Below are 121,896 nucleotides of genomic sequence, written 5' to 3'. Positions count from 1 at the left end.
ATGAGGAGGGTGGGGGTTTTATATAAGTTATGAAAGCGTGGTTACAAACCACACTTTCCTTTAAAACCAGATTTTAGTTAACAGTGTGGATGATAACCACGCTTTCTTTAGTCAATAGTAAAAGCGTGGTTACGAACCACGTTTTCTAAAAAAACCAAATTTTATTTAAAAGCGTGGTTAAACCACGCTTTCTATGCAAAAACAAATTTCGTTAAACGCGTGGTTTGTAACCATGCTTTTTTAATTAAAAGCATGGTTTGTAATAGCGTTTCAGCTTACTTTGGGAATTCTGTCCAAACTAGGCCTAGTTTGGGAAATAGGTTGCTATTTTTGCTTATTTTGGGAAAAGCCCCGAAAATTGGAGCGTTAGTGTTGTGTCTCCGCATGAATGCATTCTAATTGATCCATCAAACATGCTGCTACACCCACAAAGCACTTGTAAAAATTGTTCTACAATAAGGACCATATGAAAGAAAGAATGGCCTCTAACTAAATTCATTTCCTACCTGCAGTACTAGTTGGACGATCCTCACATCTGTTGTCAAAGGTGTAGTGTATGTCATAAGTATATTGCTATTTGTATGTCCCTAGATTTGAATGCTTTCATTGATCTTCTCTCTCTTGGTTGTTTGATAGGCTATGGAAGATACTGAAAGACGAAATAAAAAATGCCCATCTCAAATGCTTTCAGGTTGATTTATCATCCTTTCAGTCAATATTGAAGTTCAAAGGCTCCTTTCAGCAGTGGCTTATGGATTCAGATCTGCATTCTTCAGTCCAACTCCTAATAAACAACGCTGGGATACTGGCAACAACATTTAGACTCACTGCTGAAGGCTATGATCAGTAATAATTCAAATTATTTATCTATTTGCTTGTAAAATATATAGGCCTACATTTGCCACTTGAACAAAGTAATTATTTTATAAGCTTGGTGACAGCTTGATGACATAGGAAGGTCACATGATAGGAAAGTGTAGGAGTTTTAGTGAGCTGTTAGGAGATGAAAGTTAATTTGCATAAAGTGAATTAAACTGGTGTAAGTTATTGGTAAAGTTGAGGACATGGCAGTTAGTCTAGTGATCCATGTAGCTATCCCTTGGGACAATGAGAAGGTCAGAGGTTCAGGTTTCAAGTCGATGGAATGACTGCGGCCCTTTCGTTGTAATCTTACTGACCCACTAACATCCTATCCTATCGTTTGCCAAAACAAAGTAATTGGTAAAGTTGGTTCCTCTAAAACTACACTAGCTGATTGAGTTACAGTTGATCCTCGTGGAATTTGTGTACATGATAATTTTGATGATGTGTTTGTTCCTAGATTTCTATCTTAAAAATATATGTCAATTCTATTCTTTATATGTTGTGTGTTTCCTTTGTGTCTACGTGGCAGAATGCAGGAGTCTTGGTTTTCTTCTATGTAATTAGAATTAAATTCAAATTGTGTTGCTCCCTTTGAAGTAAGGAAAAAAAAAAAAAGGAAGTCTACATCAAGGTTCCTACGCTCCTAAAGAATACTTGGTTGCAACTTGCTTGCTGATGTTTCTCTTGCCTTTTCCAGGATGATGGGTACCAATTACATTGGTGCATTTTCTCTTACCAAAGTTCTATTACCACTTTTGGAAAACAGCCCCGTTCCTGCCCGGATTGTTAATGTCACATCCTTTACACATCGGAGTGGTGAGCATTTTCTAACCTTTCTGACTTTATGAGATACATTTGAAATACACATAAAAAGAGGCGATTTGATTTTCAACCACTAATTGTACAAAAAAAAAAAGTTCACTAGACTTAAAATATATAGCTTTGAGTTTGCTTTAATTGTCGAAATTTTTATCCCTGCTTGTGTGCATCTAGACTATGTAACATGGACACTAATGGTCACACATAAACGGTGCCTGACATGTCACCCAAAGAAAACATTAGTGGCATTGCTGTCAATGGTGATGTACTGATAATATGGTGTGTTCAATGGATTATACATGCTATAAAAGAGAAACCATTGCATCTTCTGCACATGGTGATTTGGTGTGTATGCACCACGGACCATATTATTATTTTCCTGCTAGTTGGTAGTTTTCAGTCAAGTGGGATATCATAATTTGTTTTTCATTAGGTTCTTTACAGAGTGTTGGATATAAATATCGCATTATTTATTTTTTTCTTCAGTGTCTGATAAACAGGTGGACAAGGAAACTGTTTCTGGAAAGTCTTTTTTGCTCAAATCTATGAGTATTCTAAATGTAAGTTACTTGTCATGATGACATTGACTTAATAATTGTTTACTGCATTTGTAACTGTGTGTGTGTTTTCCTCTTGATAGTGTGCCTACTACTATTCTCGTATGAGCTTCATAGACATTCTGGTGTGATCAGAAAATCTCATCAGGTTTCTGTCATGTATGTGTTTCAATACTTCCCATGTTCCTTGCTTTTTATTTTTGTTAACTTGTGAACTTTTAAATATAATAATAATTGTTTAATTGTTTCATTATGTGACTGCAAGATGTAAAATTTTTGCTCATTGAGGTTTTCACTATTGACAGAACAAATTACTGGTGTTTTTCTGCTGTATTGTGGAAATTATATGATTAAGGCATAAAGGTGTTCTTTCTTGTTTCCACATGTTCTCATATCCTGAATATTTGGCTGGAAAAGGTCATGGCCATGGCTTAAATTTCCAATCTTAGTCTCAATCATGCAATAATTTTGCACACTTGCATCTGTATCTTTATGATTCAAGGGGCTCTTGTTGCAACTTCTTTTATGTTTTTGGTAGGAAGATGAAAATAGGGAAAAACAATGCTTCCCAACAGGAGAAAAACCGAGAAAGGATTGTGGCTGAGTCTCATCTCATTTTGGAATCAGAGTTTTGTTAAATGTCAATTTTTGGCAAGAAGTTTCTGCAGCAATTACATATTGAGGAAGGATTTGATGGTCTAGTTTGACAATTGCTTCCGTAGTGAAGGTTCGGGTTGCGAAGGGTTTCATTTTGGTGTTTAGAAATTCTGTAATTCTTGTACTAATTGTACCGTAAACACAAACTGATGCTGTTATAAGGGATGATGTGCTTCGTGCACGTAGAAGTTTCAGATTGACTCCTGGTGGTGGTTGGCGCTTGTCCTCATGCTCTCTTTAGTTACCACTCTGCCCAAAACTAATAACTAAGCCCAGAAACAAAAGGCTTGGTGGCAAGTTGGCAACCTAATCTACACTTCAAAAACCTAGGTAACCAAAATGCTATTGAATTTTAAGACTTAAGAAAACATATATAAAAATAAAACCGACAGCACACTATCCTATAAAATATAATTACATTCAAATTAAACCTAAACCCCATTAGACAATTAATTTTTATTTGAGCTTCATAGGAGGTTCCTATATTGACTTCTATTTTTATCATTCTATGCACAAGTCTTCCCTTCTGTTTTTTATTTATTTATTATTATTATTTTTTTTTTATAAGTAGAAATGTAGGTAGAACATTGTCCTTTTGTTATTGTTCTACATCAAAAGTAATAGGGGAGGGAGAGAGATGGCATTGATGACATGGGGTTTGTTGAAACACCAATATTAGTCGTAGGACGGAGGACTAGAAAACCTAACATGTTAATTTGCCAACAAAATTTAACCAAAAGAACAAAAAAGAATACTTTTTCTTCTGTTTGTAGCTTTTCCTAATCTTGGCAAACAATGAGATTTATTTTCTATTTCATTATAGACAAAAGTCAGTAACGTGTATTGAAATCCCTTCGGCAAAGAACTATTTCCTTCCTCCTGTTTTGAATCGAATTGAATGACTGACAGCATGAATGTCCATATTGGCTGGTTTAATATGGAAATCTCTGAGGCTAAATTTCCAAGTCAAAGGTTGCCAATTCCTTCAGTGTCTTTTGGATTTTCTCAACTATGACTTGAAAATTTAGTCTCCTGCATAAATTCAACTAATCTGGATATTATTGTCTTTTGGGTCTTCTGCAATCGCCTGAAAATGGAGTCCGCTCTATTCTTGATGCAGCTCTCGCCCCTCCAGTGAGTTCTTTATTCTGATCCATCGTGATTGCTTCTGCGGAAGTAACTATTGGTAAATATGTTTTTGCCACGTGATATCTTATGTTTAGGTAATCTACTTCAAGAAGTAATTGGGATTACAGCTTGTTGGATCAAGTTAAAACTTAGACTTTCTCTGCTGTGCTAACCATTTTATGTTATTTTCCAGCACAGAGAATTTCTGTGTTCGAGTATGATAGAAAAAAGAGTTGACAAAAATTTGATTCTAATTCAGCTTACCATTGCATTGATCTATACAATTTATACTGTTTACCATCTAGTTACAAAACTAATCTAACTCTAGTTAATCCTAATCATTCTGAGTTATATCTAACTAACTGAGTTACATCTCTAACAAACCAAGAAAAGTTACAACAAACATCAAGCCTTGATCCCTTCACACGTGTCTTAAGTTTGAGCTGCATTTGTTGAACTGATGAGTTGATGCTTGAGTGTGAGCTGCACTTGAAGCCATAGCATGAGCCGCAGCCTTGCTATTCTCTGTATTCTCATCAAGAGTCCATTTATTAAATAGGCTTATGACATTGGTGGAGGATGATACTAATGAGTCCATATTACCTTGGGAGTACTATTTTATTTGTATTTTGTGTTTTTTATAACCCAGGACAGGACCCCCTTTCAAGTTAATTATACACATGGGACCCCCACCTAGTTGGATGACACCCAAACCTGGCAGTAATGAGATGCACCACTCCTCATCACCGGGTGAAAAGCAAGAGCCTTTGGCTTTGCCAAGAGTTGTATCAAAGGCCTAGAGGTTAGAACCCACCTCGAAGTGTTTGATTAATTAGAATTGTATTACAGATATTTTCTAACTGTACTCTTATAAGAAAATGCTGCTGATTTTAATACCTTAAACCAAACCCAACCCAACCCAAATCTAATCTAATAGAATTTGCATGGATCGAGGAATGACCGACTAGATTTGTACATGAGCTAAAGTTTGAAAAATGAATATTTTTGGATTGGGGCTTGATGAGAGGTCCACAAAGTTCTTTCTTCTTGCATATCAATGGAAATTTGGAATCATTTGCTGCAGCAGTTCTTGAATTATACTGAGTGTTGATATGTTCATCTCTGGAATGTGAAAGTGTTTTTTTGTTTTTATTTTTAATTTTTAATACAAGTCAATTGATGGGAATTAAGCTCGTAACTTTGTTGATTTCAGGAGATATCAGGAGTTTACTTTTTTGGAGGAAACGGTAGGACCGTCAATTCTTCTGCACTTTCTTACGACACGAAACTTGCGAAGGAACTTTGGGATACATCTTGTGATCTATTCCTAGAATTGCAGCTGGGCCTTCAAGGACACTTCCTTTTGAATATTTGTATATTGTAGGGCTTACCAAAAAGAAAAGAAGAAGAAAAAGAACACATAATTTAGTGAGTAATTGTCTTCATATAGTTCAAAAGTTGGTGGTGGAAGCTTGCTTGAAGCAAGTATCTGTTCCTTGTGATAGACTTGTTCTATTGAGTACCTTAGATTGGTTGACTGCAATATTTCCTTACAAAAGTAGAAACTTTCTGTTCAAATAAATTTGTTTTCTATTTGCTACATAAAATATTTTTCGTTATGTTTTTCGTCATATCAAACATCCAAACTTTCAAAAATGCAATAAACTCTTTATATATATATATATATATTATTTTTAGGGGGACAAGTATGCATTATTTGTTGTTTAATTTTTATTCTTATTTTTTGGGATTGTAGAGCACTAGCTGGTGTATATTACTTGCTGTTTAATTTTTTATAGCGTCCCCAAATAATTAACATATAAAAATCCTGATTTAATCATTTTCGGTTAAATAATCATGAAACTCCTAACATCATTATACTAGTAAAATCTTTAAACTTGTATTTCTTGATATATGAGAGATGTAAAAAAGGTGTCCACATACAATACATATTCAATGTTCTCTAAGGTATAAATCTATAGCATGTGAGACAAATAGAAGTAAAGAACAAATTACAAAATAAAGTCTCATGTGTTACAAGTTCCAAGGCTTAAGTGTAACGCCTCAAAGAAATAACACAATATAGACTCAATAACTTCCAATTACATTATCTTGTTTCCAAATCAATAACTTACATTGCTTAATGTATACGGAAAATAAAGCCTTAATTTTGACAACATTATCAAGTCTCCAACATTTGTATTCATTAAACTCAAGAGATTTACAAAAAAATATTCCACATGCGGTTATACATTCAACATCCCTAGAATATGAATCTATAGTATGTGGGACAATATGTCAAGTACAATTCAATGTCCTCAAGGGCTACAATTTCCAAGGCTTATGCCAATTACACAAAATAAATGCTTTTCAAATCCATACATGTAAAGCTCTTGGCTTGTCCAAATAATTACAACAAAAGGAAAAGAGCCTTGTGCTCTCAAAATATATTCAACACCTTTAACTCAGCAGGATCACTACATCTTTTTTTGCACAAAATCTCATAAGGTGAGTACAAAGCCAAGTAGGATGATCTTAATAAAGTATATACATTTTATACAGTCTCCTGAGATGAATGCATATACTATGTCATGCTCAAAAATATATATCTCTATCATTTGAAACTTTTATGCACAATGTAATTTGAAGATACAATAATTCAATAACATCAATGTAGTTCAAGGGGTGGTAAATACTGTTAATCATATTGTTTAATTTTAATGATATCTAAAATATTATTTGCAAAAATTTTGATTTTTTAATATACATATTATTTGACACAAAATATTATCTGTTTAAAATATATATTGTATGATACATTTGTGAAATATTATTTAAATAAATATATTTTTTTACTATTCGCTTTTTGAAAAATTAGGTTGATCACTATTCATCTTTTGACAAATTTAAAATTGATTAGTTGTATCATTTTGATAAATGTGATTTTAGTGAGCTGTCATCTTTTGACAAATTTAATATATTCACATGGGATAGTTGATATATAAGTATGGGGGTGCGGAGGGTGCCATGTGATGCACTTTTTACATACATATATATATTGATATAATAAAAAGTATTCAAGTTTGAATTTGTGTGGTGCATCCGTAATAAATAAATATATATATACATAGTCGAAATATTGAAATTGATATACTATAATGATTGCAGGAAAAGACTTATTTAATTTTTTATTGTAAACAAATCCTTGAAGATGTTTTGCCTGCAGAACGAAAAAGAAAAAATTGTAAGTTGGTTTAAAGTTGCTTGCAAAAAGAAAAAGAAAAAGTTACAAAATAGACACAATTTTCATGTGGCTTTTGACTTCAAAGAACCCATAATGATTGAGCAAAATCATTTGCTTATTTGAATTCAAAGATGTGATAATTGTATTATATTTTTCAATTTGTCTTCAAACGGTGGCTCCATGTTTGAAAAAAAAAAAAAAAAAACTTTTATCATTTTTTCAAACATTATCATTTACTGTCTATTTGAATCAAGGAGCATGCCCATGTAATCCATGACGTCATCAAGGAGCGTCCTACTTCTAACGGGTATATTTTTTGTTATAAATAGAAGTGTTGTGTGTAGAGAAAAATCAAGAACTTGAAAAGAAAAATTTCTGTGCTCCAAAATTTTGAGTATATTGTATTCTGCTCTTTCACTTTCATATCTAAGTGTAGCCTTTGTTCTTACACTTTTATATCTACTCTTTGTGAGAGAACTATTGTAAAAGAGGGTTTAAGTACCACTTATTTTTATTTATTATTTTTGTGAGAGATTTTGTAAGGGTAAGGCATTTATTGTTGAGTGAGACTCAATAAATAAGAGTAAGTCCTGTGCAAAATCCACAAGCTTAGTGAAGACTTGGTGGTGTATTAATTCATTTTAATAGTAAAGAAATTCTCAAGGAAGTCCCTTAGGGAGTGGACATAGGTCTAACGTGCCAAACCACTATAAATCTCAGTATTTGATTTTCTCTCTCTATCTCTCTTATTTTTCATATTGATAATTATTATTCTATTTTTTATTTGTTAAAATTTTAAATATTGTGTTATAAATTTTAATATTGTAAAATTTTTTAAATAACCCAATTCACATCCCTCTCTTAGGTTGCCTACCTAGGATAACAAATACAACTTAGGTAATCCCTATGTTGGTGTCTGTAAGTAGGCATAACAAGCACTACCAATCCTCACTATACCAATTGCTAACCGGAAGGCATGTGGTACCTCCTCCGATCATGTTTTGGTTCTTTCACCATGGACACTCAGGTCAACTTAACCAATACCAACTACACCCCCTATTCAGACTTACCAATGTATTTATCCAAAACAAATCAAAATGATCTTATTTCACAAAACAATTCATTTCTCAAAGAAATAATCTTTCATTGCAAGATTCAAAACCAACTGCAACAATGATTAAATGGAATGGCAATGCAAGACTTAATAATGCATTAATATAGTTTCATTTTCAATTTTCATCACATAATTTCCCGTTGTGATCAACTTCCACATCTCTTATCAATACAACATCATAATACATTTTCCAAGAGATAATATAACAATAACATCATTCATGCATTTTTCACATATTAGTCATCATTCTTAAAATTTGGTCTTTTTCCAAGACAAACAACAATAAACTATTCATCAAGCTTCCCACATCAACAATTCTCATTTTTCTCATGAAATTTCCTCATTTGATACAACTATAGAAATTTCCTTCATCATTTACTTGCATAACAATTTATCAAACAAAAATTTCACAATATCTCAACTTTTTTTTCTTCCAAAATCTCCAAATTTTAGGGTTTTCACCAAAACTAGGTTTTTGTTCCATTTTTGAAAAGATTTTTTCACAATAACACCCACACTATAGAACATAGCTCATATTCTAAAAAGCTTTGGGAAAGAAGTGAAAATCTACTTCTAACATCATCTAGGGTTCATCAACCCAAAATCATGATGCAAACATGTAAGAAATACCCCAAATAAGCATAGACTTGAAAAAACATATATATAACTCAAAGATTATTCCTATCTCAAGCTTGAAAGAGAAAGGAGATGAAAACCCTAAAGTTCAACGTTGATGAAAACTCAATTCGATTGGTGTAAACGTAGCCTTCGTCGCTCTCTTCAATTTGGTGTAAAAAGCCCTCTCAAATTCTTGAAGATTTTTTCTAAATCTTAGAGAGAAGTTTGGATTTGGGTGGGTTTGTAGAGAGAAGGAAGAGAAAATATGAGTATAGAGAGAGAGAGAGAGAGAAGTGAAAAAGTGGGTCAAACACATTTTTTGCATCAGTTTTGAGGAAAATAGCACAAGATTCGAGACAGACGCGTAGAAATCCGCACGAGCGATTTGAATTCTGCACGAGCGGAATCCTAATCTACACGAGTGGATTTTGATGCCTCCACGGGAGGATTGCTCCAGAGAAATCCCAGAATTTTCACAAAAAATCCACTCAAGCGAAACCCAAATTCACAGAAGTGGTTTTGCCCAGAAATTTCCCAGTATACTATGTGTGATTCCGTCCGAGCGGTTGCCTAATCCGCATGAACGGTCTTGCCTAGAAAATCTAGGATTTGATTTCACATCCCAAAACAAGTTCCAATGCTCAAAACTCAAAATTTTTAACCCGAAGAAGTTAAGAAAGGTTAAGTAAGAGTAGAAAAAAATCTCAACAACCCAAAACAATAAACAAAATGCCAAAAGTAATGCACACTGTCTTACTACGCAATACCGGTCAAGTCCAAGACTCGGGACATCACATTAAGTCTGGTTACAAATAAATGATTTACAAACCCATACACATAAGTCCTTGGCTTGTCAAAAATATAACGAATAAACAAAAGAGCCTTACGCTCACAAAACATTCACTCACTTTCACTAATGCGAAAATACCACATCATTTCTTGCACAAATCCACTAGAGGTGAGCACAAAGCCCAGTACAAAGATCTTAACAAAATATATATGTTTTAAACAGTCTTATAAATATGCATGCAATGGCATGTCATGCTCCAAAAATCATGAGTTCTTATCTCTTTGAAATCTCATGCCAATGCTCAATTTCGAAAACTTATATATATATATATATATATCTATGTGTGTGTGTAATAAAATTATAATATGAGTAGTGAATATGACTCTAGTAATTCCTAGGTTGGTGTCAGCAAGTAGATCCCTCAAAACTCTACCAAACCCACTTTGCCGGCTCCTAACCAGAAGGCGCGCAGTACTACCCTACGCATATTTTCAATCTTTCACCTTAAACACTCAGGCCAACTTAATTTTCAGTCTACACTCCTATTTAGACTTACCACTGTATTTACTCCAAAACAATTCAAGTTTCAAATGCCATCTCAAAGCAATGACTCTATCTTTCCAAAATCGTTACTTTAATAAGACATTATTAAAAAACCATGTAATGAATGAAATGGAAATGTAATTACATATACACATTCTCAATAAGAAATTCCCAAATTTTCAACATTTCTCAATATTAATACAATGTTCAGCATTTCTCAAATTTATCTTAATCATCGATATTTCTCGAATATCATTCAACAATATATGTATGTGACACATGACAATCTTCCATATTCATAATTAATATCAAATGTTCATAATCCAAACATGTATCAATCATGTTATCCATGACACTTTCTCAACCACAAAAACTCATCCATCTCAAGGATATCTCAACAACATATCAACATGTGAAAGTTCATCATTTTTCTCAATGAAAACCCAACATTTGCTTTAGTTTTTCCCAAAATCCACTTTTCCTCAAATTCCAAAATCTAGGATTTTTCTCAAAAACAAATTTCTCTCATTTTCAAATGATATTTTCCTTAACAAGCTTCCAAGATTCTCATAAGTTCATGAAACAAGTCAATTTGGACAAAAACAAATTGTATGATTCACTCAATTTCCGATTCAACAGTACAATTCGAATCGTTTTTTATGATACTTATATCGAATCGCGAATCGTATAATTCTAACAACCATGTCTATCCCTAGAAGGAAGAGCGGAACACTTTCAAAATGCAACAACTCCCAACCTTTATATTGATAACAACTAGGCGTTAATTCACTTAGCTATGCAATGGGGCCATAGATTGTCGTAATACGAGGTAATTAATTAAACGGTTAAAAACTCATCTTTTCATAATTGATATGACAACTAATATGGAAAAAGATGAATTTAAATCAATTATAATTTTTACGTTATGTTCAAGGTTGGTACTAAATAAATGCAATTTGAGTCTGTCTATAGTTGGCTGGTTACACTTAATTTCTAGGAAACTTGAATTATCATACCAACCTATGAAGCATAGAGACGGACACGGGACACAAGACACGAATATGACGCAATACAGACATGTCGACACGATAAACTTTGAAAAAGTATGGGCACGGTATCGACACACCACAAACAATTACATGTTGATATTATATTGATATTATATTATGTAGTTATATACAAAGAAGCACTGGCACTTCTACCAAGGAAGCGTGTCGTGTCTGACACAACACTCTTTAGACACTCCTAAAAGCGTATCCGGCACTTCTTCAACGTTTCCTAATTAAAAAATCAAATTCTTCAACGTTTCCTAATTAAAAAATCAAATTCATAAAATCTAACTCTTCTACAACACTTTGCGAATATGATGAATCCCTTTATTATAACAATATTCCCCATTCTTCATAACATAACTTACGTATTCTAAATATGTTTTGAAACATTTATAAGATGAATGGAGAATATATGATGTTATATAAATGTTTTGTATTGTTTAGAATGTAATTACTATGTGAATGATATCTTGATGTTTAATTTATGAAATAAATAGATTTTTAATGTAAAAAATGTGTTGTGTTACGTTTTTTTTTTTTTTTTTAATCTTTGAATAAATTATTCATATATATAACATATAATAAATTTATAAAAATATAAAACTTTAACACGTTCCAAGCATGTCATTTCATTTAATTTTAAGTGAAACTTGTATAGGATTATTCTTAATAATTATAAAGAGTATTAAGATATATTTATGTCAAATTCTCAAACTTCAAAAATCATTTGTTAGCAAATGTCTAAAAGGTGCTAGTCTTATATTTATTTTTTAATGATAGACATGGGCAAGTGACAAACACATTGCAAAATTTGAGTGTCAGACATGTATCCAAAATTAAGATTTTTTTTTTTAATGACGAACACATAAAAAAAAGTATTGGACAAGTGTCTGAAGAGTGTTGGTGTCCGACACAGACATATCACCTTCTTAGAGATGTCCGTACTTCTTAGATACCAACGATTAAAAATCTACTAAACTCGTTTACTAAATTTTTAAAGAAAATTAACCTATTCGAGGACCCTTGTCTTTTCTCTTTCCACCCTTGTATGAGGCACTGAATAGAACTAATTACGTTTCAAAATATAAACCAGGTAATAAGCTCATTAGCGGATGCCTTTACAAGTCAGGATATATATTTTATTATTTTAATTGTCCAGTTTTGAATTGTTAAACAAGCATTAGTTTACATTTGGATAGAATGGATTTTTCTTCTTCATTCATGTTTACATTATAAAATCATATGAACTTATTCTTTCAATGCCAATATCAAATTCAAGTTGTCACTACCAGCTATTGTAAAAGAGAGATTATTTGCTAAGTATTGACAAAAAGGGAGGTTGTTACATTCTGCATTACTCTGTGTAAATTACAGCTTTTCACTAAGATAAATTGATAAACAAGATTTTAAGAGCTTACAATATCAAACTAGTGCCTGCTTCTTTCCCTTCGGCATGTATTTTCGTGCTTTAACCTTCGCATACCTAATCTTAAATTATTTGAAGGTGCATTTGTGGCCCATCATCACTTTTTACTTCAAACTTATTCATAATGCATACTTGCTATGAAGTATGGACACCTATCTGGAGGTCACGTACAAGTGATCGACACATGTCAGACACGAACACACTTCGGTCATGTGTCGGACAAGCTGGAAAGAGTTGAACATGCTGGAACACTTCAGACACATTGAGAAATGCTAGGGACACGTCGCTAGGGACACGCTGAGGACTCTCTAAGGACATGCTAAGTACCATTTGTTTCAAAAAAATAAATAAATAAAATTTTTAATTTTTTTACTAAAATAGCATGCCTGAGGTTGATAAATTTGATAAAATTAAATATTTAATATAAAATACATATTAAATATTTAAAAATATACATATAATAAAAATATATGTTTTAAATGTGTTCCCAACTTGTCGTGTCCTGTATTATTTGAAAATTTACGTATCTGCGTGTCCGTATTTTCGTTAGGGACACGCTTAGGACTCTCTAAGGACACGCTAAGTACTATTTGTTTCAGAAAAAAAAAATAAATAAAATTTTTAATTTTTTTACTAAAATAACATACCTACGGTTGATAAATTTGATAAAATTAAATATTTGATATAAAATACATATTAAATATTTAAAAATATACATATAATAAAAATATATGTTTTGAATGTATCCCCAACTTGTCGTGTCCTGCATTATTTGAAAATTTACGTATCTGCGTGTCCGTATTGTGTCACGTGTCCGTATCCGTGCTTCTTAACATACTTGCATTGCATCTATGCATGGCCATCTAATACATCCCCAGTTTTGTCTTTCCAAGATTTGAAATAAGCAATAAACCCTTGCTAATGATAAGCAAACCAAATCAATGGCTATATTTGTGACCAACTCAACTTGGAAAACCTAAATTCCAACTTCTAGATGTTCATATGCTATGATTGTCTTTTTTAATGGTTGTCCACCTGTAGTAGCCTTACTTTCTTCAGGTTTTGGGACTGGTTGTATTAGAGATGAGACACTAAACAAGAAAGGCCCCAAAATACAAAACATATAGTCATATACAAAGAAAAACTCCTTTCTATATTTTCAGACAACAGCCAATAAATTTAAATACTGAGAAAGGATAGACAAGTGCACAAAAATATTGCATCTTGCAAGTGTAATAGGATCTAGGTTAAGTTAGCAATTTCTGTGAGACAAAACTGTTGGGTCAATGTATTGCAATTTGTGCATGGTTGTAAGGGTAGCTAGGTCAGGTTAAGAATTGTGAAGAGCTATTTGAGATTTGATTCGTGGTTTGTGTAAGATTTCGTTCCATTACACTTGAAGGTAGAGCACTTGCATCACGATTTTGAAAAAACACAAGATTGACCTAGTTTAAAGTTCAAATTTCTTGTTTCAGATTTATGAAAATTTGGTTTTCAAAATATATATATATATAAAAAAAAAACCGCTTGAGCACACATGAAATTCGTTTGAGCGCACTGTATGCAAAACGGTAAATATTTTGTAACGTGTGCTTGAAGGGCTGCCTGACTGAGGGACGGCCTGCAGTGGTCTTGAGGGCTCCACCTGAACGAGCTCTTGAAAGCCTGCTTAAATGTCCTATAGCCTGCAGAGATACTACAAGCTCCACACGCAGAACTTTACCTAGTTCATGTTTCTATTCTCCAAAACTCATATAAACCATCATAAATGACCCTAGCAGCCTTTTGAGTTAGAGAGCAACCCTATTCAGCTTCAAAAAAGCATAATGCTAGAAACCCATGTTTCTTTCAATCTAGGAACAAGAGCACACAAGCTTTTACACTTTATTACGTTCTAGATAGAGTTGTTTTTCATAAAATCCACACTTTGGCATGACATACTCAACCATTGGCCATTGGTGATGGAGCTGTGTTGAACGGAGATAGGAGCAATAAGCTATGTGGATTACTGTTGAATCAAAAGCATCTGAGAGGATCAGAACCACATGCAGTGGAGAAGAAGTGAGGAGCTTTACAATTACAGGAGACTCAAAACCGAGTAAAGGGTTGTAATTCATTTCATTGAGAGTCTCATAACTTTTGATTCCACAGTAGATTTTATTGGGTTGGATGTGTCCGTTGTTTTTTCCTTCGAGAGAGTTTTTCTCAAGGTTTTCACATTAAATCATGTCACCTTCATATATATGCTAAGAAGCATAAACACTTCTAAGAAAGTGGTGTGTCTATGTCAGATACGCCCAAAACGTGCCCTATTATTTTTTTATTTTTTTAGACCTGGACAAGTTTTGGACAATTGGGGGGCGCACACGTGTTCATCGTTCAGTTGCATTGAAGCAAAAAAACATGTTTGAAAAACAGTGTTTTCGAGTCAAAGTGCAAAAAAATAGCCTCTGTTATTTTTCAGTGAAACATACTGGAAACATACTTTTAATTCAGGTGATTAAACAGATAGTCCAATTAATTATCCAACACTAAATAATCACATGATTTATAATCAACCACACGAGAAAATCCAGAGCTTGCATGGAAAAACCGCAAACCCAAGGGAAAAAAACCTTGGACGCAAACTTCACTGGTAAAAGAATGCAGTATAATGCTTACCAAGATCAATTGATGCACATATCCTACCTACACGACACCCAAAGCAGATGCACATATCCTACCCACTCAACAGCCAAAGCAGTTCCCCTAGTTAAATCTGCTACCCACATCTCCAAGACTCACTTGTACCTTCAAATCTTCGCCAACCATGCAAGCCGCACAAACACGATCTCCCAAGTCCACAAGCTCGATCAATGAACATGCACTAAATCCAGATGATTGCAAAGCTACCAAAGGAATCAATTCAACACTCTTCACTCACAAGATTTAGAACCAGAAAGATCAATCCAACCTATGCAAACTGTGTCTCAAACCTATGAAAGAAGTGAAGATAGACTATATCAGGGCTCTCTTAGGAAAACTATTTCTCGAGTGTAACCTAAACACAGATGTATATATCTCAATATATAGTAATGAGAAATCCTAAGTGACCAAGGAGTTAAAATTTCTGAAGAAATCAGCTCCAAACATGCAAAACAAGATGTATCAAGTAACATGGGTTCGAACGGTAAGCACTGTTCAAACGAAGAAGCTTCTATTGTAAAATAGAAATCCGTTTATTACAAAATAGAAGGGCCACCAATCAAATGAACATGATCTGCGTTCAAACGGAAATGGTACTTCATTACAATAAAATCAATTCCAGTTGGCTCAATGTTTGAACAAGCATCTAATGTGTTCAAACAATCAACGTTGTGGACCAAACCAACGAAACTTTACAATGTTCTCGTTCGAACAGTACTCAAGCATTCAAACACACACATGATTTTTCGTGTACTGACAAGCACACCACACAGATGTACAAAGCCCAGATAACCAAGTCTATGGGTCCTATAAGTTGAGCCCAATAGCTAATCTAGTCTATAGTCTAAAATCAAATTATATAAGGTCAAGAACACAAAAATAAACCCAACCCAACAAACTACCAAGATGAAAACCTCTAAATGATGTTTATACAATGCACAAGTTTTACATTTCCACTGAAGAAGAGTCTGTCTTTACAATCAAGCCTTGAAACTAAAGTCGACTTGAATGATGCTTCATTACAAAACATATTAGCTTTTAAAATTGCTTGTGTCAGCATGTCCTTGCCGTGTCACGTGTCCGTACTTCTTAGTCACTATGTGATTTGTGTGTGAACATGATTGATAGAATCAAGTATTGACGTTGGCTAAATAAACAACATTGGTAATTTAAGTTGATAAAAGTTTTTAAGGGTTTGTCCAATTCAAACCAACCCCCCCCAAAACCGGCTCCACAATTTCAGCAAGTAAAAAGAGATGAAGCAACCACTTGAATTACATATAAACAAAATAAGAACTACTAAAATATATTAAGAACATTCATCAATTAAAATGATATGTTATTTAGGGGTAAAATTGCTAATTGTGTGAAGCTCGAAGTGTATGAGATAACAAGGTAATGAAATACATGTGGTAATAAAATTGGGGCATTAGATATAAAATACAACTCAAAAAATTAAAAACACCAAACATTTATTAGTAGCACAGAATTGGAGAGAGAGAGAGAGAGAGAACCAAATCGCAACAACGATTAGGCTGTACTAATCCTTAATAAAATAGTATGTATATGGCTGCAGCTATCTTATTTTTCTTAATACTATAATATCAGACAATACAGATTGTTTTATTCTATTTCAGTTCCAAACAGCAGAGCTAAAATGCAAGTAACCTTTAAAAACTAACAATCTAGTATGAGTTGGTTAGCAATATTTATATATCCCCTAAATGAATCCTCCATTAATGTGAAAGGTCTATAAAGAAGCTCTTTTACTAATATAAAGTAGCCTTTCTCAAATGATACATCATGGTACATGTCCAAAATCCCAAATATCCTCACCACATGATTGAAAGATATAAAAATTGTTAACTCTTTAACTTATAAATTAGAGCCTGCCAGCATTTGGGTCCTCTCAAGTTCAAATGATAAATGATAATAGATAATATTAGGCACAAGGGACCAAAAGCACTAGAAGTAAGTTATTAGGTTATGTTCTTTTTCATTCACCTGTATATTTAGGAGTTCGCTTCTCAGCAAATGCTTCCAAGCCTTCTAAGCGATCTTTTGTGTTCAAAAGCTGTTCGTAGCACTCTTCTTCCAATGCCAAAGCTGATGCCATATCTACCTCGAGCCCCTCATTAATAGCTCGCTTTGCCATCCTTAATGCCAACGGACCCTGAGAAGAACATGATGTGTTCTTATCAATGTGGAGCATGCAAGTGTAAGAACAAGTATTTTTCCCCAAAGAAGTCAATTTAACATATCTTCTCTTTTGGGGGAGTTAAAATCCATTATTACTAGCTGAAATCCACTTACAGTTGATCATTAGTACATAAAAAGGAGAAATTTGGCCAGTACTTGATTTTACAACAGCCAAAAATCTTCTTTTATTTTAATATCTACACCGCACAGTGACGCGAATAATATTAATCATCAGAGGATTGAATTGATCTTGTGAGGTGTAATATCCTATGCCGGAGTCAAAGGTTGAGAGTTATGAACCACTGATGCCATGTTTGAATTGAATATGTATCAGAAACCAATACATGTTAGACACAATCCAATATGCATTGGATGTGTTATATGTATTAGAAAATTATTGAATTAGTTTTTCAGGACTAGATAGAAATAGGATACATTTAGAATCTCGAATATGACGGATGCATTTGTTAAATTACTAGAAAGGGGCCAATAGAAGAAATAAAATGTATTTTTTTAAATAGAACACAAAATAGTAGGTTTATTTTGTGAAAATAAGAAATTTTAAGCGTATATAAAGGTTGATCGACCAACCACCTGATGGGGAAAGCAAACAAATTGAATAAGAAAATATTGAAGATTTGGAATTTTATTTATTTAGGAGTTTAATTTATTTAGGAAGTTGAAACTTTGCGCATTATGCCAAAGGTTAAGTGTGTACTCAATCTTTCTCCACCCAAACACACATTAATGTGTACTAACTGGGAGTTTTTTTTTTTTTTTTTTCTTTTGAAAGTTTAGGATTTATTTCTTAGTTTGTATTTGTTTCCTCATAAGATTAGTTTGATTTACCTATACATATGACTTTTATGTAAGAATTTTGCAGAGTTTACATGAATATTGATTAACTGATATATTGATTCGTATTGTGTTCTTTTCTTTTTCTCCATCTCCTGTATCGGTGCTGCATCACAACCTTTCATGTCTTAGGCAATTCCCTCTCTTTCTAAATCAAAGCTAAGGCAGAAACCCATATAATCAAATTTCTAGTCAAACCTATTGAACTTACACTCAAGCGTGATTGAGCCTTAAACCTCAAACAAAGCCTAGTCAAACTTGACTAAACCCTTAACCAAAACTGGCCATTGCTCAGAGACTACTAATTTTGAGCAGAACACTAAGTGCCTCTTTCGTAACGCTATATTTACAATTTTCTGTTTATATTTACAAAAATTTTGAAAACTGTAAACAGACACTCATTTGGTTTTTGTTTCCATTTCCAAAGAATTGTAAAAAAATTTGTAAATACGAAAAAGTTTAGTTTCACTTTTCTTTTCTTCTCCCCCATTTCTTCCTCTTTCTCCCACCCATTCTGACCACCCATTGCTTATCACTACCAGCTACCATCGTCGATGACCTCCTCTATCAATCACCTTCGGCCACTGCCTCTTGTTGTAAACCACCTTAGGCAGTTGACCACCGGCCACCATCTTCGACCATTGGCAATCACTTTCGGCCACCACTTCCAATGGCCCACAACCACCTCCGGCCACTGCCAACCACCTCCCACTGGTGGCAACCACCTTCGGCCACCACCTTACGCGGCCGGCAACGACCTTCGGACACCATCTCCGACCGTCAACGAACACATCTTTCACTTGTTTTCAAAACAAAATTTTAAAATACTTGCGTACCAAATATATTTTTTGTTTCTCCTTTTATCCAAAACAAACATAAACATGTTTAGTGTATTCTATAAACTAAAACAATTAACTGTAAATCTTGCCAAAAGGCACCTAAGAATTCTTGAAGAATTTATCAAAAAGTTTTCGATTATCATGTATAATACAATATATAAAATATACACTTGACATATTCTACTATTGTATATTTGCAACAGACCATAGATTGACAAAGAAAATCTGATTTCGTAAGTATAACCACACATGTATGTGAAGTCCAAGTCTAACTTCCAACTATCATTAAAAAAAATGACTAGCATTTTTGTTAAGGTTTATGTTGTGAATCCATATCTTAATCCCAGAAATGGATGGTTCTGGTAAGTAAAGACTCTGGCATCACAAGGCAGACTTCTTGAACGAACAAGAATTCCAATCTATGAAGCACCGACACTTCAAAACAAGTGTTGTATCCGTGTCGGACACCTATGGGACACACTACATGGCGTGTATCCTTATTTAATTAATTTATTTTCAGGGAACACTTCGAGGACACATTAGGGACATGCCAAATTGTCTTTTTCCCCCATTTTATTTACTGCTTTTGATAAATGTTGAAAGTTGAATATTTATTATTTTTTTCTTAGATTTAAATACTTAATAGATCATCCTAAAAAATGATATAAACTGTAAATGCTAATTTAAAAGTGCTTTTACAAAAATAAATAAATAAATAAGTTAGAATTAGTTTTTGTTAATATTGATTGTCTGTGGAGGTAATATTAATCTGGATGGCAAATAAAAATATATGAAAATATATTTTATTGCCTTGTCCGTGTCTCCAATTTTTTGAAATCGTTATGTCCCGTGTCTGCATCTTTGTCCGTGTCCGTGTCCGTACTTCTAGATTCCAATCAATGCTTCTTCACAAATACACATAAATAATAACCACTTCGATACACACTAAAGAATGCAACAACCTTCTGAATCATCATTATAGCACATTGTGAGGACACTCCTTACAAGACAAAAAACCATCCTATGTGAGGGACTCAAATAAAATCACAAAAAGGTCCTGTAAATACAGTATTTATCTTTTTATTTTGAGACCATCATAACCCATACCATTATTCGAGACATGATATACTCATCCTATCTCATCTTACCAAGCCAACACAGGGTTTGTCTGATATTGACTTTGACATGGGAGCAGTTTTGGTCTTACAAGGGATGCAATGTATACTGCCACTTCGCAAAGTCTGACAGGTAAAAGATAACTGCTGATGCCAGGAAATTTTAAGAATCAACATAACTGCAAATAACCCTAAAGGGAAAAACTGTATGATGTAAGGCTCACATGCATTGCACATGGCACCCCAGTTGTATCTAGAAGATTCTGGAGACATACAGACTTGTACCTTCTGATTGATATTCCGAGCAATTTCAAGTGCCTTTAAATGAGCTTCACCAGCAGGAACACAGTGATTGACAAGGCCTGCATCAATGCACCTTTGTTGCTCAGTGATGACTAAAAAAAGTTAAAATTGGAGTAGCTCCCAAACAAACATACCCATTGAAACTGCATCTCTGCCACCAACTTTCCGACCACAAAATATAAGTTCTTTCGCCACCGATATTCCAACCAACCTAGGAAGCCGTTGGGTCCCACCTGCCCTGCAGAAGGTTAAAATTCCATAATAAGGTCATCTGATCAAGCATGAATGCTTTGCTGGAAACTTATTATTCATGCTAAAGAAGGTTGGATATAAGTAGTGTTCAAAAAAATAAATAAATACATGAGCTGCAACATCCTACTAACATGCAATATTGAGCTGGTATGATGCTACAATTCTCCATCAATTATAGGCATGCCAACAGTCAATATATAAAAGATCTAAGGTAAGTTAAAACTGAATTGCATAATCCCTAACCAGCAACATTGAGGTAGTTCCCAATCAACAAATCAACATAACAAAGATTACAAAATTTTAATTGAGATTATAGACATACCCAGGTATTATAGCAAGGCCCGTTTCAGGCAAGCCCAACACAGCATCTTCTCCTGAGTAATTTATAGTGAAACCATCAACTTCTGAAAAGCTTATTAAAAGAAAAAATGAAACATTCATAGAGAATCAAATAAACTTTGAAGCATCAAATACAGAATTACCACAAATCCGAAGATCACAAGATAGAGCCATTTCCAATCCGCCACCCAATGCTGCACCTTCAATAACAGCTATAGTAGGGATATGAAGCGCCTGAAGTATTTGTCAATTTTGGTTACGAGTTCTAATAAGAAAAGCATACATAAAACTCCTGTTTATGAATAATAATAGAAGAATTCATAAATGAGTGACGTCAAGTTCACAAATGAGTGAGGTTCCTTCTATTTGTGCCTTCAAGCTGGTTAGAAGATAAGTATCTGTCTAAAAAAATGTAAAAGAATGAAGAGGACAAACCTCCAAGTATGAGAAAGTGGAGCGCAAAGAGTTCACGAAAGCCTGAACCTCAGATGAACTCATTGTCTTCCGTTCCTACCAATCGAATTTACAGCAAAAGCACTGTTATGGAAGTAAACCAGCTGTTAAACAACTACGGTCGCAAGAAATACAATCAACACATGAATTATTTTTACAATTAATACATCAAATATTACAAGCATAAGATCAGTATCTAACATTAAAAATAAATAAACAAACAAACATAGACTATTGTATCAAACTAGTAGACAAATTGCAGAGGGTTAAATTGACAAACAGAACATTTCCCAAATTATCTAGGAAGCACAGATAACAGATACAGGAAATGGGGATGATATGACACAGATACGGTGATGTGTCAATATTTAGAAACTAATATATGGATACGACAAGAATATGTCAATAACAAAAAATTATTTAATGTTTTTATTATATAGTTATGATAATTACAATTTCAAATTATTATTTAATTTTAACAGTTAAAGAAGTGGGCCAATAAAACAACCAGACTTTTCCTTCTTTCTTTTAGCTGAAGTCATGTTGAAATGACTCCAAAAATCACAAAATATGCACCACCTGACCACATAGAAAAGCCAGTTCGAAAGCACTCATGACAGTAGCAGATGAGTTGCCTTCAAAACTCATAAATTATCTCTCTCTGCACCCTTCATATTTCTCTTCCACACGTGCATTCTTCTGTGTAACAATACTAACTGAGTACTTCCTACCCATGGTAATCAAGGTTAATTTATTAATATTTTATTGAGGGATAAGTACCAGATATGGATACTTCAACCTATTTGAGGTATCAGTGCTTCCTAGCAAATTATATTAGGAGAACACCATTCATGAAAGCATACCATGTTTTTAATGAAGTAGTTAAAAGGCAAAATCAACATCACAGAATCCGGTTATAGAAACCAAACAAGAAGTTATTGTATGATGGTGGGCTGGTAGAAAATTCACAAGGTTTAGGAAGGGTAAAAGCGTAAAAAAAGAGCATCTATATTTAATGCTCAATACAAAGTATCTCTTATGCGAGCCAGAGAAAATAAGACATAGGGTATTCTTGAATTCTTATTCCATGACCTGTGTCTAATATGTAGTAGATTGGCCTTCTGACCATTCAACATGCAACCTGTTGTTAATCACTCATCTGCCCTTACACGTTTACATGATCAGTGTGGTGAATACAAATTTGTAGCTGCCCGAGGACCTACTCATTAGTCCGAGTACATTCGTTACTTTCTGCGAAGCTTACTTGAATTGTAGGGATGGCCTCAATATGGTATATATGTCCAGATTGGCCTTCACTTTGATTTAACTGTTTTAAGCAACTCTACTTTTATCAAACAAGCATGAATATTTCATCTCAGTGATGTTTGAGTCATATTCATGGAACACTAATGATTTTTGCAATATTCTTGTAATGAAATTGAAAGTCTTCCTTTCCTTCGTAGAAATCAGTAAAATTATCATCTTCCTATAGGTTACATGGACTCTTCAAAATAAATCAAGTACCAATGTTGGACACTTGACACCTGGAAAAGGTTTTAGGATATGTGCCTCATACTTTCTATCAAATATGCGCTTAGCAAGAACATCCATCAATTTAACTTGCTTATATAATTGTATTTAACATTATAATTATTTGTATTTTTTGTTGCATAATTACTATAAAACAAGTAAGGTGCCTTTTTATCCAAAAAAGGATTAAAAATATAAAAAGTACAATCCTTTTTTGCCAAGTCCACATATCTTTCAATTAGAAGCTTGATGAACCCAAAGGCTCCCTTACCCGATAACCGCATACACGTCCGTGTAACATAGATCTTCCTAGAATAACAAATAGATGATATCCAATGTAAATTGAGGAACAAGAACAAGAAATGGAAGTGGAGGCAAAAAATTTCACTCCTTCTCTCCCCTTGAAAACATTGTCTAGGGGTACAAAGTTAAGGAATGAAAAAATATAAACAAATAAATACATAACTAAGGTAGCGTTTGGTGACATTTACGTTTTTTGTTTATGTTTACAAAAATTTTATAAATTGATTTTTGTTTATTTTAAAAAAAAACATAAACTACAAACACGTTCGATTTGGACAAAATGTTTGAAAAATTTTAAAAACATAAACTAAAAAACATATTTGTTAAGGCCTAAAATATTTATATTTATTTTTTATTATTTATGACATTAGGATCATACACATTATAATAAGCATCCATAATAACCATATTAATATAATACCAACCATAGATAAATTTAATAACCATATTAATAATGTTCATAACAGCTAACATACAAACCATAATAATAATATCACCATCAACCACGTGGAGCAGTAAAGCCAAATATAGAGAGAGAGTGTTTGAAAACCTAGAGAGAGAGAGAGAGATCAGGGAAGAAGAAGAAGAAGAAGAGGGTGGCAAGACCTCCTCCGTTATTCTTCGCCGCCGCTGCCGAAGAGCTAAACAAGAAGAAAGACTGAAATCGATCTCAGTTCGCAATCCAAACACTGACCTCACAATCTCAGTCAGCAGATCTCTTTTCATTCTTTCTTTCTTTCTTTCTTTCTTATATTTATATATATATATATATATATTTCAAAATTTTAACTAAAAACTCTTACTTCTAGAGTCTCCTCATGAGAGGAGTCTCATTGGAAGCTTATAGAGAGATTATGAAAGTCTATTGATATTTATAGGAAAAGATTTTTCAAAAAGAACCTACAAAATTTTATGTGGGATTCAATCAAATTATTTAAATCATATTGACTGGAGGGAGAGTTAAAATTTCATTTCCCTCCAAAATTAAATCTAGCATTCAATCAATTTGTTTGGAGAGAATGTTAAAAAAAATTAATTTCTTTAAAATAAGTGACTTTTTCTTATCAATTATGACTATTAAATATTATTAATAAATACTATGCAACAATTTTTATTTTTATTTGAGCATTTATATATTTTTTTATTTATTTACAATTTATAATTATATAATATTAATTATGACGTCACGGTTTGACCGCTTTGATCCAACGGTTAAACTGGTGACCCGTCCACCGGTCCTTTTTCCGGTTTGCTCACCGGTCTGATTTTCAAAACATTGCTTGCTCCTACGTAGATTCGAACCATGGTCTGTGTTATGCACACCCCAAATTACTGTAGCTCCGCATTTTTGGTGTGTTTAAAAACCAACGTAAACTCATTTTTTGAGTTTACAATTTTTTTATCAAATTTACAAACTTAGACCACTAGTTTATAAACCAAAAAATTTACCAAACAAGTTTTTATGATAGTTTTTTAAAGAGTGCTGCTATTAGCACCTGTCAAAATTCTTTGGACCCCCCATTTTATAAATTTTTTTTATTACAATTATACCCTAAAGTAAAATTACATTAAAAGACATTATTAAATGGAACACCCACCTATCAATAAGAACTAATACTCTATAATATTGGACACCCACACCCATCCCCACCCCCACCTCCAACTCCACCTATACGTATTCCATGTTTGTAAACCCTAAACATATTACTTTTCATAACCAACTATTATAAATCCTAAATCTATTATTTTTCATAATCATCTTAAATCCTGAATGTATCATCTTCATCACCATCATCAACGCTATTGAACTTGAAAGTTTTGCTTCAAGTATAACGTATACTTCATCACATATTTTACTGTGTAGAGCAATGGAGGACGAGGACAACAATTCTAGTGAGACCGGCGTTCCATTAATAAGTTTATCTATCTTGTATTAACATTCTCAGTCGCTTTCGGTCGTTCTTGTTTCGTTCGAGCTATTCGGTACTAGTTTGCTGACTGTTAGAATTATGTTCAGTAATACAGTATTGAACATAATCCTTTCGTTCAATACATAGGTTCTGAACGTTAATACAGATAATCAGTTATGTAATTTTCTTTGTTAAACTAACTTAAAATGGAAAAGAGTGAATTGGAATGGATTTAAGTTATATATTTTGAATGGATTTAATTCATGTTATTTTAAGTTGTGAATTGGAATGGATTCAAGTTACACAGTGATGAATAAATTTTGTTCGGACATACAGTGCTGACAGGATCATTATTGTTCGACAAAACCGTTCTGAACAAAATACATTTTTTCGGCTACACAGTGGTGAACAAATTCAAAATCATCAATCGAATCTGCTGATCTCCTATCGAGATTCTTAAATTCAGGGTATTTAGATGAAAGCTTTAATCTGGTTCTTCTGGCTTGTCTCCAAAAACCCAGATGTAGAAACTGAGATTCTCAAAGAAATCAATGAGAAATCCGAAGCTCCGATCTACGAAGAAGTGAAAGACATGGTTTACACACACGCGTCGCTGAGCGAGACCACGAGACTCTACCCACCATCCCCATTGACGGAAAGCAAGCTTTAAAGAATGACGTGTTGCCAGATAGGACAGTAGTGAAGAAGGGTATGAGAGTGAATTACCATCCTTACGCAATGGGGAGGTCAGAGGAACTGTACTGGACCAAAGCTCCAAACTCTGAAGATTGAGTGTGTCAGGGAAGGAGAGGATGAAAAATTAGGTGGGTGTGCATTTCATTGTGAAAATATTATGAATATGGGTAGATTTGGTAATAAGTGGGGTATCCAAAAAAATATTATTAAAATTTAGGGTTTAGGGTTGGGGTCCAAAGAAATTGGGGGTCTAAAGAATTTTGGTAGGTGCTAATAGCAGCACTCTTTTTAAATTTTTGTAAATATAAACTGAAAATTGAAAACGAAATGGTTTAATCAACAGAGGGGTGAAAGTGGAAGTTAAATGTGAAGGAAAAACACTAAGAACTACCAACTGATTGATATCACATGCCCATCCATTCCTAAGTAGGTGACAAACACCTGACAAATGGTGTATGACCAAGGGGAGGGAAAATATAGGATAAAATTTTTAAGGGAGCTTCCATTTAGCAACAATTTTAACTCCTTAAACCCATTTTCTTATCACACTCACTTCAAAATTTTAAAATTTTCATTTTAACTCTTTACACCCCTTATAATTCCAAACATATCCCCATTCCTAACCTCCCACCATCTCTTACACCCACATCTTCCTCTCTCCTTTTTTTCTCTCCCCTTCCCCCCCTTCTCACTTCCATTTCTTTCACCACCACTACTAAGGACAACAATAGTGGGACAACCTTATTCTTTTTCATTTTCCTTTCTTTTTTTCTTTTTTTTTGCGTTCAAGCTTTGTTTGGCTAACCAAGGCTGAAATGGCAAAACAAGCAAGTTCGCTAGATTGTTTCCGGCCAAACGAACCAAAATTGGTGAAATTAGTCACATTTGGCCGTAGCTGTCCGAACAATCTTGGTTTGATCATGAACTAGACGTTCAACTTTAGTTTTACAAATAGCACATGTCTAAGGAAACTGATGCTATATCATGAAGGATAGAATTTCGGGGGAATCAGAAAACTTATACCATATCATGAAAGGATGGAATACTGAGGGACCAAGGATTATGCTTCTTATTAGTTGATAGAAGGAATCTTCTTCTTTTTTTTCATTCCAAGAAGCACAAATACTTCTATGAAAGTGCCGTGTCCATGTTAAACACATGTCGGACACCGACACTTGACAAACACTCTTTGACACATTACATCCAAACATGTCCTATTATTTTATTTTATCTTTAGAACCGGACAAACACTTTTATTTTATATTTTTTAGAATTGTACAACTCTTTGACACACCACATCCAAACAAGTCCTTTATTATAGTGCATATTGTATATCCTTCATTCTATTCAATAAGTAAATATTACCTGCAAGTCTGTAACTATAATCATATCTGCTAACTTAATTAAAAAATCAGAGATCACATACTACCTTCAAATCAGCACCTGCACAGAACACTCTGGGAACTGAACTACTGATCATTAAAATATTTGCACTAGAATCCCTATTTATAGCTTCAAAGCTGTGCTGCAATCCTCTCAGCATGTCCTTCCCAATGGAATTTTTTGCTCCAGGCCTATCCAAGTTAACCTCAATAATTCCTGTAAATAAACCTAAATTGAGGTAGTAGTTGAAAAGAAAAATCAAAGAGAAGATGATCGCTTCAAGGAAATCAAGTACTTAGCATGATAAGATGGCAGTGTCTCAAGGGAACTCAGGCAAATAAATTTGCAAGGAAGAGAACGAATGCTGAATTAAAATATGTCCATTAATTTCGATAAAGGTGCTGCAAGGAAAAGGGAAAATGAACAAAAAGGTATATGTTATGGCAGTGAAATAAACATATTGAACCCGTAATTTAGCCCAAAAAATGTCCATAGATGTACTGGAGTTTGAAAACAGGATTTATAAGTTAGCCGCATCGTTAGGATAAAGCTTTGTTGAATTAAGATTCCAGTAATTTTGCAAGACATCATTGTATGAACATATCCGCATAGCAAAACCCATCACAAGATGGTCATCACCACTCAACACTACACCCACCCCACCCCCACCACGTTTCACTTTTTCTCTCTACCAAACCCACCACCATTACCAGACTCGTCAACACTCACCACCAAGCCACCAATTACCATCCCATACACCAACACCTTCTCATGGTTGATTTTCAAAAAAAATGAGTCCAAATCAAGCGCCAATTTTTCATTCAAGCCCTAACTCCTCTAAGTATATAGCTTTATTATTGGTTTTATGTGAACTACAATTTCAAACAAGAGAAGGTTACTTTTGTCATTTTGCTTCTTCCATAACCACAGGTCCACGGGAGGCTCTATCTACACATCACTTTTCCTCTCAAGGCAAACCATTAATTAGTTTATTTTTTATTACAATTGTAACCTTAGGCAAAATGACTACAAAGGACAAGCTATGATACACACCATTTGTATAATTATCATAAAGGACAATAATGAATAAAATACTCATTAACAATCTCAAAGGTATTACTTGCGTATCTTGTTTCTCAACGATCCAAAAACCCTAAAACAAGCACCAAAAATCCTTAAAGAAACAACCAAAAATATACGTATTATTAAACATTTTGATTGGATTCAATGAATGATTCATCTGTGTTAGAATTTACCATCACCTACCACCACTACCACCTCACCTACTCCACTAAACCTAACCCACTACACCACTACCACCTCACCTACTCCACTAAACCTAACCCACTACACCACTACCACCATCCACTACACCTACTACACCACTACCACCATCCACTACACCTACATCTATATAAGGAACCATTTGTAATCAACAGAATAATTAATCAATATTATATCAATCAATACATTTATTCTCTCTGTATTTTTCTCTTTATACATTGATTATTTTTACATGGTATCAGAGCTATAAGATTTAGGCCTATACTCATTTCTTTCCGGCGGGCAGCCGGCCGGCAACCTTGCCTTCGCTGCCCGCGGGAGTTTTTTTCAACACATATCACAAACACTGTACCTTCCAGAGAGAGACTTTCACAGATCTGAGAACGAAGAAGACAAATCTCCGGCGACTCACCCCACGGCGAAACCTCGCCGGTCCAGCCACTACGTCAGCTCCGCCATGCTCGGCCTTGTGGGTCAGATTCCGGCCAACACCATCGGAAACCTAACCCAACTCCGAATCCTCAGCCTCCGTGCCAACCGTCTCTCCGGTTCCATTCCCTCCGATTTCTCCAACCTCAAGCTCCTGCGAAGTCTCTACCTCCAGAACAACCTGTTCTCCGGCAAGTATGACTCGAACAATGGGTTTTCAGGTAGCAAACTACTACGAAGCGTCGTTAAGCTTCGGTGGAGAAGACAGCAACCTGGGTTAGCCCACTGCCGCAACTTAAGGCGCCGGCATCGTCGGCGTCACCGAAGACCGATGCCTCGTTGCTCACCGTCGGCGGCCACAGCTTCGGCTAATGTTGGTGTCGCGACAGCTTCGGCTATCACCGGCTGCACTCGTTATGTTATCTATGTCAAGAAGGGAACCTATAAAGAAAACGTTGTGATTGGGAGTAGTAAGAAGCTTATTATAATGGTGGCCTGCACTCTGCTCTGTTTCTTTTATGATAATGGTGGGGACAAGAACCGACAAAAGAAAAACATTTTTTTTTTCTGCGGCTGCCACATCACGAGCATGGCCTGGCCCTGGTGGGTGATGTGGTTGCCTTTAACGTCACTTTAGCACACTTTACCTCTCTCTTTTCCTTTTTGCCAGTTTGAACTCACGTGGGTGGTAATTTGACCCACGGTTTTGATCAAAATAAGCATATAGTTTCAAAGAGGTAAATATATTATATAATTTTTTTCTATTTTAAATTATTCTCCACCCAAAGCCATTTATTTTATTTCTTTCTTTTTATTCCTTTTTCGTTTCTTTTTATTTTACTTTTCTCTACAGCTTTGCATCTCAAAAAAAAAAATATATATATATATATATATATATAACAAAAATAATAAAATCAAATCAAATCACATAAAAAAAAAAAAAAAAAAATACAAACTTTACAATTTTGCACCCCAAATTCCTTTTATTCATGTCGGGGCTCACCCCATTCACCATTTTACATCAAAAAAAAAAAAAAAAAAAAATACAACAAAAACCCACAACCACAACAATCACACCCACAGTGGGATTTTTTCTTCTCTACTCTGTCGCCAGTCTCTTCTTCTTGCCTCCGTCTTGGACGGCCCTTGCCGGTGCTGCCTCCGTGTTTCCCACGCCACCGAGCACATTTACTCCCTGCTCCTCCACTGCAGCATATGGCGGCCCTCCAAATCGGAACATCACGGTGGCCTTCCGCTTCAACTCCTTATTTTCCGCCTTTAGCACACTTATCTCTGCTCGCGCATCCTTATACATGCGTTGGAGCAGAGCCAGTTGGGCGTTTACATGCTGCACCTCATTTGTCCTACTCTGCAGCCGGTTCGACAAATTTGTGACCACCGTCATGCTTTCCACACATGCCTTCAAAGTATACTGATTGGCCTCCACATCTGACTGCACTGCCATTCTTTGCTCCACCGACTGCATCGGAAAGTTCAACGGAGCAAATTCCGGGGCGCTTGGTTGAGTTTCCAGTGCCACCGCACCAGTTCTCTCTCTGGTTGACTCGTTGAGGTCGGGAAAGAGGGTGAGCAGCCCGCGGGAAGACGATGAAGCCATTTTCTGGGCAACAAAGTGTTACAGACTATTTTCTGGGTTGGTTACAGAGTATTACAGAGTTTCTCTCTTAGCAAAGGAAGAGTTTTTTCAGAGGATTTTCAGAAGTTTTTTGTCTGCCTCAGCCTCTGCCTCAACCTTGGTTTAAATAGCCAGGGCCGATCCGCGCATCGCGCGCCACTTGCCGACAGCCGACCAACGGGCGCGCAAGCCAAGGCGCCCACGTGCCTCGCCATCATGTCAGGCACACCTTTTTATGGATTGGGCACGCCTTTTGATGGCACGCCTTTTGAAAAATTGGGCACACCTTTTGAGGGTGCGACTTTTTATGGGTCCGACAAGACTCTGTAAACTGTCCCGACATTGATTCCGGTTAGCTCCTTTATGGGTCCGACAAGACTCTGTAAACTGTCTTCTACATCGGTCTGACACCGCCATCCAGTGTCCTCTACACCGTTATGACACCACCATACAGTGTCCTCTACAACGTTATGACACCACCATTCAGTGTCTTCACCAATGGTCTGACACGACCATACAGTGTCTCCTATCCTTTTTTTATTTTTATGTATTTTCTTGTTTTGTTTCTCTCTTCAAACTCAAGTTGGTTAGTTTCTATCCTCCTTGAGTTTGCGGGGGGCTGTCAGAATTTACCATCACCTACCACTACTACCACCTCACCTACTCCACTAAACCTAACCCACTACACCACTACCACCTCACCTACTCCACTAAACCTAACCCACTACACCACTACCACCATCCACTACACCTACTACACCACTACCACCATCCACTACACCTACATCTATATAAGGAACCATTTGTAATCAACAGAATAATTAATCAATATTATATCAATCAATACATTTATTCTCTCTGTATTTTTCTCTTTATACATTGATTATTTTTACAATCTGGCAATACTGATTTGGAACAATGGAGCAAGGAAAAGGTTATTTTTTCTTTTTTTTTTTTTCGTTTTTGTTTTCGTTTACTTGCTAAGTGGTAAACATTTGTATAAGTTCGGTTATCCAGAGTTGAATAATATATCAATGTTCGACTACCTAAAACCGAACAAATTGTATATGTTCGGTTTCATAATGTCAAACATAATTCAATTCTTCGGTTTTTAAGTATCGAACAAAAACCATTTGTTCGGTTAGAAACAATAAAACAATTCCATTTAATTCGACTCTGTACTGCCGAACACTTATAACATTTTTTTATTTGTTGGGCTTTTTCCAGACATGTGCATCCATAGAATGCAGCAATGTTGGATCTGGGGGAGATGGAAACAGAGAATGGAGGGGGAGATGGATATATCGTGGGTGGGTGGGTGGGTGGGTGGGGTGGGTGAGTGAGTGAAGGTAAACAAGGAAGCAGATTGTGGGTGGGGTGTGTGAGTAAGGGTAAATATGGAAGTTTATGGTGTATATTATGTAAAACATTTATTTATCAAAATATTAAGGCGTGCCTTGAGTAATGGTTTGCCTTGAGATAAAATATGGTGCGTAAATAGAGGCACCCCAGGTCCACAGAAGGCAGAGTGTATTTTTCCCATCATAATAAACTCAAAAAAGAATGGGTTTTCAGAAGCATTTCTACTATTTCACATCAAAATTACAATAAACATCTGGCCAAAAAAAAAGAGCAAATCAAAACATAATTGAAAAACAATACAATAACATAATTTTCCTACAAAAATGTGGCAGTTTCTCTCATTTCCAAACAAAAGCCTAAAAAAAATGTCACTACCACCGATAAAAATTAAACCTTTATAAAAGAAAATTCAACAATAAATCCTTTTAAACGAAATTCAATCAAAACATCAACATAAAAAATCACCAACAACAAATAACATAATACCTAAACACATTCAAGATACATCAAACACCCTCTATCACCATGGAATCAAACCCTAGCAGACATATGTATGTATATGTATACATGGGTGTATAGTTATATTACCGGAATCGGAATCGGAGTGTCTGTGAAGCTTTACGCAATCGGAAATGCGATCTAAAAGGAGTGTTCTGAGACTCTGATATTGCCATTGAGAATTGAGAGTCCATGGAATTGAATTCGAATTGAAGAGTTGAGAAAAGTAGGGTTTCGAAATTCCCACGGATTTGCGACCGATTGATGCTCCGAGAGTCGAGAGAGTCACCATTTTTTAAAGTAAGCTCAGTTGAGTGCTCGGGCGATTTGCCGGTGACTCTTGAGAACTGGGAACCAGGGGTGAGTATGGCCGGATTGGACCGGATTGGTAAAATCAGGATCAATCTAAAGTTATTGAAACAGATTGGATCGGTTAGAACACGGGAGTTATATGATTAAGGCCGGAGTTATATGATTAAGGCCAAGTTTGGGAAGGCTAGATAAGTGTAATTTTTTATTTTTTTTTGTATTATGTGTAGAAAAAGTAGAGAGGAGATGTTGATTGATGTGACTAAAAAAAGATAAAAAGATAAAATAAGTATACTTTTTTAGGTTAGCCAAACTTGGCCTAAATAACAAAAATACATATATAATATTTTAATTTTATAAAAATATAAATATAGCATTATATTAGTTTCATAATAATAACATGTCTTTTCATAATAGTGACATATTGTTTTAAAATTTAAACAATTATAAGAAAATTGGTTTCACCATAAGTATTTAGACTATTACAAATTAAAATTAAAAACTAGCAAACAAAAGTAATAAAAAGAAGATATTATGCAAGTTTAGGTTTGGATTTAAATTTTATATAAAATAAGATAAGACACTATGCAGGAGGGTGTATAATAAAAATATAGACTATTTGTATACGGTTCGGATCGATTCCAATCCGGAACCGTGGAGTTCAATCCGAAACCAATCCATAAATTATGAATTTTTAATTTTTCAATCCGGAATCGAACTACGGACTCAAAAAACCAATCCAAACCTACTGGATTGGACTGAACTGGATTAGATTACGAATTTCACGGATTCCTTACTCAGCCCTACTTAGAACGATGGAAAATTGGATAATTCATTATTGTAAATTTTTTTTTAAATAATTATTCATGTAAATAAATTCATAAAAATGTTGCAATAATGTTATTTTTAGAAAAAATTATTAAAAAGGTGTTAGATTAATATATATATATATATATATATATTTTGTTAGTGAGACCTTTTGTAAAATAATTTGATGAGAAATTTTTTTGTTTGAAGTTTCTATTTACGTATCATCATTTCTCCCATTCCATCCCATTTTTTTTTAAAAAAAATTTAGGTGGTGTTTGGAAGAGTTTTAGAATTATAATTTGAGAATAGAGTTGTATTTTAAATTTGTGAATTTTAGAATTATAATTTGAGTGTGAAAATTTTGTTTGGTTAGATGCTTTGAAAATAGTTTTTAAAAAGAGTTTTGAACTGAGATTAGAATTTTTGATATGACATATGATATTTGATATAAAAACTTACAACTCATAACTAAACACACAACTCAAAATTATATTCAAAACTCATAAAAAAAATTTAAAAAAAAAATGATTTTTTTATTTAAAATATAAAAAACAACAAGCGTCAATTGCTAAAAAAAAAAATAAAAATAAAAAATATTGTTCCAGTCAACTGGCCGGACGTTCGGGAGGACGACTGGTTAGCCCAAAATTTCCCGCCTTAGAAAAAGTTTTCAAAAGTGGGTATGGAATTAATTTTTGAAAGCTCTAAACAAACAAGACACTCAAAACAAAGGGTGGAAATATATTTGGAGAAGCTAACCAGATACAACCTTAATTATTAATTTGCCTCTTAACAAATTACTAAGGAGGACAGTCCACACCAACTCAAACCTCTGGCAACAATTTTCTACCGTTTCCCTAGGTAACGACAGCAGCAACGGCAGTGAACCATACTCAAAAGCTCTCTCCACGCTCGCAGCACCTCATCCATCCCTCTCGATCTCCATTGCCGACCACTACCATCATTAGCAAAGAGAAAGATCGAAATTCGCCTAAAGAAAAAGAAGAAAATATGAAGGGTAAATGACACTTACACTCTCTGAGATTTGGTTTAATACATGTCACCCCTAACGTTTAGGAAATTACACTAACTCTTTATCATTGTAATTATTTAGACAGAATGAAGATATTGAAGTCATGCATTCGTTCTTTGCTTTACTCTTCTTTTTTTTTTTTTCCTTTCCTTTGCTTTACTTTTTATTTTCAATGTAATTTTATCTATTTTTCTACTGGGAGTTGTTGCCTTTTATATAAATAAGGGAGTTTGTGAAATGAGACTATTAACCACAAGGGTGAGCATGTAATTTCCAGAACGTCAACGGGCAGTATGTAATTGGACCAAACCTCTAGAAGTGTCAGTGTAATTTACCCAAAGATGAAAGAGGGTTGGCTATAGAGGCTGCAATGAGAATGTTGACACCATTAGCTTTTCACCTCCACTTGTTGTCTTTGTACCACTACGACAATGACTTCCCTCTTCGACCATCGTTGCAACCCCTTAGTCCATCTCGTAGGCCCCCAATCCCGTTTCCCCACCACCATCGCCTTCACAACCACCACTATTACAACCTACATCGTCGTGACCTACCATCTTTGCGATTTATATCGTGCTACCAAAGAAATGAAGAGAAGGCTAGGAGCGGCAACAAGAGAGAGGGTTGCGATAAGAAGGCGGTGATGGAATGGAGCAAAGATTGGAAAAAAAGCTGCAGCGAAAGACGGTAGAGAAAGAGGCCGTAGCGCGAGAGAGATAATGACTAGGAATGGGGACCATTGGAGGAAAAGACAACAGGCGATGGTTAGGGTTATGGCTCCGACACTAACAATAGACGAGGTGGCGACAGTTTATGATTACGGTTAGTAAAAAAATTATGAAGATGAGGATATTTTAGGAATGCAGTGGTATGAATTGAAAGAATTTTTATTGTGTGTTGTACAAATTAAGAAATTGTGTGGGATAAGAGAAATGTTGGTGTGTAAATAGAGGATCCCCCTTTTGTTTATTTTAAATGACATTTTATTTCCAATTTTATCCTAAAATTTATTTGTGACTTTTTTATCCGTTTATTTTTTTTACCATCTGTTCAAATTTATATCTATCCGTTCAGAATATTTTCTATCTGTTCAAATTTATATTTATCTGTTCAAATTATTTTTTAGATGTTAAAATTTTATATCTATCTGTTCAATTTTTTTGACTATCTGTTCAATTTTTTTGCTTTATATGTTTAAATATTTGTCCAAATTGTACTATTTATTCAATTTTTTCATTTATCTATTTAAATCTACCTATCCTAATTTTATTATCTGTTTATTTTTTTCTGAAATTCTATCTTTCAAAATTCTATCTGTTAAAATTTTGATTATAACAATTCAAAATCTATCTGTGTGAAATGCCATATATTTGAAATTCTTATCCGTTGAAATACCAAGCCAGAGCAAATCCTATATGTTGAAAATATAGAGCTCAACCAATCCTATCTGTTGCAATACCAAGCCAAACCAAAGCCTAACAACAACAACACATCAATAAGAAGAAGAACAACAACAACAGATCAACAAGAACAACAACAATAGATCAATAAAAACAACAACAACAATCAACAAAAAAAAGTATCTGGATGGTAGTTAGGGCTTTTGTTCCAGACACAGTACCTTTACTCTCATTTATAGATTTGAGTCACTATCATCATCATCTCAGTTGAATCGACTGACAGATGGTTAGAGAGGCATGCAATTCTGCCCTTCACTACCACTACGAAGCTTGTGACGACTGGGTTCTCGTTTTATTTCTTTTTCTTTATTCTTCACTCTGTTTTCATTTTGCTCTCGTTAGGTTTGAAACGGTCGGAAGTTATTTTCAATTAAAGTTCTTGTTCTTGTTCTTGTTTTCGTCAGTGTTTAATTTCACTTGTTCTGGACGGTGCACGGTTACGTCCGGAGTGCCCGGGAGGATGAACCTGAATTTTTGAACTGTTGGGCCAGAGCCGCACGTGCCGGGGGTGAGGCCGCACGTTCGAGGAGAGGGAAGGTTCTGAAGATTGCACACTGCCTAAAAGGCAGGTGCGGACTGAGGTGTAGCAGGGCCATCGCACGTGCAAGGGTGAGGGCCGCACGTGCGGGGATGGACGCCGTACGTGCGGTAGTTTGGGTAGCTCGAAACTTTGTTTTTTTCTCTCTTTTTGGCTGTGTATCACATTTTAGGCATTTCCCTCTCACTCTAAACCCTATTTTTCTTCTTATTCTTTCTAGAAGACCTCTTCAAACATTAAAACTCTTTGATTTTTGCAATTCCTTGGATCTAGATTTATCATCATCATCATTTCTCCCTCTCAAGCTTTGGAGGTCAAAAGCTAGAACTTCACTTGTGGTGGTAGGAATTAAAGCTCTCTCATCCTTGATCCTAGGGTTTCACTTATATCTTCATCAAGATTTGAGGTAGGGATTTCTTGAAGTATATATACATGTTTTGCTAGATTGATGTTGATATAAAGATTTTCTTGAAGTTGTTATGTGGTTTTTGGTGTTGTGGCTAAAATGTAGAGATTTTCAAAATGTGGGTTTTAAAAATCTCTAACTTTTCTAAAGATGATATCTAGATAGTGAAACCCTCTTAAATTGAAACATGGGGTGTTACCTTGAGTCCTTTTTCAAGTATTTAATGTATGTGTTTTGTAGAGAAGAAAACCTAGAAAATTGGGGTTTTTCTTGAATGAAAGAAAATGAGGGTTTTATGGTTGCCATTATAAATAAATTCATAGTAATGTGCCATGACAAGTGTAGAAAGTGGAGAATTTCCTTGTTGAACTATAAATGCTTGTATACAATATAGTGGTGTTGGATTTCCCCACTCATGAAAAGTTTTGGGGATTGGGAGTGTTGTTAAATATTTGCAATATCACTATGAATGGTGAAAGTAATGGAAGTGTATGGATTGTGGGCATGTTATTGTAATGGTGATGATTGGTAACGAATTTTGGGCTATTTGTGGAATAGCATTGGAAGGAGAAAAGGAATTTGATCATTATTACGTATTGTGGATATTATGTTGAAAAACAAGCAATTATGGCATTGCACATTCGTTCAAATGATTATTACAAGATTTTTATTTAGCTTTGGCATGTTGCATAAACATTTTTGGCATCTATTGTTACTAGTGCAGAATTGAGAATTGAAATCTTTTGCATGAGAAAGGAATAATGTGAAATACTATTTTTGAAATGTTATGGGGTAAATACGTTGGTAAGTCCGGTTAGGAGGTGTAGATGAATTTGATAAGTTGGCCTGAGTGTCCAGGTGAAAGACCGAAAACACGCGCGGATGAGGTACCACTTCCCTTTCGGTTAGCAACCGGTAAAGTGGGGTTATTGGTAGAGCTTGTTGAGCCCACTTGCAGACACCAACTTAGGGATTACCTAAGTTGTATTTACCACCCCTATTAAATTAAAATTAGAAGTTTTCTTTTGGAAATTGTTGAGATTGCAAGCTTTTATTGAAAAATGATGACCATCAAGAAAAACATGATATAAAATTGTCTTTATAATGGCATTGCATGGCATGGACATTTGCATTTTACATTGAGAGTTTGCATAACTGTATATACTTTGTAAGAAATTGTCTACTGGGCTTTATGCTCACCCCTATGGGATTTGGTGCAGGTAAAAACGTGGTGATCCCGCCAAGTTGAGGGCGTGGATAATTTGTGAAGAGTATATAGCTCTATTTTGTTGTGAATTAATTGCTAGCCAAGAGCTATTTTTGTATGGGTCCGAGAAGCCACTTTTGTGTAACCGGGCTTAAGCCTTGGAAGTTGTAGCCCATAAGGGCATTTTATTTATTTGAAGACAATATACTTCACATGCTATAGATTTATAAGTTTTCTTACCATTGAATGTATAATCGCATGTGAACTTTTGTATAAGTTTGTTTATGAATCATGAGAAGAGGGAAGGGCTATTGTCATTATTTAGTGAATGTTGGTTGATGTTGTTGGTTTATGTTGAAACATTTCAGGGCGTTACAAAGCCTCCGGATAATTCTTCCACGGCTATGAAATCGTTAATTACGGAGAAGTCGGTGGTGTCATAACCAAGGATCTCCTAATCATAAATCTTAGATCGAAGGAAGAGGTGGTGAAGCTAAAAAGGATTCAGAACCAAACACGATGTGACGCTGGTGATGGAGGCTTAAAAGGGACTTCGGATGAGGGTTTAGGGTAAAAAATGATAGCTAGATTAAGCATACTCAGTGGCAAAGGCAACCAGATATACGTTGTCATCGACTCCTCCGATCATGATCCTATAAACCAAAGTCGGCGACAATGACACCGCCGACGAGTGGGGGAAAGAGTTGGCGGAGTGGATGACAGCGAGGAGGCGACCGATAAATGACAGATTGGTGGCAACAGAAGTAGTGGTGGTTAGTCGGTGCGAAGAAATTGAAGAGAAGATGGGAGAGAGAGAGAGATGAGAGGGTTTCACCATGTATAATATATGTATATATGCATGGGTATTCTAGTTATTTTGCACAAGTGTGTCCTTATGGGCATAATATTTTACTGCCTGGACTTTTGAGCAAACAAAACTCAAATTTGGATTTATGGATCGAGTGCTCTTATTTTCATAAATAAAATTCATTGGAGCAACCTTTTTTTAAAAAATAAAATAAAATTGAAAGCTTCATGTGCATTATTTTGTATAAAATTACAAATAAATTTTTTAGTTGTATATTATTACTGACATTAATGTTAAAAAAAATTAATTTATTCAGTATAGTCGTAATAATTTTTAGCTTTCTTAATACCTTTTTAAAGTGATTAATTTTTTTTTTTAATTTTATGGATATGTCCAAACAATCAAAGTTTCTCTCTCTCTCTCTAAAAAAAGTAAAATGGACTTTTAAAGCCAATCTTTTTTTTTTTTTTGGTAAAGGATTGTTAAAAAAGCCTAAGATTAATTCTAATGATATTTATCTCATTTAATGACTAGTAATTAATTCTTTTTTTCTTAATTTGGAGGGGTGTTTAGTGACATTTAAGTTACAATTCGTGTTCACACTTTTACCAATTTTAAAAAGAAAATTTGGTTAAACTTTCCTCGTAATAAAACTTTAATACATTAAGGACAAATACCAAAAAAAAAAATTTAGAAAGTCCAGCACACACTACTGTTACCAAAATATCCTTAGTGAAATCAAAAAAAAAAAAGAGACTAAAATGGACTTTTATAGTCTATCTTTCTTTCTCACTTTTTTTTTTTTTTGGGGGGGGGGGGAAGGTGGTAAAAAAGCCTAAGATTAATTCTAATGATATTTACCTCATTTAATGACTAGTAATTAATTCTTTTTTTTTCTTCTTCTTAATTTGGAGAGGTGTTGAATGACATTTAAGTTACAATTTGTGTTCACATTTTCACCAATTTTAAAAAGAAAATTTGGTTAAAATTCTCTCATAATAAAATTTTAATGCATTAAGGAGTATAAAAAAATTTCCTTAAAAAGTCCAGCATACATTTCTATTATCAAAATATCCTCAGTGACTAATTTAATATTTTAAATTTTAAAATTATACTCCATTTGTCCCAAAATATTGGGCACTTTTGGGAAATTCAAATTTTTTTTTTGGTAGTACAATTATTACACTTCAAAATTATGAGCTTTCAAAAACTACCTTTTGATTTAAAATTAAAATAGTACAATTTTTTGAAAAATATCAATTGTCATAATTACACTTTTGGTATATATTAATGTAAATAAATTTTAAAGAATGACAAAATAAGAAATTATATTATTTTGGTTATTGATTTTAGAAAATGACTAATATTTTGAGACAATAAAAAATAGAATAAAGGACTAATATTTTAGAATGGAGGGAGTACAACTTTTGATCTAAATATTAGTTTTTAATAAAATTAATATTTTTGGAATTTTCTCATCAAGATCTATCAAACAAGATCTAGGTTAACTATGAAATTCTTTTTTTTAAAAAAATAAATAAATTACCACTGTAATTGACGTAAACAGTAAAATTTTACTGTTGACGTTAGTTTCATCAAAAAAAATTATGATTTTTGTAAAAGAATTTTATAGCCAACATGTATCTTATTTAATAGATTTTGACGAGAGAATTTTAAAACTACTAATTTTATTAAAAATCAATATATAGATCAAAAGTTATATCATTTTAAAGTTTGAAATATAAAAGTAGTTACTAAGGATAAGATTGTCTATAAAAAATGAAAACAAATTTGTTTGTCCTTGATGAAAAAGGTGCTTCTTCTCTAGGGGGCTTACAAATTAAAAAAGTTTAGACTATTTTTTTCACTTTAAAGGGGACCAATGAGAGATATTTGGCCAAATATCCTTTTTAAAAACTGAAAACAAAAGTTTATTTAGTGTCTATTTTTGTTTTTAAAAAAATTGTAAGCAACTTATATATTTTTCTATATAGGACTTAGTTGCACAATCTCATGCACAAATTGCTTGTACTTCTATGATATTGCAATTGTTTTGTGGTTGTCATTTTTTTGCAATTCTCCCTTTATATATTCTAGTAAATACTAAAAAATTGTTTTTCACCCCGTTTAGAAAAAAATCATTTCCTTTACTAAAAAATTACAACCATTTCCTCTCCTTCAACCACCATTGTCGATGAAATTCTCACTATCGTCACCAGCAACTATTTCTGGTAAATCTCATTTTCTTCAGCTATCCTTATATTTTCCAACGAAAATATATTTTGGACCTGGCCACTATTTCTCAGTTGTTTTTATAAGAAGTTTTTGGAAACATACGTGTATCAAATATTTTTTTTACACCAAAAAATAGATATAAGTTGTAAATTTTACCAAATCACTTTAATCACATTAGTCAATAAATTAGATAAATTCCAATGATAAGTAAAACTACCGCAATTTTCGTGAAAGTCATCTCAATTTTTTATCCATTTTACTCATTACTAATTAACAGATAAAATTCATCTGTGTTGGATCTAATAAGATTGATTTGAGTATAGTACTCAAAAACCAACACATGTCAAACTCTTGTTGTCCCTCTCTCTCCATGGATCAACTCAGACTTTTTTAGGGCCATGATCAAAAAGCATTTTTTTCAGATCTTATAAATTAAAAAATATATATAGAGATACATTTCCAAATTAAGTTCATCTTAGATCAAGTCCTTGTAAAAAAAGTCTTCAAAGTTGAAATTCTTCTATTTTTTTTTAATTTCGAGAAGCTATTTTAGTTTATTTTTTTTAACTTTTTAAGAAAAGACGTGTAAAAAAGTATAGAGAATACTTTTTAGTATTATTTTTTTGGTTTTTAAACTATTTTAGCTAGTTCCCAAACTTGAGTCCACATTGTGCATTTTTGTAATTTTTAAGGCTATTTTACCCCTACACGTCTTTCTACTTATTATTTCACTAGTTTTACCATTCATTCTTGGCCCTACTGCCCAAATCTCTTCCCTATCATACCACCACCTTGCCCACTCTATTCAAAGCCCTTAGATGACCACAAAATCATACTTCAAATTAAAAAACACTACTATTGCAGTTCAGATCTACAACAACAAATCATAGTTCTAAGCAACAAATGAGGTAATTTCATCAAAAAGTCCTGAACAATCGTCAAAACCACTAGAGAATTTTCAAGCCACCAACCCCACATCTCAACAATTACAACAATTGACCCATGTATGGTAATATCGATGGGGTCAAATCTGGTGACTAAAAGTAACAATGCTTTGGGACTACAATAAGCCTCTTATCAGAACTTGAGAGAAAGTAATGGATACTCTAGTTAAGTCCAACCAGTTCGTATATGTATTTCAATTGAACCCATAATCTTGCTTTTTTAACCTTAAAATATGGAAATTTCTATGTTTTGAGGAAACATCAAATTTCTTTGTTTTAATGAAATTTCAATAATTAAATTGAAATCGTACTTAATTTGAAAATTATTAGCCTTTAATTGGAAATTAGTTATTGAATTTTTAAAATTGACCATCAATTTTGTAATTTTTAGCTCTCAATTTGAATTTTTACTATCCACATAAGTGAAATTTCATTGACTTAATATGACGAGATAGAGAAATTTTGTCTATTTTTTTTCTCCTGAAATTTCATATTCATCATTAGTCATGTCTATTATTATGCTAGTATAATTTTATAGGTCAATTTATGATATTCATCCGTGTGCAATGCACATGCACCACTTTGGTGTATAAAAAATCAAAATATTTATATTATTTGCTACAACTTGGTTTCATTAGCCTTTTTCTATGAAATGTTATGGCCATATTTTGGTGAAGTGCCACTATTTTTGTTTCCATATATGAGAATTTTGCTAGACTTACCATTTACTACGAAAACAAAAAAGTTATACTAAGATTCTCTAATATTCATTGATGTGCAATGCACATGCACTATTCTTGGTTTAAGAAAAATTGAAGGGGTTTTTTTTTTTTTTTTGTTTTGCTACAAATTAATTTTGCCATCATTACTAAGAAGACAACCAAAGACAGTATTGTAAAATCACTAAATACGTGCAATAATTAATAAAAAAATTGATGCACTCTCTTTTCCTTATTTAGGACATTTTATAGGCAACAGAGAAATTAGAAACTTATCTAGCTGGAACATAAATTTCTCTCAATAAATGAGATTCAATAGTAAAGTTTGCCATGATTGAGTTTCCTTTGACACAGCTTGAACGTAATGCTAATTTCAAAGGAACCTAAATTATTCAAATCTTATATAGCTCGGATAAGTATGACGTTTGTCTAGGGTGAAAGCTCATTAAATTGTATTCTCATCATTGAAAGCACATTTTGTGCAACTTTTGCTACTCTGGCTAAAAATCTTTATTATAGATTTTATCTTCAAAAGTGAATTTTCTTATATGAGAGATTAAAACTATAAACATATTCAACCAATTATCAAACCTCTCTTCATTCTAATATTTCTCAAGTTCTTAGTTGAATTTGCTTAATTTTCTTAATTTGGGAACATGGGTATCATGACAGATGGTTAGGTGGTGACGTTGTCTAGAAATCATGCCAATATGTATTCTCATCATCGGCTAGTTGCACACCATTCATTTAGCGAGAGAAGTTAGAAATAATTCATTTAATAAAATTTCTTGTTTCTCTTCGAGTTTGTGGCTACTGTAAGTTTCGTTCTGATTTGCACCTAGATGGCACATTGAAATAACTGCAATCAACACTAGTTGATTTTGAATGAAAATCTCTCTTACATAAAAAAAAGTTTCTATAACCATGAAATATATTTTTTTAATTAACAATTTGGAGGTTTGATCTATCATGGTGTATATATATATTTGTTATTTTTTCTTAAACTTGCCTTTGAGTACCAAAATATAGAGTGGTTTTGGCATCCTCACTTTATGTTCATATACATCCAAAATGTATCATATCTCACGTGAGCTAGAAAAAATTATTTTTTATTTTTCTTTATTATCTTTGTGAGTTGATAACCTAATAGCTAATGGTGTATAAATTTTGTTGCTAAATTGTTTTGTCATAAGTTTTACGTGTTTTACCATAATGATTCTCATTGTCTTCTAGGGAGTTTTTTTAAAAAAAAATTATTTTCTTGTCTAACTCATGATGTATAATATTTCAGGATTGTTCTTTTTGTTTTTGTTTTTTATGATTTTCATTTTTTATTTTGGTGATGGCAGGTTAAGAATCCAAATTTTTTCAAGGGAGAGCTTATTCATTCTTCATATTTGGTAAGAACAATATTCATTCTCCATTTCATTTGTTACTTATTTTGTGAGTTAATTATATATAATAGTTTTTTTTTATATATTCTTATCTTCAATTATTCATGACTTATCATTGATAAAATCACGTACGTTACATGAAATTGAATTGTTTTTGCAATATGACCATATTTTCTCTTCTCTTTTCTTCTTCATATTCCGTACATTAGATACACATACGATGCACATGATTTTTTTAGATACATGTGAGGAGAATGTAGCAATTTTCCATTAAAGTCTTCACAACCATTTTTAATTAGACAAATTAAATATATATTACAAAATCAACAACCAAAATCACTATAGGGTTAAAAGCACAGTAAAAAGGAATCAAAATATATATAAAAAAAAAATTCCTTAACATGAATAAGAATTGTATGTGCAAGCAAAGAGTTATCATAAGAATATCATAATTTGACTAGAATCGGACAAAACTATAATTATGAATTTAAAAATTGAGAAACTATATTTTTTATAAAGCCAATTATGAAAAAAGAAAATAAAAAATAAAAAAAGTATCCTGAAGTGGACCGCATGAAGTATAATGTAATCTCAACTCTTGAGACATTATAAGTAAGTTTTGATCATCAATAACTTCAAAGATCCAATTATTTGATAGTAGTTAAACTAGTTTTTCAATTACCATTCACATTCTCCTCATAAGAATAGAAACAAATCAAAATGATTATGATTTATTTACACATTTGTTTCACTTTTTTGATATTTTTTTTTTCCGTTGTCTTAGTTTTTATTAGCAACACACAAACACCAAATTCTTTGAAGTTGTTTATAACTAGAAAATGGACAGTAAATCAGAGATGGAGGAGAACATTAGCAGCTCAAGTTCAAGCAGTTCAGATGATTGCCCCAACCCAGATCATACTGAGACTCCTCAAAGACAACTGTAACTAAACAGTTCAAATTCCTATAACAGAAACAAAAACACTCAAATGCAAATGGCTCAAAAAATAAAAAGGGTGAGAGATGAAAGGCTTTCATTAAGTCTTCGAAGATCAAAGCGTAGCAAAAGTAAGAACGATCAGAGACTGATCAAAAGAACCTTATTATCATGGTTGATAGATGTCAAAGTGATTCAACAAAACAAAAAAGTTTGTTATGTAAATAAAGCTCGCGAGGAGGCATCAAAACAAGGAATGATTAGAAGGATGGCATATTATGTGATTGTTGTCATGAGATTTTCACTGCATTGGATTTTGAGGTTCATGGTGGGAGTGGTGATCTTAAGAGACCATATGAAGACATTTTCATCAATGAAGAGCCGTTGGTTTCTCGCTGGTCTTGCCTCATAGAGGCTTGCGATAAAACTGAGCAAATTGAACAAGACAAATTGAAAGATGTTGGGGCTAAATGCAGAGCTAGTGACAAGCATGACGATGCTTGTATGATTTGTGCTGATGGAGGAAGTTTGCTTTGTTGTGACATGTGTTCTTCGACTTATCATCAAGATTGCATGGATATGGATATAAGTGTTGGACAATCTTCACTGTATTTAAAAAGATTAAATTCTGTTGTGTACAAAACAACAACAAGAATATAAAGAAATAAAGAAAATGAGAGAAATTGTTTGATTACAAAAATCAAACTCGAAATAATAAATAAATAATAAAACCACAGATTTTATTTTGTTACAAAAACAAAAAATAAAATCTGATTAAATAAACAAATAAAAAACAGAATAAAATTAAACAACTTACTTGGTTAATTTATTTGAATAACTTTTCTGATCAAGTCCAGTGTTTAACACTGTGTCCTTAAGACAGATTTGTCCTCTCCACGGTGCTTTCAGAATTTGGACGTCTATCTCCCAGGATGAAATGATCTTACCACAAACAATAGCAGCACTACAAATTGTTTGCCTTACGAACACACTAAGTGTTTACACTCTTTCTTTCAGAAATAAAATGCAGCAAAATGCAGAGATTTAAAGCAGAGGATGGAGTACGAAAATTGGAGTGAAATCCAAATGGGAGGCTAGTCTATTTATAGATGTAAAGGTGACTCTTGGTTTTGAATTGAACAGGTATGAAACCTGTTAGTTTCAAATTTAAACAGATTTGAATCTGTTGGGTTAATAAATCAAACAGATAAAAAACGGGAAGGGCTCTGCTTGGATGAGCAATAAATCCAAACCAGTTTAATTCTGTTTGAAAACGGGAAGGGCCCTGTTTGGATGTACAGAAAATCCAAATCAGTTTAATTTGAATTCTGGATTTTATTTTACCAAAAAAATAAAATTAAATTCAAATGTTTTTGGCTCAAAAAGATTAGAAGCCCAACCCAACCACACACCACGCACCCGCGCCCAAGCCCAGGCCTAGCCCAGCCCGCCCGACCGGATGGACGGCGGCGGCGGCGCGCGCGCGTGTGTGGTGATTTTTGGGTCCAATAGGTCTAGCTCATTTTGCCCATAACCTCTCCCTCTAAAACACTTGGGTACCCCTTTGGGCACACCTCAAATATCTCACCCTAAGCCTTATAAACCCTTTCAAAACTTCCCACCAAATCAATGTGGGACAAGCCAATTTACAACCTTAAGGAATTTCCACCATAACTCCATTTCTATGGAGCACACTTTGGCTTCAATTTCCCATTCACTCGGTAATGGTTTTGAGCAACCAAATATACCACGTGAATCACAACGCGGCATAGAACGCGTTACCACTTTGACCCGAGTAAATCGATGATCGGGGCCCATCTAAAAAATAGACTAAACTTGAGAAAAAATTCTGGTTTTACCCAGAATTTTTCTACAATTTCCAACAATCCCCCATATGAATGGAATTTGATGACAACGGAAATGCAACAATATGCAGACTTTAACGAAAGAGTATAAGTCGAAAATATCTTGTATCAGGATAGGTAGTTTTCAGCCTTGAACCTTCCCTAGTGATAACCTATCGGACTTACTGACTAACCAATGGACGCGATGCCTTGAATTGTTCAGCTGTTTGTGTAAGCCAAGACATTAGATTTCACACAAAATATCTTCTAACACATCGTGGTTCTTACTGTTGTGTACATTTTGGCCTTGAACGCGCCTGGTTTTCATAAGTGTTTCTAGAGAATTTAGCCTCTTCATTCTCATAGAACCGGCCCCAGTTCGACACTCATATAGGTGATTCTTATTGTGAGTATCTCCTTATACTCGTCTTGATTTTATACCTTTAATCAAGATATAAGTAATCATTAAAAGCAAAGCTTATCCTTATATCCCTGCATACAACATATGTTGCAGATATCACTCTCACCATAGGAATGGGTAGGGAATTTTTAATCCTTTGGTGATTTCTAGTGAGCCATACATAACTTAGTTGTCCCTTTGAACTTAGTTCTTGGGATCTCCAGTCATATAAGTAGGGTTACCATTATGACGACTCTTATGTAATAGGCTTTAATCCCATCCCCTTCGATGAACTATACACTAGCTCTTTTGTCAAACCTTTTGTTAACGGATCCGCAATATTCTCTTTAGATTTTATATAATCTATTGAGATTATTCCGTTTGACAATAATTGCCTTACGGTATTATGTCGACGACGAATATGTCGTGACTTACCGTTATACATGTGATTCTGTGCCCTGCCTATTGCAGATTGACTATCACAATGAATGCAAATAGCTGGCACAGGTTTTGGCCATATTGGAATGTCTTCTAAGAAGTGACGAAGCCATTCTGCTTCTTCTCCTGTTTTGTCCAAAGCAATGAACTCGGATTCCATTGTGGATCATGCGATGCATGTTTGTTTGGTGGATTTCCAAGAAACAGCAGCGCCTCCTAAAGTAAAGACATATCCACTTGTGGATTTTGAATCTTTAGTATCCGATATCCAATTTGCATCACAATAACCTTCAAGTACTGCTGGATATCGAGTAAAGTTCAAACCATAATCACGGGTGAATCTTAGATATCTAAGAACCCGAATGATCGCTTTCCAATGGTCTTCTCCGAGGTTACTAGTGTACCTACTCAATTTACTGATAGCATAAGCTATATCAGGACGAGTACAATTCATTAAGTACATTAGGCTTCCAATAATTTGGGAGTATTTTAACTGAGACACTGCATCACCTTTATTTTTCGATAAATAAAGACTGATGTCTACAGGTGTTCTAGCTAAATTCAAATCATCCTTGATAAATTTATCAAGAATTTTCTCAATATAATGAGATTGAGATAATGCATATCCGTCAGATATTTTAGTAATTTTCATTCCTAATATAACATCTGCGACCCCCATATCTTTCATATCAAATCTTTTGTTAAGCATTTGCTTAGTTGATTTGATCATGTTTTGACTGCTTCCAATGATAAGCATGTCATCCACATAAAGACAAACTATGACATATCATTGGTCGGTGTTTTTAACATAGACGCATTTGTCACATTCGTTTATCTTAAACCCATTAGTAAGCATTGCATGATCAAATTTTTCATGCCATTGCTTAGGTGCTTGTTTTAATCCATAAAGGGATTTTACAAGTCGACAAACTTTCTTTTCTTGCCCTGATACTACAAACCCTTCGGGTTGTTCCATTTAGATCACCGTTTAAGAAAGCTGTCTTAACATCCATTTGATGTATTTCTAAATTAAACAACGCTGCTATAGAAATAAGCATGCGAATGGATGCTATTCTTGTCACAGGGGAATATGTGTCAAAATAGTCCAGACCTTCCTTTTGTCTATAACCTTTAACAACAAGTCTTGCTTTATACTTGTCAATTGAACCATCTGCTTTCATTTTTCTCTTAAATATCAATTTATATCCAAGAGGTTTAGAACCTGGTGGAAGATCCACCAATTCCCAAGTATGATTTTGCATAATGGATTCAATTTTATTATTAACAGCCTCTTTCCACAAAGGTGCTTCAGGACATGTCATTGCTGCCTTAAAGCTTTGAGGTTCATTTTCTAACAAGTATGTCAGAAAATCTGGACCAAAGGATTTTGATGTTTTCACTCTTTTACTTCGTCTTGGTTCATCATTAGTTAAATCCTGTTGGTCGAGACTATTACTAGTCTCTTTTGTTTGATTGTCATTAGTCTCTTGACTTTGTGTACAATCATAAGTTCTTTTCTGTGAACTTAATTCCTGTCATTTCTTGTAAGGAAAGACATGTTCAAAAAAACACAGCATTCCTTGACTCTATAATAGTGTTCACATTTATATCAGGTATTTCTGATTTATAAGTCAGAAACCGATATGCACTACTATTCTGAGCATAACCAATAAACACACAGTCTATTGTTTTTGGTCCTATCTTAATCTTTTTAGGAACAGGAACTTCAACTTTTGCCAAACACCCCCACACTTTTAAGTATTTGTAGGAAGGTGGTCGACCTTTCCACAATTCATAAGGAGTGCTGTTGGTTTTCTTGTGGGGTATTCTATTAAGAACATAATTAGCAGACAATATTGCTTCCCCCCACAAGTTCTGTGGTAAACCTGAACTTAGTAACATGGCATTCATCATTTCTTTTAGGGTTCTATTCTTCCTTTCAGCAATTCCATTTTGCTGTGGAGAATAAGGGGCTGTAGTTTGGTGAATAATGTCATGTTATGCACAAAATTCATTTAATGGTGCATCATATTCACCACCCCTATCACTTCTAACCATTTTAATGGTTTTACCAAGTTGATTTTCAACTTCTGTTTTGTAGAGTTTAAACATTTCTAAGGCTTCATCTTTACTTCTAAGTAAATAAACATAACAATATCTTGTGCAATCATCGATAAAAGTTATGAAATACTTTTTGCCTCCTCTAGTTTGAATAAATTTTAGATCACATACATCAGTATGAATTAATTCTAAAGGTTCGGTTTTCCTTTCAACCGATTTAAATGGAACCTTAGTTAGTTTCGCTTCTACACAAATTTCACATTTATGATTAGGATTAATTTCAAACTTTGGTATATAATCTAAACCAATTAATCTACGCAAAGCATCAAAATTCGCATGTCCTAATCTACCATGCCATAAATTTGACTCAAGAATATAAACAAAAGATGTGTTATTTTTATTCATAGCAACTTTCGGTACTACTGTCATTACATTCAACTTAAAGAGATTATCACTCATGTATCCCTTACCAACATACATACCACTCTTTGTTAATACAAATTTATCAGACTAAAAAACAAGCCTAAAACCATTTTTACTTAACAAAGACCCAGAAACTAAATTCTTCCGGATGTCAGGTACATGCAGTACGTTGTTGAGGGTCAGTTCTTTCCCTGATGTCATCTTCAAGATAACTTTTCCTTGTCCAGCCACAGTAGAAGTAGAAGAATTTCCCATGAAAAGTTGTTCACCATTTGTAGCCTCATTGTAGGTAGTGAACATTTTCTTGTCCGCACATATGTGACGAGTTGCTCCAGTGTCAACCCACCACTCTTTGGGATTTCCAACCAAGTTAGCCTCAGACATCACAGCAGAAAGGTTGATGTCATTCACTCCGTCAGAGATGTAATCCAATTCTGTTACATTGGCCTGATTGGTGGTCTTCTTACTTGTACTTCCATGATCCTTCTTAGGGCGGCGGCAGTCAGAAGCTCGATGTCCAGTTTTGCCACAGTTATAGCATTTTCCTTTGAACTTCTTGCTACTATCGCCTTGTTTAGGACCATCTCCAGTAAACTTTCTCTTTTTGTTATGTGGTTTATGAACTTGTTCTACCACATTAGCCTTAGACTCAATGGGATTTTTCCCATTCCTCTTTTCAGCCTTTCGGTTATCTTCTTCAATTCTTAATCTTACAATCAATTCATCTATAGTCATCTCTTTGCGTTTATGTTTTAAATAATTTTTGAAATCTTTCCAAGCCGGTGGTAACTTTTCCACTAAAGCAGCGACTTGGAATGACTCGCTAAGAGACATACCTTCTGAATGAATATCATGCAAAATTATTTGAAAACTTTGAACTTGAGAAATTACCGTTTGGGAGTCTACCATTACAAAGTCCAGAAATTTACCGACGACAAATTTCTTCGTGCCGGCATCTTCTGTCTTGTATTTCTTCTCCAAAGAATCCCACAATCAAGGTTCTGAAAAGCGGTTGCGGTCGCCGTAACGGTGGCGGTGACGCGGTTGCGGTTGCGGGGTGTAAAGGCCGTAGTGTAACGGTTGCGGTAACCGGAACCGTGAATTTTTTTATTTTTCGCACAATTTGAAAAAAACTTACCGATACGCATATTTTTTTTCCATGATCATATTTATTGGGTTAAAAATAAATATTGATCAATTTTTGTAAATTTTTAAGTATGATGGAATATATTTCATATTTTTAAATCACTATAAACTGAGTTTTTTACATTTTATTTTAATAATTAATGACTTTATATTATACAAAAAATCAATCACTAACTATTATACATAAAATAAACAATGACAAAAGTAAGAGAATAAATAAGAGCCTAAATATATATATATATATACATATTTTAACCAAGCCAAATAGATAATGACAATAGATAATGACCACACTTATTATTATTATTATTATTATTATTATTATTATTATTATTATTATTATTTTCAAACAATATATAGATAGACACACACAAACAAAATGGTTTAGTGATAGCAGCTGAATAGAATAGCATAGGTCTTACAGTTTCAACAAATTAATAACATGTTCTTCATCTTTCCTCTTCTCTCTCTCTATCTCTTGCTCCTCCATTTTCTCTCTTTATCTTCTCTCTTCTCTCTATCCCTCTTCCCTCATTTTTAGCTTTTTTTTTTGTGTGTTTTTTCGGAAGAAACAGTTTGGAACCGTTACGTAACGGTGCTGTAACAGCCGTAACGGCCTGTTACGACTGCTACGGCAGCCGCTGCGGCCGACACACCTGTGAATCTCAATCACACTGCAAAAGCGGCCGTAACGGGTGGCGGTAACCGCCAAAACCGTTACGTAACGGCGTTACGTAACGGTTGCGGCCGCTTTTTAAAACCTTGCCCACAATTCTTTTGCTGTTTTCAGAGGACTGTATACATTATACAGCATATTGTCAAGGCCATTCAGGATGTAGTTTCTGCACAGGAAATCTGAATGTTTCCAAGCATCTACAGCGGCAACAACTTGCCGATCACTTTCACCCTCTTTAAGTGCTGGAGCCTCTTCATGGAGAAATCGGGCCAAATTAAGAGTTGTAAGATAGAACAGCATCTTCTGCTGCCATCTCTTAAACTCGGTACCGTTAAATTTTTCCGATTTTTCCCCATGATTGATTGGTACATGAACATGGTTCTGGATAGGGACCGATGTAGGTGTAACAATAGGAGTACCACTGCCAGATGCAGTTTCAGTTGTAGTAGCCATAATCCCTGATTACAAAAATCAGAAAAAAATAAAACACAAATTAATTTTCTAGTTACTAAAACCAGAAAATAAATTATACAACAAAATAATTTTATTTTCTTTGTTACTAAAACTAGAAAAATAAAATATCATAAGAATTTTCTGTAATACCAAATAATATTCTGAATTGTTAATGACACCAGTATCGTACTAATAGTTGTTGTCAAAGAAAAGAGACAGTATATTACTACTATCTGTCAAATAGCATAAATCACTATTTGTTTTTCCAACCAGAATATTAATTTGAAAACACAGAAAATTAAATACAATGAAGATACCCAAAAAGGAATCTGTCTTAAGATTGTTGGACAATCTTCACTGTATTTAAAAAGATTAAATTCTGTTGTGTACAAAACAACAACAAGAATATAAAGAAATAAAGAAAAGGAGAGAAATTGTTTGATTACAAAAATCAAACTCGAAATAATAAAACCACAGATTTTATTTTGTTACAAAAACAAAAAATAAAATAAACAAAAACAACTTTTCTGATCAAGTCCAGTATTTAACATTGTGTCCTTAAGACAGATTCGTCCTCTCCACGGTGTTTTCACCACGGCGCGCGAGTGGTGATTTTTGGGTCCAATAGGTCTAGCTCATTTTGCCCATAACCTCTTCCTCTAAAACACTTGGGTACCCCTTGGGGCACACCCCAAGTATCTCACCCTAAGCCTTATAAACCCTTTCAAAACTTCTCACCAAATCAATGTGGGACAAGCCAATTTACAACCTTAAGGAATTTCCACCATAACTCCATTTCCATGGAGCACACTTTGGCTTCAATTTCCCATTCACTCGGTAATGGTTTTGAGCAACCAAATATACCACGTGAATCACAATGCGGCATAGAATGCGTTACCACTTTGACCCGAGTAAATCAATGCTCGGGGCCCACCTAAAAAATAGACTAAACTTGAGAAAAAATTCTGATTTTACCAAGAATTTTTCTACCATTTCCAACAGTAAGGAGATTAATGTTTCAATGCTTAACAATTTCTTCGCTAAATATGAGTTTTAATTGAGTTGCTAATGTTGTTAATTCTTTGATTTTGTGTAAACAGGTGGTTCCTGAAGGTCCTTGGCTTTGCCCTTATTGTGTTTGCAAGCTTTGTGGGAATCCTTGTGGTGCAAATGACTATTTGGTCACTTGTTTTCAAAGCGAGAAGAGATGTATGTGTATTATTTTTTTCTCATATTCTGTAGCATTGGTATCACTCTAGTTTTTTGTTTTCTGAAAATTATTTTTGCAAAATTTCAAACATTTCAATGTCTTTGTTTCAAAAAACATGAAAACGAAGAATTTGAAAACAATACCAAATAGACCTTGGTCTTTTTTCAATCTAAATTTTTCAATGCATAAAATCATTTTTTATTGAAGATGAAAAGGCTAAAATATGTGTTTGTTTCTTGGTTGTAAGGATCACTGGGAATGCTATCAAGAGAGAAACTTGGAATCCATCGATGTCAACAGTCCATCCACCCCACTTTGTGAGCAGAGCTGTAAAGAGGTACTCTTTGTCTCCCTCGATTTCTCTTATTCTACACTTTTTTTTTTCTTTTTTCTTTTTTTAATCTATAGAAACATAAGTAGATCGAACTAATAGGCAAGAAAAAGCAACAATATTTTGGAAAGCAATGAATTTTTTTCAGAAAAAAATGTTTAGAATGTTGTGCTAGCTATACTTCATTCATTCTGGATGGAGCGCACACTCCACCGAAAATGACTGTTAGACACTTTTTTGTGATACTTTTTTGAGTTTGGCGAATTTTAAGATATGACCAAACTAAATTTTTGGGTACAAGGTTTATGAGAAATTGGAGAAGATGGTTGGAGTTAGAATAGAGCTTGATGAAGGATTCTCATGGACTTTACTTCGACAAATGGATCAAGAATTTGGAGTTCAGTTAGATGATTTGTATCAAATTATTGAGTGCCATTCCAAGCTTGCAGTTGCAAGGATTGTGATGGAGGAATGCTTCGAGCCAATAAAAGACCGCAACACCAAAATCAATGTTATTTGAAATGTTGTGTATAATCGGAAGTAAGTACTCTCACCATGTATCTTTGAAATTTTTCAGTAAATTATTTCTTTCTCTATTTGATTTGATAATGTTTTGTGCCCATAAAAGTAGGCTTATAGTTGAACCATGTAAATTTTTCTGTGCGTCGGTATTGTCTTAGTTTCTCAATTTCTACCTTTGGTATAACAACTAAAAAGCATGAATACTTCTAAGAAGGTGACATATCTATGTTAGGTTCGTATCGAACATCGACACTATTTGGACACTTTCCCGACATGTATCCGACACTCTTCAAAATGTATCATATTTTTTAATTATTTTTTTAAAGACTCGGACAGTCTTTGGATACTTGGAGAACATACATGTTTATCATTTACACACACGTGTCTAGCGATTAAACGCATGTGAAACTAATTATAAATCTGAACAAAACAACTTAAGATACAATAATAAAACAAAAACTATATAAATTTATAGATATTAGTATCGTATTGCATTTTTTATTATCTTTGAATGATATATTCATATATATAACATATAAAAATATATAAAACTATATATTTTATGTGTGTCCCATAGGTGTCATGTTTTGTATTTTCTGAAAATTGGCGTGTCCGTATCGTATCCATGTTGTATTGCGTGTTCATGTCCACTCTTCTTAGCATAACAATTTGTTTTCTTCTTTCCCTTTTATTGCCATTTGATTTCATCACAAGTTTAGTGCAAGAAAAAAAATCATTGTTTTCAATAATGCCTTTTTGTGTAGACCAAACTATACGCGGACAAACTTTAGTGGATTTCATTCTGCTATCCTAGAAAAGGATGATGAGATCATATCTGTGGCATCTGTGAGGTATATGTGCTCCATCACATCTACATTTTATGTTTATGCCTATAGAAATATAAATTTGCATGTCTAAGATTTTCTACACATTCTTGCTATAGGATTCACGGGACCAAACTTGCTGAAATGCCCTTCATCGCAGCCCGTGAGAGCTACAGGAGTCAAGGGATGTGTCGGAGACTAATGGTTGCAATTGAATCTGTTAGTTATTCAAGAATGCTACAACCAATTTCCTTATGAAAAAAGAAAAAAAAAAGATTTGTAAATTAAAATTAGAATTGAATCCAACTAATATGTTCTGCTTGGATTGGAGAGAGTTGTAGGCTCTCACCACACTCATTTTCTAGGAACAAATCCTCATTGATTTCATTTCCATGGCAGGCTCTTTGCTACCTCAAAGTTGAAAGCATGGTCATACCCTCAATTCGTGAGAAAATTGGAACATGGATAGAAAGATATGGTTTTCAACACATTGGACCCTCACTAAGCAAAGAAATAAGGCTCCGAAATACCTTAACATTCCATGATTCATACAGATTACAAAAGATCTTAGCAGTCCCTCAAGGTTTTCTATTTCTCTTGCAAAATGTGCATGTGCAGTGCGCGTGCATATATATGGGACAATAACTAACTAACTTGTGGTGCATTGCAGCTAGGGAAGTGCACGAGGCTGAGAACAATAAGCATCAAAATGGACCAAACTTGTTGTGCATTGCAGCTAGGGAGGTGCATGAGGCTGAGAACAACGAGCCTCAAAATGGACCCATTTTTTAAACGAATTGCCAATGCAAGCAATATTCGATTTGAACATGGAACTTGCAGAAAAGAATGGGCTAAATGAGGACAGTGATATAGCATCAAATAAAACACATTAAAAGTCATTAGGAGGCCAAGGTTTTGTGTTGTAAAACATAGTTAGTCCTTTCTCTCTAGCATGCTAGCTCAAAGTTGGTGTGTTTTTTTTTTATTTTGACCATTAGTTTATGTATTCTTTTATTGGATTTGTGCCTTTTGTAGTGGAGTAGGTTGTAACAAACTAAAATTACCAATTCTCCATACATGTTTTCTTATTTTGACCTTCAACACAGAGTAACTAGTTTTTCTTTGTTTTCATTACTTTTTTGGCGATTTGATCAAAGCTAGTCCTTCTTTCTTAGGCTAAATTATTCTTGGTAGTTTGGACTGGTTTTATTGATATCATTTTTGTTTTTTTTATTTTTCCTGTTTCTGAAAATTAAAACAATGTATAGTTGGAAAATACCTATCATTTTTATTTTTGTGGGAAAATAACTTTTAAAAATCTGAAACTAGACTAGTGTTTCCTTAAAAATGGGTTAATTTCATAAAAAAGTTTCAAAAAATAATTTACCAAACAATTTTTTTTGAATATTTTATGTGTTGTTCTGGCCTTTTTGGCCTTCTCCGCACCCAAAAAATAAAATAAAATAAAAATCTTACGATGAATGCCTGTGTTATTATTGCTCGGATATATATATATACATACTAGTAAATGTGCACGTGCAATGCACCTGAGCAAACAATTATCAAACCCCTTTATATGAACAAACATGGCAATAATCTCTTTGTCAACTTTTAATGATCTCTTCAAATTCAATTGCTTGCCACATCTATTGTATTAATTCACCTTATCAAAGAGATTATTTTATCAACCAAAATTGAAAAAATTATTAAGTTTTATTTTATTTTGACAATTACCATTGAATCCTATAAATTTGAATATAGATAACTAAATTCTATTTTCAAAAATTCATTCCTAAAAAAACTAAATTTTCCATAATAGTACTTTTCCACCCTCCAAGTTTATCTTTCTCTTTCAAAGAGCATTGAGAAATATATGAATCCATCACAATATTAATTTTCATAACTGTATTGATGGAATTATCCTAATACTTTGTATTTTGGATTCATATTTTTTTTAATAAAAAAATTCATAATTTCAAATAATAGAAAATGATGAATTTTATGCAATAGTTCTTTTGATCTAATTGTGATTTATGACTTTGGTTAATATAATATTCATAATTTGTATAATTAAAAAAATATAAGTATAAATAAATAAATTAAAATTATTATTCATATTAAATCAGAAAAGTAAAATTAGATTGAAATTCATCATTATGGATAATTAAACTTTATGGAAACATTTTATTAAATACATTGTCGTTAGTTTGTTGCCTCATGAATTGTGGTGTAAATTTCTTGGTTTAGTTTTTAAAAATTGTTTTTGGCTTCTTATATTTTGTAATTTTTTTCGGTGTTTAGTTAATTTTCTTTCTTCATATTTTAATCATTTTTTATTCTACTTTTTAAATACATCTAATATAAATATAGATACGCTTAACAAAAGTAAATATATGTGAACAAATCTAGGGAAAAAAAAAGTTTACAAAAATTTTAAAAAATAAAAAATAATAAAGATCATGCACATTTTTGGGGGGTCGTTTTTTTTTAGATGTCTTCACATATAATTTATCTTTTAGGTGCACCTAAAAAAAATTAACTCAAATATAAAATTAAATAAAATAAAAATGACAAAAGATAATTTTTTTATAAAAAAAAATCACAAAAAACTTAGAAAACATCTTTCAAAACTAAACTAAACTTCAACTTAATATTTTACATGTCTGTGAGACTTGTTAGACCGACACATCTTAAAGTTCAACACAAATTAAAATTTTTTTAGTAATTTATTTTATGGCAGCACTAATGGTCAACATCTTGCATCTTTGCTATTGAGGATAGCAAAATCTTTGCCTTAGACTTTATGGTATTAAACTCTAAAAATTGGGAATTCAAAATTTTTCATATGCCGTCAATTGTGATAAAAAAAAAAGGAAAAAAAAAAAATTCTAAACATGAATTGAAAGAGAAACAAACAAAGAAAAAATCATAAGCATAGATTGTAGGGGATGAGAAAGAATAGTTTCAAAGAAATTGTTTAGCGTATTTCAAATGGATGAGGTGAACAAATTAACAAAGAACTGAGTTATATGGCCCAAACTATTTATAGATGCTAGGCACCACAATTCTTCGTATGCTTAGAAAAGATACAACTCTAAGTTGTGACTATTAGTGTTTGAAATTGAATCATATTCTAAAATCATAAAATAATTTCCTGTGTGAGAAGTCTTTCGCAATAGGCATAATGGTTCACTTTAAGTTGTAATTCATATATAAATATGCCATTAAATGAATGTCAATTTTGGAATAAAAAATGTAGAAAACACTTTTAACGCTTACACTTTTTCTAATACAGATGTATATAGATTAGATTGTGTATTATATCTCATGTTGGAATTGACTTAGATTTATGAAAAGATTGATAAAATTATTTTAATTTGTAAATTAACAAATCAGTCTAAACCTCTTCTTAATCACTTGTTTCATATCCTATCCTCTTCTTGAAATTTAATAGCTCCTCATATGGGGATATCATATGTGAGTAGACTATTAGTCTGAATTCTTTACTTAAATGTGAGATTATATATATATATATATATATATTATTAATTCAATTTCAATATCATATTTATCCAAACAAACATAGTGATATATATTTCCTTTGCCTTACAATTTTTTATTTATTTTTTTAAATATATATTTTTGGGCCTGTTGTTAGCCCTGCAAGTAGTAGTAGCACCGTCATAGATTGTCATCCCCAACTAATGGGCCCAGACACAAGCCCAAGAAAGTATGTGATTTGGAAAGTTGGAAATAATAAGGGAGAGCTGTCTGGTGGGAGGATTCGACTGCAGGGGAAATTGTAGAGACACTTCTCTTTTATATAACATCAACTTGGTTTGTATATTAATGTATGTGAACTAGCAGAGTCAGCTAGTTTATTTTATATATACATAATTAAATTATAATTTAAGAATGTATATGTGATAATGATGGTTTAATTAGTTGTATGTATGTACTAATAAAAATGAAAAAATAATATAATATTCATATGGAATTTTAATGAGAATGATGTGATAATAGTATTATTATAAGGATTGAGCTTTCTTTTAGTCCATAATCTAGATTGGAGGGTACTATCTCGGCTCGTGGAGCTCATCACGGGTCCTGTTTCGATGATCTGAATGTTCATATTGTAAGGGTATATCATCCAAACCAAAAATTAAGTGAATTAGATAATCTTAACTTATTCAATTTATTACATTTGTTATACTGAAAAAATAAATGGCCAATCTTTAAAAGCATGCAATAAATTAAATAATTTATGATTATCAGATTCACGTAATTTTTGTGTGGATAATATATATGAAAAATACTACAAATTAACAGTTCGAAACATAAAAAAAAGACCCCTAGTGGGCCCCACGGACTAGGACCCTCCCGCCTAGATTATGAAATAGAGGGAATTCCATCCCTTGTAACAATGCGATTATCATATCATCCTTATGAAAATTCTACATGAATATTTTTCTTTCCATTTTTATCTGTACATAAATTAGACCATCATTATCGCTTATACATCCTTAAATTATAATTTAATTCTATATATATAAGATAAACAAGGTAAATCTACTACTTCACATACATGTAGGGCTGTCAGTGAATTGGATTTAATTCAGACCCGACCGGAATCCGATCCAAGAATACAAATCTATTTACAAAAAATCCAACCAATAATCCAAATCTGTTTAATCCGTTTATTAAATAGATCGAATATACAAAAAAATCCGATCCGATTATTCTCAATTTGAATAAAGAAAACACAAAATGACAAAAAAAAAAAAAAATCAAATTTTATAAAATTGTAGCTCAATAAATAAATAAATGGATCAGATATCCGAAATTATTAGATTCGGATTTGGGTTTTTCTTAATAGGGTTGAATTCAGATTTTGATAGATCTGATCCGAATCCGGTCAATTTACAGGCCTATATGCATACATACAAACCAAGTTCAAGTTCGTTAAAAGAGAAAGTGTCTCCACAATTTCTCTACCCTGCAGTCCAGTCCTCCCCCAGACAGCTCTCCCTCTAAACTTACACACAATCAAATTTTGCTTCTGTTTCAAAATGCAATTATTTCCAACTTTTTCCAATCACTCCAACCTTTTTGAAAAAAAAAAAACCTCGACAATATATGTTTCAGTTCGCTTTATGTGCTCACAAGCTTGGAAAAAGAAAATATTGACAATTCAATGAGCTAACTATTTTTGTTTTGTCTTGATCACTAACATTTTGACCAAAATATTTTTCGTCATCATTCTTTTTTTTTTTTATAGATGGTTTCGTCATCATTTTTAATTAACTAAAATAAACGGTTTTAGATCTTTTGTGTCCTTTCTCTGTTTAAATCCAACCTTTTAGAGTTGTTATGTTACCGTAATTTGAATCTAATGTAATTTATTTATTTTTTAAATTATTAAGACACATTTAATGATTTTTTTCCCCCCTAATTCAAATTACGGTAGTGTAACAGTAATACGAAGGTCAGACTGAAGATTGAGGACCATTGGTAAACAATGACCTAAGCTGTCAACTCTTAAGTATTCCGTATAAAATTAGGTATAGTTTTAATAGTAAATGGACAATCTTTTTAGATACCTCTTTTCTTTTTCTTTTTTTTTTCTTTTCTTTTTATTATTTAATTTACATGCTTTTTAATAGTAGATGGATTCTAAATGATGTTTTAAACATGAATTTAGTTTTTTAGAAATTGAGTTTTTTATTTTTCGTATCTTTTTTGTTTTTAGTGAAGATTTTTTAAATTTTAAGCAATTTTTTACTTGTTTAGATGCACCTTACTTAGATATATTTAAATAGTAAAACATTTGTGAAAAAATATTTTAAAAAATTAATAAATACACAAAATACAAAAAATGTAATAAATTTCTTGTATTTTTTTATATTTTTTGTATTTAGTGAATTTTTTAAGGATTTTTTTTCACAAATATTATACTTTTTAAGTGTATTTATGTTAGGTGTGTCTAAAAATTAAAAAAATTACTTAAAATATCCAAAAAATTCATTGAAAAAAAAATGGAAAATAAAGAGGTAGAATTTTCTGAAAAGTGTTTTCTGAAAACTAAAACCAAACAAGCTGAATATTTTTACGAATTGAAGTTGTATTGGATTCATATTTTTATTGTTTTGGTCATGTGTCACACATTTAAGGGAACACATTTGGAGATTATAATTTACCAACTAGCTTGCTAACCATGGTTCTATAAATGTTGGTTAAAATTTAAAAAATGTCAAAAAAAAAAAAAAAGAATTCTAATATATATTTCACATATTGTTATACATTTTTATAAATTTTTATACCATGTAGCATTTGTCATTTACTAATTCTCATTTGGCCCATGGTTCTTTCCTTTATCCTGTTCAAGTTCGATTACTCTTTATTTTGAATGCCTTTTTTTTCTCTTTGAATACTCAAATAAGAAAAGATTATTTCAATGCATTTACTCAAATCACCTACCAAGGTGCCTATTCAATTCAAACTATGATAAAAAAAAAACACAAAATTATCATCATAGCAAAAGTCTGGTGAGAACAAGATAGTGTGATGCAAAGCCTTTGAAATCAATATATATTTTTTAGGGTATTTATTGATCACCCTTTAGGTTTAGAAAAAAAATAAAATAAAATAGTAAGCTCTATAAGTTTGGCATAGTTCCACTGACTCTCTTTTTAATAAGGTTAAAATGATCAAAATTAATATTATGATAAATAAATATAAAATATATTTCTTAGTATAAAAGATAAAAAAATATCATTTTTTTATGCATATGACTAAAGAATTATTGGTGAAAAGAAAAAGTACTACGTGAATTAAAATTTTAAATAAATCTAATTATGTCAAATTTGTGAAGCTTGATGTATTTCTTCAAACTTTAAGGGAGATGAATGTAATTTATCCTCTCTTTTTTCTAATACTAGAGGTAGTAGAGAGAATAACACAACTGATACAGTGCACTTGATTTTTAAATCAAACCATGCTCTCCAGGGACTTCCAGGACCCTTCCCCTCTCTTCTCTTCTAAGCAAAGAAAAATAAAAGTTAGGTAACAAGAAAAGAAAATGCTTAAATTTCTAAGTAGTAGTTGTACGTCTTTACTCTGACAATCTTAAAACTAGCATGATTGACTTTTTTTCTTTGCATTTGAAAATAAAGATGAAATGAGAATTGAATACTGGTAAACTTGAAATAGCATGGTGAAAGTTTTGTGTTGTTACTTTTCTTTTCTTTCCTTTTTTTTTTTTTTGCTTTGATTAGTACTCATATTTGTTTTTTAACGGCTAATTAATTAACATCATATTATAATCAGAAAATAACAATTTTCAAACAATTCTCATTTATATTTTTCTAACAAAGAATAATTTTTAAAACCGCATTAATAATTGTGTTTGTCTTCAACAACTGCATTATAACCCTTTCATACTTATATGTCTCCAAATTAACCAAGAAATCTTTGCTCTTCAAATCCATGTTTCTTCGTACAAATATACTCATAACTAGGAAGAGAAATTCGTATTTGAAAATTTAGTTAGATAATTGTTAGTTTGTTAATTAATTTTCATTTTGAACCAAACTACAAAAATTATATGCAAGTAATTATCTTTATTATAGACACAAAAAAACAAGAAAAATAGTCTCAAAATTGACATTGTTAGGCTTACCATCACTTGGCATTGGGCAACACCAACTCAAACATTAATTTGAGACTTTTCTATGATTTTTTCATGTTTGCGCAGACTTTTAAAGCAAAATTTATTTTGTCTACAAGTCAATAAAGAAAAGTCAATTCATATCTAATAAGGGGGAGAATGATACAATCTGAGGAAAAGAATGCCAAAGCAACCAACTAGTTGTCATAGTTGGCCAAAGTTAATAATTTAAGCGGTCATGAGTTCGAACTTCAAGAGTCATGAGTTCGAACTTCAAAAGGTTAACTAATGGTTATTATTCAATCTTTTATTCTTTCTTAAGAATATCAGAAAATTACATGTATAAAACTTATATAATCGGTCAAACCCTTTTTTTTTTTTTTTTGAAAAAAAAAAATAAAAATCATGGTTTCAAAATGAAATACATTGTCTAACCCTTGCATTAATAACTTTCATTTTCAATTCAACACAAAGATTCTGTGGTTCAAACAAAACTTTGTAGTTGTCCAAAAATTTGTAATTATTTACTCAATCATGGTGACATCATCAATTATTCAAATCTGAGGTCATGGGCCTTTGAAAAATATTTAGAGAGAATTATGAAAATTCGTTTGGTTTGAACATGTCATATGAACATTAGTCGAATGACAAACCATGCATTTATTTCTAAATTATATACTACTATTTCATTGAAGACAGTTGACTTTGTGTTCGTAGATCTTTTCACAAGAATATATTCTTTCTGCCTAGTCAAAACTTAGCTTGCTTGTCAAAATGCAAAATTTACCTCTTTCCAACACAATTTCCATGTATGGATTGTGCTCCATGCAATTCTCAACTACTCCAACTTAAAAGAGTTGTTTGGGGTATCTTAAATAAGTGTATTTTTTGATTTTTTAGATTAAAAAATTGAGGAAAAAAATATGGACATTTTGGTTAACTTTTAAATTTTTTATAAAAAAATATATATTAAAAAATTATATAAATTAGTGTGTAGGAAAAATTGTGACTTTTTAACTGTACGGTGGCAGGTTTGGTTTGTTGAGTGGTGTAATAAGAAATTGTTGCCTCCTTTTCTTGCAACCATTTGGATGGTGCTCTTTGGCTAGTGGGGGCCACCACGGGGTCCCGTTTTGCTAATCGAAACCGTTCAATGTGTACAACTCGTCGATACATGTTTATAAAAAATCATGTTGATCAGATATCTATAACTATTTGCCCGGATTAGTTTTTTTAACAATCGTTAACTATAACACCATCCATTTTTTATACAAAACTAATTTGATCATGTAGTTAGTGATATCCGATCAACGTGATTTTTACGGTCATATAGTACTGGACGAGTTGTACACATTGAATGGTTCGGATTATCAAAAACGGACTCGTGCTGGTGCCCCACGGGTCAAACATTACCGTCCAACTTAGTGAATATATATATGTAATTTTTTTTTGTTCCTTTCACGGTACTGAAGCCTTTAATTTAGTCCCGAAAACCGTGTAAAGTTGGTTTGTATTAAAATATTATGTATATTAATTTTTTTATATTTTTAATTTGTGAATAGTGATAACTTTTTTACTTTTTTTATAATTTTTTGACTTTTTAAATTTTTTGTATCATCCCAAACCAGACCTTAGAGTTGGGTTTGACAATTATTTTTAAAATTTTTTAGTGAACTTTATTAAGAAAAATCAAAAACATTTGATTTATAGATTCTACCATTGAAGAAGTAAAAAACATAAAATAAAAAAAAGCTAATTCCATTTTAAAATAAAAAATCTTTAGTGAAATTTTTTTATTTTTTCAATAAATATACTTTTTGATCCTTTTTTCTAAAAAAAATAAATAATTAAATAGGATAAATTACTAATACACTTTCCAAAATGAGATATTTACTAATAAATCTCATCTTACAAACAAACACTCCAATTAGTCTCAAGTTTTTTCTATTGATCTCTTAAGTCCTATTAGTGGAGAATTTCTTTCCGTGTGGTCCAATTTTTTATTTTGGTAGTGTTTTGGTGGACAAATATACCCCTTTTTCTAATGTGACAAGTATGATGTGATACACCAATGTGTCAGGTATTAACGTGACACTTCAACGATGTGATACTTTAAAAAAATTAAAAATTCCTTTGTGTACTTTTCCTAAATGTAACAATGTAATGGGTATGATGTGATACTACAAAACTTTTACTCAAAAAAATAAAAATAAAACATTCTTAGTATACTTTTCTCAAATGTGACAACGTGATGGATATGATGTGACACTCTAAAAAAAATTAAAAACTCCTTAGTGTACTTTTTCCAAATGTGACAACGTGGCGGTTATGAGTTAACACTTCAAAAATAATAAAAATACGTGACAACATGATGGGTATGATGTGATACTTTAAAAAAATTAAAAGCTCCTTAATATACTTTTTTCAAATGTGACAATGTGGCGGATATGATGTAACACTCTATAAAAAATTAAAAATTTCTTAGTATACCTTTCCAAAACGTGACATATGACATTCCAACATGGTGAATATGATGTGACACTCTAGAAAACTTCTTAGTATACTTTTCTCAAATGTGACAATGTGGCAGGTATGATGTGACACTCTAAAAAAAATTAAAAACTCCTTAGTGTACTTTTTTCAAATGTGGCAATGTGGTGGGTATGATGTAACACTTCAAAAAAAAATAAAAGTTCCTTAGTGTATTTTTATCAAACGTGACAACGTAACACGTATGATGTGACACTCTAAAAAAAATTAAAAATTTCTTAGTGTACTTTTTCCAAACGTGACAACGTAGCGAGTATGATGTGATACTCTAACATGACGGGTATAATGTGATACTAAAAAACTATTTAGTGTACTTTTTTTCCCGAATGTGACACTCTAATGTAGCAAGCAAATGAGTCATTACACATCCAAATGGACTGAATGGATCATAAGAAAAAATATGGGACTATATGGATTACAAGTCCAAAATATGAGATTTATTGGTTAATCTCCCTTTTAAAATTTACTTAAAGTATGAATTGTGCTTGTGGTTCTGAAAATTATAAATATCCCATTGTTAAAATTTTTTATTTATCATAATTAATAGAAAAAATGAAATTCTTAAGTACTCTCTTATACAACAATAAAATTACTAAAATTGTTAATTAAAATATTTTTTTGACATCATTAAAAATTGTTAATTGACTTAATGACTCATTAATAAAATGAATAATTTGTTATGTGATTAGAAATTTGATGGGGTGTGATGTAATTTTCAAAATTATAAGAGATAATTTTATATTTTAAGCAAATTTCTGGAAGTGTATTTGTAATTTATCTTTTGAAATAATATCAAAATTTTATTTGGCAAACTATTTCTAAATACTATTTTTTTTTATAAAAAAAAAAAAAAAATTCAAGCAACCCATGTTTTCAGAAACACCAAAAAAATTGTTTTTTAGATTTTGAAAATTATTTTCGCACAAAATAAAACAGAAGAGTTACTCATAAATCCTAAATGTTGAACTTGTGTTCCATTTGGTTCTAAATTATTACTTGTGATCCATTTGGTCCTCGCTATTGTGTAAAAGACACAAGTGCTATTGGTTTGACCTGTTCAGCGTGACAACTGTATGCCTTAAATTGGTTATATATGTTGGTTGTGTTGCGGTACGTGTTAGTCACGTGCCACTTTATGTGAGGGTTTACCCTTTGTATGCTGAACACATGCCACATTATGCGCATGAATGGGTGACACACAATACAAAAGTGCACTAAGCCTTCGTTTGAGAAGTTGATTTTGAGGTTTTTTTGGTTAAAATAGTCACAAAAAATAAAATAGGCTTTTTAGCTTAATAAGACAAAACATCACATCCAACCCATAATCATTAAATTTTTTTCTCACAAAAAAAACTAAAAAATTCAAAAAAACTGAAAATCCTTCCCAAATCAAGCTTTTTAGTCACAAGCTAAAATAGTTAAAAAAGCTAAAAAGTCAACCCACTTCTCAAACGAAGGCTAAGGCTTTTTATTGTTTTGCTTTGTTAGATGGTACATTGCGCATGACACGCAGCCACGTTGGAGTGTTACATTTGGAAAAAAATATACCAAATTTTTTTAGAGTATCACATCATACCTGCCACGTTGGAGTCACATTTGAGAAAAGTACACTAATTTTTTTAGTGTCACATCATACACGTCACGTTAGAGTGTTACATGTCACATTTGAAAAATATACACTAAAGATTTTTTTTTTATAATTTTTTTGGAGTGTCACATTATACCCGTCACGTTGTCACATTTAGTAAAAGTACATTAAGGAGCTTTTATTTTTTTTAAAGTGTTACATCATACCTGTCACATTGTCACATTTGGAAAAAGTACACTAAGATTTTTTTAATTTTTTTTGGAATGTCACATCATACCCACCATGTTGTCATATTTAGAAAAAGTATACTAAGGAGTTTTTATTTTTTTTAGAGTGCCATATCGTTGGAGTGTCATATTAATACCTGCCATATTGAAATATTATATCATACATGTCATTGTTGGCTATATATTTTGTACTAAGCCAGTGACAATCCGACACGTGGCGAAATGAGGGAAATATGGGGAGACCAGGTAGGTCTTCGATCCTGATCATACACGTGGCAATTAATATTGGTTGTTATAAGATCTGAGTAGTAGCAGATCAACAAAGAGACGTACAGTGACGTGGCTTCAACAGTTGCTCACATTTCAAATTCAAATATAAGGGGGGAGCCTAACTGCAAGAGAAGGCGTAGTGGGACTACTTATAAGGTAGCATGATCAGCAACTACGGAGGAGCAGTTCGACGATTTGAAGTACAATTCGATGGTTATCTTCGGAGAGCATAAATAGCAGGAAGGACTTCAGAGAAGGAGACGGAGAAAAATCTAAAGAATCACTTTACATATTCCAGTGTTATTTCCTGTCCTTTATATTCCTGTATTTTTAGTTTCTGCGCTGCACTTCATTTGTAGGAGTAGTTGTCAAGTACATTGCCGCTATAATTCTCTACGGAACTGAGATCATTGTAAGTTCTTTTTATACTAATGAAATACTCCAGTTTAGTTAACTATTCTTATGTTCATATTTTCTGAAGTTTAATTACCAGTAAGCCACCAGTAAAAGTCCTCTTTATTGAGGCCGAAAGAACTATAACACAATCGTCTGAATAATTGTTTGGCAATTCTGTAAGGACTGATTGATCCTTGCTGGCACGCTCATAATTACGAAAGTAACCTTCGAAAGCCAAAAAAGCCAACATATATTTTTGGCACGCCCAGTGGGACCTTTTAAAAACAAAATGGCTAGACGTAGGAGACAAGGATAAAATGAACGTTTGGAAGAAGGCGTGGAAGGAGAGGTGGAGACATCCAATCCAGAGGGTAATGTGATAACACATCCTGTGGAAACTCCTATCCTATCAGAACCCATGGTCGAACAGACCAATACCTCAGAGCAAATACCATTTGTTCGAAATAGTGGACGAGACCAAGGAATTGGACCATCCAGTGTCCCATCTACTCAGCCAGTCAATCCGTGGGGCGGTTTGGTAGATGCCATGGGACAGCAATTAATAAACACAATGGAAAGGTGGGCAGTATCCTTTTTGGATCGAATGAACAACCACCAACCAACGAATGTAAGACACATAGAGGAGGTAAATGTCCCTCAGCAAAGATTGGCTAGAGACAAACAGCCTATGCAAGCTAATGGACATTCTAATGGTCAAACTAGTAATCAGAACCATGAAAGATTACCACCTTAGTCTTGGTACGAACCCATTTCGAGGCCTGTAGCAGGCCAGAATGCCTCAATGTTCAACAGTGAAGCCATGCAGATTGGTGGATCTGGCCCGGTACAAGAAAATGGCATAAGAATGAGTCCAAATCCCACATTCGAAGCCATACCTGGTACCAGGGGGTACAATAATCCTGTATTCGAATTTATACCCGGGGGGTTGGAAGGTTTTCCTACAAGTGGAAGGGATACAATACCTGTTCCAGCACCTTTCGTGGGTCCTTTCGCAGGACAGGCTCAAAGAGGTTACCTACACCCCCAACAGCACCCTCTACCACAGGGACAACCAGTCCCAAATGTACCACCTTATGGACCAAGAAGACCACAAGCACAAGTGTGTCCACCAAATCCTGTGTTTGTTCCCCCAGTGGTGGTTCAGCAGACACAAAATATGGTCCCTAGGGACCAGATCACTGAGATAGTTAGGGAGTTGTGTGGACCAATGGCTCGGGGGGTCCAAACCCCTGTGTATAGAAAACCATACCCAGAATGGGTCGATAGGGTACATGAATATCCAAGAGGTTTCAGGATACCAGATTTTGTCCTCTTTCATGGGAACGGAAACCAATCCACAGTAGAACATATTGCTAGGTTTGCCGCTCAATGTGGTGAATTTACCAACCATGACTATATAAAGTCGAGACTATTCCCAAATTCTCTGACCGGAGGAGCATTTGTATGGTATATTAACCTTCCACCTGGCTCTATCCAGACTTGGCAGCAAATGGAAGAGGCATTTCATGCCCAGTTCTTCCAATCAGAGCCAGAAGTTTCCATGGCAGACCTGGCCAGATTGAGTCAAAGGCCTGAAGAGAAGGCCACTCAGTTTATTTCCAGATTTAAGAGGGCTCGAAATAAATGTAGAGTAATCTTGCCAGAAACTGAATTTGTAAGATTGGCCCAAAATGGCCTAGAGTTCAGGCTTCGAAAGAAGTTTGATTCAACAGAGTTTAGAGATTTAGTGGAACTGACTTATAAAGTATCTAGATATGAAGCATTACTAGAAGAGGAATAGGATCGAAATAATGCATCATATAGGACATACTACAAAGATCCTAATTATGAGATTGATGCGGCAGAGATTGTGGGAAAAGAGCCTATGATCTGTAAAGCATTAATCCATAAAGATACAACAATTGACCAGCAGTTTAAAAAGAAAGATCTCCACAGGAAATATTCTTTCGATTTAACTAAGGCAGATGACATTTTTGATCATTTGCTTGTGGCCAACTTCCTTAAGTTACCAAAGGGTGTTAAAATTCCATCTCTTGATGAACTTAAAGGAAAAATATATTGCAAATGGCATAATTCTTGGTCTCACTCGACTAAAAACTGTGTTGTTTTTCGAGACAGGATCCAAGAACAAATTCGGAAGGGGAGTTTGAAGTTCCCAGCCAAAGCTGAAAAAGCCATGGGGATCGATAGCAATCCATTTCCAGAGATTGGAGAGGTGGCAGCCAATGTCATTATGTCAGACTTTCAGAACTTGTCTCTGAAAGAATTGGAGGAAGTCAATGTACAGATGCATGTGGCCAACCAGTCAGCAACCAAAAAAGACCTTAGAAGTCCACCAGCCATGGGATGAGATTTCCCACATCAGAGGGAAGACTCTGATGAAGAAGCACTGGATGATGACTCCCTAGAGGCAGCCGTAATGCAACGAATGTTTCCCAGGTGCAGGCTGAGTTATAAGTGGTTGAAAGGCCTTCCAGTCGATGGGAAGCAGTATTACAGGGATGTGCTGAGGCGTCCCAAACCAACCAATGCTTATAACAAAAGGCCGTATCTGGCTAATGTTAGGCAGCAGCCATTAGTGGTCGAACCTGCAGTTAACAGAATATATGCTAAAGGCAAGAGGCCCTTCTACGAGTCCAGATCACCTAACTATTACAGATTGGAGAGTAGTCATTCTGAAAGAAGGCTGGAGAAGAGTTCAGGTTTTGGTATCAAAGCCAGGAATTGGCCCCTTGGGCCAGCTTCACGAAAGACAGAAAATGATCACCATCACCGAGAACCTGAATTAGGCTCAAAGCTTGGAGACAGGGCCAAACAATTGTCTTCACAGCCAGCTTCGAAGGTGACCTCGAAACAAGAAAGAGGCGGTTCAACGTCTGAGTCAGTAAGTTTGTGGGTACCCGGAGTCCCAGATTGGTTTGTGATGCAAAACAAACCTAGGAAACTGCCTTCCCAGAGGAATTTTGGAAATCAAAGTAGGATGGTTAAGCCTCCTTTGGTGACCCCCAATAACTGGGTATTGCTGAAACACCCAAGAACGAGGGAACCAGATATGGTCCCCGTTATTTCCAGATCACAAAGGAGAAAAATTCAACGGAGGTACACCCAATACCAGAGAGACCTGAAAGAAAGTGGAGAAAGTTCTTCGATGATCCATATAGGAGAAAAGAAGAATCAAAAGTCAGACTATAATTCAAAGCCAGTTACACAAAACGAGGTGGACCGCAGTAGAGAACAGTTGGCCAAGGTTCATTCTGAACTAAAGGCCAGAGAGAAGGAAAGTCTAGCAGGGATGGAGAAAGCTCTGATGGAGAGTGGCAGCGAAACGGAAGAAGATAGTGGCGTTAGCCAGAAGAAAGAAATGGTGGAAGAAGAAATGTTCGAAGCCTTCATGGCTGAGCAAACATTTCTGGTTGAAAAGCCAGCCGAGGAAAATCATTCGAGGGGACCCGTTAGCAACGAAACACCAGAATGCATCATGCAGGATGTTTCTGAAGAAATTGACCAAGGTGACCAAGAGGGAAAACAGGTACAGCCAGCCATCCAGTTTGGCTCGTTTCCCCCGGTATCAGTAAACATGGTACACATACTACCACAGGAATTCCAAGCTGGAGATGAGAATCAAGAGGGGCAGGAAGCTGATCCAATTCCGGTCTCTAGTGAAGATTCACAAGCGAGTATGGTGCAAGATAATTTCGAAATGGTTACCCCAATGGAAGCTGAATATGAGAGCGAGGAAGTGGTAAGCATTAACCTCTCGTATCCATTCGAATATCCCTCGAATTCCATGACGTAGCATGTTAAGCCTTTGTACATTAAGGCCTTCTTCGATGGGGTTCAATTAAACCGAGTCTTGGTGGATAATGGAGCGGCGGTGAACTTATTGCCGAAATCTTCCTTGAAGAAATTAGGGAAGAGGAATCCCAGGTTGATTCCAACCAGTACGACCATCGCTGGTTTTGCTGGAGACAAGCAGATGGCCCAGGGAATTCTACCCATCAACCTGAGTGTGGGAACCAAGGATTGCATGACGGCGTTTTTGGTCATCGATAGCAATGCGAAGTACAATGCTTTACTTGGTAGAGATTGGATCCACACTAATAAATGTGTGCCTTCCTCTTTGCATCAGAAAATGATAATAGCTCTAGGCAATGGGAAGACGGAGGAAATTAATGCAGATCCTCAACCTTTCATAGCCTGTGCGGATGTCGCAGAAGCCAAGTTGTATATTGATGGCGTGGCACCGCTTAGTATACTGATGGAATTCGATGGCTCAGCCGAAGTAACGGCTGATAAGGAGGTAGCACACCTGAAGCAACTAGTCCAGGAGAGTGCTGATGAAGAGCTAGTGGTTAAAGATGACAATGATGCCTGGTTATTGGCAGCGAGATGAAGCACCAGAAGCCAGGTCTTTGGATTTAATCAAGTTTTCAATATTGGACATAAAGTCAATAATCCAGAAAGTTCGAGAGCAGGAGAAAGAAGTCATGACGATTGGCTGCAAGCGGGAGCAGCAACAAGCCAGAGTTTTAACTCTTGATAAATACTGTGCATTGGACATAGAAACAAAGGTCCAAGAGCTACAGGAAGAAGAATCCTTTTGGACAGACTTTGTCCATGAGGAGGAAAATAAAGAGAAGGAATCAAAGAACCTAGAAGCAAAACACAGCAAGGAGATTCCTGCGGAGTCAGAAAAGATTAAAGAAGGGGTTCCAGTAGGTACTCAGATACAAGACCCTTTAGAAGAAATAAATTTGGGGGAAGATTCTGTACAACAACCCATTTATATAAGTGCTTGGTTGAGTTCTCCCGATAAGGACCAGTTGTTGGTTATTCTAAGAAAATATAAAGATTGTTTTGCATGGTCATACAATGAACTACCAGGATTGGATAGGTCATTAGTGGAACATAGGCTTCCCATGAAGCCTAACTTCAAGCCATACAAACAAAAACCAAGAAGAATGGGTTCAGAGGTGATCCAGAAAGTCAAGGAAGAAATTCTTAGACTACTCAAGGCAGGCTTTATCAGAACAGCCAGGTATGTTGAGTGGCTATCTAATATTGTACCTGTAGTCAAGAAAAATGGCAAAATGAGAGTATGCATTTATTTTAGAAACTTAAATCTGGCAACTCCAAAAGATGAATATCCTATGCCTATAGTAGATTTGTTGGTAGATAGCTCAGCAGGACATCATATTTTATCAATGATGGATGGACACTCAGGCTATAACCAAATCTGCATTGCGGAGGAAGATGTTCACAAGACAGCATTTAGGTGCCCTGGGAATATTGGGACCTTCGAATGGGTTAAAATGCCGTTTGGCCTGAAGAATGCTGGGGCCACATATCAGATGGCTATGAACACTATCTTTCATGACCTTATTGGTGGGTATTTGGAGTGTTATATCGATGACATTGTGGTTAAATCCCAATCCATGGAGGAACATTTGTTTCACTTAGAGGCAGCCTTTGAAAGAATGAGAAGGTTCAAATTGAAGCTTAATCCTCTTAAGTGTGCTTTTGGCGTATCATCTGGAAACTTCTTGGGCTATGTAGTACACAAGAAAGGAATACAGATAGACCAGAATAAAGCCAAAGCCATCATCGAAGCCAGACCTCCATCAAGTAAGAAAGAATTGCAAAAGTTCCTTGGTCAGGTTAATTTTCTTCGAAGATTCATTTCTAACACTGCAGGGAAAACTAAAATTTTTTCTTCTTTATTAAGGCTGAAAGATGAAGAGGAATTTGTGTGGACAACAGAGCATCAAAGTGCTTTCGATGGAATCAAAGCCTACTTGGCCAACCCTCCGGTACTGATGCCACCAAATGGCGTTAAGCCTTTGAAGTTGTACATAGCCGCAGCAGAAGATTCATTGGGAGCTTTTTTGGCCCAAGACAATGAAGAAGGCAAGGAGCAAGCTGTGTATTACCTTAGTAGGTTTTTAAATTCTTGCGAATGTAAATATTCAGCTGTAGAAAAACTTTGCCTTGCATTGTATTTTGCTGTAATGAAATTAAGATATTACCTTTTGCCTACAACTGTCTTGGTAATTGCAACCATAGATTTGGTTAAATACATGTTATCTAGACCTATGTTGAGGGGAAGAATTGGCAAATGGGTATTAGCCTTGTCAGAATTTCACTTAGAATATGTGCCCCAAAGGGCAGTGAAAGGACAAGTTTTAGCCAATTTTTTGGCAGACCATCCATCTCAAACAGAGAGTCAAGAAATAATGGAACTCAGTATGGCTAGTGTCAAACCATGGCAAATGTGGTTCGATGGATCGAAAGCCAATGGCCTAATTGGAATTGGTATAGTAATCAAGTCACCACAAGGAATTGAAATCACACATGGTTTTAGAATAGATGGAACTGCTTGTTCTAATAATCAAGCTGAATATGAAGCTTTGATAGTAGGATTGGAAATTCTTATTGGATTACAAGTACATGCAGTTGACGTATTTGGAGATTCCCAATTGGTCGCTAACCAAGTAAAAGGGATTTTCAAGTGTCAAAGTATAAGTATGCTGCCTTATTATGTCGTCGCATTACATCTGCTCTCTCAATTTGAAGTAGTAAATGTAACTTATGTCCCAAGATTCTTGAATAATAGAGCTAACGATGTGGCGCAGAAAGCTTCGAATTTCAAGAGTAAAGATGGTACCCATTGGGATGTAAGCCAAACGACATATCAAAAACCTATACCTCCTTTGTGTGAGAGGAACATAGTCCTGGAAATCAACTATAATGATCTGCAGGAACAGGATTGGAGACATCCAATAATACAATACTTGGCTGGCCCATCCTCGAAAGCTAGCAGAAGAATTAAATTGCAATCTATGCAATATATCATATACAACAATGATCTCTACAAAAGAGGGGGAGATGGTCTGTTGTTAGAATGTTTAGGGCCAAAAGAAGCATTAATATCTATGGCTGAAGTTCACGAAGGTATCTGTGGTGCACATCAGCCTGGTATCAAAATGAGATGGCTGCTTCGAAGACATTCCTATTATTGGCCGACTATCCTTAAAGATTGCATAGAATATGCAAAGGGCTGCCAGGCCTGTCAAAAGCATGGTACAATAAGGCATGTGCCCATAACTGATTTACATGCAGTAGTAAAGCCTTGGCCATTTAGAGGATGGGCCATGGATATGATGGGGAAAATACACCCTCCCTCTTCGAAGCATCATTGTTTTATTTTGGTGGCTGCTGATTATTTCACCAAATGGGTCGAAGCCAAACCATATAAAGCTGTAGATCAGACGGAGGTTATTGGGTTCATTAAAGATTTGATTCATAGATTTGGCATCCCACAAACGATAACGGTCGATAATGGGGACTGTTTTTGATGGGAAAATGGTGAAGTCTTTTGTGGCTGAGTTCGGGATTAGCCTTGTGAATTCCACTCCATACTACGCACAAGCCAATAGTCAAGCTGAGTCATCTAACAAGTCCTTAAAAAAGGGAATACAAAAAGTTGTGGAAGATAATCCGAGAGATTGGCACAACTTATTGTTAGATGTATTGTGGGCTTATAGAACTTCCCCAAGGTCAAGCACAGGAGTCACTCCTTATGCCTTAGTTTATGGGCATGACGCAGTGTACCAGTGGAGATTAATGTTAAATCCTTAAGGGTAAGATGTCAAGACCAGTTGGATCCTGAGGAGTACTATCAAAGTATGTGCTTGGAATTAGAAGATATAGATGAAGCTAGAATTTTGGCATTAAATAGCATTCTCTTTCAGAAGAAGAAAGTAGCCAAAAATTATAACAAGAAAGTCAAACACATTGGCTTTGATGAAGGTGATTTGGTGTGGAAAACAATACTCCCAATAGGGATTAGAAGCCATAGATTTGGCAAATGGTCACCTAACTGGGAAGGACCATATCAAATTCATAGAGTTTTGCCTTTTGGGGCATACCATTTGAAAGATCTGAGTGGTTATGTGCATCCCAAAAAGATTAATGGCAGATATTTAAAACCTTATTTTCCAACTATTTGGGAAACACAGGGAACAAAATAAACAGTGAGCACAAGAACATAAACAAGGAAATACTTTATAAAGAGTCGAGTACATTGTGCCACAAGTTGGCCCAAAAATCATTACAATGTTTTAGCTGTTTTTGTACAACAGATTTCCTATTTGTAAATGATGCAAACAGTTGAATAGCTGCAGTCATATCTTTCTTTTGATCAGCCAGTCCTTGATTGGTGATTTGCAGTTTGAGGTCAGTTCGGAGTAAGGCTTGATTCACTGCAGAAAGCTCCTCTTCGAGTTGAGCCTTCCTCTCCAGCAATTGAGTTCAGAAGTGAGAGGCAGATGAGTGTTGTTCCTTAAGCGTTGATACTTCAGTATGCACTTGAGAAACAAAACTTTGATCTTTGACCAATTTCTCATCTGCGGCCTTGGCAGCATGACAGATGCTGATGTAAAAATCAATAGTAGCTGCTGCCTGGGATAGGTGGTTAGAGACATCCATACCAGACTGCTCAGCAAGTTTGCAGCATTGAAGAAACCCGTTTTTTATTATAGACCATGTAGAGCCTCGAAGGGAATCCTCAAAAAAGAAAGTAGCAGGTCTAGACAGGTGTCCAAGTCTATCGAAGGCACAGAAGGTTGGCTGCTAGAGGAAGGAAAACTCTCAAAGATTTCCAGCAAAGAATCAGCTAAAACTAATGGCTCAGTCTCCTTATCGAATGTCGGAGAAGTAGAAGTGATGTCAAAAAGACTAGCTAATCTTGCTTCAAAAATATCAATCTCATCAGTGGACATGAGGGGAGCAGAAAGAGTTGCCTTGGGAGACACAGAAGATTGTATAGCAACAGGAGAAATGGGTGGAGCATCTTTGATGGTCTCCATGGTCCTGGTCACCAATGAATCAAGAGAAGGAGGGCTGGAGCTAGGTAAAGATGGTGAGTCACGGATTGGAGAGCTGTCAGCACTCATCAAAGACAAGGTAGCACTTGGAGCCTCCTTGGAAGGGGAGAGAGGAGCAAGACTCAGTAAAGAAGTAGATTGAGGAAAGTCAAGAGTCAAGTAAGAAAGATAAGGAGCTAAACCAAGAGGAAAAGGTACAGGAATGCTTGGCCTCAGGAAAAGGGTAGAAAATCTAAAGCCCAAAAATGGAAGTATGGTCTGAGTAGTCCCTGTATCCTGCGTCTGATCTGCCTCGAATGAAACTGAGAGAGGTTCCATCGGGAAGATGAGCTCAGAAGTTGCTGCTGCGTGAGGAAGAAATGTAAGGCAATGTCAAATCTTGATACCAAAGGCTAACAGAGGAAAAAATCACAAAAAGCATAAAATTACCTGCCCCAGAAGTATCGGCGAGAATGGGGGAACTGTGAAGGGTGTAAGCTCTGGCAGTCTGTTGTCTTCTTACAGTTGCCCTTTGTAGTGTGTCAGCAGCAGCAGGTTCATCTCTCATAAACTGTTGTTGCCGCCTCTTCTCAGCCCTTTCAAAGACAATCATGGCTTTAGGATGTTCTTGCTCTATTGTCTTGATGACTGTTTTTTCGATGGTATCTTCGACTGAGATAGGAACAGGAGCAGATACCTTTTTTCTCTTCTCTATGGCCTTGGCGATTGTCTCAGAATCAGAGTCTTCGACCATATCGGAAGGAGAAACAGTCATCTTTCTTTTCCTTTTCCTCTGTATTGGCAGGGTCTGTTTTTTCTCAATTTCTTTCTCAACTTTTCCCTCAAGTTCTTCAAGCTGCGATCTAGATTCCAGAGAAATGAATTCATCTTCTGACTCTCTGGCAGTTACCGAGTCGGATGAAAAGACGATCGCCTTTTTCTTTCTTTTTAAAAATAACTCTTCCTCTTCATCTGATCCTTCTTTCTCTTCCCCTTGAACATTGGATGTTCTTTTCTCGAGTTCAAAAAGGCTCCTTTTCTTTTGTGATGGGCCACCTCCACAAAAGAAGAATTAAAGATAAGGCAAAATGCATTAGGAAAGACGAAAGGAGAAGAGACAAGAGTATACCTTTCTTCGAGGCAGCCTGAGTGACTCTGGGAGGAATTGAAGCAGCAGGAGCAGCATGTGCCAATTCTGAAACAGTGGAAGAAGTGACCTTCCCGGTTTCTTTGGGCTTGGTCACATCTAACACTGTTAATAGGCTTAAAGGTGGAATGGCCAGATAAATCTCCATGTTAGTCACCCACCAGTTTTGGTACCTCTTCAACACGGTACCTTGAGGAATGAAAGGAGTGTATTCAAAGTTGGCCAAGTCATCCACAAATTTCAAAGTTGCTTCTTCTAGCCTGGTTTTCCGAACTTTCAAGTCCCTTCTGGTGAGGCTGAGATTTGTGTTGCTACAGAGGGGTATTGGGACTCCTTGTGAAAGGCCAAATTGTCTAGCAAACTGGGCTGGACAGTAAGGTTCAGCAATACATTTATATGCCTTCAGGTTTAAAGTCCCGATAAATAGCTCTTTGGGAATTAAAATGGAAGCCCATATATCCTTGTGAGCAAGCGAAGTACAAGACTGGTCACTCAGAAAATTCCTCAACCAAGATGGACCAATGGAAGGTTCGAAGGGACAAAAGCAGTAAGCAGGAAGGGAGGCTGGAAGCTGATGAAAGAAAGAGAAGTAAAAAGCAAAGGTAGAAGGGTAAAGTGAAGCATTGGCTATCTTTATGCCATGAGTAAGAGGGTTTGGCTCGGAAAATTTAAGGCATTTGGATTGTAATTCAGTAAAATAGGCGAAAAGCCAAAACTGAAGGATCCAGAATGGCCCCCCTTGATTAGCATCTAAGGGTTTCTCACAAAAAAGGGAGTAGACTCTATATACATGCCCTAGAACATGTGGGGCTAAGGCCACATTTTTCTGTAAAACAAAGGCTTTGGCAAGAGGGGCAAATTCAGGCATAATTCTCTGAGAAGAAGTGCAAAAAAGGAATTTACAAAGCCAATACAATAAGAAAGAAAAAAATTCCCTATCAGTCACAGGGCCCTGTCTTTTATTCTCAGCCCTAGCAAAATCACTATAAGATGAGTTAAGGGAGGGGAGAGAGAAGGGGACTGCTAAATCAGGATAATCTGGTCCAAAATGGGTGCCAATGGGAGATAGTCCCAGTAAATGGCAGATATCAAGAACAGTAGGGGCCAGCATCCCACATCTAAATTGGAAAAAGTTAAAGACAGGATTCCAAAAACATAGAGCAGCGGGAACAAGGAAAGGGTCTTATGAAATAGTTACCCTAGACAGTCTGAGAGCATCGAGAAGGCAGAGTTCTTGAAGGTCCAGGGTCCTAGCAGGAATAATCCGATCATACCACTCCTGCCACTTTGGTCTCACCGTGGGCCAGCATCGGTGGGGGCGATTCATCCTCCAGTTCCTCCAGTCAAGACCACCTTCATAGAGAAGACATTGGTTTTCCAATCGAGGGTACAGGGCTGGAAGCTCAGTGAGGACTTCTTTGAATATGGGCCCGAGCACATAGTCTGACTGCACATGGCGACGAGGGACAAAGATGCGTCCATCAATAGCGCTCTTCTCCCCAGCTTTGTACTTTTCGCATTCCGCGTCAATAATTCTCTTCAAGGCCACAGATGGGCTCATACGCTCTACGACTGATACTGAAGGAGAAGCCATTGACGGTATGTTTTTCTTCGGGAAAGGAAGTAAAGAGAAGCCGACGATTGATAATAAAAGGGGTTTGTGCGATTAGAAGAGCAGGTGATCTCAGAACACGAAACAAAAGGGTTTTTAAAGCCCTCGTATTTGAAAATATATTACATGAGCTGTTAAGTATTAAAAGTACGAGTACAAAAGCTTCCTTCAACATTGATGCTTTTGGAGGGAAAAACAAAGCCCGGTTGTTAAGGCTAGCTTCGAAGTAAGATATTTTGCTTCGAAGCCGAGTCAAACGGCTTCGAAAACAGAGAAGCCAGCTTCGAAATGGGTTGCCCTACCCAAGAAATAAAAATACTCGAGTATTTATTTTGAAAAGGGTTTAAAGACCTATTTCTTGAGTTTCTTTAATAAAGGTAATGTCCTTCGAAGCAAAACTTGAGTTTCTTTAAGGATGGGATTTGGTGTTCGAAACATCAAAAGCAATAATGACAATGACTAGATGTTGACTATGGTCAAAACAGGTTTTGAATGTAAGATTGTTAGATTCGAAGCACTGTTTCCAATTGAAAGTCAGCCAAAACTCAACTCCACAAATTGGAAAGGTTACAATTGGCTCATTTAGTGTTTTATTTAAAACAATTAAGTCCAAATTTAAAGGATGAAATTGTTCGAAGTTCGAAGCTCTGAGTTGACTTTTAAAACACAAGTAAAAAAAAAAAATATACAAGTGAAGACAGAGTCAAACAGAGACAAATTTTGTTTACATTAAGATCAGAGTGATTACATCAGCTGACCCTATCTCGGTATGAACTCGAGCTCATAAAAATAAGGAATGGAATAAATAACAAGATCATGAAATTTGGTCCAACAATGATCGATGAACTTTTGTTCTTTCCTTATTTTATCTTCTAAATTTTCTACCATCGGCTGCATAAGATGATGTGCTCTTACTTCATAGTACAGCTCTTCAGCCTTTATTTCGAAGGCCACTTCTTTTAACCCTTGTTCCAATTCATCAATGTCTAAATCATCCCAATAGGCAGAGTCTTTATTCTTGAAATCATTGAATTCTTCCATAAAGTTCTCTGCTTCGTATTGAGTATGAATTCGAAGGGATGAAAGCTGGTCTAACGATTGTGTAGTAGCCATAGAATTGCGATGCCAGTGGAGGAGTAATGGAAGTTGGTCTAGAAACATGTGAAGTTCTGCCTGAGCAAGGGGATTAAGGACATGACCCCTAGTCAGAATATCACAAGCCCATTGAAGGTTTGTGAGGGGGACTTCATCCTCGAGTACATTGAAAGGCAAGTGAGAAAAGGCTGCAAGCAGGAGTAGGGCTTGTTTCCGCTCAGCTGAGGTAGGAGGAGGTGGAGGTTTATAAGGGGGAAAGACTTTCTCCATGGATAGAGCAATCTTTAGTTTCTCTGTCCAGGAAAGAATTGGTGGGAGAGAAGGTGTGCATACTTCAACTTCGGGGGACGAAGAAGAAGATGTGGACGCTTCTGTTTCCGGGGATGATACGGGGGCAGAAGGAACAAAGGCATTAATATAATCAAGCCAGTCAGAAGAACAGAGCTTTGCCTTCTGGGCTAAGAATGATGGGTTATACCCTTGGGCTTCTTCTGGGCGTGGGGCAGTGTGCACTATCTTTGTAGGCATGGAAGATGTATACCATGCTACAAGAAGATTCTCCTCCAGACTACGTCGATGGTCAATGAGCACATAAGGATAAACAACTGAACTTCGAGCATAGGAGGGAAACTCTAAAGGGTCAGTGAACTCAACAAAATGGTGGTTGATTCGCTCCCTTAAATCTGGAGTCTCAGGTACTGACCAGTTTGTCCAGTCAGAACTTCCAGAAGAGCCAGAAGAGGAAGCAGCTGCAGCTTTATCCCATACAGAAATTTGCGAAGAAGAGTTGCTCAAATCCATATTTGTAATTTTACGAATCAGAGGTTTGAGAGCAGATTGTTCGAACTGTAAAGGTAGGTCAGAAGGGAAAATTCTTATGTCTTTGATTTTAGCCTTCTGAATCAAAGGATTAAGAGCAATGTGTTCGTAATCCAAAGGTCGGTAATTTGCAAAGGCGTCCATGACCTGAATATAGAAAGGTGGGTAAAGGTGGCTAATAAATGCATGCTTTCGACGAGGAATAGCATCGACATATGACTCTTCGTATGCTTCATCATTGGAAGAAAGAATTAATTTGGCCATGAAATGTATCAGTCTGTTCGAATAATAAGACAGTGAAAGTACTTAAGGATCAAGACTAGAGTATTAATGCAGATGGTGTGTGACAGTTGCATTTCTGGGAAGATGCAAAACCCATGCACGTTCTAAGACGTGGGGAAAGGGACTCTGATCCACTAATATCACCAAGTCTTGGGTATATTAGTGCGGGGGGTAATGTTGGCTACATATTTTGTACTAAGCCAGTGACAATCCGACGCGTGGCGAAGTGAGGGTAATATGGGGAGACCAGGTAGGTCTTCGATCCTGATCATACACGTGACAATTAATATTGGTTGTTATAAGATCTGAGTAGTAGCAGATCAACAAAGAGACGTACAGTGACGTGGCTTCAACGGTTGCTCACATTTCAAATTCAAATATAAGGAGGGAGCCTAACTGCAAGAGAAGGCGTAGTGGGACTACTTATAAGGTAGCATGATCAGCAACTACGGAGGAGCAGTTCGACGGTTTGAAGTACAATTCGATGGTTATCTTCGGAGAGTATAAATAGCAGGAAGGACTTCAGAGAAGGAGACGGAGAAAAATCTAAAGAATCACTTTACATATTCCAGTGTTATTTCCTGTCCTTTATATTCCTGTATTTTTAGTTTCTGCGCTGCACTTCATTTGTAGGAGTAGTTGTCAAGTACATTGCTGCTGTAATTCTTTACGGAACTGAGATCATTGTAAGTTCTTTTTATACTAATGAAATACTCCAGTTTAGTTAACTGTTCTTATGTTCAGATTTTATGAAGTTTAATTACCAGTAAGCCACCAGTAAAAGTCCTCTTTATTGAGGCCGAAAGAACCATAACACAATCGTCTGAATAATTGTTTGGCAATTCTGTAAGGACTGATTGATCCTTGCTGGCACGCTCATAATTACGAAAGTAACTTTCGAAAGCCAAAAAAGCCAACAGTCATATTAATAAAAGAGTATAATTGTCCACCAAAACATTACCAAAATAAATAAAAAAAAAAAAGACTATAAGGAAAGAAACTCTCCACTAATAAAACTTAATAGATTAATAGAAAAAATTTAAAATTAATTGAAACATTTATTTATAAGATGAGATTTATTAATAAATATTCCCAATAATTGTTTACGGATTTTTTTTGAAAACATAGAAAAGTGATTTGCAAACATAAATGAGAGGACACAAAATGAGAGGACCACAAAAAAAAAAAAAAAAAAAAAAAGAAGAAGAAGAAGAAGAAGAGTGATTTGCAACGTTGGAGTCACGTTTAGGAAAAATACACTAATTTTTTTTTAAATTTTTTTAGTATCACATCATACACGTTACGTTGGAGTGTTACATGTCATATTTGAAAAAAATACACTAAAGATTTTTTTTTAAAATTTTTTTAGAGTGTCACATTATACCTGTCATGTTATCACATTTGGTAAAAGTACATTAAGGAATTTTTATTTTTTTTAGAGTGTCACATCATCTAGCCACATTGTCACATTTGAAAAAGTAAGAAGTTTTTAGTTTTTTTTGGAATGTCACACCATACCCACTACGTTGTCACATTTAAAAAAAAGTATATTAAGGAGTTTTTAATTTTTTTTTTAGTGTCACATCGTTGGAGTGTCATATTAATACCTGTTACATTAGAGTATCACATCATACCATCACATTAATAAAAGAGTATAGTTGTCCACCAAAATATTATCTAAAAAAAAAAATAAGACTATAAGGAAAAAAACTCTCAACTAATAAGACTTAATAGATTAATAGAAAAAAATAGAAATTAATTAAAATATTTATTTATGAGATGAGATTTATTAATAAATATCTCAAATAATTGTTTAGGAAATTTTTTAAAAACACAGAAAAGTGACTTGCAAACATAAATGAGAGGACACAAAATGGGAGGACCACAAAAAACCACCTCAATCTGTATATAAATTTTGTATGAAATATGTTGCGTATGCGCGTGCGAGCACAATGTGATGCAAGTAAATAAAATTCAAATTAAAAGGTATGTTTTTTTTCATAAAAGGTGCAATTAATGTTTTTGGACATTGATAAATAGTTGGCTTCAGATATGCACTTCTAATTCTCTTCTTCTTTCCCATTTTCAATCAATCAAACTACTCACGACTTTGTTGAATTCTACAAGTGAATTATTTTGAATCAAACGTCAAGTTTTTTGAGTATGAGGTAATCAACGCCTTAAAGATTGATGTACCAAGAGCGGAGGTGCTCCCGCATATTGGAATTTTTTTTTTTATTTATAAATTTAAATAAAATATTTTAAACAAAAAAGTTTATAAAAATATCATTTATAGTGAAACATCAATGGCATTTTTAAAATTATGAGAAAAATAATGATTATTTTAGTTGAAAATAAAAAGATTAGCAATAAAAATTTCAATATCATAGTGATGTCTATTATTGTTAACATTCAAACATAATTAATCTCAATAAAAATATGGAATTTATTAGATTGTTAATTACATTTGACATGTGAGGTTTATCCTCTATGTGTTTCTCTACTATTAGTTGGTGATATCACATCTTAATGATAACATAATATTACTATGATATTGAATTTTTACTCAGATTTTGTATAAAAAATTATTTTATCATTATATAATTTATTTTAAAATTTATATCCATGAATTTTTTTTTTAATATATTATCTATGATACACTAGTTGTTGTTGTTGTTGTCGTTATTATTATTATTATTATTATTATTATTATTATTATTATTATTATTATTATTATTATTATTATTATTAATATAAAATTTTTTAAGATTGTAATTAATAAATACCCCTTTTAATTTAATTTCTCGACTCTGTCATTGAATGTACCCACCCTCTTACTTCAATGTTGTGTTTGGTTGGAGGATTTTGGAAGAGATTTAGAAAAGGAAAAAGAAAAGGTGTGTAAAATTAGGTAAAATGTAAGTGTGGTGTCACGACCCGAACCTGCCCTTATAGGTTTAGTATCGTAACCGGCCAGTAATCCTTGGATTACCAAAGGCCTCTTGGCATAAAGACGTATAGTAGGGGCTGAAGAAGCAATTAATCAAGACATACATAGTCTATAGAGCTGTGCAGACATACATGGAACAGATAACTTAAAACTTTTTATAACAGTAATACAAGCTTTACACATCACTTCCAGATACACATTACTAGATGTCTTGTCCAAACACAACATAGTATAAACATAACCTAACATGATTACAAAAACAGCCATGAAACTAGACTTCAATCGGAACCTCATCGGGAGGCACAATGGTTGGCTAACAAAACTGAAGTGTAGGCCATCAACTCTGGGCCTGATCTCAAGCTTGCTCACCTACATACATAATATAAATAGTGAGTTAAAACCCAGTGAATAACAACAGAGTAAAGATTTTAATGAATGATGCCCATAACACATCTCAAATCTCATAACAGAGCAGAATCATAATCATGTCCATATTCAAATTATGTGTGGTACATCCCTTAGCACAAACATGAGCACAAACATATCTTTTGGGTCAAGCTTATCAAGTTCCATAGAAGAACCTCCAGTACCGGGTAACATATCTCATACATCAGCCACGGTATTATTTCCCCCGGGCGAGGGCCTGTGCCACGGTATTGTTTCCCTCGGGAGAGGGCCTGGGCCACGGTATTCTTTCTCCCAGGCAAGGGCCTCATGACCATAAGCCACAGTATTATGTCCCCTGGGCGAGGGCCTCGGCTAAGGATACCACAATTATATTTCAAAGAAAATTGGACAATCATTCATTCATACAAAGCTTAGCATTTCAGAAACTTATCATCTCATATTATCATAAAATAATTAAAGTTAAACATAACTTTACGGAGTTATTACTCACAGTTGACCTCGGGTGCAGACAAACAGAGCAGATTAATCAATTGATTCGAGGCACGCGACCTACACGAACATATATGCAAATACACACTTGAAACACTTGTTCGAATTATTCATAACTTGCTTTATTTGTTCTAGGCATGTTTCTAGTCTTTATCCTTATTATAGTGACTCAAGCATGGCCTAGGATGGAAAGAGGATGCAAAATGCACTTGGAAACATTTTCCAGATTTTGCTGAAAATAGGGTCCACGCTTGAGCGTGGATTTCCCCGCTCCAGCGGACATGTAAGATGTGAAGGCTCGTTCGAGCATGGCTTTCCCCGCTCGAGCGGACTGCAAAACTCAACAAAAGTACTAGATGCATAATTTTCACGCTCGACGGACGCTCTACCCCCGCTCGAGCGTGAGACTCAGACCTTTACTCGAGCGTGAATTCCCTCGCTCGAGCAGACTGCAAAACATATGAGCTTCTGGGTATATGCATTTCACGCTCGAGCGTGATTCACGCCGCTCGAGTGGAAGTGTATGTACTCATAGTGCACGCTTGAACGTGAAGTTCCCCGCTTGAGTGTAGATCAAATTTCTAGAATTTTCAGATTTGATCCACAAGTTCAATTCCAACCTTCAAGCCTTCAAACTCCATTTTTCGGGGCCAAAATTTTGGAAAACTCATAAACACTCATAAAATAACATGTTTCAAGGATCAATTCAAGAAATTATGGCCCAAAAGTTTGCCAATTGAACAAAATTTAACATGAACTCAAGGATGTTTTATGAACATGACATGCATGGACTTCCTTGGAGCCCAACACTTCAAAACATGATCAGTAAACTCTCAAAATGTAGATGAGATGAGCACATGCATGGAAGTTTTCTTGATAATTAAACTCAAAACATGGGAATTTATGCATGCATGCATGGAACAATTTGACTTCCTTCAATCCTAGCCCAAATCTTACACGAATTCATTTAATTTGTTTGAATCTTGCAAAATCTTGTTCAATTACACAACCAAGAGCTTGATGTCTTACCTAGTGATGTGAATTCTCAAGGGTTGAAGTTAAAGTTATCTAATTCTTCATAATTCACCAACAATTCTAGCAATTCCAAGGTTGAATTCAATTCTTTTCTTCCTACCCTCCTCTTTCTCACGTTTTCTCTCTTCTTGAAGACTCAAGTGTATCAAATGAGATAAAAGAGGTGAGTGGAGCTCAATAGAGGCCTAATAGAGACTTAGATATAGCATAGCTAATTAGGGTCAAATCAATAGCACTAATTTAATCTAATTTAATCGTCCCAAATCGAATTTTAATTAAATTTACCATAAAATTCTATAAATCCCACATAACACATATATCAAATCAATTTCAGGGTCAGATGCCGTTAAGGCCTTCAATTCACAAACCCAAACTAAAACATGAATAGATCTTTCTACAGCAAACAGATTTAAACACAATAACGCAAAGCACACTTAGAAATTAATTCAGAATTTCTCTTTAATTACTAATTAGGCATAATTAAGTATGGATTTACGTTAAATAGGGATCAGGGTTGTTACATGTAGGGGCATATTTCGTGAATGGCAGCACGTGGCCAAGGTGACGTCGACGTGTCAGCCGAGGTGCCACATGGCTTGGTTATGCGCCGAGATGATCTCAACTAGGCCGAGGTTATCTGCGGAGATATCGGAATTCGAGATGAATGGATAAGGGACAAGATTCCTAGAATGGGAGAGGGCCTCAGTCTGGATAAAGATAAAGCTCCTAGGAAGCTAATCTCTATCTAGCTGAGAGTCCAAGATGAGCATTGAGTCAAAGTCCATTGAAGCTAGGCTTCTACAAGGATCAGGTTAGTGCTGGCTACAAAAACATGGCACCCTCGTGGGTCTAACGTATGCTTTTTATGCTCTGTCTAGTGAGTTAAGCACTGTTGGCTATCTTTGAGAGATAATTACTGAGTTGATCATCGGAGTGCCCCCGGGTGGACGAACCACCGCCGGATTATTACCTTTTTGTAACAGGTTCTTCGGGTTTAATCTATTTTGCCAGTGCTCTCTTGCTGAGTTTTCCTGTTTGGTTGTATGGTCAAAAATCAACACCTACAATTTGGCACTGTCTATGGAAACGTAAGAAGAATAGATGGCCAACGACGGACAGAAAGAGAAGATTGTGGATGTCATCCCTAGTGGGAGTGGTAAACATGCTGATCCTAACATGGAAGAGGAGAACCCTAATAAAGGACCACGGGATCAAAATCCCATAGAGAAGGATGTCGGCCAAGAGGGAGACTAATCTAAGAAAGCAGGTCGAGATGAATACTATAACGAAAGCAACCTTTAAGTGTGGAAAGATAGATGCCTGAGGAGGGATGGCAAGATGAAAGGAATGGCAAACAAGTTGGCAGACCTACAATCAGTTGTCAACTTCATGAAGCAGAACAACGTCATGCAACCACCGTTTCCATTAAAGGACACGCTGATTCCAGCGGCTAGGAACGATGCCCAGAAAAGGGGGCAGAAAGTAGTCCCAGTAGTCCCTCAGCATGACAAGGTAAAGAAACGCTCACACCAGCCATCACAGGACGCTGGGTGAGCAGAGTCAATGAGAGGGGAGTCACAGAGGACACTTCATACCATAGGAACTTATGTCAAGGAACATCGGCATGTCCAATGGAAGGAACTTTGTTTTGAAACGATGAATAAAGAGAAGTCCAAGAGGACTCATAACGACACCGGGAGTAGCGCACCCAAAAGGTTGAAATCTATTGACAGTCGAGCTCTTGGTCGGACTAAGGAAGATTTGAGGGACTACCTTCAGAGGAAGCGGCAAGACGCCGAGGTTACATCTCTGGTCAAGTCGAGAATGTCGTTCTCAGTGGAGTTTGATAAGTTTGAGGCCCCAAAAAGGTTCCATATGCCGAGGTTCTAGATATATGATGGTAAGTTAGATTTGAACTTTCACGTCAGCTTATACCTGAATTCAATGGCCTTATATACTTGGAACGAACCATTGTTGTGCAAGGTGTTCCCCTCATCCTTTGGGAAAATTGCATCAGATTGGTTTCACAAGTTGCCGAAAGGAACTATGAAGAGTTGGGAAGGCCTGACCGAGATGTTTGTGGCCAGTTTTGTTACAAACAAAATGCAACCGTTGAGGGTAGATTCCCTAATGGCTCTGAAAATTGACGAGGGTGAAAACCTTAGGGCTTATGCCAAAAGGTATTACGAGGTGTTCAATCGAATACCAGGATGCAACTAGGAGTTGGCGGTCGTATCATTTAAGAACGGCTTGGGGGATGACTGTATGCTTCGAAAGTCATTGGCAAAGACTTTGTTGAAGAGTATGGAGGAGGTCATGGCTAGGATCGAGAAATATGCGAGAGTAGAAGAGGATCGCCAGGAATGAAGGCGTCAAAGCAAGAAAAGAGGAACAGCTCGCCGAAGTGAGGCTAAGGTAATATAAATTTTAATAGACAAGAAACAGGATTGAGGCCTACACAGGTAGTCACATAGTGTTTCGGATCCCGGTTTATAAAGTCTTGGAAGGATTAGGAACCAGCCGTATTACAGAGCACCAGAGAAGATTCCTGGCGAATTTATAAGAACAAGCCTTGGGAAGCACTGTGCCTACCACAATGAGGATAGGCACCTGATTCAAGGGTACGGAGCTTTGAAGACGCATTCGGAAGATCTAGTTAGACAAGGTCACTTAAGGGACCTTGTAGACGAGGTCAGAACGAGGGAAGAACAGGCAAGGCTGCCCCAGGCACCGGTAACACTGCCTCCACTAGCACCATAACTGCAAGCAGACGGACCTCGAGTGATCAATGTGATTCACTCAAGGGTCAATGAGAATGAGGTACGTGGGGAGACTCAGAGGGTGAAACACTTACAACATATGTATCAGGTCCAGCAAAAGAGACCAAAGACAAACGAGTACCAGGGACCAATAGTGTCTTTCACTGAAGCCGTCCTAGACATGGTGCAGCATCCACATAACGATGCTCTGGTGGTATCCCTTAAGATTGGAGAGTGCTAGTTAAGGCACATTCTGATTAACCAAGGTAACTCTTGTGACATCATGTATGTCAAATGTTACAAGGAGCTCGACCTTTACCGAGATGATTTGGAGCAATCCAACAGCCCAATGGTCGAGTTTAATGAAACGTCGACATGGCCCCTGGGAATAATAAATTTGGAGGTGCAAGCAAGCACCAAGAAGGTAAGCACAGAGTTCACAGTAATTAACACTTCTTCCCCTTACAATGTTATCTTGGGAAGGCCATGGTTACACGTAGTAAAGGATGTTCCCTCAACACTGCACCAGCTGTTGCGGTTTCCAACAAAGCGTGGAATTGAGCAGGTCAGAGGGAATTAGGTGCAGACAAATAATTATTCCATGGCAGCAATGAAATCCACCTACAATGTACGAGAAGTAGAAACTGTAGAGATTGAGGACGAGGACATGGAGGTCCTGGAGGACGTCGGCAAAGAGCCGGCTGACAAAAGCGAAGAAGCCTTAAAGAAGATCCTGGTCCAACAAGGAGATGAAAAACGCTTCTTCCTTCTCAGCTCAGGCTTGGCTGAGGAGGAGGAAAAGGAGTTAGAAGCATTCTTGCGAGCAAACATAGAGGTGTTTGCCTGGACGCCGTATGAGATACCTGGCATTGACCCCAAGGTCACATGCCACAGACTAAATGTAGACAAGTTGACTAAACCTGTCATTCAGCCAGTAAGGAGGGCGACGTTGGTTCATGTGAAGGCAGTAGAGGAGGAAATGAACAAATTGTTGGAGGTCAGAGCCATTCAGGAGGTATACTACCCAACTTGGTTGTCAAACACAGTTGCTGTGAAAAAGAAGAATGGGAAGTGGAGAGTCTGCGTGGACTTCACCAACCTGAACAAGGCTTATCCCAAAGACAGTTTGCCACTGCTCAAGATTGATCAATTGGTAGATGCTACTTCAGGGCATGAAAGGATGAGCTTACTGGATGCTTACAGGGGATACCACCAGATAGCAATGTATTCCCCTAATGAGGAGAAGACTGCATTTATTACCTCGAAAGGGCTGTGTTGCTACAGAATGATGCCTTTTGGGTTGAAAAATGTAGGAGTAACCTACCAAAGGTTGGTGACCAAGATGTTTAGACATCTGATTGGCAAAATAGTGGAAGTGTACATTGATGACATGGTTGTTAAGACCAAAGAACCTGAGAACCACCTGGCTGACTTGAAGGCAGTTTTCGATATTCTCATAACATATCGGCTCCGAGTCAATGCTTCGAAATGCGTATTTGAAGTTGGATCTGATAAGTTTCTGGGATACCTAGTCACTAGAATGGGTATTAAGGCATGCCCAGATCAAATCAAGGCCGTCCTGGACTTGGAGAGCCCAACATCAGCAAAACAAGTACAGATGCTGACAGGAAGGGCCGTAGCCCTGAATAGGTTTACAAGCTGAAATTTAGATTTGTGTAAACCATTTTTCAGTTTATTGAAGAAGGCCATGAATTTTTTGTGGATAGAAGAGTGCGAAGTCGCTTTGGCTAACTTGAAGAAATACCTGACCACAGCTCCAGTTCTATCAAATCCAGTACCTGAAGAGGAACTATTCTTATACTTGGCAGCTTCGGAGTATGTAGTGAGTGCAATGGTAATCAGAGAAGAGAATGGAGAACAAAGGGCAGTATGCTATGTGAGTAAAACCCTAGCAGGCGCAGTGACCAGGTACTTACCCTTGGAGAAATTAACATTGGCCTTAGTGATGGCTTTCAAAAAGTTGAATCATTACTTCCAAGCCCACAAGATTGTGGTATTGACTGAGCATCCCTTGAAGTCCCTGTTACAGTAAGGAGATCTATCAGGCAAGGTAGCCAGATGGGCAGTAGTATTAGGACAATATGACTTAGAGTTTAGACTCAGAATGGCAATCAAAGGCCAAGTTTTGGCCGACTTTGTGGCCAAGTTCACACCTAGTGCTATCCCACGTCGGGCTCCGGTGAGCCGCAGCCTAAGGTGTTCAGGAGAACAAGAGAAGACCTAGCTGGGAATGAAAAATCCCACAGCAGAGAAGAAGAAAAAAGAAAAACAAAAGCCCTGTGATATCTACATTGGCAACTCTTTCCGCCTATTTGTTGATGGGAGTTCAAACCATCACGGAGCGGGGGCAGGAGTAGTGCTGGTGTCACCAGATGGGCGAATATTGGAACAGTCTATTCGTTTAGGGTTCAAAGCCTCAAACAATGAAACAGAATATGAGGCACTAATCACAGGGTTGAAATTAGCAACAGCAATGGAAGCCGACGAGGTAGTAGTCTTCTGTGACTCCCAACTTATTATAAACCAGGCAACAGGCGAGTATGCAGCCCGAGATGAAAGAATGATAGCCTATGTTAAAGAAGTTGTTAGACTGCTAGCCTTATTTTAGGATTGCCAACTACAGCAGGTTAGCCGAGATGACAATAGCCATGTCGATGCCTCGGCTAACCTAGCTAGTGCAATGAAATCAAAGAAGGCAAGGACAATAATGGCTGACTATTTGTCTAGCCCAAGTGTAGAACCATTAATCACAGAGTATGAAGCAACGTGTATGGAGATGGGTCCAAGTTGGATGGATGCAATAGTGATATTTTTTAGGGATGACAAGTTATCGGATGATCGCAAAGAAGCGCACAAGATCAGGCTGAAGTCCACAAGGTTTAGCCTAACAGCAGAAAGACATCTCTACAAAAGGTTTTTTACTGGCCCCCTTTTGAGGTATGTGCACCCCTCCTAGGTTGAAGACTTCTTGTATGAAATACATGAAGGGGTATGTAGCAGCCATGCTGGGGGTAGATCACTTGTTCATTGGGCCATTACTCAGGGGTATTGGTGGCCCTACATGCAAAAGGATGTTGAAGCCTACGTCAGAAAGTGCAAGAAGTGTCAAAGGTTTGCACCTTTGATACATCAACTAGCAGCAGATCTGAACCCAGTATCCAGCCCTTGGCCATTTGCCTAATGGGGCATGGATCTTGTTGGACAATTGCCCCAAGCAACTGGGCAAAAGAAGTTTCTGGTAGTAGCAACTGATTACTTCACCAAAAGGGTAGAAGCTAAACCCCTTGCGAAGATTCGAGATATTGATGTAAAGAACTTCATATGGAAGAACATCATCACTAGGTTTGGGATCCCAAGGGCAATAATAGCAGATAATGGTACACAGTTTGACAGTAAGCTAATCAAAAACTTCTGTGCAAAGTACAAAATCAAGAACTACTACTTTACTCCAAATTTCCCTCAGAGTAATGGTCAGACAGAAGCATCCAATAAGACTATCTTGGATGGGATCAAAAAGAGACTAGAAGCAGCAAAGGGAAAATGGGTAGAGAAGTTACTCAATGTACTCTGGGCATATCGGACTACGCTGAGAAGATCAACTGGGGAATCTCCGTTTGCCATGGCTTATGGCACTGAAGGGTTATCCCACTAGAAGTTGGCATTCCAGGGATCAGAACCCAGGGAGTGGAAAATGGTCCTAATGAGGCATTTTTAGCCCGAGATCTAGACTTACTAGAGGAAAAAAAAGAGAGAGTAGCAATTCGGTTGGAGGCATACCAGCAACTTGCTAGGGCTTACAACAAGCAGGTCAACCCAAAAGAGTTCAAAGGGACCTTGTACTGAGGAAAGTGGTCGGCAACAAGAAGGATCCTAGGGCGGGCAAGTTAGGCCCAAATTGGGAGGGGCCTTATAGAATCATCTCGGTCGCCGGCAATGGGGCATATCAACTTGAGGACAGTGATGGCAAAGAGCTGCCAAGACCCAAGAACATTGGCAACTTGAAGTTTTTCTATCATTAGATTTTTATTTTTTCAAAATTTATGTCATGATTTTATTAGCCGAGGTAGTAATAAAATTTTAGTTTGATAGATTTGAAATTTGTGTGAAAGGACTGATCAATCCCATGGCGATATTTCTAAAGTGAAACATGACGAATAACTTAGCCTTATTATATGGAAAAGTTGAATTATACTTGTATATAATAGAGTTTAACTAAGTTGGCGATGTTTCTGAATGAAACATGACCAATAACTTAGACTTATTATATGGTAGAGTCGAATTATACTTACATATAATAGAGTTGAACTACGTTGGCGATGTTTCTGAATGAAACATGACGAATAATTTAGACTTATTATATGACAGAGTTGAATTATACTTGCATATAATAGAGTTGAACTAAGTTGGCGATATTTCTGAATGAAACATGACGAATAACTTAGGCTTATTATATGACAGAATTGAATTATACTTGCATATAATAGAATTGAACTAAGTTGGCGATGTTTCTGAATGAAACATGACGAATGACTTAGGCTCATTATATACTGGCATATAATGGAGTTGAACTAAGTTGAATTAACCTGGACTCACCATGTCGGCATAATCAAACTCGGAATGGAACTAAGTGCATTTCAGTTAGATTAACAGAGAAACTAAGGTTGAAAACCTCGACTAATCTTTGTTTGAATCTGACTTCGGCGAAAGACCATAGACACATGCTTAATGTGAACTTAAAGTAAAACTTAGTTTCACATTAGGGGGCAAAGAGCTAAAAAATGATGAGGTTGCAATCTTGATAGAAGATAGCATATGAAGGTAAAAAGCAATACTGAATAACACTTGTAAAAATATTTTGATACTTTTAATGTGTTAGCCGAGGTATGCTAATGGTTGGCCAAGGAAAACATTCAAGGTTTATATCCGAGGTATTATATCCTGGAGTTATTATACAGTTAAGGTATACTTTGAAGAAATACAAAAATATTCTAAGTATGGAAGTATCAGAGGCATGAAAGAAAACAATAAGCATGCATAGAATAAAGGAAGGCACACATTCAAACACTTGGAAGAAAATATAAGACTTGCATTTAGGAAAAGACAACTTGTTTGAGTACATAAGTAGGCACATCGGCCTGACAAAAACAAACATTGTTCAAAACAAAGGAAAAAGTACAAAAAAGAGATTCTAAACAGATTACTTTGCATCGGCGGTTGGCTGTGTTTTGGCCTTAACAGACAACTCGGAAGCCTTCTCGACCTCGATTTCAACGTTGATCTCTAGAAGAGTCTTGTCAAGGCTTTTCTCGGTGCTGTCAACCTCAGCTTCAGGCGTGTTCTTGGGGACCTCGTCCTCGTCGTCTAGAGTCAAGTCCAGGACTTGTTCATTCAGAGTTGGGAACTTGGCCCCAGCAGTATCAGTCTTCTTAGCCTCAACTTTTTCGTCCCCCTCAGTCTCGTCCTCAGACTGGCTTGGAGTGAGAGGGAATGGTAAAACAAGTCGGCCTTCGTCCTTAAGGGTCGAATCGTCGGGAATAACAAGCTCCTTCAAAGCAGCCATCTGACTAAAGGTGTAACCCCTGTTGTATGCGTGTTTGACTTGTTTCTTGTATTCATCACGAACATTGGCTGTCCCCTCGGCATAGGCCTTCTCGTCCGCCTTTTTGACTTTGGCTGCCTTGTAGACAATGCTGTTTAGAGCTCAGCTTAGGCCTGGGCCTCTTTCTCCTTGGCCTCTTTTGCCTCGGTCTGAGCAACCTCGGCAACATTTTCTGCAGCCTGGGCGCGGTCCTTGGCATTTTTCAGGGCCATCTTAATAGCCTTGGCTTGATCAAGAAGACCTTGGATGCGGGCCTCATCTTTGTTTAGTGAAGGGAGGAGTTTGGCTACCTCCTTGGTTTTTTGGGTTAATTCTTTCTTGAATTCATCGGTCTTAACTGCAAGTGAGTGTCCCTAGTGGATAGCCTGCAAGAGTGCAAAGGAAATTAGTTAAGTATGAAAACCAGAGTTAAAGTGAGATCAAAAGTTACAAGTATTGAGACTTACCAAGACACAATGCTGCATTATCATCGCATAATTTTCATACTTCGAAAGCTTGGCCATCCGATTGATGTCAGCTAGGAGTAGAACGACGGTGGAGATGGCGGCATCGACTTCCAAACTGTCGAGAGCACTATCCCTAGCTAAAAGAGGTCAGTCTCCAACGTTAACAAACGGGGTCCAAGGAGCATTGGCACGAAATCCAGAGGGCTCAGAAGACCCGCTGGACCTCAGCTTTTTTGATTGCGGTTGGTGGGGTGCCTCGGCCTCAGCAAGCCTCTTCTCAGCACACTTTTTTGTTTCAACCAATTTTGAAATTGGCACCGTGTCTTTTGACTTCACCTCGGTGGCGCTAGGTTTGGCCTTAGCCCTTTTAACCTTTTTTGCCTTAGGTTTCTGCTGAGATTGGGAAGGACTAGAGGAGTGGACTGACACTACGTCTGGGATGTCGGCAAGTAGGTCGTCCGGGATGATTTTTGCACGGCCCATTTCATCGCCGGTTGAAGCAACGGTGACTCTGGTGCCAAAATGGAATATAGAAAGAGCAATAGGAGGGTTGAGTGGGTCGACCACTGGTGTGTCAGAACCTCGGCGCTTGCGGCTTCGAGTCCTCCAAGTAGGAGTGTTGGCAGGAACTCAATGACGGCGTTGGCGCTGATGTGGAGGAATCAATTACGGAGCAGAAGTGAATGGTTGCTCTACAAGATCGAAGGTAGATCCTTGATCTGGCCTTGGTGATGATGCAACCTATGGAGTTGCAGCAGAAAGAGGGGTCTTGCTCCTCTTGGGAACGTCGGGTAATGCAGACTTGTAAGTTAAAATGTAATTGAGCAACAGGGGGGGCTTTGCACTGGTCAACTGGCAAACCCAACACCCTTTTCAAGTCCTTATTGGAGAAGAAGGTCTGGCGAAACTCTTTTGAGGGTTGAGGGAGAGTTGCAAGAACAAAATTCAGACATTAGAATAAATAAAGGAAATAAAGTGGTAAAGTCTTAAGCGGAGACGTTGACGCTTAGTTCTTACTCTCATCCTCTTTAAACACCGATTGGCGCAGAGGGAAGAAATGAAGATCATTATCTGAAGCAAATTCCCAGTTACTTTAGACAATCAGGTAGTCATCTCCAACACCTTTGTTGGAAGTTGGGAGGTCGACTATGATTTTGTAGGTTGTGGATCTTAGTTTAAGGTAATAAATGTAGCCTTTTTCAGATTTTAGGCCACACATGGTTTAACAATATTGGATGTCGGGTAGTGTTATCCTAGCGTTTTCTTGGCGAGCTAGAGCAATTATACCATTAATGATCCTATAGGAGTTAATGGTCAATTGCATAGGGTTAAGTTTGTAGTAGTGGAGGATTTCCCTAAAAAGGATGTCTAAGGGAAGCCGAAGACCATATTCGATGAAAGCAACTACTGGGAAGGGCATGAAATTCCCATCGGGCATGATAGAGTCCTCCTCCCCAGCCAACCTGAGTTGAACGTCGGTTGGGATGAAAAACTCTCGATGGAAGTATCTTAGTTTTTCTGGGGTATCTACCCTCCACCTAAACATACCCATGATATCGGCTAAAGGAAGAAGGTGCAAGATTTCAGAAGAGAGTGGTTGGTATGGGTTTAAAAGACCTCAGCTAAACCCTAAACAAGAACTAGGGCAATGGTTTTTCAAGATCTAGGGGAATTTGTTTCAATTTCCCTAAGGAATATGATTTCTATCAAATCCCAAACCTAAATCTATACGGAAACAAGAAATCAAATGCTAGAATCTGGAAACAAGTCAAATAAAAACAAGAAAGAATATGATTCAGAATCAAGAAAGCAACATTTTTTTTTTCAAGAAACACTAAGTAGATGTGTGGGATGTACGAAAGCCAAGAACAGTGGAAAAGTTATTAAAGCTTCAAATTTATGAACACTACGTGTGTGCGAGAATCACAAACAATATGAATAAGACACAATGATATATTGAACAACATGAATCATAGACAAATGCGAGAATTGACATACAGTAAAGATTCAAGAACACAAACTGATTTGCAATGGCGACAAATAGCATGTAAACATATAACAAATTTAAAACGTATCAAAGGAATAGTAAAAAACTGAAAAACGAAGAAATCAGTGGCTTACCTAGGAAACAAACGCCGGGATGAGTATCGCTGGAGTCAGATGACGTGTATGGTCGCAAACAAATGATGAAAAGGTCATTGGAGGAGGTAATTGGAACAATTGCAAAGCTTAAAAGCTTGAACAATGGCGGTTTGGGAGAGAGGCATTAGAAAGAGAAAGTTTCAAGGCAAAATGAATACTCAAAAGTGAAGAAACGGAGAGAAAGGGAGAAGTTTTTTCAAAATTATGAAAAGACAGCAAACCATAATGAATACACCTTGGAGAATGTGTCTGTCAGGCGGCGTACACAGAAGTGACGCGACCTGATAGCGCGTGTCAGGTACGAACCAATGAGGGAGTGACGCGTGGAGAAAACGGTTGAGTAAACCGTGCGTGACAGCTCATACACAGATCAAACTCTTGGAGTTCTTGATTTAATAAAGCAAAAACCTCGGCTAGAGGAACGATCTTGGTTAAGGAACTTGAAGAACTTGGTTCTTGGTTCTTAGTCATTGATAAAGTAGACTGTAGAGTCTTGGTCGTATGAAGCCGATGAGTGATGATCTCGGCCGTAGAAGGAAAGAGCGAACTTTGACCGACGAAACGTTGTAGGTTCTATCAGCTCAGGTTGTCGAGGTAATAGAACCTAGGGGACAGTTGTGGGGGCATATTTCGTGAATGGCAGCACGTGGCCAAGGTGACGCCGACGTGTCAGCCGAGGTGCCATATGTCTTGGTCATGCATCGAGATGATCTCGGCTAGACCGAGGTTATCATCGGAGATATCGGAATCCGAGATGAACGGATAAGAGACAAGAGTTCTAAAATGGGAGAGGATCTCAATCTAGATAAAGATAAAACTCTTAGGGAGCTTATCTCTATCTAACTGAGAGTTCAAGATGAGCATTGAGCCAAAGTCCATTAAAGATAGGCTTCTACAGAGATCAGGTTAGTGCTGGCTATAAAAACATGGCATCCTTGTGGATGTAAGGTATGCTTTTTATGCTCTGTCTAGTGAGTTAAATACTGTTGGCTATCTTTGAGAGATAATTACTAACTTGATCGTCGGAGTGTCCCGGATGGACGAACTACTGTCGGATTCTTACCTTTCTGTAACAGGTTGTTCAAGTTTAATTTATTCTGCTAGTGCTCTCCTTCTAAGTTTTTCTGTTTTATTGTGTGGTCAAAAATCAATACCCATAATAAATATATTTTATTTATATTTTACTTATTATTATTATTTTTTTTTAATTTTAATTTCTTAACAAAATACAACATAGGTAAAAGTCAAGTATCACCTTAAAAATAGTATGTATGATATATCTCATGTCACATCAATTTCTTAATTATGTTCATCTTTTGTTTTGCTACCATCACAGGAGTGAGAAAGAAAAGGAAACATAATTAACTTTTTCTCCATTATTGAGAGAGAGAGAACATGGTGGTTATCTACTTTGCCTTTTTTTTTTTTTTTTTTATTTGGCGTGTCGATTATTGTTTCTTTCATTAATGGCTAACTTTCCTCGTTGTACATGTTCTGTACCTTCTGTCCGTGACAATCGCCCTGTTTGGTACAGCTTAATTTCAGCTTATTTCAGCTTTCAGCTTAATTTAAGCTATTTTGATGTGTTTGGTTTAGCTTATAGCTTATAACTTATAGCTTTGTGGAAGTCAGAAAACAGCTTATTCTTTGAGTGGGGCAGGAGATGCTTTAAGAATAAGCTGGAAATCAGCTTAAGCTGAAAGTTATAAGCTATAAGCTGTTTAGGCATAAGCTATAAGCACTTTCCCACAGCTCTACCAAACAGGGCTCATCGACACGAGAGGGGCTGCCAGCGTACGGAACGACTCCCAGCTTCCCTCCCCACGTGAGGGGTTGTCAATGAAAAAAAAAATAAAAAAATTTGACCAATCAAAATAGGCCTTAACACCGTCACGGAGTCTTATGCATTTTCCGTTCAATATAAGGATGATATTATTTTATATAATATTATTAATAAATGAATAAATCATAAAAAAATAAAGTAAACGTATCTGATTAAATTATTCATTAAATTAAATGGTGATACCACACCTGTAGAATTACTTTCATATCTAATGTTTACTGAAGGAAGTGACTTTCATGCCTCTTGTTTTTGTTGAATGTCTCAGTTGCTTCAACAAAATGTTTACTACTTTACAGAGCCACTTTTACATTGTGGTTGGAATCAAATATCTCTATAAATAATTTGAATAAATTGTAAATATATTCCTAAAATTTATTTAAAATATAAATTACTTCTTATAATTTTAAAATCCAGACAAATGATTCCATGAAGTATATGTGTGGTGAAAATTGAATGAGTGTATTCCCAAATTTATTTTAAATAAATTTGGATGAAACATTAGATAAATTCTGAATATAATTTCTCGATTTGTAGTATCATTGCTTATAAATAAGATTTCAAAATAGAAAAGAAAATGAATAGTTTTTTATTTTATTTATTTATTTGGTTTTTTTGAGTGTTTGGAACTAATAGACTTATCTCCAAAGAGATAGTTAAAAAAAGGGATTTTTATTGATAAGTCCAATTTAGAAGTGTTTTAACCCAAGAAGTCCATGAAGGAATTTTTTAACCCATTTAGTCCTATGTATGTATAGTTTTATTCCATAAACTTCATTTTCTTGATTTACACTATTTTCTTGGACACTTATGCCCTTATATTTAATTTTGATACCCTTATAAATATTTTTTGAACGATTAGCAATTTAATGATGTGAACATTCATATTTTAAAATTCACATTGGTAGAAATGAAAAATTGGCCCGTGGGCGGCCCGAAACCCGGCTGCGAGCCGGGGCGGGCCCGGCCCGTTGACAATGTGAATATTCACATTGACATATTAACATTCACATTAATAGAAGTGTAAAATTGACCCTCGTCCCGTGGCGGCGCGAAACCCGCCCGCGACCCATGGCCGGCCCGGGGCGGTCCCGGTTCGGCCCGTCGACAATGTGAATATTCACATTGACATGTTAACATTCACATTGATAAGAGCATAAAATTGGGCCGCGGCCCATGGGCGGCCAAAAGCCCGCCCGCGGCCCGTTGACAATGTGAATATTCACATTGACATGTTAACATTCACATTGATAGGAGTATAAAATTAGCCCGCGCCTCGTGGCTGCCCAAAACTCGCCCACGGCCCGTGGGCGGGCCCGGCCCGGTTTGTTGACAATGTGAATGTTCACATTGACATGTTAATATTCACATTGATAAGAGTATAAAATTGGCCCCCGTCTCGTGACGGCGCGAAACTCGCCCGCGGCCCATGGGCGGCCCGGGGTAGGCCCGGTCCGGCCCATTGACAATGTGAATATTCACATTGACATGTTAACATTCACATTGATAAGAGTATAAAATTGGGCCGCGGCCCATGGGCGGCCAAAAGCCCGGCCGCAGCCCGGGGCGGGCCCGGCCCGGCCCGTTAACAATGTGAATATTTACATTGACATGTTAACATTCACATTGATAGGAGTGTAAAATTAGCCCGCACCTCATGGCTGCCCAAAACCCGCCCACGGGCCGTGGGCGGGCCCGGCTCTGCCAGTTGACAATGTGAATGTTCACATTGACATGTTAACATTCACATTGATAAGAGTATAAAACTGGACAGCAGTCCAGGGCGAGCAGACCCGGCCCGGCCCGGCCCGTTGACAATGTGAATATTCACATTGACATGTTAACATTCACATTAATAGGAGTGTAAAATTGGTCCCCGTCCCGTGGTGGCGCGAAACCCGCCCACGGACAATGGGCGGCTCGGGGCGGGCCCGGTCCGGCCCGTTGACAATGTGAATATTCACATTGACATGTTAACATTCACATTGATAAGAGTATAAAATTGGCCCGCGGCCCATGGACGGCTAAAAGCCCGCCCGCTGCCCGGAGCGGGCCCGGCCTGTTGACAATGTGAATATTCACATTGACATGTTAACATTCACATTGATAAGAGTGTAAAATTGGCCCGCAGCCCGTGGGCGGCCCGAAGCCCGACCGCAGCCCGAGGCGGGCTTGGCCCGACTCGTGACAATGTGAATATTCATATTGACATGTTAACATGCACATTGATAGGAGTGTAAAATTAGCCCGCGCCCCGTGGCTGCCCGAAACCCGCCAACGGCCCGTGGGTGGCCCGGGGCGGGCCCGGCCCGGTCTGTTGACAATGTGAATATTCACACTGACATGTTAACATTCACGTTGATAAGTGTGTACAATTGGCCCGTGACCCGTGTGTAGCCCGAAGCCTGACCTCAGGCCGAGGCGGGCCTGGCTTGTTGGCAATGTGAATATTCACATTGACATGTTAACATTCACATTGATAGGAGTGTAAAATTGGCCCGCAGCCCGTGGGCGGCTCAAATCCTGATCGCAGCTCGAGGCGGGCTTGGCCCGACCCGTGACAATGTGAATATTCACATTGACATGTTAACATTAACATTGATAGGAGTGTAAAATTTGTCCACTGCTCGAAGCTCGCCCGCGGCCCGGGGTAGGCCCGGACCCAAACTCGGACCGCTCACGGGCTTCAGGCCGCCCGTGGGACGCGAGTCAATTTTACGCTCTTATCAATGTGAATGTTAACATGTCATTGTGAATATTCACATTGTCAACAGGCCGGGCCGGGCCCGCCTCGGGCCGCCCACGGGCCGTGGGCGTATTTTGGGCAGCCACGAGGCACGGGCTAATGTTACACTCTTATCAATGTGAATGTTAATATGTCAATGTGAATATTCACGTTGTCAACAGGCCGGGCCCGCCCCGGCCCGGGGCCGGGCATCGGGCTGCTCACGGGTCACGGGCCAATTTTACACTTTTATCAATGTTAATGTTAATATGTCAATGTGAATATTCACATTGTCAACGAGCCGGGCCGGGCTCGCCCTGGACAACGGGCGGGTTTCGGGCCGCCCACGGGCCACAGGCCAATTTTACACTCCTATCAATGTGAATGTTAATATGTCAATGTGAATATTCACATTGTCAACGGGCCGGACCGGGCTTGCCCCGCGCCGCCCACAGGCTTCGTGCCGCCCACGGGACGCGAGTCAATTTTACACTCTTATCAATGTGAATGTTAACATGTCAATGTGAATATTCACATTGTCAACAGGCCGGGCCGGGCCCACCCCGGGCCGCCCACGGGCCGTGGGCTAGTTTCGAGCAGCCACGGGGCGCGGACTAATCTTATACTCTTATCAATGTGAATGTTAACATGTCAATGTGAATATTCACATTATTAACGGGTCGGGCCGGGCCCGCCCAGGGCAGCCCACGAGTCGCGAGCGGGTTTCGGGCCGGCCACAGGCCGCGGGCTAATTCTACGCTCCTATCAATGTGAATGTTAACTTATCAATGTGAATATTCACATTGTCAACGGGTCGGGAAGGGCCGGGCCCGCCCCGACTCGGGCCCGGGCTTCGGGCTGCCCACGGGTCATGGGCCAATTTTACACTCTTATCAATGTTATTGTTAATGTTAATATGTCAATGTGAATATTCACATTGTGAACGGCCCGGTCCGGGCCCGCCCCGGGCGGCGGACTGGTTTCGGGCCGCCCACGGGCCGCAGGCCAATTTTACACTCTTATCAATGTGAATGTTAACTTGTCAATGTAAATATTTATATTATCAACAGGCCGAGCCGGGCCTATTTTTTTGGCCTGTGGGCCGGCCTGGCCCGGCCCGACTCGAATTTTTCCGGGCACCCACGAGGATCGACATGGGCCGGGCCCCTACACATTGACGATATGAACATTTACGTTGACGGTGTGAACATTCACATTAAGGGTATTTTGGCAATTATGTCACCCATAGGACTTATTGAAATATAAGAAAATAATGTGAACTAAATGGAACATAAGTAGATGAAAAGGGTATTTTGGTCTTCTTATCTCAAATTGGACCTAATGGAATAGTAAAAAAGAATATGGGTTGGATGGAATAAAGCTCTTAGAAAATGGATTTATCAAAAAAGCTCCCTTAAAAAAAACTTCTTAGCATTTTAGTCATTGTAATTCTAATTTTGAACTCCAATAGGTTAATTATTAGGCTAGCTAGTTTACCATCTTATCTTTTTGTTGACCACAATTGAAAAGCTCCAGAAACTCTCCAAACAAATATGTATGTATATGTCTTGGATTTTTATATATGGGTAAATTACACTGACAGCCCTGAGGTTTATATTCATTACAGTTTTTTCCCTCACTTTTTAGAAATTATATCTCCCTCCCTGAGGTCTAAAGTTTCATTACAGATTCTCCTTTAGAAATTTAATTTTTTTAAATACCAATTTTTTCCTCACTGGGTAAATTACATTGACACATTTCACAGTTTAGAAATTACAATCCTCTCCCTAAGGTTTAAAGTAGTATTACCAATTGCTCCCTCAGTTAGTATTAGTTGGAAAAAAAAACTATTTGAAAAAAAAATTAATGGAAAAAAATTTTGTTAGTAAAATTTTAAATTTCTGTTTAAAAACCAACGTAAAATCATTTTTTGAATTTACATTTTTTTCTTAAATTTACAAACTGAGACAACAATTTATAAACTAAAAAAATTATCAAACAAGTTTTTATGACAGTTTTTAAAATTTTTGTAAATATAAATTGAAAACTGAAAAGGAAATGGTTACCAAACAGGCCTCAGATGATGAAAATGTCGTAAAATTAACAAATAATTAAATAAGTTACCAACGTAAGAAATGATTTATCAAAATATTCTTAAGCTATGTATGGTTTGATTTTTAGAATTTTTTTTTTAAATTAAAAATTAATTTGGTTAAGAAATAAGAAATAAAAAATTATTATTATTTAAGGGTAAAAAATAATTATCAGTTTAACTTTTGGACATGTTATATACATACGTATGGCTGTTTCAATTTAATTTGTAAAAAATTATTTCTAACCACTCAAAAGATAAAAATTATGTAAAAATGATAATTATTTTTTAATTTTTATTTCTTAACCAAATTAAGTTTTATTTTCTAATTTTTTTTAAAAAAAAAATCAAACCATACATACCTTAAGAATCTTTTGATAAGTCATTTATTATGTTGGTAACTTATTTAATTATTTGTTAATTTTACGACATTTTTACCATCTAAAACTTTTTTGATAACCATTTCGTTTTTAGTTTTCAATTTATACTTACAAAAATTCAAAAAACTGTCATAAAAACTTGTTTGATAATTGTTTTGGTTTATAAATGGTTGTCTCAACTTGTAAATTTGAGAAAAAAAAACTAAATTCAAAAAATGAGTTTACGTTGATTTTTAAACAGAAATTTAAAAATTTTACTAATAAATTTTTTTTTCAATTAATTTTTTTAAAAATATTTTTTTTAATTAATTTTTTTTAATTAATTTTTTTCCAACTAATACTAACCGAGGGTAATTGGTAATGTTACTTTAAACCTTAGGGAGGGGGTTGTAATTTCTAAAATGTGAGGGGTGTCAATGTAATTTACCCAGTGAGGGCAAAATTGGTATTTAAAAAAATTAAATTGCTAAGGGGGGAATCTGTAATGAAACTTTAAACCTCAGGAAGGGAGATGTAATTTTCAAAAAGTGAGGGGGGAATTGTAATAAACATAAACCTCAAGGGGTGTCAGTATAATTTACTCATTATATATTTATGTCTTTGATTTGGGATTTTATATATTTTATATATGTATATGTGTATGTAACAATTTTATGTGTTCTTTCAATTCTGTTTGATGAATTACGAAATAACTTATTTTGTATTTCGTATTTTTTTTTCCTCCTCGTTCTACAGGTTTTGTATGTTTGTATGGCCAAATATATCTATCTATACTATATATTAAGCAAAATGGGATTTTTAACCCCAAGCTTTGTGGGAGCTTCAATCTCTCAATCTAAATTTCTTGATTTTTTTATTTAAAAAAAAAATCTTAGCATTTATTAACTTCTCTCAACTCCCAAGTCTTACCCTCATAATAACACTTTATTGCATTAAGAACAAGCATAAAAAAAATTCTTTGAAATCCAACACATATGAATTCTTTGAAAAGTCCCAACACATATAATTATTATCCATCATAATAATACTTTAATGCATTAAGAATAAGTATAAAAAAAATTTCTTGAAAAGTCCAACACATATGATTATTATCAAAATATTAAACTTTAATATAATATAATTAAAAAATATATATATTTAATTCTTTGAAAAGTCCAACACATATGATTATTATCAAAATATTAAACTTTAATATAATATAAAAAAAGAAAAAAAAGAAGACATTTAAAAAATAAATAAATATTTAAAAATCACAATTTACATATCTATACTATGCTATATATTAAGCAAAAGGGGGTTTCTAATCCCCAAGGCATGTGGAAACTCCAATATGTCAATTCTAATTTTTTTATTTTTTGTTTTTTTAAAAAAAATTAACTTCAACATTTATTAATTTCTCTCAACCCATAAGACTTTTTGACTTATCTCATAATTACTGTAGTACCTTTTCCAAAACAAATAATTGGTATATTAAAAAAAATTTAAAACAAATATAAATATCTATATCTATATATCTATCTATTTATATATAACTGTCTCTAACCCAGAAGTCTTGGGGGAGTTCCAATATCTAAACCTTAATTTCTTAATTTTTTTGATTTTGTTTTTTAAAAACTTAGTACTTATTAAATTCTTCAAAATCTTTTAACTTCTCCAATACACACTAAACCCTAAACCTTAAATATAAACACTCACAAAGAAAAAAAATGTGATTGTAATGTGATGTGATTGTAGTTTGTTCAATGGCTCTTTTTTTTTAATATGGTTGTTGTAGTTAGTTCAATGGTTTTATTTTTAATGTTATTTAATCTTTTTATTTACTATTTTATTTTTATTTTTAATATGATTGAAGTTAGATAAACATAAACACTCACAAAGAAAAAAATGTGATTGTAATTAGGTCAATGGTTCTTTTTTTTAATGTGATTGCAGTTAGTCAATGGTTCTTTTTTTCATTTATTAATTTGTTTATTTTATTATGGCAAAAATGTGATGTGATTGTAGTTTGTTCAATGATTCTTATTTTTTAATTTGATTTAATCTTTTATTTACTGTTTTAATGGTTTTTCTTTACAATTATTTATGAAAAAAATATGATTGTAGTTAGATAGCATAAAAATATTTGTGATTTGATTTGATTTTTTTCTGATTTGATTTTTAAAGTACCAATTATTGATAATGATTAGATTGTATTTTGAAAAAAAAAATTGTACTTTATTTTTTTAACTAACTGTGTTTTTTGAAAAAAACTTTATTGTGTTTTTTTAACTATCAATTCACTTAATTTGTTATTTGATTTTTAACTCACTGTGTTTTTTGAAAAACAAAGTGGGTTGTACTCATTAGAGTCACATAATGTACCAATTATTGATGATGATTAGATTGTATTTTGACAAAAAAAAATTGTAATTGATCTTTTTAACTCACTATGTTTTTTGAAAAATAAATTATTGTGTTTTTTAATTATCAATTGACTTAATTTGTGATTGATTTTTTTAATTATTGATGATGATTAGATAGCATTACAAAAAATTGTGATTTGTATGATTGAAATTATCTCATTTTGTTTATAATTTTATTTTTTAATATGATTGAACTTAGATAAACATAAACACTCACAAAAAGAAAAATGTGATTGCAATTTGTTCAATGGTTCTAAATAATATTTTTTATTTACTATTTTAATGGTTATTTTTTTCAATTATTTTTTTTTCTTATGAAAAAAATGCCATTGTAATTAGAAAGCATTAAATAAATTGTGATTTGTATGATTGAAATTATCGCATTTTGTTTATAATTTTATTATTTAATATGATTGAAATTAACGCACAAAAAGAAAAATGTGATTGTAGTTTGTTCAATGGCTCTAAATAATCTATCTATACTATATATTAAACAAAAGGGGGTTTTAACCCCGAAGGCCTGTGAGAGTTTTAATATCCCAATCTGAATTTTCTAAATTTTTTATTTTTTACTTAAAAAAAAACTCAGCATTTATTGATTTGGTCAAAATCCCCTGATCAACATTTATTAACTTTTTTCAATCTACATGTCTTTCCATATGAATGCATTTATTGATTTGGTCAAAATCTCCTCATACAAATAATTATAGATACAATCCGTTTATAGTTACTGTAGTACCATTTTCAACTTCTCCCATACACTATGGTTAGTGATAAGATTGTTAAATTATTTTATAATTTTATTTTTTAATATGATTGAAATTAGATAAACATAAACATTCACAAAAAGAAAAATGTGATTGTAATTTGTTCAATAGTTCTAAATAATATTTTTTATTTACTATTTTAATGGTTATTATTTTTTTCTTATGAAAAAAATGTCATTGTAATTAGAAAGCATTAAAAAAATTGTGATTTGTATGATTGAAATTATTTCATTTTGTTTATAATTTGATTTTTTTAATATGATTGAAGTTAACGTACAAAAAGAAAAATGTGATTGTAGTTTGTTCAATGGCTCTAAATAATCTATCTATACTATATATTAAACAAAAGGGGGTTTTTAACCCCTAAGGCCTGTGGGAGCTTTAATATCCCAATCTGAATTTTCTAAATTTTTTATTTTTTATTTAAAAAAAAACTCAGCATTTATTGATTTGGTCAAAATCCCCTGATCAACATTCATTAACTTTTTTCAATCTACATGTCTTTCTATATGAATGAATTTATTGATTTGGTCAAAATCCCCTCATACAAATAATTATAGATACAAGCCGTTTATAGTTACTGTAGTACCCTTTTCAACTTCTCCCATACATTATGATTAGTGATAAGGTTGTTAAATTATTTTTATAAAAAATCTTTAAAAACATAATTTATATATTAAAAAAAATCTAAAATAAATATAAATATCTATAATTATCACGTGCATAACACGGGTGATAAGCTAGTCTATACTATATATTAAGCAAAATGGGATTTTTAACCCAAGCCTTGTAGGAGTTTCAATCTCTCAATCTAAATTTCTTGATTTTAAAAAAAAAAACCTTAGCATTTATTAACTTCTTCCAACCCCCAAGTCTTACCCTCATAATAACACTTTAATGCATTAAAAACAAGTATAAAAAAAATCTTTAATATCCAACCCATATAAATTTCTTGAAAAATCCTAACATATATAATTATTATCCCTCATAATAACACTTTAATGTATTAAGAACAAGCACAAAAAAAATTTCTTGAAAAGTCTAACACATATGATTATTATCAAAATATTAAACTTTAATATAATATAATAAAAAAAAGAAAGCATTTAATTCCTTGAAAAGTCCAACACATATGATTATTATCAAAATATTAAACTTTAATATAATATAAAAAAGAAAAAAAAGATGACATTTAAAAATATATATATTTAAAAATTGCAAATATATTAAGGAAAATAGGGTTTCTAAACCCCAAGTCTTGTGGGAGCTCCAATATCTCAATCTTAATTTTCTAAATTTTTGATTTAAAAAAAAAAACCTCAGCATTTATTGATTTGGTTAAAATCCCCTGATCAGCATTTATTAACTTTTTCCAATTCACATGTCTGCATTTATTGATTTAGTCAAAATCCTTGATTAACATTTAAAAACCCCTCATACAAATAATTATAGATACAACCCGTGCATAGTTACTGCAGTAGCCTTTTTAATTTCTTATGTACACTATGATTAGTGATAAGATTGTTAAATTATTTTCATAAAAAATCTTAAAAAACATAATTTATATATTAAAAAAAATATAAATATTTATAATTATTCCGTGCATAGCACGGGTGATAGGCTAGTACTATATATTAAGTAAAAGGGGCTTTTTAGCCTCAAGGTTTGTGGAAGTTCCAATCTCCCAATCTAAATTTCCTGATTTTTTGATTTAAAAAAAAATAATAAAATGTTAGCATTTATTAGCTTCTATCAACTCCCAAGTCTTACTCTCATAATAACACTTTAATGCATTAAGAACAAGCATAAAAAAAATTCTTTAAAATCCAACACATATAAATTCCTTGAAAAGTCCCAACACATATGATTATTATCCCTCATAATAACACTTTAATGCATTAAGAACAAGTATAAAAAAAAAAAATTGAAAAGTCTAACATATATGATTATTATCAAAATATTAAACTTTAATATAATATAACAATTAAAAAAAAGACATTTAATTCCTTGAAAAGTCCAACACATATGATTATTATCAAAATATTAAATTTTAATATAATATAAAAAGGAAAAAAAAGAAGAAATTAAAAAAAAAAATTAAAAATCACAATTCACATATATATATATATATATAATTGTAAACATAATCCGTGCATAACACGGGTGATATGTTAGTATATATTAAGAAAAAAAAGGGTTTTTAGCCCCAATCCTTGTGGGAGCTCTAATATCCCAATTTAAATTTCTTGATTTTTTTATTTAAAAAAAAAACCATCAGCATTTATTGATTTGGTCAATATCTACTGATCAACATTTATTAACTTTTTTCAATCCACATGTCTTTTCACATGCTCGCATTTGTTGATTTGGTCAAAGGAAAATGTTTGGGACCCTCACAAAAGAGAACCCCCATGACTCCCACTAATGTATTGATCATTGATGTGTTTGAATTTTTTTTAGACTTGTGTCTGACAATAACATGAATGGTTCAGATCATTTTGGGGGTTGTGTTTTATGGGGGTCTATATCATTACTATTGGTCAAAATTTCCTGATCGGCATTTAAAATCCCCTCATACAAATAATTATAAATACAATCTATGCATAATTATTGCAGTATCCTTTTCATCTTCTCTCATACACTATGGTTAGTGATAAGATTGTTAAAATATTTTTATAAAAAATCTTAAAAAACATAATTTATATATTAAAAAAATTTAAAACAAATATAAATATCTATAATTATTCCGTGCATAGCACGGGTGATAGGCTAGTACTATATATTAAGCAAAAGAGGGTTTTTAATCCTCAAGACCTGTGGGAGTTTCAATATCCCAATCTGAGTTTTCTAAATTTTTTATTTAAAAAAAAAACTCAGCATTTATTGATTTGGTCAAAATCTCCTAATCAGCATTTATTAACTTTTTCAATCTACATGTCTTTCCACACGCCTACAATTAATGATTTGGTCAAAATCTCTGATCAGCATTTAAAATCCCCCTATACAAATAATTATAGATACAATCCGTATATAATTACTGCAGTACCCTTTTCATCTTCTTTCATACACTATGGTTAGTAATAAGATTATTAAATTATTTTTATAAAAAATCTTAAAAAACATAATTTATATATTAAAAAAAATCTAAAATAAATATAAATATCTACAATTATCCCATGCATAGCACAGATGATGGGCTAATTTATTATTATTGCAAATTTACATTAGAAAAATATCAGCAATTAGTATTTTTTGTTTTAAAAATTAATTAAGTTAGTTTGAATGATTAGTTTAAATAAAGAGTGTGGTGGGAAAATACAATAGTTAAAGTGATTAATAAAGGAAAGGGGTCACTGCTGTGCTCAAAGCACAACAGTGACTGTGGTGTCTTCGTTTGAGGTGTATTATGGCCTTATTTTTATGATCCAAACCGTTGATTTTATAGGGTTTGTTAAGTACTTCATGCCTACCAAAAATCATATTAATCGGATATCAACAACTATATGATCGATAACTAAAAAAATAAATAATAAGTTTTTCGTTTGAGAAATAGCATAAACAATATGCGATTCGATCATATAATTATTGATATCCGATTAATATGATTTTTGATAAGCATGAATTACTTAACAAACCCTACAATATGAACGGTTTAAATCATAAAAATAAGACCATAATATATCTCAAACGGAGGCACCACAATCACTGCTGTGCTTTGAGCACAGCAGGGACCCCTGTTCCTTAAGTAAAATAAAGAGCATACTTTTTCATACCTTAACTAGTGAAAAGTAGAGAGTGTAGTTGGAATTGTTTTAAAAAAAAAAAAATGATTCTAAGTTTTTGTTTGATTTGATGATGCGTCGGAAAGAAGAAAATGAAGGATGGTATGGACAATGGGATTATACAAAATTTATTAATATCAAATTACATGAAAAAAAAATTCACCATATTTCAAGAGGTCTATTTAAATTCCATCAAATGAAATCCCATTTTAAATTCCATTAATTCCAAACATGTTTAATTTCATTTTAAAATTTCAACTTCATCAAATCCCATAATTCGAAAGACATTATTAGTGAGAGGGTAATTTATACCTAAATTGGGCCGAGATGGGTAAATGGGCCGAGCTGGGTAAATGGGCTATTCTTTGGGCCACAGTAAGAAGAGCTGGATGAAAGAGGGCTTGTAGTTAGCCCGGTCCTGGTAAGCATTATTGTTATCCCGGTCCGAAAGAACCGTGAAGTTAGTCCGGTCTAGAGAAGCTTTGCTTATAGCCCGGTCACCGTACTCAAAGTTAGCCCGATCATGGCTTATCGTTGTTATCTCGGTCAGAACCTTGCTGTTTGTTAGCTCGGTTTGATCACATCATGGTTTGTACATAAGAAATCGAGGTAAGAGCAGTGAAAGGAAGAACCAAACTAGCTATAGTTCGGTCTAATTTGCGTCTTAGCATAGCCATGCCTACCTCGGTTTCATATTGGAGTCCGATCATGGAAAAACCATCTCACTTGGTTCAAGTAGTGAGGAGGGTGTTGAAGGATAAGCATTATCTTTCAAGAATACGATTCCTAGGAGGACTCTATATGGAGGAGTAAAAGTCCTATTAGGATTGTGCCACATGGAACCTATAAAAGCTCATAACATCACCTATTGAAAGGTAACACAACTTTGATTCTCAAATACGCAGAGCTTTTTGTCTATTTGTTTGTTTTTGCTGACTTAGGCATCGGAGAGGTATCCGGCACACACCCGCTGGCTAGCTCACGTTTGTGTTTTCAAGGAGTAAAGCGGCGTCCTACGGAGGAGCGCAATCTTGATCAACAGGATTATACGAGAAGGTTTATTTCTTTCCTGTACAATTCGCACTGTCTGTGGGAACAAACAGAATGAACAAAACCTTTTGATCAAGTTTCCCTCATTGAATGGCGCACAACGAAGATTTGCCACAGTCCGCCATCGACGGACAAACCCCAGAGGGGGGTGGGAGGCGCGAAGGATTGCTCTCTATCCCTCCCATGGCAGACTTAGAGCCCTAGCGACAGAATCCTCGGAGGGATACAAGGGGGAGGCGGAATAACAACCCCCATCGCTCTCGCTTACAAAGTCCTGAAAGGCAAAGGCGAAGAATCGACCCTCAAGCTTTGGAGGATCGCGTAAAAGAGCAAGATGAACTGATAAGAAAGATGGCGGCGAACATGGAGACCATGAAGCGCCAGATCAAGGGAAAAGAAGTGGCGACGAGAGGGGGGCGCAAAGGCAATACGCCTCCTTGCCACTCTGAAGATTGTGATAGGCATATCACGCCATCGCAAGCAGAAAGTAGAAGCCTCAGGAATGGCGACACTCAAACAAGGACTTCCAGAACTCGTTACTCCAGGTCTGAGAGAACGAGATCATTGAGGTCTTACACTGAGGGAAGTACCTATCGACCCTCACACACGCACCAAACATCATCTAGGCAAACGAAGTTGCCTAAATCGTCCGACTTACGAACCATGCTTGAAGAAAGGGCGCGACAGAAGGAGGATGCCAAGGCACGCGACCCGCACAAAGTTTCAGCCTTTCGGCGGTTGGCTCCTCGGACGCATGGAAGCGTCGAGGTTGGAATGCCAATACCATACCTTGCCTACGAACCAACAGATAAAGCGCTGGCAAGACTCCATAGCTCGCCGTTCGTTCCGGCAATTGAGAACGCACCATTACCCTCAGGCTTCATTCAGCCTAAATTTACCACGTACGAAGGGAAGACAGACCCTTTGTAGCACGCGCCCGTGGGCCTCACTACTACAGTTCGGACTCGATTTGTGTCGCGGTTCTTAATCTGAACCAAAGAGTCCAAATTTGGCAAATCGTTTTGAGAAACAGATTTTTTTGAAAAGAAGTGCCAAACATGGACTGTTTTGCCAGATACAGAGTCGCCACCTAAATATTTTAAAATGGGGAAATTTAGAAAACCCCGACTCGGTGCCAAAGGCCACGTGTCCGTCATCACCAAAGTTGCCTCGGCTCGGGAACTTGGGTACGATCGGGGAAGGTCAGCTATGAGCACCCCCTCTCGCCCGATCCGAAGATCGGCCTCTACTAACCGTGATATCCGTTTTTGAAAACGTTATGTGCTCTTATTCCGGTTATTAGCCTAGAATTACTATGTTATGCACACAGCAAACAAGTATAGACTAGATTGCCTAATTTGGAAATAAACATTGCATATCCGTTTGTTTTGAAAAAACACTTTGGAATTTGCTACTCACAAGTAGGCTAAAATACGGATTTCAACGAGCTATTCCAACTCAGGCAACCCAACCTTCACCCACAGGCATTCAAACAGTTTATCACATAAACATCTAGCCACATGGTAAGCATGCTGTCATAATAGCATTTACACGCATGCGGTATGCTAAAGCATAAAATACTTACATCGTACTCCGTGCCAAAACAATAAACTAGTTAGCAATCAATGCATGATCCAAGTCCATGTTTTAATGTCTAATGCAACGCATACGGAATGTCACTAGAGTAGGCTCGGCTAACCTAAACATGGCATGTGAAAATGCACAAGTAGCATGTATTCAAGTTAGATTTGAAATACTAATGTAATTATCATGATGCGCCGAGCCCGGTGCATGCAATACTGATGAATGATGCACGCATGCATAGCATAAGGTATGCTAAATTGAACATGACCTATTACTAACCATCAAAGCGGGTAAGTAAAAGGGAGAAAGAAGTGGGGGTTGGAAGACATGCACACTCACCCACACTTATTACAGATTCGCCCTCGCTCGGAGGGACCAAATAAATATTACAGATAATTAACCTACAAGCTAATTAATTATTACAAATCACCTAATTAATTAAGAAAATTAACCAGTCTATGGAAAGCAGATAAACTGCCTCGGGAAGAGGGTTCGATGCGCGCGTGCTCGGTCCTGCTCGGAAGTGCATTGTCATGCGCAAGCTGCCTCTGTTTTCCCTGCTATACTCCTCTGAAGGTTGCCAAAGTCTCAGAATTGTTTCTCTGGATACTGGGAGACACCACCGGCTGAGTAGAATGGCCACCGGCAGTGGTATGTGATCACCGGCTGTGAATGCATCCATCGGCCATCAATGGGTTGCCGGTCGGCACTCCATGCAGTCGATCGGCAGAAAGTGCCTGCAGAACCTGTTTGACAGCAGTAGAGGACAGGACTTTGCATGGCAATGCAATTCAAGCCATATATGCACCAATCATGTCCCTTATCATGTTAGTGACTCAAAGGGACATGCTCCTTGGTTCTCGGACTATCAATCGCGCATTTTCATGCGTGATGGCCCAAGGGACCAAGTGTGGACATTTTGATGTTAAGTGTAATGCAAACCATCAAACCAAAGGGGGGGGGGACTTAACCTCTATCATGGATAGTCAAGAGGCCAAGCATGCATGCCAATGCAATGCAACCTAAGCATGTTAACTAGGTATGCAATACGGCAATGCAAATGAGCATGCAAGAAATGCAAGGCATAGAGGAATGCAACTAACAAGTGTGCAAGGCTAATGTAGGCATCCAAGCATGTAAGCCAACATGTGACTTCATTCAATCATGCGATTTCAAACATGCAACAACTCACCAATATGCTACAACATACAAGGAGAGCATGCAACAAACAAAGGGATGAACTTAAACTAAATTAGGCAACTCTAACTAGGCCTAAAATAGTGGCCAAAAACTTAAGAAATGGGACCAAACACACTTGCACACATGCACATGTTAATGGGCTTATACTTAAGCAAACAAAGGCAACTTTCAAGCACATTTAAAAGAGGCTAAGCATGGACTAATGACATGCAATGCAAACTCTGGGATCATGTTAAGATGGTGCCCAACCAAGCAAACAAGATAGGCTAAACATGCGACAAATGACCCAAGCATTCAAGGCAAGCTAATGAAGTATTGAACTACACTTAGCAAGACCAAACATGGCATGAATTTAATGACCAAAAACAGAGTCTTAGCACATAAAACAAAGCCCAAAAGACCACTTAGATGGCATCTAAATGGCTTGAATTCAAAAGTATGCACAAATGCATTTTCAAGGAGCATACAACACAAGCTCATAAGGCATCAAGGAGGCATCCAAGGCAAGCATACAAGCATGTTAAAGGGACTGAAATAACATGGCAAATGGTCCCAACCCGCTAAATTAAGGTAAGGATGCATGCTATACACTCACACACTTAAGGCCAACAAACCAAAAATGCAAAGGGGCTATACTAAGCATGCCAAAGTCGACCCAACCAACTATGGACAGACCTTAAATATGGCAAAATAAGCATGAAAGATTCACAAGGCTAAGCCCAAAACATGCTAAAACAAGGGTTTACAACCTAAGGCATGTTAAGGCAACAAAATGACATTACAAGGTAGGTATGCTAAGCATGCATGGTGTACCAAAACCAACTAAAAACAGAGGCATATTATGACATAATAAGCACAAAAAACAGCCAAGGCATGGTCAACATGAAGCTTAGCTAGGTGCTCCCTCAAGAGGCCAAAAATGGTCCTTTTCAAGGACATCAAGGAGAGGGGGTGGCCCTCTCTTTCTTGGGACCTCAAGGCACCATCCTCACCTCTGAAATCCCTCAAGATTTCAGTGGTCAGGAGGCCCAAACACCAAGGTCTCGGAGCTTACACAAAATAGCACAAAATGGAGCCTTACAAGGCTTAGGAGGGGTCAAACAACCTCAAACCACAAAACACTCTAAACAAATTATTTAGAGGGCCTAAAAACAGAACTTTTTTATATTATACTTAGGCCTCGTTTGGGAACAGGCTAATTTAGTAACTTTTTAGCTATTTGGCTAAAAAGGTACGTAAAAAAAACTTGTATGTTTGAAATGACTTTTTAGTTAATTACGAAAACATGTGCAAAAAGTAGAGAGAAAAAAGAATCTTTGACTTTTTGGTATGAGTTGTTGACTTTTTGGCTAATTTAGTAACTTTTTGGCTAATTTAGTAACTTTTTGGCTAATTGGCTAAAAAAGTAAGTCCCCAAACGGGGCCTAAGCTCAAAAACAGTTCTAAGATAGGCAAAAATAGTATGCAAAAATGAGGAATAAAGGAGTAAGATTATTACCCTTGAAGACCCTCTTCACAAATGGTGGACCAGCCCCTTCGTTGAGCTCAAAACAGCTCCAAAGCTTCAAGAACAAACCTCTGGCCCTTCAAAAATCAAACAAAGGTGTAACACTATGTGTCTGTATGCAATAGTAAGACACAAACACACTTATACACACACAAAGGCCAAATGAGAGGGAGGTATAGAGATAGAATATGTATGAAACCCTAAACCTAAAACCAGAGCTCTCACACAACTTTTTCTCTCTAAAAAACCAACCCTATAGCCAAGGGGGGAGGGCTCCTCTTATAGAGGAGCCAATCTTGTAAAGCTTACAAGGTAAGCTAACAAGAAGTCCATCCCTCCATACACGTGTATGGAGGGGAACAAAATGCCATACAGCTGTATTAAAATATCTGCAAAAGCAGATGAACAGTAGTCGGCTGCTCGAAATTGCCATTTTGTCAAAACTGAGTGCCGATCGGCAACAAAGAATGCCGACCGGCAATATACATTGCCGATGGCATCAAAACACCAGTCGGTGGCCTCTGGCCATGGCTGGTGATGTGTGGGGATGCCTCACAAGGCATTCCCTGCCCCTTCAAGGCAAAACACAAGTGTTTGGTACAAAACCAGACACTAAACAGTCGAGTTCGGAGATCCTGAGGCAAAGCGCGTAGCCGAGACCTCCGGGAACTCCAAACAAACACAAACATGGATGATCACCGGGTGTTCAAACGGTGACGTCCAAGTCTTGAGGACGGTCAAAAATGGGGTGTCTACACCCTTACATGCACCTAAGCCACTTTCGTCAGGTTATGGTAGTATACCGACGGAACGAAGCTTTAATGTGCATCCTCTTCCCATCAAGCCTTGGTGACCTAGGCTTGACTTGGTTCGAAAAACTTCCAGAAGGCAGCATAGCCTCCTGGGCGCAATTGGCGGAGGCATTCGTTACTAGATTCAAAACGAACACCAAAACTCCAGTGGAAATTGATCAACTGCTCTCCATCGATATGGGTGAAAAAGAGTCATTAAAATCCTACAATAGACGCTACTGGGAGACCTTCAACTAGATTGGGGACTGCCCCACCAATCTCGCCATTGCACAGTACAAAAGAGGCCTTCCAGTCGGGAACAGACTAAGGGACTCAATCACTATGACACCGCCTCTCACAATGGAGGCCTTAATGGAAAGAGTGCACCAGCACATTCGGGTAGAAGAAGATGGCACCCGTGCCAAAGCAAAGTCTAGCACGACTGCAGTACCAGATAAAAAGACCACGGCAAAGGTCAAGACAGTAGAACGTCCGAGCAAAAACGGACGAAGCAGGCCGGACAACGGAGAAGACCAGGATAAAAGATGGTTGAGAGTCCGCACTGCCATTACCACGGTATTCAAAAAGCCAATCTACCGGATTTTAAGCGAGATACACGATGAACCCTTCGTCAAATGGCCCGCCAAGCTAGGAGAGGCTCAGAAGGACTACGAGGAAAGATCACGGTGCACCTTCCATAAAGAAAAGGGGCACCGCACAGAAAATTGTATACCATTGAGGCAGCATCTAGAGGAATTGGTGGCAGCCGGTCACCTGGACAAATACATTGAAGGAGGGGCGCATCCAGCCCCCCAGAATGATAACCACCCGAACAGAATGCCAATCGACGCCCCACCTCAAGGCGTGATAAACGTAATTCATGGGATATGCGAACTTGAGCGCGTATGCGAGCTCAGGGGCATGATTAAAATGGCTGAGCACTTAAGGGAGGTTCTAAGTGCACAACCCACAATCAAGAAAGGAAGAACGGAGGCCACTAATGTCATCTCTTTTTCAGACAGAGACTTGGAAAGAATATATTGTCCTCACAACGATGCGCTGGTCGTTACTCTCCGCATCAAGGATTACGATGTCAAGCGGATTTTGATAGACCAAGGTAGCTCATGTGAGATAATGTACTACGACACCTTCAAACAACTGAAATTGGAGGACAAAGACTTGGCACCAGCTGTGTCCCCCCTGATCGGATTCAACTCAATGCCAGAGTGGCCAGTCGGCAAGATCATCCTTCCAGTCAGGGCAGGAAGCGTGACAAAACAAGTGGAGTTTTGGGTGTTAAAGGTCCCTTCCACTTACAACATAATCTTGGGAAGAATATGGCTGCATGCCATGCGATCTGTAGCGTCATCCTACCATCAAGTAATGCGGTTCCCCAACGTAGCCGGGGTAATTGAAGAGATCTTTGGAGACCAAATTATGTCCAAGCAATGCTTCGTCACGGTTAATGGCAGCCACGCTGCCATGGGATATGTTCATTCGGTGGAAGAACCTGAGAGCAATGAACTGTTCGCAAATGTTGGCAAAGTAGCTGATCAAAAAGCGGTGGAAGACTTGGTAGAGGTAAGAATAGATGAAAAGAACCCGGATAAGTTCTTTTTGCTCGGTTTGTCGTTATCCAACACTGAGAGATTAGAGGTCTTGGAATTCTTAACCTCTAACATCGAAGTGTTCGCCTGGACACCCTACGACATGCCAAGCATTGATCCAAACTTCATATGTCACCAACTCAATGTCCACCCATCCGCCAGACCAATCATTCAGCGCACTCGCAGATCAGCACTCCACCACGCCGAGATAGTGGCGGAAGAAGTGGGAAATCTGCTAGAGGCAGGAGCTATCAGAGAGGTGCACTACCCCAGATGGATTTCCGACACAGTCGTGGTGCCAAAAAAGAATGGCAAATGGCGTGTCTGCGTCGACTATAAGACAGTCAACAAAGCATGCCTAAAGGACAGCTTCCCCTTACCATGGATAGATCAATTGGTAGACCTAATGGCGGGGCACAACCGACTTAGCTTTCTGGATGCGTACAGAGGCTACCATCAGATCGCCATGTACGAACCAGACTAGGAGGTCACGTCCTTTACAACTCCAAGAGGACTGTACTGCTACAAGGTCATGCCCTTTGGGCTAAAGAACGCAGGGGTAACATTCCAGAAAATAGTCACCAAGATGTTTGAGCCGTTGTTAGGCAGAACGATGGAAGCTTACATCGACGACATGGTGGTCAAAAGCAAGGATGAGAGCGACCATCTAAGGGACCTAGGTGAGATATTCCAGATTCTGAAGAGACACAAGTTACGCCTTAATGCATCTAAGTTCGGTGTAGGATCTGGCAAATTCCTGGGCTTCCTGGTGACCAACTGGGGTATTGAGGCAGACCCCTCCCAGATCAAAGCTATTCAGGATCTGGAAAGGCCTAACTCAATAAAAAAAGTGCAGTATCTCACCGGCATGGCAGCTGCACTCAACCGATTCATTAGCCAGTCGTCAGACAGACTACGACCATTTTTTCTAGCATTGAAAGCCAAGTTCGAGTGGGACGAAGAATGCGACCGCGCTCTAGAAAACTTAAAGGAATACATGTCTTCTCCACCACTTCTTGTCACCTAAATACCTGGAGAAGAACTCTTCCTGTACCTGGTGGTCTCTCAGCACGCAATTAGCACAGTATTGGTCCGTGCAGACGGAATCCAACATCTGCCCATTTATTATGTCAGCAAAACATTGCTGGGCGCCGAAACAAGGTACTTGCCACTGGAAAAACTGGCCTTGGCCTTAATGATGGCCTTAAGAAAGTTGTCGCACTACTTCCACGCCCACACTATAGTCGTCCTGACAGCCTTTTGGGCGAATCTTGAAGTGGGCAATAGAGTTGGGACAATTCGACATCAAGTTCCAACCCAGAACCGTGATAAAGGCCCAAGCTTTGGCAGACTTTGTCGCAGAATTTACTCCTGGAAGTCATCATATTTGCCCAGTCGACCTGACTAATGAAACCGAACTAGGGATGGAAGTTGACGCCGGAATAGCGCCACCCCTGGTGCAGGATACTCAGTCGGACCCCAAGGCAGACTAGAGTAAAGAGAGCAAGGCAGAAGCGAACCATGCTACACCAAGCCAAGACTCACCAACAAATAAAGACTTGGTTCAATCAGATAGCGAGGGGCAGACAGCAAATATGGACCTTGAAGAAAACACCAGCAACATCCTTGACCCCACGGCATCATCTGATCCCTCCACTTGCTGGAAATTGTTTGTTGGAGAGATGTGGAAGCTCTTTGTGGACGGAGCATCCAACTGGCATGGTGCATGACTTGGCATAGTCTTTATCTCACCAGACGGCCTGGTTGTGGAG

The 121,896-nt window shown here is 35.9% G+C and overlaps 2 protein-coding genes and 1 pseudogene across 6 annotated transcripts; 2 read left to right on the top strand and 1 right to left on the bottom strand.

Moving 5' to 3' along the window:
* The first annotated feature begins 252 nt into the window (after positions 1-252).
* On the top strand, positions 253-5,552 carry LOC114258726 (uncharacterized; annotated as a pseudogene).
* A 735-nt stretch (positions 5,553-6,287) lies between these two features.
* LOC114312972 (putative enoyl-CoA hydratase 2, mitochondrial) lies at positions 6,288-33,336 on the bottom strand. Of its 5 annotated transcripts, none has more exons than XM_082902251.1 (9): positions 32,974-33,336; positions 27,721-27,890; positions 21,835-21,909; positions 21,543-21,633; positions 21,383-21,434; positions 20,943-21,046; positions 20,791-20,867; positions 17,502-17,670; positions 6,288-7,245 (listed from the first exon to the last, which is right to left on the bottom strand). In XM_082902251.1, the coding sequence occupies exons 1-9, from the start codon at positions 33,173-33,175 to the stop codon at positions 7,214-7,216; spliced, it is 972 nt and encodes a 323-aa protein (XP_082758377.1). In that variant the 5' UTR covers positions 33,176-33,336; the 3' UTR covers positions 6,288-7,213. The 5 variants fall into 5 exon arrangements, with proteins under 5 accessions (XP_082758377.1, XP_082758376.1, XP_082758380.1 ...); XM_082902250.1 differs by lacking the exon at positions 6,288-7,245 and adding an exon at positions 15,250-15,787; XM_082902254.1 differs by lacking the exon at positions 6,288-7,245 and adding an exon at positions 15,250-15,787 and having other exon boundaries at positions 27,721-28,075; positions 32,974-33,314.
* A 12,249-nt stretch (positions 33,337-45,585) lies between these two features.
* On the top strand, positions 45,586-56,803 carry LOC145805399 (increased DNA methylation 1-like). The gene is made up of 8 exons (XM_082900528.1): positions 45,586-45,689; positions 46,019-46,291; positions 54,225-54,333; positions 54,967-55,079; positions 55,952-56,038; positions 56,131-56,230; positions 56,411-56,594; positions 56,682-56,803. Exons 1-8 carry the CDS (start codon positions 45,586-45,588, stop codon positions 56,801-56,803), a joined length of 1,092 nt encoding a protein of 363 aa, XP_082756654.1.
* Positions 56,804-121,896: the final 65,093 nt, after the last annotated feature.

This window comes from Camellia sinensis, chromosome 13, assembly GCF_055761805.1.
Source record: "Camellia sinensis isolate YWXY chromosome 13, ASM5576180v1, whole genome shotgun sequence".
Lineage (NCBI taxonomy): Eukaryota > Viridiplantae > Streptophyta > Magnoliopsida > Ericales > Theaceae > Camellia > Camellia sinensis.
Note: the sequence above shows the minus strand (reverse complement) of the source record. Positions and strands in the feature narration are given on the sequence as shown.

Excerpts from the sequence above, each read along its gene's own strand:
- LOC145805399 (XM_082900528.1), top strand. The coding sequence starts at position 45,586 with ATGGACAGTAAATCAGAGATGGAGGAGAACATTAGCAGCTCAAGTTCA. Across the intron at positions 45,690-46,018 it reads GAGACTCCTCAAAGACAACT|TGGTGATCTTAAGAGACCAT; the intron begins GTAACTAAACAG and ends TCATGGTGGGAG. Across the intron at positions 55,080-55,951 it reads GGAGTTCAGTTAGATGATTT|ACCAAACTATACGCGGACAA; the intron begins GTATCAAATTAT and ends CTTTTTGTGTAG.
- LOC114312972 (XM_082902251.1), bottom strand. The coding sequence starts at position 33,175 with ATGGTGACTCTCTCGACTCTCGGAGCATCAATCGGTCGCAAATCCGTG. Across the intron at positions 21,910-27,720 it reads GTGCAGGTGCTGATTTGAAG|GAACGGAAGACAATGAGTTC; the intron begins GTAGTATGTGAT and ends TTCGATTGGTAG. Across the intron at positions 7,246-17,501 it reads GCGAACTCCTAAATATACAG|GCAAAACATCTTCAAGGATT; the intron begins GTGAATGAAAAA and ends TTCGTTCTGCAG.